A 139509-nucleotide genomic window follows, 5' to 3' on the forward strand; every position below is an offset into this window, starting at 1 on the left:
GGGAATTGAACCCCAAACTCTGGCAGTATTGGAGCTTTGGTTGGAGTGTTTCAGCCAAACTGCACTGTGGAGAGAGGCTGGCAGCAGAGGACAGTGAGTGACGGAAGAAAAAGAGAGAATGTAATTGCATGACCTCTGGAAATCCCTTAATAGGTGAACAGCAAGTATGCGCACGTACACACAGACACACACAGAGAGATAGTGAGGAGTGAAACATACAAAGCACTGGATGTCAATTTCAAGCTATACACACAACCTCATCCATTCAGATAGAAGTGCAATGATAGCAATGTTTGATCAATTAAGCCTATAGGGTGAAGGTATGGATTCACTTAAGGCACAGAGAGAGAGAGAGAGAGAGAGAGAGAGAGAGAGAGAATAACAGCGCCCTCTACTGAAAAAGAATAATTACTATTCATGGCAGGGAAATATTGGGATAAATGTTGAGTATCAAAACCAGTGAGGCAAAACTGTGCTACTGAGACACAAACAATTGTACATTTCATGGTTTTATGGATTATTACTGTTATTATTATGTGTACCCTGACTTTGAGCTCCTTTATTAACTTCCACTAAATGTTCAACAAGGTTCAAAGGAATTCCAGCTGGTTCTGTGTTGTTGTATTCAAACTTAATTCCAATGATTTTCTGCCAGAAGTTATTATTCAAAATGAAAAATGTGTGAAAAAAACAATAATACTACTGTTCTCACTCTGAAAACATGATTTGGTCATATTAATTAATTAAATATCAATATCGAGTTGTATTTCTACCCTCATTATTCCTGATGTTTGTTCTCTCATTGTGTGAAATTCATGTCTTCTGTGCTTGGTGCCTTACAAAATCTATGCAGTGAATAAAATAAAATTCACTATAATGAACAGCCACAAGGGGAAGCCCACTGAACTGAGGGATGACTCACTTCCAGCTCATTTAAAGCAATAGGACAAATGGCAAATATCATCTTAATGTGTGCAAAAGCAGCAAAAGCAACCACACTGACAGAGAACCATGACAGACGAGCACAAACCAATGATACAACTGAATTCTAAATGTGATATCTTTATTAATATCCGTTTGAGGATGGAGACATTCCCAGCAAGCCGTACATGAATCTGTGTGGAATGAAAGTGGGGACACATGCTGAACAGGAACTCATTTCCTGAGCTCAAACACCACGTAGGCCCTGAATGCAGCATTGCCATCCACGGGGACACGCACACACACGCGCTCGCTTACATTAAAGAGAATAAATGTTCCTGTGCTTACTCAGGGGAATCCGTCAAGCTCCACACACACACACACACGCACACGCACACGCACACACACACACACACACACACACACACACACACACACACACACACACACACACACACACACACACACTGAATAAAAACATAGGGATATCTTTTTAGCTACAGAGAAGGAAGGCTTTCCTCTTTTGGTGATTTAACCCTCTTAAGTCATTTTTGTTGATTAAAGATACACTGTAAAAACAGGCTCACACATCAGCTGAAGGAAAGATAGATCCAGTCAGCATCTGTGTGGGTCCTTTATAATCCAGGATAGTACATTTTGGCTTCAGACTTTTTTTTCTGATTTTGTGGAGGAGTGAAAGTCTGAGGGATCAACGCAGCCGAGTAATTCAGAGCCACAATCATAGTCTAGCCAGCAAGTACATTAGTGCTGCTGCACTTGTACAACTCACAGAGTCTTTCAGTCTCTCTGTGGGATCCTTCCTCTGCATCTGACCCACACTAACTACTTTGGAAACTTCACAGAGAAGGGATTTGGGTCAACTCAAGTTTTGGATCGGGGTCTTCTACATGTGAACAAACAGCGCCAACCACTGCAGTTTACTTTGAAATGTTTGGATGAACTCTTTCAGAATCCTCGTGCTGTTTCATGAACAGTGCAGAGATTAAAGCTATGCACAGAACAACAAAGCTAAATGCATTTTATCGATTCCCAAATAGAACTGTGTGAGGGTATAATGACCGTAGTGATGTGATGTACTTCTACGCAACATTCTCTCTGCTACTTCAGGTAATAGGGCAACATCGCACCAGCTACCAACTGATGTGAGAGGGCACCCTGAAGGTCCTATATACAGTATACATAGACTTAGTGAGTGAACATTAAAGTCAATGACATCATCTTTTTATCAATCCGTCCTACAAAGAAATACAGAGACAAAGATGAAAAATGCAATAAGATACAATGTAATATGATCCTATATGATAACTAAAATGAGGATCTGATACAATATGACATGATAAGAGACAATAACATAAGAAAGAAATGTTACAGAGGCAGAGGAGGTCAAAGATGGAGGCAGAGGTAAATAGAAGAAGAACAGCAGAAAAAACATTTCACAAATCCTCCCTTTCTCCTCAGCCTCCTTTGTTATTATTCTCTTGTTATTATTCTCTTAGTTACAAATGCTCTTATTATTCTTTTAATCCAGCAAAAGCTTCACTGGTGTCCAACTGCTACCAACTGCTGCTCCTAAAATTGGAGGAAAGTTGTCATAATTCATAATAATCTGTTTCTCTCTTCCTCTTCCTCTCCCTTGTTCTTGTTCCTCCCTCTTCATAACACGATCTGACGTTTCTGACATCTCCTTTTCCTCCTGCCTAGTGCATCCATAATTAACATGGATGGTGAGTAGGAGGCCTCAGAAGCGGGAACAGGTAAGGGTCAGAGATCAATTTATCAAGGTGGGGGAAAACAAGCCTGAATAGATAATCTACCAGAGCAGCAGACAGCCGAGGAGACAGAGAGAGAAAGAGTCCAGAGCGCAGAGAAGCAAAGGGGTGGTGGGGGGCGAAAACAACATATAGGTTTACTGTTGCTCTTATATGTTGATTGCACAACCCATTCAGTGACATCTGTTAATAACGGTGTATGTTTTCATTTTAGATTTACTCTTTTTTGTTTATTGCTCTTAAAAGTTGATTGCACGAACTACCAGAACAAATTCCTTGTAAGTGAAAACCTACTTGGCAATAAAGCTCTTCTGATTCTGATTCTGATTGCAGGGTTGATTGATAAGTTTTGAGCCTTGAGGAAACCATTACATCCAATGTTTCCCTCAATTTTCAATAATCAACTTGCCTGTCAGTGACACTGGAGAGATTTGAAGTTTGGAGAGATTCGACTTTAACACACACACAGTATGTAACAGCTGTCAGAAAAATGTAGTGGAGAGTCCAAAGTACCAGACCCCCACACCCTTAGTTCAGGACTTTACTTCAGGGTAAATAAAATCACTTACGTTAGCTACAGCTGCACAGGAGGGACAGTGAACGCACCACAGCACCGTGGACAAATACACCAGAAACAACGAGCAACATCAATCATACACACATGCTCAGGACAGGCAGAGGCCCAATGGGGCAGATAGAGAAGGCCGATCTTTCATTAGCGAGGCAACACGCCTGATTAAACGCCTCACGGCCACATGAACACACGCACACACACACACAGCTGGCCTAATCAATGATTGGTAATTGAACCAGGAGGGAGCATTGCAGACAGAGAGGGCAGCGGGGTCCTGTGATGCAAAGCAAAACAAATGAGTGTGTGAGTGAGAGAGACACAATGAGGGAGGAAGTGTTTTCTGTGTGTGTGTGTGTGTGTGTGTGTGTGTGTGTGTGTGTCTGCAGCCAGCTGAATCGCAACATCAAAGACTTTTTGCCACTTTGATTTAGGGACGACAGAGGACAGATGCAATATAAAATTATTATATTTGAAGGCAAATCAACCAAACGTATGGATAATGGAAAACACAGAGGATTTAGTCACAAAGAGAAAAGAAAAATACGTTAAAAGCCATTTTAACACAGAATTGATGCCCTGAAACACCCAGAAGTTAGATTTCATGTGTTCTGTAGACATTTAGACATTATTTTAGTTCTTAATACTTTGTAAGTCATTGGTGGGAATCATCTTTTAAATCCAGACCTTGTCATGTTGTGTATAAGTGTTAAACGTTTGAGTGGTCAGGCAGGTTTGATCTGTGGCTCGTGTCTGGCAGCAATGAGCCATTTGATAAGGTTTAATAAAGCGAAACCTGCCAACAAATGTCATCTGAGCCTGCAAGCTGAGTTGAGCAAGCGTGTGCTCCAAACACAACCAAGCAGAAACTCTACAGCAACAAAGAGAAGGGAAATAAAATAGAGTACAAAGGTCAATTTCAGAATCAGAATCAGAATTTGGGGGTAAAATAACTTTTACCCAAAAGGAGCAGGACTCTCTGCACACACGTCTCTGGAGCTCAGCCAGACACCAGCACAGCTTTGTGCCCATTGTACCCCTGAGGAACACTTGGAAAAGACACAGAGACGTCCTCCTCCTCTCTCTGGGTGGATTGTTGGACAGTGGACAGGGCTGCAGCAGCCTCCCTCCTAACGCTGTGGGGCTCTGCGCAACACATGACTCCTGGCAGTGGAGGATCTGTGAAGAAGGTCAGTTGGGGTCAAAAACAAGATGGAACTTGGGACTGTAATGTTACGGGACATAAAACAGACTCTCTCTCTCTCTCTGTTCCACCAGTAACATAGAAGCTGAACCTGCAATGTTAGTTCTTACAACCAAAGTGCTTTATTTTACCATCACCAAACCACCGGTGTGGAGTTTTGAGCTTTTGCAACAGTAAGATAATGTAAACAAAGGACAATAACACAATGCTGGACAACTTTCAGCATTACTCAGACAAATTGCACTTTTTCAGGCAACATGTTTTGCAACTTTTGTGTTTGTCTTACAGTATGGATTTCTCAGTCCCACTAATTGACACTCCACATATGGGATTTGACACTCTGAAGGTGTTGCTCCTCCCAAATTGTATAACTGGGGTGTCCAACACAGCATCCTGTAGGTTTGGGAGAGGTTGCAAAAACGTTTATGAAGAAGAGAGTTTTTTATTGAATTGTTTATCATATTAAGTCACATACAACACATTTTTTTTTTTAAGTCAGAGGCTAAGAAGCATGAGGGTTTGATCTGTGCTCCACACTCTCCTTGTGCACCCGGGGCAGTGATGGTGATGGGGCGGGGAGGCAGGGAGGCGGGGCTGGTGAGGGGGCGTGTTGCATGAAGTGGGATAGGGCGGCGTGATAGGTTTGATCTCTGGCCCGTGTCTGTCCGCTGGCTGCAATGAGCCGTTTCATTAGCTGTAATAAAGCGGAGTGTGCCAAAAGCTGTCATTAGAACCACCAAGCCAAAAAAACTTCTCTACGTGCTCCAGTTTAGACAAAAAAAGTTCAAACTGACCTCCAGCCAGAGACAGCGAGGGTCCTCCTTGACAATATGGGGTCTATTATGCGTCTGTACCTCAGGCAGCCGTCTCTGTGCCAGCTCTGCCTCCATGCTGAGGCTTTTGTAAAGGCCCAGGCCCAGCAGAGAGCTGGCACACGGAGGCCGCGATGAGGTGGAGAGGACGACCCACCGCTTTAGTTAGTACACCCAACCAAATCCCATCAGAGTCCAAAAAGAGGAGACGTGATCTGCCAGATACTGTCAGTCAGCGTCAGGCTTTTCCTCAGGGAGCCATTGTGCTTTTATTACACGAACACACAAGAATTACAGTCGGACTGTGATGACTTTCAAAAGGAAATCACACACACGTCACAAGAAATCCATCATACCTGAAGAAGATATGTTAGAATTAAGCGCATGAAGGAATTATAGGAGCAAGATTCAGAATTATTGGTTGCAAACTCATAACTTTAGCTACCAAAATAACAAAAATAACAAATTACAGGATTATAGGATCAATAAGTTGTTTTCTCTTTAAGAAAAAGAAAGAAGAAGAATAGAATGGGACAGAGGTTAATGGAAAAGAAATCACAATAATAAGTAAAGCTCAAAGTGTGGTCTTAAAGAGAGATTCAATAAGTAGAAAAGTTGATAGTGATTCAGAACTCATTTAAAAAAATTAGACGTAGAAAATTAAGCTGCTGTAGAAAATGGATTAGATTGGAAAAGTAATTTAAAAAACAGCCAAGCCTCAGTGGCAGTGTAATTATGGGGACCTGCATCAATAAAGATGTACATTAAAACTTTGAACATCTCTCATCACCAAGATTAGATCCAGTACATGACGTCATTGTGTTTCATAGCTATAATAAGGAATCAAAACATTTCTAAGATGGACGTTTCTCAGTTATAAACTTTGTCATTATTTTCATTTGACTAATCTTAACTTTAATCTCAAATTCTTCCAGTAATTTCACTCATAATTCATGTATTTGTGTTTATTTCTGTCAGTTGGGAAAAAGTTTAACAAAGATGAAATTTAAAGTGAAGTTCTGCCTTTATTTGTGGTCGCCTTCTCTGTTTTCACTCATCCATCTCTCCCTCCATCCCTCCCTCTCCTCCTCTCTCTCGTGGCCGGGCTGCTCTTCTGCTTGGCCGGCTCCGTGTATCGGACCACAGTGGTTCACTCAAACGCTTCTAATCCTCTTTTGATGAACTCCGTTAATGGACCTCCTGCGGGACTTTGGCTCTGTTCATTAAGCAGCACACGACCTTCTCCACGCCCACGGAAGCACGCACGGCGCGTCCCCAATGATCCCCTCTCCTTAAATTCACCCCCCAAACTTTACTAAAACTTAAAGTTGTGTCTTCACCTTGTCGAAGTTGCTGAAGTTTAGGAAGAAGAGCGATGCCGCCGCGTAAGAGCCTCTTTGCGCCGTTCATCTCGGCGGAAGCGGAGGGAGGCGTGGTGGGCCCAGCGGGACCTGCGGCTCTCCATGCGGACATTCAGGCTCTGCTGCGCCGGAGCTTGACGGAGGACCGAGGCACCTGCGACCACCGGGAACCTCCGTGCGCCGTGGTGGAACTCCGGTTGAACCCTGTCGGAGGCGGCGCGCTGCACTACCTCCAGCCAGACAAATGCACGCTAGAGCGGGCACAGAGACGGCGGCGTCTCGCGGCAAACGCGCGCGAGAGGAGGCGGATGCTCGGCTTGAACGTGGCCTTCGATAGGCTCCGGAGCGTCATTCCCAACCTGGAGAGCGACAAGAAGCTCTCCAAATCTGAGACTCTCCAGATGGCGCAGATTTACATCGCCACCCTGAGCGAGCTGCTTGAGGAAGAAGCCCCCAGCACACCGCGGCCCCGGGGGGCCACAGCTGCAGCTCCAGGTCGCCTAATGGGCCCCGACGGGGACTTTGACAGTGGGAAGAGCAGCGGAGGCGCCGAGGAAGAGCAGAGACACGACGGGAGAAGTTGCAATGGGAACATGTGGGAGAGGACGAGTGGGACCAAGTGACTTCAAAAAGACTTCATCATTGACTTTCTACTAAAATACCGTTTTTAAATTTTTTTAAATTTATTTTTTATGTTGTCCAGCTGTATAAAAAAGAAAAATTACGCACGAGCATATCTCCGTTCATGTTTGTATAATGTTTTTAATTTGAAAATGAATTATTTGTCTTGAACATATCCAATAATTTATGGAGGAAATAAATTGATAAAATACTGTTTACTCTTTTGTCACAACAATATGCATTTTTTTGGTCAATATCGCAGTTTTGCAATAAGCAGAAGATTAATTTAGACCACTGACCAAAACCAAATAAAAAAAATAAAAGCGAGCAGGGAGTATTGAAAGTAGCAACTTTTATTCATCTTAAAATTATGTACAGGTAACCAAAGACATCATTCTGTAAATTGGTACAAAGATCAAGTTTCCTGCAGTTGGCTTGGTTAAGAAGCTTTCTGTCCGTCTGTCCAAAAACAACACGACTGAGAGAAAAAGGCTTTTATAAAATGAAAAATAGAATCCGATTCAGAAAAGTAGAGTCTAATGGTCTAAATTCACCCCCCCTCCCCCCCTCTCCTGCCCCCCCACCCCCCAAATAACACCACCAAACCCTCTCCCCGTATGAGGAATCAATTTATGTACAGGAACTATGTACAAACTCTTCCATTCATTCTTCCAGACATCTGTGAATAAAGCTCTTGTAAACTTTTTAAAAGGAGTGTGTGTGTGTGTATGCGTGTGTGTATGTATGCGTGTGTGTGTGTATGTATGCCTGTGTGTGTGTTTTAATGGTCACAGAGGAAGCGACACTAAAATATATAGGGACAAACAAACTCAAATCTTTAAAACAAACTTTAGCGGAGAATGTGTTCAAAGGTGGAAAAACAATGAAATCTAGAATCTAAACAGCAAATGTTTCGTGATGATCCCAGAACATGGATATGACACTGTAACAATGGTATGAGGTGAACAGATTTCCATGGTAATACAAGGAACAAGTCATTCATTTAGAACTAAAAACATTAAAATGAAATTTGGAAAAAATGTCATTAAACATTGAAAATATAAAAGCAAAACCTGTAAGTCACAAACTTAATCATAACGGACACAAAACGTACTTCTGGAAAGGGCATGGATGTCTGGATTTAGTGCCAAGAGTCAGTTTGAATGTCTTACTTTAAAGGATGGATTCACCATCATTCAACCAACAAAAATGTGTTTGCTTTTGTAATAACACACGTTGACGTCTCTAAATGATAATATTTGAGCAGCCTGGAATAACAGAAAATGTGTGTGTCAGGTCCATTTCCCCCCCAATCAAGCTCAACGCAAATTTAGTTGTCTTCCGTGGTTTGTAAATGATCCTAAATGTACACAAGGAGAAGCTATAGCGGCTTGAAAAACTTAAATTATCCTTTAAAGAAGAATCTCAATGAATCCATAGTATTCCTCCACTGCTTCAGCCAACAAATAAATTGGACATTGAAATGCAAACAAGAGATTCCAGCTATTTGAAACTTAACTTAAACAAACATAGCCATCCATCCAAACACCAATAGGAACCAAAGCAGAGCCGAATTCAATGCGACATCTCAGGTAAAACTAAGAGAAGGAGCACGAGCTGGGAAATCATGGAAACCCTTAACTGTAAAAGTGGATGAGGTCAAAGTGAGAGAAACATTACGACACATTATTGTTCAATTTCAAGTTATTCAAACTACAAATCATATTTTCAGACAAGAGTCTTTCTTCAACGCAAAATATCTCAGTTTAAGATGATTAACTGGCAAATCTGAGTGCTTTCTTCTTTCAATTTTAAATTTAGTGATTTCACTTGAAAATTATAGTTCTTTGGTTTTACAGCATCCAACTACTTTTGTGCACTTTAACCAAGAAAGATATCTACCAAAGATTCTGCAGTTTCGCTGGGTTGGAAACAAAAGCACACAGGGGAAAAAGGAAAAGTATCGACGTGGACTTCAAAGTGTGATCAAACCAAAGAGAAGGACCCCGGTCTTCACCTTGCCTCCTTAGCTCCGTAACTCTCCGAAGAGCAAACACACAGAGCCCAGTAATTGAAAGGACCTCAGGCTGGACAGGTTCTGGTCTGGAGGGTTCAATCCCGCCAGGACACAAAGCTTTGATGAGGAAGGGGATCAGGCATTGAGGGTTCGGTCGATTTAAAGAATAAAAATAGAAGAAGAAACTTTGTAGTTTAAGGAGGCGATTCCCAGCAATATTTACCGACTGGAAGTTTCATTTTGATTTGGTCTTGGGTACGTTTTGTTTCTCCAAAGTCGCCTGGTTTAAAACATGAGGGTGCTTGCTTGGCATGATGGGAAAAATCCAATCTGTGGACTTGAGCTCTGATTACACACAGATGGGGCAGGGGGGGTATTTTTCTTCCTCCTTTGTCTTAAAACACCACCTTAACTTTGAAGACTCCCCTCCAAAGCCTCCAAATCAGGCTTAGAACTCCTGCCATTTCTGTTCACTCAAGACAAAAAATAATAAAAAAATCAATACTTTGATTACCGAGCCTCAAACTGCCGCCGCCCAACAGAGCGAAGGAGAGAAGACACCAGAAAGAGGGGAAAAAGGGGGCAACACAAGACAGAGTAGAGATCATCAGTCAAGTTTAGAGCCGAGCGGTGGAGCGGTTAGTAATTTTGTCGAGACGATTTTTTTGCCTTTTACCACTTCAGCCGTTTTGGCAAAAGGGTTGTTTTCACCTCCGGGGCCGAGGCGATCATTGCTAACCTGAGAGAAAATAAGGGCTGCACTCCAAACTCTGATGAATGGAACGGACCAATGTGGGGGAGGAGGCTTGGTGAGGGGGGGAGGTTGAAGATGTTTACGGGAAAAAATGATCTGAACTTATCAACAAAAGAATCTAGTGTGGTTTTCTCGTGTTTCATTTGAGGGATCGGCTTAATTGGTCTCTGCTGATGACGCCGACGTTTGTTTGCCGGTGTTAATGTGAAATGTATCAAAAGGGAAACCCCCTGACTGTACACAAATGCATCGTTCTTTACTACTTTTATAAATAAGGAGAAAAGGGTAAAACAAAAATACTGATACAGACAGTATCTTTGATAGAATACAGATAAAAAAAAAACATCACAATTTCTTGGGGTGGGGTTTCAGGCCAACAGGCGTCACAAAATCTAAACAAAATAAGTTCAAAAAAGCCTGTTCGTCCACTTTCCGAAGCACTCCTGAAAGTGTAGAAAAACATTCTCAATTTGTTAAATTCCTGGAATATTTGCAGTGGAGGAGTCTGCCACGAGTAGCGCATCCTGGTTATGACACGTGACGAAGACCGTGTGTGTGTGTGTGTGCATATATATATATATATATGTGTGTGTGTGTGTCTGTGTGTGTGCGTGTGTATGAGCAAGCGAGAGAGAGAGAAGGAGAGAGGGAGAGAGAAAGAACCAGCCTCTTTCCGGCGGTGCACTCAAGTCTTGCATCAGTCAAAGGCTTCAGCAGTTTTAACACGGTTATGACGATTGCAATGAGGGAGAGATGGTTGTGGGGTGTGTGTGTATGTGTGTGTATGTATGTGTGTGTGTGTGTCTAGCAGTGCTCCAGATAGTCAATGATCCGGGATATGGACTTCTGTCCTGTGGTGACGACGTCACACTGCAGTGGGAAGAGAGGAGGAAAAGAGAAGAGGGACGGAGAGGGGGTTGATTTATATTCATAATTAATACTGACAAATTCATTTGAATGATGATGATGATGATTAAGATGATGCTCACAGTGAGGTTCATGAAGTTGAGGAACTTTTTCAGCATTTCTGTCATGATGGAGAAATCTCCTTTAGGAAGGTTCTCCCTCACAGTAGTCACATTAATCTGAGAGAAGGAGAGGGAGGGAGAGAAATGAATACAAAATAGAATCCAGAACTTCTCCTGTGCGTGTGTGTATGTGTGCGTGTGGTACCTGGCTCCCCTGGCAGAGGCAGCCCAGCAGCAGTGCTGTGTAGGAGGCGACGATGCTGTCCTCCATGTGCTTCCCCGCATGCTGCAGAGCTGAGAGGCGACAGAGAAGGATGACCACAAGGAAGAGGGAGACAAGGGAGGAGAGGAAGGGAAAGAAAGGTAGAGAGGAGAGGAGAGAAGAGAAGGAAACATTTGATGAGACAGAGAATATAACACATTGGAAAGGTTTGGCATTTCCTTACAGCTTCACTTCCTGTAAAGTTGTCTAGTGTAAACAACCAAAGCTCTGTTAGTACCTTTGTTGAGGTCCAGCTCCTCGTCTTCCTCTTCTTCCTTCTCCTTCTTTTCCTTGTCCTCCTCCTCCTGTTTGTTTGTTTCCACGTTGTCATTGGCGACCCACTGGATCTCACCGCCCGACTCCTGCCACTGTCCGCTCTGGTCCTGGGCGGGCTTGGCCGGCTCTTTGATGAGGTCGTCGGTCTGCGCCTCGGCCACTATGGCAGCGCGCTCCCGCTGGAGGAAGAGCTGAGGAGGGGTGACAGGGAGAAGGGTTCAGTGAACACTCAGAAGGCGCAGTGGGTGAACAACTTACACACACACACACACACACACACACACACACACACACACACACACACACACACACACACACACACACACACACACACACACACACACACACACACACACACACACACACACACACACACACACACACACACACGGCGCTTACCTGTACAAGCGCAGCGATGGCGCTCAGCGGGCCGGTGCTGGTGATGTCCTCGTGCTGGGGGTTGAGCAGGACGGTGGAGTCGCAGGGACCCTGACCGTCCTCCATCACCATGTCCATCAGACAGAACCGGTTCCTGGCACTGTACTCCACCAGGTTGATCAACAGACCCAGGCCCTGAACACACACACACACACGCACAGCATTCACACTCAGGGCCCCATACATATTGCTACTGCTGATATGGAAATACATCACAAAAGAAATGTGAGTTTGTGAGTGTGAGTGTGTGTGAGTGTGTGTGAGTGTGTGTGAGTGTGTGTGATACTAACCAGCACTCTGATGTCAAACCTCTGCTCTTGAGGGATATACTGAGGGACTTTGAGGACGCACTTAAGAGCCGTGACTATTAAAGCATCCTGTTCTCCCGTCTTCGTACTGCCCCACTCTGCAGACACACAAGGGCATAATGTGGCAATGACACCGTGTCAGAGGTGCGTGTATATCTGTGCGTCTGCACGCGTTTGTCCTAATGTGCGCACACTTACCGTTGTCGTGCGTCAGGTTGAGCAGGACGCCTATGATGGCCCTCATGCAGTCCTCCATGGCTTTCCCCAGCCCGGCTCTCTCCGAGTTCACCTCCCTGCTGTAGCGCTGAATCATCTCCTCGCAGCTCCGCAACGCCCTGGGGGGAGAGGAAAGGACGGGGAGGGGACGACGTCATCTTACAGCGACTCGCGTATCAAAAATACAGGTTGGATTACGGCACAGGCGTATGTGTGTGAGCCAAAAGTACTGTGGTTAGGTTTGCTTTAAAGTTGTAAACATACTAATGAAAATGGTGAAACTGTATTAAAAGGACTGGACAAGAATGCAGACTGAAGAATGTTTTACATAAATATATATTAATACATTGTTGGCACAGATTAGACAAGGAAACAATCACAGTTCCCTTTGTAATCCCTAATATAACTTGCAATAATCACAATTCGCCTCTTTTCAACAAATTGTGCAGCCCTATTTCCCCGCCCTTTATCACTAAACAGAGCAGCATTGAAAGAAAGACGCACACACACACGCATGGTCTGCAGCAGCAGAAAAAGGCAGAGCAGGTCAGCGGCCTGACGTAGATTAGATTAACTAGATTAGAGTTAATGACAGCAGTGAGCGAACGCAGAGCAGAAGAGCAGAGTTCAGCCGCCAGGACAGGGGGAAAGGCAGATGCAGGGGGGGGAAAAAGGGAAAGAGAGCAAAGAAAGAGCAAAGAAAGTGAGCAGGGAGGAAGATGGGACACGGGAGGAGACGAGACGGACAGAGGGTGACCACAGCTGGCAGAGAGACGTGTACAGCAGCGAACACGCAGACAGAGGAGGGGAGAGAGAGAGAGAGAGAGAGAGAGAGAGAGAGAGAGAGAGAGAGAGAGAGAGAGAGAGAGAGAGAGAGAGAGAGAGAGAGAGAGAGAGAGAGAGAGAGAGAGAGAGAGAGAGAGAGAGAGAGAGAGAGAGAGAGAGAGAGAGAGAGAGAGAGAGAGAGAGAGAGAGAGAGAGAGAGAGAGAGAGAGAGAGAGAGAGAGAGAGAGAGAGAGTGTGTTAAGTGTAAAAGGAAACAATCACTCATCTCCTTCAAAGTAGAAATGGAGGAATAATTTGTTTCCCTACTTTCACTTTTGTCCCTTCTGCCAAATATTGATGTATAGAACAGAAATATATATATAGCCATTTTCTCACACCAAGACACTCAGTAAAGTGTGTGTGTGTGTGTGTGTGTGTGTGTGTGTGTGTGTGTGTGTGTGCGCGTTAGCAAGTTTGGGGTTATATTGAATTACACCCTCAGACAAGTGACTCAGAGAAGTGGAGGGGTGAGTTTGGGTTGAAACAATAAAGGCGACAAGTAAGGAAGGGAAGGAGAGACAACGGCACAGAAAGAAAGAAAAAACGACAAAAGAGACAATTCAAGCAAAGTTAGTATGAATACGGCGTGTGTGTGTGTGTGTGTGTGTGTGTGTGTGCAGAGCCTAGGAGGCAGCACTCGCTCGCCCTGTGGTTTCGGGGGATAATCGAGTTAGCAGGACAGCTGAAGGCCGATACTGAGGCCTGTGTCGACCCACGCAAACAGCGGCTCTTTGTTGACCCGTGCAGCCTTCATCATCTGCCTCATCCTCCTCCTCCTCCTCATCCACCGACCCACCACTCTGTCCCCCAACCTCCAGATCTTCTGCAGGGGGGTGAATGTCCGGTCACAGGGGGGCGACGGAGGGGCGGTGAGGAGGCCTGCACTCGTCTCTGCTGCACCGTGTAGTAATGACATTACAGACGGCCGAGAGCACTGCTGCTGTGTGTGTGGTTGTGTGTGTGTGTGTGTGTGTGTGTGTGTGTGTGTGTGTGTGTGTGTGTGTGTGTGTGTGTGTGTGTGTGTGTGTGTGTGTGTGTGTGTGTGTGTGTGTGTGTGTGTGTGTGTGTGTGTGTGTGTGTGTGTGTGTGTGTTTAGGTTGTTGACAGTTTTAACTGGACCAAAACTATCAACAACCGGAATTTGCCAGTAGTTGAATCTTTTGTTAGTTTTGTTGGGTATAAATTGTTTTTGCTATTTTGTTAGACAATACTAACGTCTAAATCCAAGTTTATTTAGGATTCAATTAGGAAAAAATGGAAAGAATGAAAAAGGCAATTGTGTGCCTGAAATGCTACGAGGTAGAGAGACCGAGAGAGACAGAGGGGGAACCCAAGGTCAGGTCAGCTCCACAGTGGACTGCAGTCTTTTGGCTGATGCTCTGTAAGGCTGGGGTCCAAGGTCAGAGGTCAGAGAACCACGACGTTTACTGACAGGATGTCATAACCAGGAAACGGAGCGACAAAACCCTAATAATGAAGAGAGACTTTTCCACATGAACTATCAGCCTTTTCCAAGACTCTTTGCTCTCCATGGTGTGTGTGTGTGTGTGTGTGTGTGTGTGTGTGTGTGTGTGTGTGTGTGTGTGTGTGTGTGTGTGTGTGTGTGTGTGTGTGTGTGTGTGTGTGTGTGTGTGTGATCTCACTTTGCAGAAGACACGATGAGTGAGGAGTCTTTGTATGCGATCAGGTAGCTCTGGTTCTCTGCGTTATGGACGGTCACCTACAAGCGACACAAAAGCACAGCGTAGTAAGGAATCTCACTCATCTATGCCACTAATTGGACCCTAAACAGTCAGAATCCGACGCCCAGGTGTAGCCGGGTCGTCCGGGCCGAACTTACACTTTCCAACACCCGTAAACACCTCTCGGCCCCCCACAGAGACGAAGCCAGCTTGTCCTTCTCGTCCTCCTGGTTGAGGTTATCGGCGCACTCTTTCACTGTGGAGCCAGGTGGAGAGAGACAGGTGGAGACAGACGGGCGGAGACATGAGCAACAGAAGGAATCATCCAGGACATTTTAAGATTTTTGGTTAGGGTTATAGTGGATCAATAACCTTTATCAACTATGTGATCTAGTCCTCCCAGTAGCCGTAGTTCCTCTTTAAACCAGTCTCCTGCTCGCTTTGAGGTCAGGGAAAGCAACGTCTCCATGGCTAGATGACCCGTCTACAGGAAGAGGGACGCAGGAACAAACCAAGTTAGACTTTTGAATGATTAATGGAATACGTAGAAACTGTTTTATTGTAGGATTGGGTTCTGGTTCTGGTCTTATCTACCGTTATGTTCTGCAGGTCCAGGTGCTTGTTGTGCACAGTGTCGCACAGCTTCCTGATCTTCTCCTTCATCTTGGTGATCTCCCTCTGACTGAGCTGAGAGGTGGAGTCTACGGCCACCGCCACGGCCACGCCCCCCTGGTCCAGGTCCAGCTCCAGCAGGCGGATCATCAGGTCCAGGCAGGACCGGTCCAGGTCCATGTTCAGCCGGTCTCTGCTGAGGATGTACATCAGAGACGCCGTGCAAAGCGCCAGGTTCTGGGTGAGAAGAAGAGGAAAAAGAGAGAGAAAATAAGCAAATTCGCTCAAACATTCAGTCCCCTTCCATTTTAGAGGTAAGTGTTCATCTGTCCTGGTCCATACCGGGTGTTGTGGGGCATCAATGAGTGTTTTGAAGACCTGAGCCACCTTTCCTCTGGCCCTGAGGTGCATCCTGAAACTGGGCATGGCGCAGCGCGTGGCCAAGCTGATCACACTGCACATCCAACAAACAATTACATTCAAACAAAACGCAAATCAACGTTTTTGTAAGTACTTTGAGAGAGCATTCCATTTCCCGCACATGTGCCAGCGGGCTCTCACCTAAGGCAGCGAGTGTTGAGAGGCTGTCCACTCTTCAGACCGGTGGCCAAATACTCAAAGTCGTCAGTGAACTCCTGGTTCTCTCCAAACTCCACCACGTCGTTGAAGTGCTTCACATGCTGAACGACGGTGTACAGCTGGACAACAGAGCAGAAGGGTTATTGGTTGATTTCTGGAGGCGTTTCACCTTTTTGATTTGAAGTCGCGCATCCATCTATCCATCCGTGTTTTGCTTTAACTGAGAAGAACAGAGGATGACATTTTCCTCATCTGCTGGTGGTCTCAGTAGTGTGTGCAGTCGATTGCACCCATCATATTGGGGAAGCAGGCACCAGCAGCTTTTACACATTGATTGTTCTAGTCTTTCTCCTTTGTGCTTCATCATTGCCCTTATAAAAGTGCTGACAGAGCGTGGCGCTGATGTGAGATGAAGAGGACAGAGAGTGCACGGGTCATGGAGTGCACAGAGGGCACGGGGATGATTTTTATCTACTCCTTGGATTGCTTATCTGTCGGTTGGTTAGCGGCGTTACATGCAGTGGTGGCCGGTAAAATTGTGTTCTTCTCTCTATTCTGTCCAGCTTCAGAAGTCAAATAAGTTGACAAAATTTGGCAGAAAAAGACGATTGCCCACTATTATGATAACCAAAATGGTATCTAATATTAAAATACACAAATCTCTGTTGCTAGACTCATTTGGCTTTGTGTGTGTGTGTGTGTGTGTGTGTGTGTGTGTGTGTGTGTGTGTGTGTGTGTGTGTGTGTGTGTGTGTGTGTGTGTGTGTGTGTGTGTGTGTCTGTGTGTGTCTGTGTGTGTCTGTGTGTTTACCTCCTTGTGCTCTTTGCGACATTTGAGTGTAGTGACAGTGTCCTGGTAGGGGTCCTCGGGAAAAGTAACACACTTGGTGACTTTCGGAGGCGGCGGCGGAGCTTTGAAGACGCCGTCGTCCTTCGGAGCGCTGGACGGCTCCTTGCTTGACGATCCCCCTGCTGACACCGTCGTCTGGAGGAGGGGGGGAGGAGGAGGAGGAGAGGATGATGGGTAATGCTAAGATGAGAATCTAACTGAACACAAATTGTTTGGTAATCAGCCTTTTGAGGATATTTCTAAACACATTACTCACTGGAGCAGTCTGTGATCGTGAGAAGACAGTCGGCAGGGGCTCCTCCTCACTGCCCACAGTCCAGTGTCTGGCGTTATACACCGCTTTGGTTGGAGACTGCAAGACAAACATATAGCGGCTGAAGCCTCAAGAAATACACCTCATTAAATTGTGTCTAGTGGTCGGGGAACGCTGTAGTTGGTCCCTCAAGAGTTCAGCAGAAGGAGATACCGGCAAATTGGTGGCCAGAGGAGATAATGAGAACAGAAGAAGAACCTAACAAATAACACAATGCTGAACTCTAACAGTGTCGAAAGTCATACCAGTAAAAAGATACAGCACTCGTACCGTCCCATATGTGACGGGCCGGACTTGGTAGACTTTATTCTAAGATTATTGAAGAGTAAAAAGCAGAATTCAGCTGAAACCGGGAAACTAGGATAGAAAAGGTGATCGAATTACCCAATGTGAACATAATAAATGGTCTTCCAGAGGTCTGAAAAGTAAAGATGGAACCAGTATCAAGCAGTAAATGCTTTAAACTCGAATCCTGCCGCTACTCGTCTTCCCCGGATCAGGTTTCATTTTCTCACCAGTATCAAAAACACCCACACCAAAAACAGACACGCTGTTTACCGGAGCGCCATTTTGGCTCTGAAACACTCAGTATGAGGTAATCATGTCCCGATGGATTCTGGGTGAATAAAGCACACTGTGGAAGGGAAAGCTATCAACCGTTCAAAACAAACCGCATATCCCCAAAAAGGTAAACAACAGCGGTTTGATAAAGGAAAAGAACTGCTGTGTGATGAGACGTTCAGTGGTTTTCCAGCCGTAACACTTGAATCAAATATTTATGTGTATTTGACATAACAGTGACACGCCAACTCTTTTGCGTCACTGAGCAGAAGCCTCTCGAGCTTTCTGGCACCGCTAATCATTCACTACAGGAGGCAGTTTCCATGCAACATTGCAATCTTTGCCAAAATGTCAGGTGGCCCATCCCCTATTGTCGAGGAGTGAGCATCTCTGCCCGGTGTTCACTCTGAAAACACATCCAAACACGCCCAGTTCCAGTTCACACTTCCATACGGGAGTATTTAAAAGTCGCCTACTTTGTTTCGACATTGAATAGATGTCGGCCCGGATTATACGACACACACACGCGTAGGTAAACAGAAGTCTAAAAAGGCTTGGAGGTGAAATCGATCAGCTTTATGCCTGAATAAAAAGAGAATTGAAAGCTAATTTGCATTCTAACGGCTCGGTGCTTGGTCTGGTGTATTTAAAAGGAATGTGAGCAGACGGAAACATAAAAAGGTTGTAGAAGAACATAAATGGAGAAATGTAGAGATGATGACGACCGGTGAAAGCAAACAAGAAAGACAAAAGGAGAAAACGGGAAAACTGGATGCACATTAAACTAGTGAGAGTCGGCCAGCACTGATCAAACAGCAGGAGAGTGGAATACACACACACACACACACCCTCCCACACCACAGCCTTTCATCTTTGGCTCGTCTCCTCTCCCTTTTTACATTATTTTTTGCCAAACCTGAGGCTGGTGGTTGCCGTGGCATTCAACGCGAGAAACAAAAGGGGGGGGTGGGGGCGGGGGGTTGGGGACGGAGGGGCGAGAGATTGAGAAAGCGCAGACGGAGTTGGCGGTGGCGCCGAGCGCTGTGCCTGGCGGGAGCTGCAGGGTTAATAAGCAGAGACAAAAGAGGAGTTTTAGGATGAGCTTTGCCGTGCTGGAACATCAACACACCAAATTAAACCCTCCTACGGTAATCCCAACGACACGGAGTGCCATCCCACCCCACCCCGCCCCGCCTGGAGCGATGCGGACTTGTGTGCGGCCGAGTTCATACCGCTCGGCATTGTGGGATGTCCGCTGACAACAAACCGCGTTCTTACTGCCAAGGTGATTTTAATAAACATGAAGTTACACCAGTGACACAGTCATCACAGGGCGGGTCACTCTCAAGAGCGGTTCCATTGATACGGCGCCGGTGCCAGATCAGTGCGGCGTAGCACAGAGTTCTGACAACAAAGAAACTGGGTCTGGGCCAGAAAAGTGGGTGATTCTTTTGGCCCCAAGATGCTTTCGGTGGAAAACCAAAGAAGCAGAATCAGAGGTGGGTGACAACACATCCAAACCGACCTGGGTTAGTTTCAGAACACCGTTTTTAAATGCACAACAGACAAACTCTCAACTTGGAATTGTTTTAAAGACATGAGATGAAGGTCAGCGGTCTGCGGAGGAGACCAACGTGTTCAGAACAGGCTTCCGTGTGCCTTTACATAACTGGATCTTGTGAATATTTCAGGCTCGTACTGGCTTTGGCATCAATAAACTGGCCTATAAAAATGTGCAAGAACGGAAGGCAGTGCAGATTTAAAAAACAAGGAATGTACAGCATTGATGGGTGCTCATTTAGATTCGGCCAGTTTCCTTTAAAAATGTCTGAAAAGGTGAGCTTAAATATGCTTGAATAGCAGGCAGCAACCACCAAAATCACAGAAATTAGAAAGAGGAATGGGAGTCTGAACGAAGGCTGCAAACTTTAAGAGTAAAGTTGAGTTTAGAGGCAGCTGTCCTTCCCTCTGAAGCAAAGCAAGAAGTCATTTAAGGTCACTACTGGAGCAGCCAGTGTCGGCCCAGGTGAGCTTCACTTAGGCCTGGACATTGGACCTATCGATGCTCTTTGAGGGAACGAGGAGGTCTTGTGCGGCACGGTGTCGTTGGGGCAGGAAGGAGTAGCGGTTCCTCTCCTCATTCTGCATCGCTGTGCTCCGATAGCAGACTGGGGAACTACAAGAGACAAGAGAACGAATAGCATCCCCTCGCTAAATTTAGCCAAAAGCGAATTCCTTGTTAATGTCAAATGCTGGGTGTGGTGGAACAAATTATGAAACTGATGTAAAGTTACCTTCTGTAATTTCATTAGGGGAGGACATAGAACATAAAAAAAAAAAAAAGGCACTGTAGGGAGAGAAGGCTGCTGCTGCTGCTGCTGAGGAGAGGCCCTCATTGTTATGCATGTAATAACCAGCTGGCCCATAAAAACTTTCCGGAAATAAATTTGACACCGCCTCCTAAATATGGACGAGCCTGCCTATGTGCTGTCATTATGGCGAGATCTAATAATTCCCTGCGTCCTCAGTGGAATCGCCTAACAGCACTCGGGCTCCGACTGACGCAGCGAGCGCGGGGGTTATTGTAATTGAGGGAGAGTTTTGAAGGCTCCTTCGCAGGGCCCGGTCACTGGTAGAAGGACTATTGTTTTTATAATGAGCTCAACTCGGCTCGCCTTCTCAATTACGTAAAGTGGAAGTGGAGTAATAGAGCGAGAATGTATATTGGAGGAGCGCGGGGGCGAGAGGAGGAGGAAAGTGATGGAGACGGGGAGGAGAGCGCATTACTCAAGCCGGAGAGCGGCAAAGTTATTCAAGCAGGACAATGAAATGAGATAACAGGACAGGAAGGGAGACGGAGAGTACATTAAGCGTATTATTACACTCCGACGCTGGGTTGCTGCTGTAATGTTCCCCACAGCTGGCGTTCAATGGACAGACGGGGATTAAACTTAACACTTTGGATCTTGGAATGTCTCTTACGTGAGCCGACAATTTCTGCTCTCAAAATGATGTCTGTCCCGAATGCGGAGTGAGAGAAAATGCGGAGAAATCAACACATTTCCTTTAATGTGAGACTGAGGATGTAAAGCTCGACGTCTAACCTGAGGGCGGCGCTAGAGGAAAGCATGGGAGGCGATTACCAACTATTACTTTACGTATTCTCTTGCATTAGAGGGAAAGTGTCGCACAGATGGAAGCTTTGACTCCATTGTTTCCTCGGAATGATCAGACTTCAAGCTTAGATCCGCCGCCATCATCTTAAGCTGTAAGGAAGGGGAGGGTTTGTTGTTAAAACCAGTAGTTCTTCCATTACGGCTTCTCACTATATAGCTAAATATAACTATGTTTATAGCCCGCCCCTCTGTTAAAACACCAGAAATCCATTTATGAATGAGCTGGGACTGCATTTCCGTTGGTGTAGATTTATGACATTGATCGGCGGCGCGCTATAAAAAGGGATCGGGCTCTTACTAAATCAATAAGAGTCTCATACCGCAGTCCGGGCTGAGCAAAGAGACGTCATTAGCAGACTGGAGATGCTCGGCCATCCAGCCATGAATAATCCAAAAGACTAAAGCAGCTCGGCCTCCTCTGCTCTGCCCACACACACACACACACACACACACACACACACACACACTCAATACTTTTCACACCAGGCCCCGGCAGACAATCGCTTCCCACAGCTACACGAGGTTGGCTTTCTGAAACAAAGCGTTGTTTTCCCCGAGCACGCCGGCACTTATCATGCAGAGAACCGCAAAGATCTGAAGTCACCCCGAGAGATTTTTCCGACATTTTTGTATTCTTCTTCTTTTTACTCTGCCAGAACCTTTCCCCCTTTCTAACTGCAATTAAAGTTGTTTATTCGCTGCGCATCCTCGATCCAAAATTCAAAAGACTAGTTTCCCTGGATCAGCTCAATTGCTTTTACAGACTCAGGTTAATGTACACGGAAACTTTCAGCCATCAGGCCTCCGTGTGACTCGCCGTCGCGTGTGTGAACGCATTCGTCATGTTGCCTGACCTTCTTGTGCGCGCTGAAGATCCTCCTGCAGGAGTCTGGGTTCTTCTCGGTTGCTTTGCCGTGAGCCGGCCTCCTGGGAGGGCCGGCCACCACCCTGAGATCTTCTTCTGAGAAGTCCAGGACGTCTGCAATACAAAGCAACAGTGGAGACACGATGAGGGCCGCTGTTAACTTCCTGTTGTTCTTTACTGTTAAGTGTCCAAGATGGCTAGAAGTATCAGAAGAATTGGAGTAAATGAGGGCAAATGTTACTGTACCATAAAGTCTGGGTCTACTCATCAACGCAGGTGGATTGTTAGTAGAGGACTGCAGAGAGTGGAGCGTGGACTGTGTCTCAGCTGTCTCTGCGTAGATAATGCCGGGGAATGTTTATTTATACAAGGAAGATAACAGATAAGGCCACAGAAGTCGATGAAGAGTAGAGCTGCATGTGTATCAAAAGAGAACTTTGCTTTCACAGGAAGCAGCCAGGATCCTAACCCTTTTTATTTGGTGTCCTCATGGTGGCCCCCCTGATTTAAATTTAGATTTACAGCTACGTCAGCATGTCAAGGAGCACACTGTGCATCTCTGCTGATTCCGCTGACTGGCACAATGTCAAACAGATAAGGACTCAGGACAATCATCTACTGTGGTCTTCAGCTGGAATACAACCACAGAACATCCACTGATTCTAATTGGGTTTTTAAAGAATGAATCCATGTGTTACAATGTGATTGAATAATAAATGTAAATCCCTTGCAAGCCCCGAGTCATGGTTTGACTTCATCTCCTTGTTCAAACTTAACGAACACAATGAGCTCTGATGTCTGTGTCTGTGTGTGTGTGTGTGTGTGTGTGTGTGTGTGTGTGTGTGTGTGTGTGTGTGTGTGTGTGTGTGTGTGTGTGTGTGTGTGTGTGTGTGTGTGTGTGTGTGTGTGTGTGTGTGTGTGCCAACCTGCTCGTATCCTGCTGCTCTCGGAGCTCTTCTTGTTCTCCTTCGTCCGCGGCCTCTCCTCGATCTCCAGCCTTTCAAAGGGATCTGGAGGTTCGTCGACCGGCGACTCAATGGTGACTACCTGAGCCGCCTTGGCAACCGGAACCTTTTTGACCTTCTTCCTGACTTTAGAGCTTTCGCCGCCGCCGCCGTCTTCGTCAGAGCTGTCACTGTCGCTCATGTCATCGAAGCCAAAGTATTTGATTTTGTAACTGGACTGGCCGCCGTCGGTGTCGCCGGCGCTGTTTTCCTCCGGCTGTGCGTCTTCGAAACCAAACAGGTCCGTCTTACTCTGACTCTCCTTCTTGGACTTCCTTTGGGTCGGTCTGGACCTGTGGCAAGAAGAAGAACACATCATGATCACACTGGCAAAACAGAAACACAAAATGAAGTAAGTAATTCATGAGTAAAAGCAATAAATAATAGACTAGTGAGGCGAGTAGAAGATTGAGAGTAACATGGACGTGTGTCACCTTGTGTTGTTTTGTTCAGTCTTCTTCCATCCTGCCTCTCCCGCCTCTGTTGTACTGCCAGAGCTGGCCCCGCCGCTGCCACTAGAGGGCATTCCATCCCCACTAAAGTCCTCCACTCCACGTTCCTGAATGGTGACATTAAACATCGACATGGAAGAGGGATGGAGCACTGTGTAGTCTCTCATCCTGCCCCGCCCCCTGCCGCCGCCGGTTGTCTTATTACTGGCGTCGGACGTAGATTTGGGAAGATCGGCGCCGAAAACAGCATTGGAAAAGCCGTCCGATTCCGAGGCTTTGCCAGAGCCCTGTTTGTTGGGCCGCCTGTACGTCCGACAGTTAGAGTTTCTGAGGAGTGTTGTGGAGTAATCCGATGTCTCCACGGGGACGTCCGAGTCGCCCCCGAGCTCCTCGCTCTCGCTGGGGCTCTGGAGGAGTCGCGGGGGAGACGGGGGTTTCTCATCCTGTCGGCGCCCCGGGTCGCAGCTGCCAATGGACGCCCAGAGAGTGGTGGTGGTGGTGGTGGTGGAGTTGCGCGGCTCCCGGCTGGGCGAGGGAGAGCGCAGGCCCATGATGGCGTCCCAGGAGTCATAGGTGGCGTCGGCCTTGGTCTCCGTCTTCAGGGTGGTGGTCTGAGCTAAAGGCTTCTTGTCGCTCTCGGAGGCGTTTCGGTACCACGAGTAGCTGTGCTGAGTCTCTGGCAATGGGACTGATGAGGAACTCTGCTGGGACTTTCCTACTGAAATCAAAAGTCAGAAAAAAAACATGAATCAACAAAAACGGGTCAAACAACATTAACTGCTGACATGTGTGACATGTGACATGTGTGATGTGTGACGTGTGCGTGTGCGTGCGTGCGTGTGTGTGTGTGTGTGTGTGCGTGTGCGTGTGTGTGTGTTTTTACAAAGTCAATATTTACAGCCAGCAGTTCTTGCTTTTACTTTTTTCAGCTGATTGTTCTAGGCCAGAGGTCGGCTCCGGAGCCATTTGAGGCATATTTGATCATTTCCACAAACATTTCCTGGCCTGGAGTTTTTAATTTTCATATTGTGACATAGTGACCTGAAATTTGGCAACTGCATCTGGCCAAAATTGTAATATTAAGAAAGACTGGGAAGACTGACAACAGTGCCAGTCAAGGGACATTGAATATAAACTCCTGTATTAAACTGCGTGTGTTCTAAAAGCTTATTCTCTCATACTGACTTGCTGTGTAACAACCTGAACCTGATCTGTACAAACAAAGAGACAATTCAGCGAAACAAGACTAAAGCCTGATGGGTAGTGGGAAGAATTTGAGGCTATTTGAGTTTAACACTTTGCTGCTATAAGACTTTGCTTCAATCTGCCCACAGTTTTTCCAACCACTTGAATTTCTATCCAGCCAACTAGATGAAAACTGAATGATATTGAGTTTTGGGTTTGATTTTGTTTTGTTTTGCATGTGGTGCAGTCAGCAGAGAGCGATGTCCTCGCTAACTTAGCTTGAGGAAACATCCGGGGCTGCTAGAAGTCGCAGCACTTCTGAAAGACTGTGTATGTTATGTTTTGCACCATTTCAACCACCGCCTTAACACAAATCTCCTTTTAACAAACACACACACACACAAACACACACACAAACACACACACACACACAGCAAGAAATTCCAGAGTTATTAGCATCCGCTGGCCTTTTTTTGCCATAACAGATAAATACTGACAATACTAGACTTGTTACTCTGAGCCGACACAGGAAATTGCTGCGCGGCGTAGCATCAAATGGATCTGTGGTTGTTTGTAAGCTGCTGCGTCACAGCAGATGCACAGCTAAAGTAGGCCACTTTGCATTCTCAAGCATGTCTATAACAAACAAAAGCAAATTAGAAAAAGGTACGAGATTAAAAAGCGCAAGAATGGTGCCAATATTTAAGACCGGCAGTCGCACTGGCTCAGGACCAGATAGAGAACCAGATAGACAACAAAACCTGTTCAGTCAGTCTGAACTAGGGCTTAGCAACGCTAGCCAGTACAATATCTAATGTATACTGTGTCACTGTAACCGTATGGTGAAGGATTTTGCAAATATTTAAAAAAGTCAACCGCCGATGACACGAGTTCCACTTTTAACATCCTGTCATCGCGCGGTCATAATGGTCGATCCCGATGGTCGTCTATCCACTTAACTGAAAAAGACACGTGGCAACATGGGAAGAAGGAGCCTCCGTCTTATCTCTCCCCCTGCTACGCTGTCTCCGGTCCAACTGAGCTTTCTACATAATGAGCCCCCGTTAGGAGAGTCCGAGCCCGATAGGTGCTTTGTGTTATTTATGTCTTCGGGCTGATACGAATCCAGACAGGATGGTGATGAGCAAGCAGGAAGGAGTTTTGGTGTCGGGGTTGAGGGGGGGGGGCAGGGGGGGGTGTGTCGATTCTGTCACGGGCCAATGAACATTACAGCGTTCCATAAGTTAGTTTGGCCTGCAGACGGAGGAGTGTTCCGCTGAGGATTTGTCTAATTCGGCCGTATTGATTTCGCTTGCAAACCGTCTTAACAAGTACAGCAGCTCTCAGTGGAGGCAGTAAGTACATTTACCTGCACACCATCCTAGAGGATCCCGTTTATGCACTTCCCGTTTTAGGCTTTGCCGGTTTCATTCCTCCGTGTCTGGGTAATATCCGGATAGGGACGAGCCGTAGAAACACCAAACCCTTCAGCAAAACCTTTACAAAAACCCGGTCAATAGCGAAATAACATGATCGGAATACAATTCGGATATGAACCCTTTGGGAGCAAGAGGGCCAGAGTGCAGAATACCTTACTGCTTTGCTGATTCCCAAAGAAACCATAGAGAGAGTTCATCCACACTGTCTACTATAGAGTTGATGTGAATTATTATAAACTAGACTGATTTTTGCCAAGTACAAACCGATTACAAAATATGAAAGCAACCAAACTGTATCAGTGTTTCACCTTCTCCTGACACAAACACAACCCAAACCACAAGAGTGTTTGTTACAAATGCACTATGTTGACACTGTTGCCAAATGTGACAATGATAAAACACTGCAGATGGCAGAGCGGTGACTGGCCCGGGGATGACTCAGAGCTTTCTCTCTCTCCCTCTCTCTCTCTCTCTCTCACACGCACGCACCAGATAAAATCAGGGATTTTGAGAGTCGGATCAAAGCCAGTCTGAAAGAGAATCAGCCGCACCGTTCATTTCACAGGAGATGAACAAAGCATCAGTCAGAATCGAAACAAGGTCGTTAGAAGCTAACTCACTGCGGCGTTATTCCGCCGCCAAATCTCCTACACCTGTTTGTCAACCACAGCAGGCTCTGACGCCTCACGGAGGCAGCGTCGACATTTATAGCCGTTTGTTCCGCCTCTCCTCGGAGAGTCGTCTCGAGGAGCAACGCCGCAGGAACCTGCCCGGTTCCGTTTTGGGTTTTGGAAACTCAAAGCTGAAGGAACTAATTACACAGCGAGGCCTAAAGCTTGATGAAAAAGGCAACTAACAATAATTCACAGTGTGTTTAAGTGTGACAGGAGAGAACACGATCAAGAATATTTTAAATTTAACCAGCATATAAAATGATCGCCTATCTGCTCCCAATAGTGCTGAAGTTGATCTGTTAGATAAACCAGTACGAGTCACTGACAGCCTTTCTCCGACACGATCAAAAGAACCCGGATTGAAGCAGAGTCACTTCAGAAGACACATTTTCTTCATAGTTAATTAATCTCAAGGCTATTTGCTTGACTTTTTAGTAGCAGTAGCATCTTATTGGATTTCTTTCACTTTGGCTCAGCCTGTAAACGCCGTGGCAACGTCGGTCTGAGCCGAGGGGGCTGCTTACTGAGGCGCAACCGGGTTTTGGAGTGACTCGTGTCTCGGGCAGGGGGCCAGCAGCGGTCACAGAAAGCTGAGAGCAGGTCGAGCTGAAAGCGATGGTGCTGGAAGCGGCCGGGCAATGAGAGCCGCCCGCAATTCAGCTCGTTTCTCTAATGCGATAGCGTGAATGCTGAAAGTGATGCTCACCAAAGAAACCACCTCTAGAAGCAACATGATTACAAGGTCAATCAATCAATCAAACTGATTTCTACCCCCGCCCCCCATGCTGAAATGCCTATTGGGTGTAGAAAGTGAACCGTTTTGTGTATCTATATATGTTACTAAGCTCCAGCCATGTAGACAAAGCTGATTGGTTGAGTAGGTAAATGTGTAGTTGTCTTACCTGTGCTGCTGTTAAAGAACCGAGCCGTGTCGCCGCTGCTCAGCAGTGCTGCACCTCGAGTGGACGCAGAAGCATAAGATCCTTCCTGAAGGCTGGACCGGCTCCCCATGTCCAGCAAGACACCTGGCCTCTCTGCCTGCGGAGGCTCCGCTGAGGCCGGCTTGGCGGGAGACGCCTTGCTGGCGGCCTGGGGGTTGCTGCGGGAGGACACCGGCTTGGATTCCTCATCGCTGTCGAACCCGAAGGGATCCTCCAAGCCATCGCCGCACGGACGAGGCCTCTTGTAAACCTCTAGGACCGAGTCGTTCTTAGGGGCTCCGGTGCGCTTGGAGCCCACCTTGGCTTTGTAGGTCGTCTCACCCCATTTGGTGCTGAGGGTGGCTTTCTTATTGGACAGAACCTCGTCGAACTTTGACGTGCCTTCCCCTGCCTTGCGGCTGTAGGTCTTACCAAATCTGGATGTCATTGTTGCATCTGGGTCATATTCTGTAAAACGATGCAGAAGGTGACAGATCAGTTTATCAGCAACATGCAAGACAGGAAACATTTTCCCCACTAGCTACCTTCATACATTTATGGTTCCTTCCCAAATTCTTCTTTCTTATAAAGTTTAACCAGAAAACTTAATTGACTTGGGGCCGTCACCAGTTTGATTGTGATCCGTTTTGATTCTTTTAACCCCTTTGTCTGTTGATTACAATCAGCAAATACTGAATATTTATTAAAGAAAATCTGCATTAATGTTAGATGACTGTCCTCGTCTTCAGAGAGGAAAAATACACTGCAGAATTAAGTTTGAAAGATTCACAGAAAAACTATGATTTCATTAATGTTTTGAGATCGAACAAACACCAAAGAATAGAGCAGGATTTTTAATTCAAAATCCTCAAATCCATTAAATTCAACTAGGAGGAGGAGTTTCTCAATGGATTAAAAAAACTGATTATCAATTAAATGAACATGCAACACATTATTCTAAGTGTTTAGTGGTGTTATGAGCGTAAACAATGCTGACGTCGTTTTTCATTCTGGGAGGTAATGACCGTGACAGTGGAGGTACAATTACAGCACAGTGTTAACACGTTTTAGCTGTTCAACTTCTGGTTTTGAGCGGTTTTAATTAGATTGCGGTTTATTATTAATTGACAATGGATTCGCTTCGTTCTGGAAAATCTATAATGGATGTAGCAAAATAATGATTACGGCTGATTTGAAGAAGACAGAGCCAACAGCCCCCAGGCAAAGCTGATGTGTTTGAGCCACTGACAGGCGGGGAAATTAACTAATAACAGCGTTTGTGATGGAATTGATCGGTATCTTGTATTGTTTTTGTAATAAATAAAGCAAAATGGTGAATTCGCCGGGTCCCATACGATGCATTTGGTTGTGATCTAAGCGGTGTGTCCACTTGTTTGTACTCCGCAGAGCTCCACTCAGACAGATGGCTTGACAAAACAATGCTAACCTAGCGAGCCAAGTTACTGCTATGAAAACAAGAGAGGGTGCTAGCAGTGTAATGGATGAACGCAGGGGCGAATTAATGAATGTGACGCAAAACACGACGTTAAATATAGAACTGTACAGCGGTGAATGTGTGTTAAGCACAAACAAAACAAATCTTTGACCTACGTAAGTTGACACTAGCTCAAATTTTAGCCTTTAGCTACCAAAACCATCACTACACCTTGCTGCTAGCGACGAGCTAACAGCTATCAATGGCTGCAAACTGCCGCGGCGGTGTCACGACTGAAAATCCCCAGCATCAGCCATTCTGAGAAGATGAATTAAGATTATAAATACAAGAATTTCCACTTACTTGGGTACTCAAAAGGGCCGATCCGCGCAAAAACAGAGCCGACACTGCCGTTAGCTAACTCGCACAGGACAGGGGGGCCTGCTTCCCTGATTCGAGCTGCTCAGCACAGTATAAACAAGGCCGAACTGACACGGATAAAGACTCAAACGCGGCTTTGAGAAACAATAGATAGAATATTAGAGCCAAATGATGGAGAAAAGTGGAGATGCATACAATTATCAGCCGAAATGTGTGTATATTTTCAGGCTAAATCTCACTCGATTGTCTCACAAGAGTTGAGACGAAGGCTTCCATTGGACTCCCCCGTTGCATAAAGTTGGCAACAGAATAGCGGAAACACAATGATCTTTGTCTTCAAAATAAAACTCACCAAACAGACCCGTTAAACCAAAGCATACACGCGCGTTAGACAGTGGACAAATGTTTCAAAGCATTTTGATGAAAAACGGCTTCAATCTAACCCCTTAATCGCTATTATGTAAACTCTTAGATTTGAAAGTATTCTTTGTGATTCGGTTGCAGCGCGGCTATAGCCAATTTACATTTTATCTTGAAAGTTTAAAACTGACGTACTCTTATTGACTATTTCAACCTTTACGTTGTTGAATTATCTCTCTTATCTTGACAAATGCAGCATTCAAGTGCTCCCAGTAAAGTCGTAAAATGCACGTTTACCACATGACAGCCCGTCAATGTAGTAACAAGAAAACCACGAAAAGAAAAACAAACCAATGAACAAACTTATCGATAGATAGATAGATAGATAGATAGATAGATAGATAGATAGATAGATAGATAGATAGATAGATAGATAGATAGATAGATAGATAGATAGATAGATAGATAGATAGATAGACACTTCAGAATCTCTGTCTTCTCATAGACCACCATGAATGTATCAGTTGCCTTCTCTACAAGATCTGGGACAGGGTTGCGAGCATCTTCAGCCCTGCAGATCATTTCTATTCACTTGTTTTTGGAAGTGAGAGCCCCACAGCTGGTTGTTGCCATCTTGCCACAGGACCTGAAACGGTCCCAGGGCTTGTTGACACGCACCCTGCCATGGCTGTCTGTTTCTTCAGCGCAGCCAGATCATTTTGGCATGCAGCCTGGTGTCTTCAAACCTTAAAACGCTTTCCAAGAGTCACCGCAGAGCGCTGAGCCTGGCTCAAATCCCTGCATGGCATGCTGCATCCCCTGTGCCAGCGCCAGCTTCCCCCCTCCCCGGCCAAAACCCCAATGATACTGTACCGGGAGGGGTTCCATATTCTTATGATATAGTACGGTACACAGCTTTTTGGCGCAGGTGCCAGGATCCGCCTGAGAGACAATGGATGTTCAGAACCTGGCAGAGTTTGGCGGTGGCATCACGCCGCCTCCAGGATGAAACTGGCAGAGGACCTGGCATCAATGCTGGCAGCATCGTCTTTAAAAACAATTAGGCCTTTGACATTCAACAGATAGCAGCCACAGGATCAGATCTGGCAAAGACAAAACAAGAGGGAGGACATTTGTCGTCATTTAATAACAACATATGATTGGAGTCTTCATATCGCATAGATACCTGGTTATAGTAACAGTAGCAGCAACAGCAATCATGGTGCCGTTATAAGTCACAGCAGCGTTAGAGATACAAGTATAATAATGTAGTTACTACATTACTAAGTGCAGTATAAACTCTTCTCCAGTGGTTCTGGTGCTTTTGAATACTGTTTAACTGGTAATGTTGGCAGCATGGAGGCTCAGTGGTTAGTACTGTTGCCTCACAGCAAGATTCCAGATGGGGCCTTTAGTTTGCATGTGGGTTTCCTTCTGGTGCTCCGGTTTCTCCCTCAGCTCAAACACATGTAGCTTTGGTGAATTAGAAACTGTAAATCTGAGACTGAGCAACCAGCCTCTCACCCAACAGATGTGTAGATACACAGAACAAGATGATTAATGACATTATTAGATTCTTTAATAACAAAACTCCTTAAAAATCAGCCAACAAAGTATTAAACTTTACACACTCTCTTATCTTAAAAGTATCTTATCTTATCTGAAATCTGAAATCCTAAATCTTAAATCTTAAATCTTAAATCTTAAAATCTGAAATCTTAAATCTCGCACACACACACACACACACACACACACACACACACGCACGCACACACACACACACACACACACACAAACCAACACCAGCAGGCCTGGAGCCAACCACATGGACACAGCATGATAACAATATGTAAGTGTCTGTTTGTCTGTCTTATGCCTGCATGCCAATTTGTGGTAATGTGCCGGCCTATCTGTCTCTTTGTGTGTGTGTGTGTGTGTGTGTGTGTGTGTGTGTGAGAGGGAGAGAGGGAGAGAGAGAGAGAGCATTCACTCAGCACCACAGGAGAATTTTATTTTTATTTTTATTTATTTCTTTCTTTCTCTCTATCTCTCTTTCTTCCTTTCTTCCTTTTTTCTTTCTTTTGTTCTCTTTCTTTCTTTCTTTCTTTCTTTCTTTCACTGATCAAACAAATCTCTTTATCTCATCTCTATATTTTGATATCGCCACTAGATGACAGCAGTCAGTCTAGTCAGGCTCAGTCAATCACCATTTCCACTTGTCCTGTATTCGTCCTCTCCCCTCCTCTCCTCTTGATTGCATACGTCTGCCTGAGTTCAAATGACGTCTTCTTGAGTTCAAATATGTGAACTATTTTCTGTATGCCAGATAAGAGCGAGACCTTCAGGTGCTTGAACTAGTTCTACTACTTTGGAATCAATAGCTGCAGGCTGGCCAAATGACAAAGTGTGACACAGGCACAGCTTCCTATTAATGTTTCAGCGGGGAAGTCCATGGTTGCGTGGGCACAATGTAAAACGAAAACAAATGGTGTGTCGTGCTCCTTCCTTTTTGTGTCTGTGTGCATGTGTGTGGCGTGCGAGAGAGAGAGAGAGAGAGAGAGAGAGAGAGAGAGAGAGAGAGAGAGAGAGAGAGAGAGAGAGAGAGAGAGAATTTTACTGTGGAAATCCATACAGGAAGTTAAAATCGTCATCGCTCGTCCCCGTTTTATTTTGAAGGCTTTTAACGGAAGCCCGCGTCTCCCTCATTTGTAACTTGCCCCTGGTACCGGATAGCCGCCACACTGGACCCAGACTGAGCAGAACTGTGTAAGTAAAACCCACTATTTGCTCCTTTTGTTGCAGCCCGTGTGCTATCACGTGACCACGCTGTGCTTATACAAGAACAAATATCCTCTCAAATAACAATAATCCATAAATCCAAAGTGTCGGAGAGTCGGATAATGGAGGCGGGTGAGGAAATCGGTCGATGTTTTAGGCCCGTGACAACAGTTTGAGCTCCACAGGGAGGAATTATGCTGCAATATGTGTTAACTGTTATTATTTACGTAACTTAACCACATTGCGCGTTTATGCAGATGCTTCAATGGACTGTTGATATCCGCCTGTGCGAAGAGGGAACGAACTCAGAGCGTAATTATACGTTTAAAACTATTATAATTCACCGTCACAAAGATCCACTAGGATTTCTGCTACTTTGATGAACGGTTCAGTATTCAGGCCTATATGCTTAATCGTAGTGAAATAAAATCAGTTTAATGCAACAATATTATTCGCGTGTCCATGGCGACTTTACGCGCTTTTCATGCCCTATATAGCAATTCTGCATTTGTGACAGTCGTAGTCCATTAGGTATTTATTGTGTTTGCCGTTGTTCAGTGGGGTAAATAACCAACAATAGCAGTCAGTGTATTATGTAATGTCTACTTTTATGTGTGCTGTTTATGTCCTTGTTTGGCCTGTAAAAGTTTGCCAATTGTGATTAAGTGAGCGTTTCACATTGAGATGTTTTACTATTTTCACTGACGTTAACTTTACACGAAGTTTTGTTTATGCTATTTTACAGAATTTGAAAGCGTAACTGCCAGTAGTTAGTTTTACATACTTAACATTTTTTGTCTTTGCCTATGACTTTATTGAGAGTAATTTATGTCTATCTATCTGAGTTTTATGTTTAAATATTAGGCGAGTATCGTTATCAGTCAAGGTCTGGTTGATTCTGAGGGTCGATTGATGTTTAACTTGTAGGTGAACTAACTGAGAATCGTGTGACAGTTTCGGTATTTGTTTATTTTATGCGGGTGTGAGTGAGTGAATGAGTGAGTGAGTGAGTGAGTGATCCACCCTGGCACCTGCTCCTTTAATCCCTACATACTTCAGCCAGTAGTGTCCTTGTCCCCGCTGTCACTACACACTCTCTCACACACAGAGGTAGAGGGGGTGAAGGGGGAGCGGGGGCTGGGGCGGGTGAGTGGGCCATGTGAAGTGGAATCAGGACTCTTCAGGTTTTCTCTGAGTTTGGACTTTAACATCCAAGTGAAAGATTGCAAGATTATGATCAGTCACCTATGTCTCACTGTCACAACCACACCCGTGTCTGCAGCTTCAAAGACGTCACCCACGGCACCTTTAACTAGATGACAATTCCCTAACCGTGTACCTGTGCCACCCCCCCTCTGGCAGCGTTCCTGTGATGCCCCTGGGTGGGCCGAGCTGGTCGGGGTTGCGATGCCTTACGTGGACCGACAGAATCGCATCTGCGGCTTCCTGGACATTGAGGAGAACGAGGGTAGCGGCAAGTTCCTGCGCCGATACTTCATCCTGGACACCCAGCAGGGCAGATTGCTGTGGTACATGGACAACCCACAGGTCAGGTCTCCACACAGGACTTCAATTCAAATGTATTACAGAATTAAAGGACCAATCAATACTAAGCTTCGAGTGTAACCTATAGATTTGTATCACTGCATTGTATTACTCATTTCTATAAAAAGCTGAATATTACAATCATTATTTAGTTTCTGATTGTGGATCTGTCTGTCCTTATTTGTGTCTCAAACCAGGAAATGATAGTTGTAAAGTATATTTAATGCCCTTAAAGGGGAAATCCTTGAGTATCGTTGCAGCGTCAGCGCAGAGAAACGTTCCCTCTGTTGGTTTTGGCAGCGGTTAGCAATGCGTGCAGATTTAGTTGAGGCTGACGACAACTAATATTAGTTGCCACCAACATCAGCTCAGTATAGTTTCCATGACTCCCACGTGTAGTCATGTGTTTTTGTGTTTGGCTTTGCAGAATCTGCCCAAAGGAGCAGAGAATGTGGGATCTCTTAAGCTTACCTACATCTCAAAGGTTAGATGTAATATACCTCTCTAAGGAATCTCTAACACAACACACACACACACAATTTCACATTTGTTCACTTACGCCTCATCTCACACTAAATCACTCTCTCTTCTCTCTCTCCTCTCTCTCTCATTCATCTTATCCAGGTCAGTGATGCCACCAAGCTGAGACCGAAGGCGGAGTTCTGCTTTGGTAATTGTCTGTCCATTTCCGTCCTTTCTCTCTCTCTTCCTTCCTTCCATCTGTCTTATCTATGTCTCTCACTCTCTCTCGTCCCTCCATTTGTTACCCCCTCTCTCCTCTCCCGTCGTCACACCTTTCCTCTTGCCCGCATCCCTTTACTCCCATAATGTGTGCTCACCTCCTTTGCTTCCCACTTCCTTGCTCTTCTTTTATCAACCCTTCTCTACTTTTATCCCTCCCCTTCCTCATTTCCTCTCTTTCTTATTTCTTCCTCTCATGTCTTCCCTGTCAAATCCTTTTCCTTCCTCTTATTTCTTTTCCTCCTGCGAAGCGTTTGCTTCTTTCCTAACCTCTTTCCTCCTCTGTCCTCCCTGCCTATTTCCTCTCGTCTTTTCCTTTTCCCCTTCCCCCCTGCCTGTGGGATTTATGTCCTCTCTTTTGTCCCTTGCAGTTGTTCCACTGGTCACTAACAGTAGCTCTTTGTCGCTCAATGGGAGGAAACTGTATGCTGAACCTGACCTCTGTGTGTGTGTGTGTGTGTGTGTTTGTTGTGTGTGTGAGGGTCCCTTGGATTTGGCATACACCAACATCACAATCGGATACTGGCTGCCAAGAACACAAACATACACCTCGTACTTACACACCCACACATCCGCCACCTCTGGGAAAACAGAATATATTTATAGATCAGAATTTGCATAAGTATTAACGTTGTTCTCTTCCCCCCCCTCTCCCCACACACACACACACACACCCTCCCTCTCTCTACAGTTATAAATGCCGGGATGAGAAAGTTCTATCTGCAGGCCAATGACCAGCAAGATTTGGTGGAGTGGATCAGCGTTCTCAACAACGCCACCAAAATCACTGTGAGCATCTCTCCCTCTCTCTCTCACACACACACAATTCATTAATAGATTACCCTATTTCTCCTGCTGTTGTAGAGAACCCTGTTTTCTCCCCCAGGCCATGTCAGATGGAAAATTCCACATCAGCCCACAGTGATAAACAGATGCTCAGTTTGTTTCGTCTGTTCAGTCTGGTGGAAACAGAAAGAGAGAATGCAACGAGAGTGCATGCAGAGGAGGAAACTGCTGTTGTTATTTCCTTTCTGTAGGTTTGTGATGTGGCCCTCCCCTCGATTGTCACAGGGGGGAGTTTTTGCAGACAAAAGAAAGTCACGTCTAAATGTATTGCCGTTGTTTTTTTGTTGTGGGCAGGTGCCAAAGCCAGGCGAGGGTCACGCCACCGCAGAAACTCCCCAGGAAGTACTCGGAGCCTTGAAGCAGGTCTCCTATAAGACTGAGATCATAGGAGGGGTCCCTATCATCACCACCACACAGGTAACACACACACACGTACTGTATGTGCGATGTGTTGCATCCTACCGCAGCAGCAGCAGCAGCAGGTCCAGTCCTGTCTGTGGTGGTATGCAGCCACACACACACACACACGTGACCCAACATGCCGCAGCGCAGTGGAATGACTGCCTGGTTGTAGGTTTTACCACTCAAACACTTCAGGCTATAAAAAAATGGGATAAATGTTGGGATACTAAGCTTTAAGTTGTGTTCCCTCAGTGTAATAAAGAAGGCGTTTATGTTGGAGTGTGTATCACAACTACCAGGTGTTTCGCCAGCATTTGTGTGTGTCTTTCTTTGGTTGTTTGCTGCTCAGGTCTGACGCTGCTGGCCAAGTAGAACAAGAGAAAGACCTAGAGAGAGAGATGAAGTGCTGCAGCATGGAGGGGCTGAATTAGATTTCAAAATAAACCCCAAAATTAATATCAGATCACATAGATAAAAGATGTGTGGACAGGTTATACCTTATATATCTTTATCTGTGTGTGTGTGTTAGGAGCAGGGGGAGGGGCAGAATGGGGCAGAACGTGGTGCCTTGAGGCGGGGTCAGAACCAGCTGCCTTACTTCCTGTCCAGAGGAGCGCAAGACCAGGCCATCATCAAAGTCGGACACTGTGTCAAACAAGGAGCTGTGGTGAGAGCGTGCACACAAACACTAACACACCTTTTCATACTGTCACACAGAAATATTGTGCGCCAATGTGTTGATTGCTGTGACAATTAAAGCACTTTCATGCTCCCCAGAGGATTAAACCTTTTCCTCTTAAAACCACCCTGGTTAATAAGATCGAAATGAATAAACGTGACTCACCTGTGTCTCCATTTCAACAAAGCCTAAAACTTGTATGTTGGTGTGTTAAACATTATCAACAACCCATATCTGTTCCTCTTCCTCAGATGAAGAACTGGAAGAGGAGGTACTTCATGCTGGATGAGAACAATGTCAGTTACTTCAAGTCTGATTTGGTGAGTCGGCGTTCTACATTCATTCAAACGTGTCAACATGCATTCTAAAGGATCATTTCATCTCTGAGGTGATTTGATTTGTCCTTGTTAAGTATTTCCATGCCCTCAGTGTATTGTTTCTGGCAACATACACCCACGCTGTCACTCACATTGTAGTGGTGATTGTGTTGCCTGGTGTGAGGTGAAGCTGTTGGTTCATTAGCACCTTTGTAGGTACATGCATGACTTTATGGAGAATTACAGGAGGATTATGGCTTTACAGGGACAAACTTGCAGAAACTGAAAAAAGTGAGACAGATAGAGAGCAGAGGGGTGTGTGCGTGTGTGTGTCTGTGTGTGTGTCTGGGGGTTGATTTTGCCATCAGGGACGCATGTGTTAACATGCAGCGGCATGCGTCCGAAATACCTCCACATGAGTCACGTGTGGACGGATTAATGTGTCCTAACCACAGCTTGCCTGTGTACATATATGGGCACACCTTGAGACGGAGTGCACACGTTACACACGTGCCATGCCGTGTCCATAGTCGGTATACCAATGTCTCAATCGGAAACTGGCTGTCAAGAAGTCACACAAGCCGCACACACTCGCACTGTGTTGTCGTAGCTGCACACGTAGCCAGATTGGTTAAACCAGGCTTGCAGTGAATCTATTACACTATGGAATAAAAAGGACGTGTATTAAGTTACATTAAACAAACAAAGGGCTCATTATAACTTCAACAACAGATTTTATTGAGATAAATTAAGGGTGCATCTCTTGCAAATCTGTCATGTATCCCTGAGGCTACATTTAGACCCTTAATATCTCTCTTTCTCTCTCTCTCTCTCTCTCTCTCTTCTCCTTCCCAGGAGAGAGAGCCACTGAAGGTCATCCCTCTGAAGGAGATTCACAAAGTTCAGGAGTGCAAACAGAGGTCAGTGGGTTTGTTTGTTAGCTGGACATCATATTTTTGGTGAGGTTATCTCACTGTATGCTGTATTGATTGTTCTGTGCTTTCAGTGAGCCGATGATGAGGGACAACCTGTTTGAGTTGGTCACCAACTCCAGAACGTTCTATGTACAGGTAACACAGATCAATGACAGGGATGTTAAGTCAGCTGCACGTACTGTTTAGTTCAGCCAACTTCTGCTTGGCCCATCCACAACAATGGAGTTTGTGGAAGTTTAGTCTCTCTCTCTCTCTCTCTCGCTCTCTCTCGCTCTCTCTCGCTCTCTCTCTCTCTCTCAGGCTAACAGTCCAGAGGACATGCACAGCTGGATTAAAGCGATCTCCGGGGCGATTGTGGCTCAGCGTGGTCCGGGGCGCTCAGCAAACACAGTAAGGATACACACTTTCCTCCTCGTGTCATTAAATACAACATAAAACTCTCACTTGTTGTGGCATATAAACACATTTTATGTAGAATGTTACACACACAAGAACAATTAAAAAGAATAAAAGTTTATAAAAGGAAAGCATCAGGGTTTGCATCCACATAAATATGTACTCAAATTTTTTTTTTAATGTTTACTGTCTGAATTTACATTTATACATATTCCACTCACTTTCACTTAATTCTGAGTAAACCAACCGGTCCTGTTCATACATTTATTTATCATTACTTATGAATCATTCTTGTTTGAAAGCATTTAATGCATATTGGACTTGATATGAGCATGCAGGTATAATTCATGTTTTGTTCACAACCCAATTATGTGGATGATGATGATCTAATGTTTTTCCTTATTTTGTCCCTTTACAAACTGTCCACACACACACACACATACACCTTTTCTTCGCGTACATCTTGATTGACCTCTGACCTCTCCCTCCATTACCTCTCTGTAGTTTTGACAAATTTGCTTCCGAAGCCACACAATTTCTACCAGAAGAAGAAAGTAATGAAACAAAAACTCCAGCTGTATCTGTTGCTACGATACAACAATTTTTTGTGGCACTCTAGGATGATTCTCCATGCTGTGCTGTAAAACTATGTTGTTTTCAGATGCGTCAGGCCAGAAGGCTGTCCAGCCCTTGTATACAGAGGTATACGCCATTCTGCAGCGGTGAATTCAGCACGTATGTGACCCTGCCCCACCCCAAAACCCCCAAACCTCCAAACCCTAACCCCTCCCACCCCAAACCAACCCCTGGAAACAGCCATCCCACCCCCTCATCACATCTGCAGTGCACACTACAGGAGTTCTCTGGTTCTCCATTCATTTTATTGCACATTTTCATTTGATTTCGATGCTTTGTCTCCCAGTAACCCTAGTAACCAGACCGAACCTTGTAGTGTTCCCTGAAGCCGCTTTACGGTCGAATGGATTTTCCAATCCCCGTCGCCAAAGCTGTGGCACCGCCCTTTAAACTCCCAGCTGTCATTAAGCATCCTCTTCCTCCTCCATCATCACTCCACCCACGCGTCACATTTGATTGATCCATCATTGATCGACTTAGTCTAACTATTCCCTTTGTATATTTTAACAAATAACACCCTTTCTTCTGGTAATTTCACAACCAATCACATCTCAACATTTTCCATCTCACTTCAAAAAGGGTGGAAAGTAACTAAATACATTTACTCAAATACTAAAGCTACATCTTTGAGGCTTTCTACTTTTTGGTGGGGTTGTGTTTACCTTTTACTCTCCTACATCTGACAGCTGGAGTTCCTGATTAAGTTCCACTTTTGTCACTTTTGATGCTAAACACAAGATAAATGTGTGTCCAGTTCCAATCTTGTATCACAGAATCTGAGAATTTTATAAAGCTGAAGGTCCTCATTCTTTATTTCGCACTCTTTTATTCTCTCTATTACTGATTTCCTTTAATCGTCTCAACTGTTGTGTTGGTCTCTCAATAACATTTACAGCATTCCGGACTCTTACCAGGACTTTCCCAAACCACCCTGAGCTTTTCCTTTCTGTTCCACTAACACTCATCTTGTGTTTCCTCTGTTCGCGTGTGTGTGTGTGTGTGTGTGCGGTGGCTTTTTACAGAGAGCGAGGTGTGACAGTGACGTACTAACCTTCCCCAAATGACCCCTGCTGCCCACTTCCTGCCCCTCCCCCCCGCGCTGCCCACCGTCCAATCCCAAGCCCCGCTGCCTCTCCGCTTCATTAGAGAACTGCTGCCCGACCCCGTCCCACTCCTCGGCAACTGCAGCATCACTGTTGTCCGTACGTGTTGCTCATAACAGCATGAAGACGTGTGTGAGAACCATGATGCATTAGGCAACATTTCATTAAGATGTATTTCTAGATTACATGCAGGAGGCTTGGCAACAAATAATGCTTGTTAATGCTGCTTCAACCAATAACGTCCCTGTTTCCCCGACGGTCACAATAAAGAGGCACTTCAGGTGACAATACTGAAATTAACATCACACAAAGCGGTAAATAGGAGTAAGAATACACTCAGAAACCGGTGGAGTTAGTAGCCTCGTGATTGGACGAGAAGGCGGGCAATCAAGAAGCCCATTACTGAAAGTTTAGACATTTTGAAGGATTTGGGACGACTACAACGCGATGTTCATCCATAACCGAGAAAGAAGTGTCTCGTGTGAGCGATTGACCAATGACATCGCTGTGGTCGGCCCAGACGCTCTTTATTGTGACTGACTCTCACTGCGAATCTAAGTATAACATCACACCGACTCTAAATAACATATCTGACCACCAGGAGTCCCTTTGTAGCCTTCAGGTTGTGTGTTTTGGGCTGTGTATAGAATTTGTTAAGAGTTTGATGGACCCAACAAAGAGTGGTTCACTTGTAACAATCTTGTAAAGTGAATTTCTAATTTTCTTCAGTGTAAAGTTGAATATAAATAAGCTTACAGACCAAAGTTAGTTCAAATTATCAATCAATATCAAACTTTTTTGACAGTGCTCAGCCTTATCTACTTTATTTTAAGTGTTGTAAAATGGAATCTGACTCTTTCTGATTTGTCTCATTCTTTCTCATCACATCTCATTCCACTTGTTCGTCCTTCATCCATCCATTCATTGAGCCACCGCTCCATTCCATCCACTAATCACTCACAACCATCCGCCTGTCATCCTTCCTTTTCTGCAGGAGCTCTGTGACCACTCCTCCTCCTCCTCCTCACCCACATCCTCCTCCACCTTCTACTACCCAATCGACCAGGAGCTGCCCTACCCACAATCCTCCACCTCCTCTTCCTCAGCGGGCGCTCAGCCTCACGCTGGACACGCACCACCCAGACGACTTCCTGGGCCTGCTGCCGTGGAGGCTGAGTGGCATCCAGACGGCGATGGGGCCCCTGCCGCGGGCGCGATCCCGCCTGTCGCTGCAGGAGACGGTGCGGCCGTCAAAGTGAGAGCGGAGGGTGAGCATGATTCGCCATGGAAACGCCGCAGCGAGGTCGCCCGGCTTAGACGCGGCAGCAGCAGCGACTCGGAGGAGCTCGACGACCTCGCCACCAAAGAGTCCGACCTGCAGATGACCCTGATCTGACAAGGACCATAAACGTGGTGCTGTGGGCTGACAATCTCTCGAGGACACCCATGCGCACACACACACACACACATGCTAGACATACTTCATGTGCTGCTTTAAACATCCCATCTGTCCTGGGACCACTTTTACTGTCGTTAGCCAGAAAGGCTGATTTCCTAAAAAATGTCAACTTTTCAGAAATTGAAGAAACTGCTGCTGTTTTGACCATCACGCTTTTTAAAATGCAAATTAACAAGGTTTGAAAGGAATTTATAAGCCATATGGTAAAGTTGAGCATTGTTTTGTGAAAACGTCGGGCTTTTATTTTGTAATTTCCGACGATGTTTGGTCAAGCACAGCGCCATAGAAGACACTAAACAACACTACAGACTTTTTGACTCGTATGTAGTCGCTGCCGTTCAGACTCTGGGAAGCGCGTGTGAGAAACAGTGCCATCTAGAGTTAAAGGAGTGAAGTGTTCAGGAGCTGATTTCCTCTCCACACTGTTGTATTCACTCGACTGTATCCTCCATTGATGTATTTGTTTTTAAAGGTTTGAGGAGATGTGAAACCAACTACGGTTTAAATTTGTCAATGTTCCCAAACTCATCCACCATTTCTCCTGTTTTATCCCCGTCATTGTTCCCAGACTGAACACATTACAGACGCTCAGTGTCTGAAATGGGCTGTGGGTGTTTTTCTTCTTCCTGTTCTGTTATGTGTAAAGTTTTGTTGACGTTATTATTCACAGTGCTGGAATGCTTTTTTAGTGTGAAAAATTAACATATGAATATATATAAAGAGTACATGAGTTGTTTACTGACTTTATAAACACAGCCCTGCCCCCTCTTCCTCCCTGTTAAACATAAGCTGGTTAAGTGCCTGCATTCTTCTTTCTAAAGAGTTGATAATAATGAGGATGAGCTGAGTCTGAGACCACACGCTTTATTTATTAAAAGACTTGGAAAATAAACTGCATTTTTCGGTGTCCTGTTTGTTTATATTCAGATGGGTTTAAGGCTGTTACTATATTAACAAAATTTCCGCATTCATTTGTGTTTTGGGGGGCAAATGTGGAGCTTTTCTTCCATTTTTCCGTCCAACAGTTCTCCTTTCTTGGTTCTTTTCTTCCCTCCTCACCGCCTCTGTCCTTCCCTCTTTCCTTCTCAAATTATTTCAACTTTATTCTCAAAATCTTGTGGTCTAAAAATGCCATATTTTGAGCACTATCATTAATTCCTTTGTCATATTATAGCACTAGTTGGAGGAGCTTGTATTCTAAATACAGCGAGGAATGAGATATTGCACTTGAAACTTGAAAATACTTGCAATACTGTTAGTACTTCCTGCAGTTATGATGAAACATAGTTTAGATACTTTTAACATTAGCAGCTTAATCACTTTAATTCAAGCATTATTGGAAAAGTAAGGAATTAATAATAATAAATAAAACAGTCAGGTGAAACACAGTGATCCGTTTATCACATGCATCGCCACTAATGTCCACAAGATGTCACTGCACTCAAATGTTGTTCAGCCTCTTATGCACCTTTTTCCTGCTTTTATGCTGCTCCATTTTCCTAAAGCCTGTGTAACTGGGTGGAGGTTGTCCAGATAAAGTTCCTCTCTGGAGGCTATTCATCATTCTAACTTGATTTGTGGTTGAGAGGCTGCAGAGCTTCAGTCCCTCAGCGTTGCGGCACGCTGCCGTCATGTACCGCTCGTGGAGTTGCATAAGATGAACATCACCAGGTCAAAGAGTCATTAAAACATTTATCTGGCCCTTGCTGCACAGCCTGATATGTCCACTAGGATTTTCTGTGGAGTGCCTGCAGTTTGTCGAAACTATTTGGAGCTTTTCAGTGCTCTATTTTACCAAGAAGGATGCTGATATTATTTTATATTTAGCTCATGTTGTCGATTGAGTCTGTGGCCAATGTGGAGGGAGATGAAAGAACCAACATCAAAGTGAATTGCACAGATTGGACACATATAGGGTGTCCAAGTTGTGTGATAGGGGCTCAAAATCTGCACAAGTAGCTTTAAACACCTGGCAAAGTTGCTAGGAATTTGAGACAGACTGTGTTGTCATATTTTAGCTTGTTACTATGATTGCACAATATGGGGGAAGGGAACATAATTGGGACAGCATTGCTGTTTGATTTGACTTGGACTTCACGAACTGGAATCTTGTTTGGTTTGGACAGGTATAAGATTGAAGCGGGATGAAGCTCTCTAGTCTCTAGCTCCGTATGCAAGATTCCGATATTGACCAGGAAACCACACACACATACATACAAAAGACACTCCGTTACAAGAAATGTACTCGTTCAAAAAAACTTACACAACATTTCACAAAAGTAATACAAACTTCAGGCAACGTCACCATATATGCGTGTTTGTCTGTATAAGATATTAACATTTAAACGTACCTGAAAGTCAAGGTGGGACAGGAATAACACTGAATGTGCAGGTTTAGCTCTCTAGCTCCCTGTTAGCGTGAAGCAAAGGAGGAAATATGCTAATCAGACAGCTGAAATTGACATTAAACGGCATTTAGGATACTTTTTTTTCTTCTTTTTTTTTTTTTTTTAGCTCAGCAGTGATTTAAAACAGTAAAGGAATTTTTATTATTGCAACTACGTAATTTATTAAACAGAATAATCCAAATTTAAATTTATTAATTTAGTACATGGCTAAACACGTCTTACCTATGCAAGGTCCTGAAACTCTGACCAGGAAACCCCGCAAATACGACACGTCCACTTCCGGTGCTCCGCTGATCAATGCCCCACCTTGACAACAACAATACACGGAAAATCGTAATAAAATCAAGTTCACCGCAATTGAGTCGATTTATCACATCTCAGCTTCAGTGGCTGCTTCTGTGCTCTTTTGCTCTTTTGCCGGTTTGTTTCTTGCTTAGAGACTATTGATTTAGTAAGTAACTTAGTAATGAAGTGTATTCTCATGCACAGAACTCCACACATAACTGGATAATTAGGACATAAACCACGCAAGTAATTTATAAGAAAAACGATAAAACTTCTGATCTATAAAAGGGGGGCGAGAAAGAAAAAGTTTGGGAACCACTGGCTTAATGGTTCACATGTACAAGAACGCATTTGTGTGCGTCACATAAGACAGACGTTATTAAATGTGATTTGTGTGTGTACAGTCCATGAGTTATTATGTGTGTTTGATTTGGGTGTGATCAATATAAAAGTTTAACAGATGAAATAAGACATGGCACTATTACTGTTATTTTTCATTGTGTGTGTAGGCAGGATGCATATGTCAAACACTCCCTTCACATCATTATGTAACATCTGGTTCTCTCCAGCTGTTACATTCAGCTCTGTGAAAATATCGACCAAAATATTTGGCTTTTCAAATGACGTCATGAGCTTTAGTGTATCTGGACAGCAGAGGCTGAGGGATTCAAGGGAAAACCCCAAAACTCCCAAAAGTTATTTGTTTTTGAGAATATCTTGACAAACACAGACGACACGACATCATGTCCGAACACTTCTAGTGGCTCTAGTAGAGTTTGATGTTGGAAAGCATTTCAGCGATTTGAAACATTAACAGAAAAAGTGTGAACTTGGGTTCAATCTCTCCAAATTAAATTAAAGGAAGAAACACAGAAGCCATTTCTTCGTTATATTTCAAAAACAGATTCAAAGTCCAGTCTACTGTATGTTCAACAGCTTTTCCATGTACATTTTGTTTAGTTTTCACTGCTTTAGAGGCTGAGTCATTCATCTCCAAATGGATGTAAACAAGTGTTGCTCATTAGAGTCATTTATTCACTCTGTTAGATCACCATTACAACCATATCAAACAACCACAATATTTATACAATGTGTATTTTAATCTACAGGTGAAAGGTGTCATTCAGATTATATAAACCAAAGCACAAACAATGAATTTAACTGCCTCATAAATTATCTGTAACTCTGTTTTGATGTTTTGTATGAAATAGTGTCCCATTCTCAAATGTTGCAGGGTTCATTTTGAAACCAAATCCACTCAAAGGTTAGTGTGACCTGAGTTTCAACTTCAGATTGATTCATTATTCAGCCAAAACAACACAGCAGCACAGTTAATGGATATTTTGGAGCCATCTGCTCCATCCAGCTCCAACAGGTGGATCTCCTGTTTCCTTGTAAATGCTCAGTTGGTTTCTCCAGATGAGACGTGATTTGGTTTTGGTGCAGCTCTCCAAACATAGAGGCTGTCTGATATCATAGTCCCTTGTTTGACTTTGTTCCACATCTTTCTTGAGCATCTTTCCATGTAAGAAGTCATGGAGGATGTAGTGGAATATTTTGAAGTTGTGGGCATTTCCTGTGCAAATTCTGAAAAGTAGGAATGCTGCTGATGCTGCTTTTCTTCTCATTTCCTGGTTTAATCATTTTGGCTCAAGTGTTTAGTCACACTCCACACGATTGGATTACTGGAGAATATTTTACGAGAAGACATACTGTTCAACTTGATTGATTAGTGACTAAGAAACACATTGTCATAGTACCAAAGGCTAACACAGAGTTATATTTTATTGTCTTAGCGTCTTTAAGCCAAATTTGTATGTAAGCCGAAACAATTATGTACAATCCACATCAAGCTCTATTTTCAAGACAAGAACCAAGTAACAACATGATGTGTTTCTGTCCTCAAAGTGCATCAAGTGTTGAAAATAATCATTCCATGGCACAGAATTTATTTTATTCTCTCTGCACCACATCAAAAGTTGCAAAGAGATGTGAACCCTAATAAAGGACAATCTCAAAGGTGCACACGTCTACTCACACGTGTCCCTTGTCTTCCTCCCTAAGTGTGGGCGTCACCCTGATCACTTTTAGACACTTCTGATCAAACACAAAGCTGCTTTTTCCCTGTTACGCAACCTTAGCTGAAATCTCTTCCCTGTGATTAATATTCAGCTTTATCAGTGCTGGACTGCGTTACCGTCATTTATTCTGTAGAGCCACTGTGGTTCAACACCTAACATGACAAATGGGAGCAGGAGAGAAGCTGGCTCTGATTGTGTATTTTAAAGAGGCCCCTGCTAATACACTTCAGAGAAAAGGGACCATGTGTGAGGAAGAGGCTGAATACCAATAAGTGTAGCGGATAAAACTATTAAAGAATAAGTTTTGATGCTGCCAGGGAGAAAAGAACAAGAGGTTCTGAGGGCACTGTGATGGGAATTCATTGAAATACTGCTATATTTGCAAAAGCAGGTGCAGTTCTGTCACAGCTAGATCTACAATGTGTACAGCAAAGTAGAAAAGTTGCAAATACAAATTATGTGGCTTAATTTTACAAAAAAAACTTTTATTTGCCTTTTATGTTGACGATTGCTTTTATTTTGAAACAGGTATTAAGATGCAGAGAACATTTTAAAAGTATGGTTTTAGCAGTGATAACTAGCCCTAATCGCAATGGACTATTTCTATGTTGCTTTAATTAGTTGTAGCTTTGACCTGTTCAGGTTTTCCCATGATTCCATGCTGTTTGTCCTCATTTTGATCAAAAGGAGGATCAAGCCTCTGACCAAATGCTGAAATGGTGGAAACGTTTCAGTCAATCACCGAGATGAAAACCTGTGGACTGTTTGGTTGGAATGGAGGAGGCCTGAGTCATCTGCACACACAAACACACATATACAAACACAGTCAAACATATACACAAGTACACACATGCATACACAATCACAGCTGCACATGTAAAAGTTGGCCAATTCCCTTTGTTGTTCTCTTTTCGATCTCTGACACACTCGTGCAGAAATCAGAACATTAGTGCCAACTGACTCAACATGAGTGGAATTACATTGATATCTAACACATACACACACGCACACTGGATTTCCAGGAAAGGGAGATCAGTGTTTTTGACACGCCTCCAGCGGTTTTCACATCATAAACAGGTTTGATGAGCTGTCCAACCAAATCAGGAGCTGGGAATGCGGCCGCTGGGATCGTTTCAGTTTGTACATTTACATCTATTTAACCCTCCAGACTCAAAACTTTGCTCCTGTGCTATTTAATTTTGAATTTCTTTAATATTGCTACTTTTTTTTCCATGTAAGGCTATAATACCTGGTTGAAAAATGAATAAAATATGAATGAATAAAATCTTAACCCTGGACCCTTGTGCCCACACACACACACACACACACACAAACTCCCTTCAGGGATTCAACTGTGGGTGGGTTTCCTTTGCTTCTTCTCTCCATCAGTAACTCCTGGAAGCAGCAGAAGCTTTTCCCTGTAACGTCTCAAAGCAGGGAGGAAATATTACAGAGCTGTCTGAGTTAACAACACAACAATATTTACCAGTCAGCCTGGAAACAGAGGAACAGGCTGACCTGCTGTTACTGGCAGGGCTGTTTTTTTCTCAGTGAAAAGTCTGATATTGTCATTTAGAGACCACAATTGGCCACAGGTGTTTAAAAGAGCCGAATCCCCCAAAAATGACTTAAACAATAATCTCTTTAAGTGGTAAAAACAGTGGGTCAGCAACATTGGAGTCTGCAGCATTACACATTATAATAAGACAGACTGAAGGATATGAAAGAGAAAAGGATTATGATGCATCTCGATGTGTCATGATGTCTCGGGTCTATTGAAAGCAGATGATTGGTGAGTGTGGCATCTGCAGCACACATGGTCTCACACAGACACACACACCAGCACACAGACCAGTTTCACACATATACTAAAAGTGAAAAAGCAGTAATGTCCTATATAAATGCTAAATACACACAGGTAACACATATGTATGGTATGGTATTGAAATCACTGTATGAGCTCTCTTAAAGAAGATTATCCGGCTTTAATTTTAGGCAAGGCAATTTTATTCATACAGCACATTTCAGCAGCAAGGCAATTCAAAGTGCTTTACAATAAAATAAAATAAAAGCATCAGAAAAGAACAGTTAGATACAAGAAAAACTGAAAAATTCAAACTGAATTCAAACTAAAAAGGACACTTAAGTACAGTTGAGAAAAAAACAAAACAAAAATGAAAAAAGTAGTTGTTTAAGTCACACATGCTGCTTTAGTAACTGTCCTCTGGAATTTATGCATTTTTTAAAATACGTTTTCTACATTTACAAGATTCTATTTATATCAATATACCCAAAGTAAAAGTAAAGTGTGCAATTTGCAGTTGGATAATAACTTCAGATTCTCATGTTTTCAGGTCACTTCATTTGCATAAAAAGAAGAATTTAATGAAAAGTTGAAGCTCAGGAGATTTTCTGTCACTAGCGAGTCCAAACTTTGTTCCCTCACTCTCTCTCACACACACATCCACCTCCATCACATGTACCTCCCCATCCCATCCTCCACAGACGTCACACACACACACCCTCCAATCGCGCTTTGTGAAATCCTGCCAGCTTTTATAAACCCAGGACAACTGCAGGAAGAAGCTCATCTGCTGACATCTGCTGCCTGCATCTCTCCACACAACCGGCAACGCAGCAATAAGAAACACACTCTCAAACTTTCTTCTTTCTATAGAATCGTTCTTTTCTGTGTTTCATTCAACTTTTAAGCACCGTTTTTGTTTACCGTTAAGTTTCTTTAAATTAACTTATCCAAAGATCAAAGATGCGTCTCCGGTTCGTCCTGTTCGTCATGGCCGTGTGTGTGATCACCGAGGCGCGAAGAACCAAACGCTTCGCCATCGGTTGTCCGGACAGGTGCGATAAGTCTCAGTGCGCCCCGATCCCCGCAGACTGTTTGGCCGGTGACGTGCTGGACGGGTGCGACTGCTGCCCGGTGTGTTTGTCCGGCGAGGGCGAGCCGTGCGGCGGCAACGGGGACCGCAGCGAGTGCGCAGAGGGGATGGAGTGCATCGTGGCCGATGGAGTGGAGACGTCCGCCAGCGTCAGGAAGAGGGGAAGGGCCGGCGTGTGTGTGTGCACCAGCTCCGAGCCCGTGTGCGGCAGCGACGGCGTCTCCTACCGCAACGTCTGCGAGCTGAAGCGCGTCAGTAACCGGGCGATCAAACTGAGACAGCCGCCGGTGATCTTCATCCAGAGGGGAGCCTGCGGGAAAGGTGAGAGACGTGCGTGTGCGTGTGCGTGTGCGTGTGTGTGTGTGTGTGAGAACTTGAACGACCTCAGCAGTAGACACAGATTCAGCTACATTTCTCCATCTTTCCATCAGCTCCTCTTCATACACTCCTTCATTCTTACATGCATATCTTTTTTTTCTTCTCATAATGTGTTATTAATACAGTAATGTAGACTGGAAGAAGTGTTTGGTGGTTTTAAAGTAAGATATTTACCCCCAAACACTGTGCGATGTAAGTTACCTGGAAAATCCTGAAACTTTGTGGGGGTTAGGCCCCACCTGCGTAACCATGACAACATGCTCTACGGACACAGATGAGGGCTGTACTTCACATCTTTCTCTCTCTCTCTCTCTCTCTCTCTCTCTCTCACACACACACACACACACACACACACACACACACACACACACACACTGCACCAATTTCTAAGGGGCTGTTTTACATCTATAAATCACACATCACATGAACACACACACACACACACACACACACACACACACACACACACACAGACACACAACAATTCATGTTATCTTAACATGGTCATTATGTCGTGAAGTTAGGCCGGGAAATCCTGAGTGCCTGCAATGTCCAACATAAACAAACAGTATTCCTGTGTGTGTGTGTGTGTGTGTGTGTGTGTGTGTGTGTGTGTGTGTGTGTGTGTAGTTTGCACTAGTATTCTGTCAGGTCCAACAAGGTCAACTACTCTTCATCTTAATTTTCTCCTCGTCCTCCTTGTTTCCTCTTCTTCTCCTTCTCCTCTTCTTCCTGCTTATACTTTCTATTTCTTCACTCTTTGTCCCACTCTTCATTTTCTTCTTTCAATTCTTTCTCTCTACTCATTCTTCATCTTCACCTCTCTCCTCTCCTCTCCTCTCCTCTCCTCTCCTCTCCTCTCCTCTCCTCTCCTCTCCTCTCCTCTTTGACCTCTTCCAAATGAACAGATGAGCTGCTGAGGGCTTGTCTCTCAGGATGTGAATAATTTGAGCTGAGGGCAAAATCTGGAGGAACTCAGTGACACACACACACACACACTCACACATACACACTTTTGTGATGATTCACCATTTGGACCTGATTGGTGGATTGTGTAACACATATCTGGGTCACACTAACCGTTATTTAACCCAGATTTGGGCAGATCAAAACATTTTCTCTGTTCAGTTTTCTTTTCGAGCTCAGACTTGCCTCTGGCTGTGATTGACAGGCCTGGATACAGCGTCCACAAAACACAGTTGCACCATGACTCAACTCTTTGAGGAACTGGAGGAATTTGTATCCCCGTTCAGGCCTGCCAGGCAGAAAGTGATATTTAAGAATCTCATTTGACTTCTGATGTGAGTTTTTGTCCACATATATGATAAGAAATTGGTAATTAGAAACACAAATTCCAACATATATACACACATATCAATCTGCGGATTAGTTCATTAAAACCTGCATTAGCTTCAATTAGAAGGCACTTAAAGAGCACATACCTCTGCCAAGGTCGATTATGACATCATCTCTCAATGACAAACCAACAACCATGGAACTGTTGTATCAATTTTGGCAGCCAATTATAGCATAATGGTCAAAAAATTCAGATTATACTTGACCCAACACGTTTTTAGGACAATGTGGGTCAAATTCTGAGACAATTGACCCAGGAGATATAAAAAAAACTGTTTTGGAAAAGATTCAAAATGACAAATCTGATGAGGTATGAGTGGGTGTGGATGGGTGTGGATAGATCCAAGGAATCCAAGGGAAAAGTATATACAGTTTTGGCGAAATTCAAGTTTTCACATTAGTTTAGGAAGGAAGGGAATGAAAGAAGGAACCAAAGGAGAGGAAGGGAAGGTCATGTAAGTTGCCATGTGTTGTTATTGTTTAGTATGGAAAGCTAAATGCAAAATAAGTGATGATTCCAGCTGTTATATAAATGCTTAGGAGTCCAAAAGTAGAATATTTCCAAAGTAGAAAGTTTCCCACAGAAACCACCAGTGACTTGTTGCTGTTTCTGGAGGCTGGTCAGGTTTTTTCAGGTGTTCTGGATCCTGCAGGTCGACCTTCTGACTGCTTCCATTCAGCTCCAACACTTCAGCTGCGCATCAAAGTTGCTGCAGCTGGCACACACCAATCCTCCACACACACTCAAACACACAAACACACAAACACACACACACTTTCCAGACACTGACACAAACATCCTCTCTGCTGTGAGCCAGACTTCACTGGGACAGAAGAAGCTTCAATTCTGTTTCCTAAACTGTATTGTTTACTTCACAATGTAAACTTGTAACCATTTATCACAGGTTGTAAACTTTTAAATCACCAATCACTGAACGTAAAACATTTCACAATCGCATTAGTGAGCTAAAACGTTGTAAAAATGAAGCGCTTATATTTAAACAACTCGTAAACTACATGATCCTGGTCAGTGCAGTAAAGCCTGAGATTGTGTAGTGAGAGTTGATGTGGTTGTGCGGTGTCCAAAGACACTAAATTAAGGATTGGTACGTGTAAGATAGAAGGAGTAGATTCAGTTAAACTTGGGGTTGTTGCTCCATTAGCGACATTCTTGTAGATGAGATGCTGTCATGTCTATCAGTAAAAGTCAATCGTGTTGTTTGCCATCTGTCCGCCTAAATGTCCTCACTGTCACATTAAACTGGCCTATAAGAACATCTGTTGCCACAAACATTTGGTATCCCCTTTATCCTAAAGAGACTTGCTGGTACTGGTTTGAATGATCAAATCCATAGACAGCTGAAGTAGGTCAGTGAGTCACACAGATGCAGTTTGATCTCCTGAGGATACACTCTGAATACACTGTCACATTTAAGAACAACCGTATACCTATACAACCAACCTGATCATGGACCAACCAACCAACAAACAAACAAATCCGGGACCATTGTCAGTTTTCACACCGATGTCCAACCTTTCCATAGTCCACCACTCATCCGCACCCTCCACCTCTTCCTGGGGATCCCAACATGTCCCCAGTTGTGAACGTTCTCATCCAGGCCTCATTTCACCATGTGGCACAGAAGGCTCCTCAGGAACTACCATCTATCCTAATTTCTTCCTGGCTACATCAACAACAACGTCCTCTTGATCACATTGTTCTCTGACAGATTTGTAACAGCAGCCATGAAAGTAAACAGCCTTGTTTCACACCACACTCCTCTGGAAACAATTTCAACAAGAGACCCTTCGTGAACTATTCCCAGGCCAGATGGGATATAGACTCCCTCCAGCATATTCCAGGTCTCTCTTGCGGTCTCCTCCTAGTTAGACGTTCCTAGCACGTCTAGGTGTGCCCCAAAACCCTGCATAGGAAACTCAATTTGGCTGAAAAGTAGATTGGTCGATAGTTGATCTCACTCCTCATCTGGAGGCAATGATGCAACATTTTAGAGTGCCGTGGCCTCAGCTTTGGAAGTGCTGACCCCCATCCCAGACGCACATGGTTCATATTTATGTTTTGCTTTGGCAATAGTAGCTATGAATGAACAACACTATCCTTGGTGGTACATTTAAGGACACTCTGAAGTTCTTTGCTGTTGATCTGGCAGGTCAAACACATTGAATTTGAACTTGATATGCTGTTTGAAAATCATAGCCAGAAGATAAACACCATTTCAAGGCTTTGTTTATAATTTAAACCAACATCTGCATGCAGAAAGCAAGAAAATACAACAAAACCAATTTATTTATTTATTTCTGACACCTAAATTAGACCTTATTCAATGTAAACATCATATCCAGAGTAGGAGGGATGTAGGTCAACAGGTGGCTGCATCGTGACTTTACTCTGATTTTAGGAAAACAGGAAGTTAAACAATGTCTGAATCCATGGCAATGTGTCTCATCTCGTGGGCTGTGTTTACGTCACTTTGTTTCTAGAAAACATGTTGTGAGCAGTGGTGCACTGGCAGGCACAGATGTGAGGGGGTGTTTCCTCACTGGTCTCAGCAGGTCGAAGCGAAACATCGCAAATGAGAAATGAGAAATGAGAGAAGAAAGACCTGCAGCACGGACAGATGTTTGAACTGCAGCGCCAACGAACTGAAACAAAATAGGTTATATAAGGTGACAGTTGGTGACATATGGACTGTTAGATCTGAAATCATTCTAAACCCCCTCAGCTATCTCTACATATCTGTCTTTAAACTCTGAGTCACTTCCTCTGTGTCTTCAGCGAGCACCAGCAGACGCTCTGCAGCTGCTCACTAATGTACAGTTAATATACTGAGGCCACATCTGGATTTGGTTTTACACAGCAGCTACAGTTTTGGGTCGTCACGCCTCAAAGGAAATTCAAGTTTGCACGACCGATACAGAAGATACGGCGTCACGCCAAACAAGCGGCAAGTTTGCAACCTTCAGACATTTACGGTTTAATCTAAACTGGCACAGATGATTAAGGGAGTGATGTCATCTGAATTTAAGCTATAAAATAGGATTTACAGTTCTCATACTTGGCTCAGACATCATCATGAACTCTACTTACATTATCGCTTAATCCAGAGATTGTTTTCACTCTGGGACAAAACTAAAAGCTCAATTTCAATCTCTCCTCAGGTCAGGAGAACCCGGACAGTCTCCGTTACAAGTACAACTTCATTGCAGATGTGGTGGAGAAGATAGGACCTGCTGTGGTTCACATTGAACTGTACCGCACGTAAGAACTTAGTAGCACTAAACACTAAGTTCCACACGACTTTGGGGTTCGTATTGTTGTTTGCTGTGTTTAATCATGAGAGTTTTCCGTCTTGTTTTCTGCTCAGGATGATGTTCTCTAAGCGGGAGGTCGCAGTCGCCAGCGGCTCTGGGTTTATCGTCTCAGAGGATGGACTCATTGTCACCAACGCCCATGTGGTGACCAATAAGCACAGAGTTAAGGTTGGTATGACGTAATGATCTGGGGGTTAAGCCAGAGTCTGATCCTTAGGGCAGTGGCAGGCAGTGTGACCGTGGCAGAGGGTGAAGTATCTGTCTCGATTCTCTAGGTGGAGCTAAAGAGCGGAGCCACGTTTGACGCCAAGATCAAGGACGTGGACGAGAAGGCCGACATCGCTCTGATCAAGATCACCACACCGGTGAGCTGCAATTGAAACGGATGATTGATGAGTGTGATCTCTTGCGAATGTTCCTCCTTTTCTCTTCTCTTCTTTGTTTGATTTCTTATTTGAGAAGGTGCTCTCGGTGCTCTCCGGTTTTAACTTGAGGCATGAGCCACCTCAGCAAAAATAATACGATGAGTCATGAAAATGGATACAGTGTGTGCAGAGGAGGTCCTTTCATGCGAGGTCATTTGGGTTTGCTTGCTCTCACACGGACTTGTTTTGGTGCAGGACGATGGGATGCCTGTGTTTGAAACTTTAACCCGATTGTCACAGTTAAATTTGGGTTTCCTGGAGGGCCAAAGTCAAGGTTAAGGTCTGTTTATGCCATTTCTGCATAAACATCCGTTCTCCCATCTTGAAATGCCATCAGCCAAAAACAGACTCAGCTGATATAAATCTCCTGGCACGGAAACGGTCTGAAAAGAATGAATTATGTTGTCAACATTCATCTTTGAAATCGTTAATGTTTCTGCAGTTCAGAGTGAAGAATCTGACATTAGAGCAACATTTCACCATAAAACTCAGAAGCTCTGTTACATGACATTAAATCATAGCGCCCCCTGTAGTCCCATGTTTGATTGAACTGACTTCACATAACCTTGGTCTGATACCAAAAGTCAAAGTACTGTTGGTTTCTGCTGATTTCAGTGAGTTTCTGTGTTTATTTTTGCTTGTGGATCAGCTGTTCTGTGTCACAGAGAGACAGAAAAAAACACACACACACACTCACACACACACACACACACACACATGCTGAGGCTGCAGGATGTAAGTTAATAGTTGAGGGTCCAGACCGAGGCAATCCTGGGTTTGCGCTGCATGTTTTAGGTGGGAGAGGTCCACATTCTAGTTTGGAGTTTCATGGTCTGCAATGTTTGTAGAAAGCCACAATTGCTGCAGTACTTCAGCGTCTTCACCGTCTCACAGATACGATCGCTTTCTCTAGAGCGTTAAGCAAAGACATGATGTACAAAGTGTGTGTTGGCGACAATCTTAGGGACAATTAGGCAATCTTACTCTTGGGGACTGTTCAGGGAAATTGATACTGTGGTGACCGGCAAACATGGAAGGAATGCAGACAAGAGGAAGTCAGAAACATGACTCATCCATGGGTGAATCCAAAGCCAGTCTTGGCTGAGCTGAATTAGTGGAAAATTTATGTCTGTCTTACATCTGACTCTAGCTAAGAACATTTTGTCTACTTATTTGTTTTGTTTTTTACTGATTTATCTATTTGTTTTATTTTGTCACATGCACTGTGACATCTTGGAGATTACTGATCATCATTTTCACTATTTTAGCTGGAGTCAGTGCTATTAGACTCTATTAGAAATGCTGTATAATCTGAAATTGTGGTGATTGTCAGTGTCAGTAATGTCAGTCACTCAGTCATGTTCTACCCTATTATGTTTCAGTGATCTTATTGTTAATCATTACCTATATATATTATTGAAAGTATGTGTTCCAGAGGATGTAACATCAAATGTGGTAGTACTGTGGTGCAGTTGTCTCACTGCAAGAAGGTCTGGGGTTCAAATCCAGTGCCTGCCCTGGTCCTTCCTTCCTGTGTGGACTTTGAATGTTGTGTGTGTATGTTTTCTCCATTACAAACATATGTTAGGGCCTAACATATGTATGTAGTGGAGAAAACATACTCCTGCCATTGCCCTTGACCAAGGCACTAGTCTTTAGATCTGGGGTTGGTCCCAGCAGGAAGTCCCCTGCAGGTTCCTGCTTCTTCTCTCAGCTCAAAGAGGCCGCATCCTGCATTTAGGTACTCTCCCTTATTTTTATAGTTTAATAGTAGATATTCATGGTAGAGTGTGTGTGTTCAACATCACACACAAGGGCCTCCCTCTTGATGGGCTCGTAATGTGTTAATTAAACGTTCATGTTGTATGTTAAGGTAAGCTATCCACATTTTGGAAGGAGGAGAGGAGAGGAAAAGAGGGCTACACCGCAATCACAGGGTCAGGCTTTGTATTGGAACATTTTGTTTTATATGAACATGCAGTCAGAGGTTGAAAGGTGAAGGGAAGAATTTTGGACACATTGTTTTGAATCAAATTTCCTCTATTCATCAAATCCCACAAAACTGCTCAGTGGTTTTCTGCTATATTATGGCTGACAGGCAGATGGACAGGAGCCGATATATAGCTGCTCCCTCTATGAAATGAAAGACAGAGGCAGAGCAGTTGAGGCTGACAGATAATTGACAAGGAGAGACAGACAGAGAGAGAAAGAGAGCAAGAGAGAGAGAGAGAGAAAGAGAGAGAGAGAGAGAGAGAGAGAGAGAGAGAGGGAGTAGGGGGGGAATCCTGTCTCTGTGCCGTCATACTCTTTGTGTTTGGTTGCTTTGTTGCCGTGTTGGCGTCCCTGAAATTATACCACAGACTGTATGCTTAGTAATCTGGACAAAGTGCTGTAATGGTTAACAACCACAGTGCGCTAAACACGCTCATTTTCCTGCAGGGAGGCTTGGTAGACTGTGTTTGCTGGTCACACTCCAGGATGGAGCAACACAGCAGCTTTATATTCAGCCTGTGGAGTAAAGCTCTGATTAGAAGCTACTGAATGCTCCCATTCATAACCACAGGACACATTGGTTGCTTTGGTGTTTATGGATATGAGTGTGTGAGGCTCGTCTTCATTATCAGGGACAATCAGTTCAATTTCTAAACTTGCCTACGGCTTCAGACAGGCTGGTAGAGAAGCTAATGAGGGTGGTAGAGTGCATACCTACGCCTATTTATTAAGATCATCAACAGAGCGAGAGAGAGAGAGAGAGAGAGAGAGAGAGAGAGAGAGAGAGAGAGAGAGGTAAACACCTGAAGTCTTCTCGAATCTCTGACCTCTTCAACAAACTCACAGACAGAGTGGGGGTGCATTTTTAAGGAAAAAAAACTTTATTTCGTGTTGTTGTGGATCGCATCTTCATCTCTTCATTAGTTTGTCTGGAAATGTCTTCGTCACTCAGCTGCCCTGATGTGAAACACATCTGTCACATCTGCCTGCATGTGGTTTTCTCTTCTCTGTCACTCTCACTCATGTCCTTTATTTCACCTGTCTTTCTTTCTTTCTTTCTTTCTTTCTTTCTTTCTTTCTCTAGTTCAGTAAAATAAAGTTTTGTGCTCATGAATGTAAAATAAAAGTACTGATAGGGATAGAAAACCTTGTAAATGCAGAAATGATGCATTAAAAAAGAGAAACAGAAGAAACGAACGGATATACTTTCCTTCTTTCTCTCTCTTTCTGAAAATGTAAGTGGGTCAGAGTCCTTAGGCTTGTTACTTAACAGAGGAAATGTGTAACATGTGTCTGTCATTAGTGGGGAAACAAGGCATGCACACACACACACACGTCGACAGCAGTCACGCTCTTTGGAGTGTGGCGTGGAAAGCTGGGTCCTGACATCACCCTGCTTCATGTCTCAGCTTCTCCACTCCGCTTCAGGCTGAAGTAGGTCAGTAGGTTGGAGTTTGTTGAACAAGCTAAAATCTGTCTCCTGTCTGTCTTTCTGTACTGTACACTTCATAATAATAATATTTTGTGACTTGCCTCTCTTGACTTGGTCCCCTTGATCTTTGTTAGATTGTACAATGTCATGTTTTTCAGTCTAGACTGTATGTTAATAAAAGAGTGGAGGAAAATAAGTGAGTGGGACAAAGTGAATGAAACCTTTAATTTCATGAGGCTTTTATTGTGAAGGTCTACACCGTTGTAATACATAGACTGAGTGAACCCAATGTTGTGTTATGGAAAAAAGAGAGGATAGTCTGTCTGTCCACACACTAACACACACACACACACACACACACGTTGGTTACCTACACGAAAAAATAACATATTAGACATTAGACACAAATTGAAGGAGTTGAGAATAATTTGGAGTCCAGCAGCGACCCTGAGTGACATGTGGCCCGGTCCTGCTGGAAACAAGCTGCGGCCTACGTACGTTTAGGGTTTACAGTTCAGTGATGTGGTTTATAAATGAAGAGAAAGAGAGCTGACTGAGGAAATCCACAGCAAACTCAGCAAAACAGTGATGGAGGTGGAATAACATGCTGTTTACTCTGTGTGTGTGTGTGTGTGTGTGTGTGTGTGTGTGTGTGTGTGTGTAGTTGTGTGTGCGTGAGTGCGTGTGTGTGTGTTAAACATGCAGCCACTTCTTTCACCTTAATCTATTAAATCTATCATCATAATGGCTTTGATTATTTATTATCATTAACAATTCATTTCTTTCATATTATCTCTCTCTCTCTCTCTCTCTCTCTCTCTCTCTCTCTCAGATGAAGCTTCCCGTGCTGCTGCTCGGCCGCTCAGCCAACCTGCGTCCCGGCGAGTTCGTAGTTGCCATCGGCAGCCCGTTCTCCCTGCAGAACACCGTCACCACCGGCATCGTCAGCACGACCCAGAGGGGAGGCAAAGAACTGGGCCTCCGGAACTCAGACATGGACTACATCCAGACTGACGCCATCATCAACGTGAGTGTGTCGCAAAGACGGAACAATTTGTGTGGATTTTGATGATGAGAACCACAAGATTGAGGCTTATTCTTCCAGTATACTTCGTTTCCATGCCAGACCCTCATCTGGTCCATGAGCCTATCTGTCTCTGTTCTGTCTTGTCCTCTTGTCCTCGTGACCATCAAACATGCAGCTTGGTTTTATTCTGTCTCTCCAGTGTTCTTCCTGTGTGTCTCTTATGATGTAATGCCATTTGTTTCATGTGATGTCATTTGTCTTCCAAGTCTCTTAAAGACACTTTGTTGACTTATCGTCTTCCAAGCTGATCAGGCCTTTACTCATCAAAAACACATTCATGCTGCAGAATCAAGCGAGCATAATTGTCTTACGCTTCAACTATGAAAATACTGATTTGCAGAGGAAAAGCTAAAATTGGAAACATTGAATCAAGGAGTATAGGAGCTCATAACTACTTAGAGGTAGTAAAACATTTGAGAGAGCGAATGGATTGTGGCAAAACTATGATTTGGGAGTTGGGAAAGATTGCCAGGGACCATAAAAATACTGAGGCAATAACTTTCAGATGTGAGTGAATGACTAAAGAAATGGAAAACGTCTGAGAAAGAAAATAGAACTACTGAGAAATAATAAAATAAAATACGTAATCTAAGAATGGAGGACGACATGATGAAAACACTATTGCTACGAAATAAATGTCTGGTTTAGTTCTTGTATCTGACAGCTGTTTGTTTGTTTGTTTCCTTGCAGTACGGCAACTCAGGAGGACCATTAGTCAATCTGGTGAGTGAAGGAAAACTTGATAAACCTCATTAACCGGCTTTATTTCAAAATACAATCCTTTTCCGTTTTATTTGTTTTGCACAAACGTCTTATTCTACTCTTTTCTCAAATTCGCCCTAAACCATCTGGATGAGACACACGCACACAAACACACTATAAATATAATCTGTTAATCTTCCGTCTTTCATGTTCTGAAACTGAATGTTCGGAGGAAAAACGAAAATCTCTCCAAGAATCCTTTTATGGGTTTTTCTTATGGAGGCCCGCTCGCTCGCTTGTTGCTTAATCTCTCATTATCTGTGCAAACAATAGAGTTTCTCATGACCAGATCCATATGTGGCCAACCAGAGGTACACGCATGTAATCTCATATAAATAATTACCAGGTCCCGTAAAGTCCTGAGGATAAATAAAGAGCTTGGGTCACTTTTTGGCAGGCGGTCGCAGGTTCCATCTGACTCTGATTATAACTGTGTTTCAGCCTGCCGTGTTATTACAGAGGGTACATGTGGCGTTTGAAACTCTTTAACAAGTTTCATGTGGAAATGCTTTATTGCGGGGCGTTCCAGGGATGTAGGGAACCGCAGAATCATGAGGTCTAAGAGGGACGTGACTTTTTTAATTGCTTGTACGTGTGGTTGTATCTTGCAGGACGGTGAGGTCATCGGTATCAACACGCTGAAGGTTACGGCAGGGATCTCCTTCGCCATCCCCTCAGATAAGATCAGACAGTTCCTGGCAGAGTCACATGACAGACAGGCCAAAGGTTCGATACAATTAATGAGATAAATACAAATCATTATTTTCTGATCGACGTTAATTAACCCGAAGATGCTTTCTCTCATTTCTCAGGTAAAACGTCTCACGTAAAGAAATACATTGGTGTCAAAATGACAAGTCTCACACCGATGTAAGTTCCGATTTCCCATTACATCACACTTCAGCAGTTTAATATACACGTATCGAACTGTTAATGATTCTCCGTTTCCGTCCCCTCAGGCTGGCGAAGGAGCTGAAGGAGAGGCAGTCGGATTTCCCAGATGTCACCTCTGGAGCGTACGTCATCGAGGTCCTCAGCCGCACTCCAGCTGACAAGTAAGTGAATCTCCCAAAGATCTATCCTTCCCAAAAGAGGGGAGTGGGTAGAGGAGCAGGAGGGGATTTTTCAAGCCGTATCTTCAAAAAGTACACACTCACTCCCACTAAGTAAATAGAGTTTTTTGTGAGCCACATAAACTAAATGTCCAAAGTGACCACAAGCTCCCACCTGAGCAAACAGCAGGTGAGGTGTGGAGGGTCAGGAATGAGGATTTCATCATGAGGAAGTTTCTAAGTAAGGGAGATGGAAAGTCACCTCTGGCTTTAAAGCAGCTGTTTTGTTGTTGGAAGCTGAATCAAAGCTGGACATGAAAGCAGAACGTTGCCCAATCAAACACTGCTGTGACCTTTCACCCTCCACGCTTCCTCTTTTTCGACAGAGCTGGCCTCCAGGACAGTGACGTCATCATCAGCATCAACGGCGAGCGAATCGCCTCAGCCAGCGATGTTACCGCCGCCATAAAGCGGGACAATACGCTGCGAACGGTGGTGAGGCGAGGGAACGAGGACGTCATGATCACCCTCGTCCCAGAGGAGATTGACCCTTGACCTCTCAGCTCATGGGGGCGGGGACGACGACCGGAAAACCCAGTCAACAAATCCCAAGCTGGAGCTCAGTGTTTTTCAACCAATCATGAACGCTTTGAAAAACCAAGCAACCAATAGGGGTGCGTGAGTGCCTGGGGTCACGCCCACTGCGTTTAAGAACTTGTACTACTACACTTCCATGCTTTTAGGCTCACACGCAGACCTTCAAAAGGTCAAAGTTCAACACCCTGGGAACTGAAGCTTCCACAGTCATCATTCTTCACCGTTTAGTTGAGGTTTTCCTCGACTTTGCCGTTTCTCTTCACCTTGACTGTTTTGTATTCCACTAACATCCTTCACTACCCAGCTGTTCCTGCAGGTTATCATGCTATCTTTGTTGTGTTCATGGAATTGTATTTGTTGTTTTATTTTGTGTTTGACCTTCAAAAAGGGAATAAAGTTATTTTTAAAAGTGTGGTCTTCTTTAACAGCCTTGATCCAACTACTCTTTTGTTTAGATTCCACAATGGGGATACCTCAGGGAACAGTTCTGGTACCACTCCAGTTCTCCTGTTTCCAGAAGGTTTCACACAGTAGATGAGAGCAGATTCGATCCTGTAAGGCAGGGGTGTCAAACTCGTTTTAGTTCGAGGCCAGATTCAGCCCAATTTAAACTCAAGTGGGCCGGATTACTAAAAATCATAGCATAATAACCAATAAATGGACGACTCCCTTTGTTTTAGTGCAAAGAGGTACAAGTTCATATTGCAAATGTTTACTTTTATTGAACTATCTTTTTACAAAACATATTATGAACAACCTGAAATTTTATCAATAAATAAGGAAAGTAAAAGGCAAAATGTTTATGTTGTACATAAAATGACGTGGCGGGCCGGATATGGTCCGCGAGCCTCGAGTTTGACACCAGTGCTGTAAGGCCTCACTGCTGATTCATGTCTCAAACCAAACCTCAACATCCTCCATAATCAGCGTCCTTACATAATCCCTGACCCAATTCACTTTTGATGACTCAGCGTCACAGCTGGTTGTCGGTTAGCTGTTTGGCTCTAATCGACATTTCTGTTTCTCTTCATATTTCGGGAAATAGAAATTCCAGCCCTAACATGTGGTTCTCCACATAACAAGCCTCTCTGTGACCTTAATGGTCCATTTATGACTCAGTGTTACTGGAAGGTCTGGCCTTCAATCTCACACTGGTTGGTTTCACTCCTTTTCTAATATATTGCCAGAGAAGATACCCATTAATTTAAGTGTGCTTTGTCAGCATGTATTTTCTGAGTCATTTTGAGTTGAGTCTGATTGCCAAACAAGCATAGCAATCTGACAAAACATGCTGCTAAAGGTCGCTGTACTTCCCCAACATGCACCGCTTCTTCCTTTGCTTTATAAATAGTTGAAACAAAGGTTTTGTATTAATTATTCAAGTTTCCCTTTCTGCACCTTTCCCATTCTCATTCACACTTAGTAGGCAGGTGCATTTGCATAATAAGTTTCAACCATAGTAAATAAGACAATTTCCCTGTTTAGAACTTTCCTAGAATCATGAAAAATGTATTAATCAATCAGCTCCTTTAACTATTTATAAATGTAAAAGGTTAAAGCAGGTTTCAGATTACTGAAACCATTTTGCAGTTGTTTGATTGCCATAATACAAGAAATGCAGGTCTAGATCAAGATGAATAGATGTGTACAGTAATTGTATAATGGGTTGAGTTCATCCACAAAAAAGATTGCATCAATTTAGTAGATTATAAATAGATTTTATTTACTGTTATTTAAAAAAAACATTACAGAACATCACAGGCAAAAAGAAGCTCAGAAGTTACAAACATGATCTTTATGTCAATACAGTGTCTGCATTAAAAACACTTTTCCTAACAGTTCGACCTTCTAGTGATGCATCACTTCGAAATTTCGGTCATTTCTTTAAAATGTCAGAGCCATTTTGTTCTTATTAACCAGTTAAACATCACAGCTACATTAACATTCAGTAAGCAAGAAAATTAAATTAGGCAGGATTCAGACTATGATGGATTGACACGTCCATAACCTGTGTGTGTGTGTGTGTGTGTGTGTGTGTGTGTGTGTGTGTGTGTGTGTGTGTGTGTGTGTGTGTGTGTGTGTGTGTGTGTGTGTGTGTGATTGACAGTGATGATTGATTACAGTGATCTGCTGGGGCTGGTTTCTCTTCATGCATGATCCAGTTTTGTTTTAGGAACCTTGTCTCAAACTCGCCGTGGTTACAGACATATTTCGTCGTCGGCCATTAAATTCTGGATTCTTTGTGGAATCCAAATTGGAGCAGAACATAGTGCAGCCACATGACACTGTTTTGTTAGGAGGAACATCTGATTTCTGCGGAAGATCTGGGATTCGTTCCAAGACGGTTTCGATTTTTTTTAAACCCCAAACTGTTCCACAATTTTTGATGATTTCAGACGTGCAGAACGCCAAATAGTGATGGATTCACGTGCGCCGTTTCAAATCAGACTCAGTTATTACAAGACTGTTACCGTGGCGATGCTGCAAGAAAGGATGTTTGTAAGAGATTTGCATTAAGAAATCCAAAAATAAATACAAAGTGGAGTTGCGTCGGGTTAACTCCTCCTTATTTTAGTTTCTCTGGTTATGTTGTATGAAGTAGAGTGTTTACTGTTTAACAGCTGTTTAATCCTTATCACCTCAGCCAATCAGAAACCAGTATTCTCCCTGGTCAAGGTATTAGTGATGACTTGTGAACCAGTGGAGGTTTCACAGGTTGTGTTAGTTCTTTAGTGGGTCTTGATGATGGGCATCAGTGCGGTGGCGCCGTGGGATGCGAGTGGATCTCCTCCGGGGTCGCCATGGTTCCCGTGCTGACCGTGGTTCCCTGTTTGCAGCCCGACATCGGCAGAGCGTCCAGCAGGATCTTCTCCAGCTTCTGCTCCAGAGCGTCAACGCGATGGTCTATGTGCTGCTTCAGCCTCCTCTCCATCTGTTCCAGACGGTGCTCCATGGCTGGGTTTAACTCCCTATGGCAGGAGGAGGAGGAGGAGTATGAGGAGGATAACCGGAGATTTAGCAAAGACTGTCGGGGAAGAGTTTTATTCCACCACTGATGACATCTCTGTTAGGACCTTCACTTAAAAGTCCGATTCTGACCTTAGAGAGTCGTTAACCGCCTTCGGTTCCTCTCGAGCCAATCCCGCTACTCTAGCAGCTTCGGCATTTGGCCTCTCCCGCAAGCCAGAGGAAACCCTGGCTGCAGCTGCTTCTTACATTTTGTCTCCACCAAAGTCGCTGTCTGTCTGTGTGCTCAGCGACGTCTCCATTACTGAGAACTAAAAGGGAAAACCTCCCCATTTTACAACAGCAGCTGCTGGTTGGAAAACCTTGGATTTATACTTTCATTTTAATAGCTGATGTGCTACTTCAGTGTCCAGAGCTACTTTACTGTTATTTAATATTTCATAACACGGCAATACAGTACTTCAGAAGCAACAGCTAATATGTCAACCTGAAGGATCAAATGCAACTTTCACTATGACGCCCAACACAAAAGCCCCAAAACACCTAAGTACTTGCAATTTTGCTCAATAGTGTAAACAAAGACTGAGAAGTTTCTAGAAGATTCTTAATGTCTTGATGTTACAAAAGACAAACAAACAGAATCAACAAAGTGAGGTCATTTAATGAGCCCTTCTGTTCTATTTCCCCATCTGTTCACCTAAATATAGGGAACATCAAGTATCACTCAAATGTCCAATCCTCAAATTAACCCAATAAATGCCGACACAGCTGGTCGGCTCTACAGATGCATAGTTGGACAGAGACAAAGACGTACCGCTGTGCTGCAGTCCCGTCCGGGTCTGGACTCGCACTAGACTGTTTGCTCTCAATCCTCTGCTGCCGCTTCGCTCTGACAAAGAGCTTCTTCATCACACACACTCTGGACTCAGCTCAATCATTTCATGTTACACGTTTCAAGCTTAGCGAAGCTCTGTGTACAACGCCACAATGGACAAACTGGACAGACATCTGGAGCGTGGAGACAATATCCTTGCCGACTGCTCGCCACATTTGCTGCCTTAAGTTAGTTCAGCAGCCACCATACACCACCTATTTACTATTTTAACCCCTTTGACTTTTACCTCTTTCCAAAGAAGAAACCATCAGAGCTCAGAAACAGCAACCTTTTTGCAGTATAAGAGCATTAAGTGAAGGAGATTGTATTGAACACACATCTCCATTGGTTGGTGCTATATATGTAAGGCTCAGAACTTATCAATCGACATACATTCATACAGTTTGTAGCCATTGTTATTTAGTTTGCAGCCGGACAGCTTCTGTATCAGTGAACATTCTGCTGAGAGGCGGTGGGAGCTGTGAGGACATCAGGTGATTTCTGCAGTGAAAATAAAACGTCTTTGTCCGCGAACCATGAACAACAACGATTCTCTCAGGAAATAAATGAGTCTTTGTTTCATCCTCATACTCTGCTACTGCAGGAATGTCGCTATGTGGAGAAAAAAACACTGGCCGCAAACACAGACTGACGCACAACCATCAAAGGGCCTTTAGTGTTACTGTCTGCTTCATTCATTGTCTTTACAATTTTAGGATTCTGATTGTGTGACTGTTAATCATGTCAACCATCAACCAAGGAATTTTTTTAAATCTGTTTAAGTAAACAATAAATATTTGAGATAAATGTGTCCTAAAACCACAAAACTGTTGAAAGTGTCACAAAACCCAAGTAGTACTATCTTCCTGACACAAGGTGGAGCCATTTCGACTGACAACATGGAGGCGCGTCACAGTGAGGCCATCAGCTGGGGAACAGGAGGAGAACTCAAATACTCACCATGCGCCGTTGCTCTCGTTCCTCTCCCTCTCTGCCACCGCGGCGACGTCGAGTCTCAGCTGCGTCACCTGGCCACACACGCTCTGAAGTACGGGCAGGAACTCGGGGGCGGAGCTCAAAGACATGCCGTGATCCCGTTGGTTCAGGAAGTGCGACATCATCTCTGTGAGCTGGGCGCCGCTCAATGGGCCTCTGTTCTCACTGGACACTGAACACAAACACAGATCCATATTTTATTTTGAAGGTCACAGTTTCATGACTTTGCTCTGTATTCCACTTGTGGCGCTCTGTGGGACCTGCAGACTGTTACCTGGGTTCTGTGCGTTGGAACCGGGCGGTTGTGTGCCCGAGGGGGCGGAGATGGAGATGGAACCGTTGCAGAGCGCTTCATTCTGGGCTGGTGGAGCTTGATTTGCAGGGTCAGCAGAACCGGCTGGAGGCTACAGTGAAATAAAGAACAAACATAGCAAAACATAGCAACATTAGCTCATAAGTAGTATAACTACCACATGCTTGCTGACATATAAATGCTGAAACAAAGTGGTGTTACCCAGGCAGAGAGGGTCCGGTGCGGGGCTGCAGCCAGGGAAACGTTGGCTCCTCCTACCAGAGCAGACAAAGCTCCACCGCCCATCAGGAGAGGCAGGAAGCCCCCCAGCGAGGCGGACTGGTTCTGGAGAGAAGCCAGAGGTTAGAGGACGCAAGGTGAAGTTGATGGGACTGAAACATGGCCCCATAAATTCCTATTGATGATCGATTATAGACGTGAATGACTTCCTGTCTCTCACCTGCTGCTGGAACTGGACCATGTCCATGAGGTTCTGGGCTCCCGGAGAGAGGCTGGCTCCCATATCCTCCATCAGACTCTGCACCTGCTGCATGTCGATACTGGGGCCGCTGGGCGAGCAGGGTTGCAGCGGTTGGAGACCCACGATGAGACAACGCACAAGAACATCGTTTCTACCAGCCAGGGACAGCAGCTGGGGACACCAAGCAGAGACAAAGACAAAGACAAGACAGCTGATTTAACCAAAACAGCTTTAGTTTAACTCACATATTAAATGCTAATGAACTTGTGGGGAGCTTATTTCTACACAATAGCATGACAAGTGAAGCAAGCTAAGACTGAATGTTCACCTTCAATTCACAGGATGTGGACGGGTTGTCAAGGATCAGCTGCTTCCTGTAGAAAGGTCCCCTGGGAGTGAGAGACAACACACTGCTTTAATGTCCAAGAACAACTTCCTTAGAAATATAGTTTTACAGGTGGCTGATAACTGTGAGGATACCTGTCTTTCTCCGTCTGGACTCTGCCGTCTCTCTCTCCCCGTCCTGTTCCGTAGTACTCTCCTGTCTGTCCGTACACCTCTGCGGTTCGAGCCTCGCTGACGACCAGCAAGCGGTTGATGCCTGCGTTGGCGTCCGGGCTGCAACGGAGCGTCAGGACACATGGAGAACCTTCTTCTGTCTGCTCCAGCAACACCGGACCACAACTGACAGGGACAGAGATTAAGAGTTAAAATGGCAGATCTCCCAAGACACGTGCAGGACAGAGGATTGATCCCCTCCTCATACCGATCGATCAGATCTTCCTCCCTGCGACTGAGCTCCTCGTTGTCACGGCTCTCATCGCTGATGCGAACAGGAAGCAGGATGTCAGACAGACGTCCCTGATCCTGACAGGTCCAAGCAGCTCCCACGCTCACAGTGACGTCCCCCATGATGGCTACGGGGGACACAGACAGTGAACCCTGCTGGTAGAGAAGCGTTTAGAGGAACACAGAGGGAGGAAGAGACTAGAATAAGTGACGCCATTTAGGAGACAGGTTAGACCACAAACGATGACGTGTGAGGAGACGCGACAAGAGACAAGGGTGGACAGAAAAGATGGGTTGGACAAATTAAATGACCAGAAAGTCACCTGACTAAGAACAAACTGTGAATGTGTAGTTTCCTCTTTGACACTTTCCATTTTATGTAGTACAGCAAGTGTAGAGAGATATGTTTTATATCGTTGCAAGTAAATGAACCCTCTGTTCAACAGCGTTATGATAATTGCTACATGAAAAGTACATTTAATACTATTTTTAATTCTGCTAACTAGCTACCGGTTAGCCGCATTTACCTCAGTACAGCTTCAGCATGGTGCGTTCACGTCCTTTTTTTCTTCTTCAGATTTCTGATGTTTTCTTCTCGCATGTCTTCAGAGGTTGACCGAACATAACATATAAATATAAATTAACTTTACTTCCGCGTTGAGAAAATCATAAACTGATTAACTTAACTGACTAACTCAATGTAATAACAATTCAAACACATTTAGCAGCTAGCCGTCAGCTGGGATGTTGTGCCTTGACGTCATTTAACAGCGACTCACGCGATGCCGGCTTCTGCACGCTGATTGGATAGTTCACTGCGAATACGAATTTAAGTGAATAAAACAAAACAATCCATCGATTTTTGTTCAAAGTCACTTAACAATACCTGAAAACTACAAACAGTGTATGTTAATTTACAATTTCAAATATTAAGAAAACCTTCTATCCAAGTATCTACTTTCATCCAGGCTCCACTGTTGCCACTTCTACAGTATGACCAGTAGATGACAGTATTGACCTTTAAAAAGAGGAAATGGCGTGTTCTGTGATGATCAGTGATCAGTTTAGGTTTATGTGTATAGAAGAAAAGATGGAAATAATATAGTTATTTTTGCTGGAATTGTATCATTCTGTGGATGGATTAAATTCCTCAAATACATTCTTTGTTGAATTCAGACTTTGGTTTGGTCTGAAACATTTAAGTTTTCTGTACTTCCTCCATTTTATCACATATCACACACACCTGTCTCAAGATGACCTACAGAGAACCCCACCTGGCCAACTCCTTTCAATGGCATGAAGGTTAGTGATGACCTCTGACCCCTGGATCACTGTTGCTTTCCCTCAAATGTTCTGATTACACAGGGCCAATGTTATTGGATAGTGGATCGGATCAGGATCCGTATGACTCTGGAGTTTGTTTATTACTCTGTTTGGTTTTGTTTAGTTTGTTTTTTTAGTTCGTTAAGTCTTTTATTACCAGTTTGCTTATTACTTTCAGGAATTTTCAGTGTTGTTGTTGTGTCTTCAGTGAGTCTTTTATTTTGAAAGAGCTGTTGGGCAGTTCAACTCAATGTTGCCAAGTTCGCTTATTCTAAGTGATGTTGGGCTTGTTTTTTCATAAAATTGCCTATAAATATTGAGTTTTTTCCACAATAAAGTTTAAGATGAATTTAGTTGTCAAATACCAACTGTCAGATATGCATTCTTCAACCGCTCATTGTCATTTCAAATGCTTTCTTCAATAAAAAATATTCAACCACAAAGTTGGTCTGATTGTTTATTCTATCTTTTCTATTTAGTTGGCCAGTTATGTATGTGTAGCCGTTCTTGTAGTATGGACTTAAATATACTAACATGACGTAATAAAAGTCATATTTACGTTTATTATCGTCTCTCTTTTACTGTGTGGCGGTGACTTTGGGGGTTGTTTTCATGTACCTGGTTACTTGTTTGTCTCGCGAGATCTGGCAACCGTACTCCCTACTCTGGTTGGTGTAAAGTTCTTTGTTAGCTCGAACTCCCGGCCCCCTCGCTGTAAGGAAGACGTGTCGTGCGTGTGTTTATCTTAATTTTATTTAGGTTATTCACGTGAAATAGCATCAGTGAAACAACGAAGATCTGGACTGGTTAAGACTGAAGAAAAGTAAAGATGGAAGATCCGGCGATTTCCCTGTTATACGTGTGTCTGCTTCCACGCTGAGGAACGGATCCTGTGGCCGGCTAACAGTTTGTTTCTCTGTGGCCTCTCACCCGTGATCCCGGAGCGCGATCCTGGTTATTAAACGATGTTTGCAGGTAAGAAGCTCACATCACCACAACAACAACAACACACTCAGTGCGAACATATGCACACAAGTACAACAACAGAACAACACCGGACAACAGAAACAAACAGTCACATCGAAACTGAATTCCACCACATTCCATTACATCATGGACAATATGTGTGTTTCGTGATGATTATTCACCCCTGTTACATGTTTGTGACACTATTGTACCAAGTGTCTATTGATACGGAATACGCACGTTTGTTTACTCGTAGAATGTAATCATAGGAACGAAAGTGACCTCCGTATCTGCAGAAAAATGGACAGAATTACATTATTGGTTACTTGGATTGAGCAATCATGACCCATTACGTATCTGGACACACAAGTTTTCATGATTGTTGTTGGTTTGAAGCGTCCAGGGATAGGGATTGGGACATGGAATAGGGTTGGAAGTTTTAAGTTTTATATCACATTACATGGATTGACAGTCGAATTCACCTGTAATCATCACTATATCCTACATCCCTATATAATCACCAATAACCTTTTGTTATGAGGACAAAAATACTGCGTGACAAATAGACAGAAGAACAAAATCACAAGTCACAATAATAATTATAAAAGTATGAGAATTCCTGCATGTGCCTGATTCCTTGTTGTATCTTGTGTAGGATTCCCAGTGAGATGAAGATGGGAGCGGGTGGTGTGGAAAGTGAATCCAGCCCTGGAGGCTGACAAATCCTGCCCACCGGCCAGTCAGGATGCACATAGCTTCAGTGGGTGTCAGCAAGTTCTGCTTCCTGTTTGCCCTCGCGTTCTGCGGCCTGTTGGTCCTGCTCATCCCTGCCTTCCAGCCCACGGCTCGCCAGGTGGACCTGCCTCATCCCCGACCCCATGTCAGGCCCGGGCCAGCGGGCAACCGCTCAGGAGATGTGGCGACAGGGCAGAAAGGAAGCTCAGAGGGACAGAAGATCTCCAGCCGGAATGGTTACCAGGGTCCTGAGAAGCGGTCTAACTACCACACAATCCCAGAAAGAGGGGCTGTCCATGAAGGAAAGGGTGGTGGAATAGCAGGGTCTAGGTTCCAGGACCCATTAGAGCTGAAGGACATTTTTATTGCAGTGAAGACGACCAAGAAGTACCACAAGTCCAGGCTGGCCTTGCTGTTTCAGACCTGGATCTCCAAAGCCAAAGAACAGGTGAGTGGCTGATCTGGTTACCAAGCCAACAGCACTTTACTCAAAGCTGCATATTGACACAATGGATTACCATTTAAGCTACATCTTTAAAACAATAAGTATTGCCAAAATTCCTCCGGCCTGTTCCAGCTCCTGCGGCGAATGTGAGGAGAAACACAGCAGCACTTCGGGTTAAAGTTTGACACTTGCATGCCTTTGCTCTGTGTCATTCCATGTGTTTACTTATCTTCACTGGAGTTTCCTCCCTAATGTGGACAGTGAGTCCAGTGTGCATGCATGCTGTGTCTCTCACAGTGAGGACAGTCAGAGCCACACTTCAGACGTCCTGATTTTAATTTACAATCTAAGTCTTTGTAGAGTTATTTCGTGTGTTTGAAGCAGCTTGTGTGGAAAGCACAGGCAGCAGTCTGGTTTTGAAAGCCATTTAAAGCTATTAGTAAGTACCACTACCAGACAAAGAGTCTCAGTGTTGAGGAAGGGAAAGACTTGGGTCCACTTCAATGAGGGCGAATGAAGTCTGGTCCACTTGTGGTGCCAGCATAAAGAGCTTGACTCATACCGGTGCTGTGAAAAGAGCAGCGTGCCTGGTGTGTGTGTGAAGGGTCAACTCACACTCACCCGTTGACTCTGAAGTATTGGGAGGCCATTGCACGCCTGCTGTGAGGTCGTTAGTTCTCTCACCTCAGTAAAAATCCAGCCAGCCATGTTTACAAGTGCCTATAAACTTAAAAGCTGCTCATATGTATATCTGTTTTAAAGTAAACACGTATGTCAGCATTGCTTCCTTATGCTTTAGTCGCCCAGGGAGAATCTGGATTGGCACAATCTTATATTTAGACAAGGTTTGATGGTGTGTGAAGTTTAGTACGTGCCTGCAAGGCTTTGAAGAGACTGGATCTGCTGCTTCCATGTAGCGTAGAGGCTCGCATATGTGGAAAACAGGGTCTTAGGGAAAACTGTGGAATTTGAAAATGAACTTTCCAGCACTGTAAATATAAATATCCCCAAACTCTTATAATGATTGTAATCCTGACAAGATGAGGGGAAACCTGAGAATGGAAAATGAACTTTGTTTACAATGTGTTTTCATCTTTCCCAGACGTACATATTCACTGATGGCGAGGACAAGGAGCTGCGACACAGAACAGGTACCAGACTAGATGCTGTGCACACTTAGTATTGATTGAACTCGTGCACGAATCATCGGCTCCCCCAATTTATTATTATTATTTGTTAACATGCGCAGAATTAACATTGACGTCCTCTTCCCATCTCTCTTAGGGGCGAACATCATCAACACAAACTGTTCAGCGGCTCACACTCGACAGGCTCTCTGCTGCAAGATGTCTGTGGAATACGACAAGTTCATTGAATCCCAGAAAAGGTGAGTTTCCCTGCTGCTTATTTCAAAATTAGACAGCAACACTAGACGTCATATCCAACATAACCCCTACCTACGTTCTTCCGATTACCACATTAACCCACCAAAGTGCTGTGGGACAAGATGGAGAAAGCCTTAGTCATCTCTCTCTCTCTTTCTGTTTCTAGGTGGTTCTGCCATGTGGATGATGATAACTACGTGATCTTACCCAGTCTGCTGCGGCTGCTGTCCTCCTACCACCACAGCCAGGACATCTATCTGGGCCGGCCCAGTCTGGACCACCCCATAGAGGCTGCTGAGAGGGTCAAAAGTGACGGATCGGTCAGTCTTGTGTGTGTGTGTGTGTGTGTGTGTGTGTGTGTGTGTGTGTGTGTGTGTGTGTGTGTGTGCGTGCGTGTGAGAGAGAGTGTGTGTGAAAGTGTTTGGTTAACTCTGAATAATGTCTCACAGCCCCTCATATGTTAATGACTTCAATCACCTTCAGCTGTTGCTCATTAAGAGGAGAGTGCATGAGCTATGTCACAAATATGCACTAAATACATTTACATTAAATTTTTACATTTTCTTGCATTGTTAAAATTACTTTTTTTTTTATTTTCACATGCTGTTACCTTTTCAGTTTTACAGTATATGTCTTTGGAGACGAAATAGACATGACAATATGTCTATATCATTATATACCATGTGTGGGTGTCCTATAATGAATACATCAGTGATGTACTTTCATAAATAATAGTCTGTTGTTGTTGTTGTCTGATTGTAGGTATCTGTTAAGTTCTGGTTTGCCACAGGAGGAGCTGGCTTCTGTATCAGTCGAGGTCTGGCTCTAAAGATGAGCCCGTGGGCCAGGTAAGACTTCTGCCTGCTGTACCCTCTGAAAGCTGTTTGGTAACCACTGTAGAATGTGCCTGGACTTGTTGTTGTTGTTGACGGTTATGAGGTAAAGGTGGAGCTGGAAATGATAGTGATAGTTGTGACAAGCTAGCAAGAGATGGCTGCTGCTGACGGGGGAAACTAGGAGAACTGGCTGCACATGTCGCCAATGTCAGAGATGCTGTTTGCTTTGATCCCGCAGCATTCTTATTTTAACATTCTCATTTAAATATAAATTCAACATACTATCTTTCAAATAATGACTTATTACGAATTGCCAAATGTGTGAAACTGTCGCTTTCATGTCTCAGTCTGGGAAACTTCATCAGTACGGCCGAGAAAATACGACTGCCTGACGACTGCACCATCGGCTACATCATCGAGGCCCTGCTGGAGGTGACACTGTCGCAGACACATGTCTTCCACTCCCACCTGGAGAACCTCCAGAAGCTGCCCACTGACACCATATTGGATCAGGTAAGCTTGAGTGTGTTTCCATGCTGTTTGATCTAAAAGGTGGCAGCAAAATTGGCTTCGTTAGAGACACAGAATACCGTCTTTAAAAGGGTTAACATGAATTTGTTTTTGTGTTTTCGTGAAAGGTGACTTTGAGTTACGGAGGCTTTCAGAATAGAAGGAACGTGGTGAGCGTTGCTGGAGGTTTTTCACTGACTGACGATCCCAGCAGGTAAATATTTGAACACTGCAGAATCACAAGTCTCTTACACGTAGACTCCATGTTAATCAGATATTCATATAAGCTTCCTTCCTTCTCTTCCAGATTTAAGACGGTCCACTGTCTTCTGTATCCAGATACGGACTGGTGCCCGAGGAAGAACTAAAGGGGTCATCACTCTCATCTTGCCAACTTCCTGCAGAAATGCATTTCAAATCTCAAATGTGGATTTCGTCATCTACAGCGTTCCTGAGCAGTATTAGTGGCTGGTTGTGCACCGTTCAGAGGCAGAGCTCAGGAGAAGCCAAAGAGAGTTGTTGTGGATACAGAGCAGTCAGGTGGACAGGGACAAAGGCCAACACCCTTTACGGAAATCAGATGAGCTTTTGAAAATGCAATAATGTAGCATTAAACAGTATTATGCAGAAACATGGGTGTCATTTACACCTCTCATTACAATGGGATCTGTCTCAGGATGCGTTATCTGGATAATGACACCATATAATAATGCATGGACTTGTTTCTGTGTTGCGTCGAAAGAGACCCGGTCTTTATTCTGCCTTGATTGTTATTGGAGGAGCAGGTGGTCAGTCAGTTCATGAGCAAGAAGGTCCTGGGTTCCATTCCCTGCCATGCCCTTTCTGTGTGGAATTTGTCCTTCGCCCCCAATGACCCCTGGGATGGACTCAAACACCCCTGCAACCCTGAAATGATGGATGAATCTCACTTCAGGAATGTCTCCCAGCTCTTCACTCCTGGATCGTTGTTGGCTGTGAGTCAGATCTCATCCATGTGCGGTCTGACAGGTCGGATCGCTTTCTGATCACAATGCTTCCTGCCAGCAGTTACACCTTGAGCTAACACGCTTATGTGTCCTGAAACATATCTGAATACAGATCACAGGAACGACTCGCTTCACTACTCTGTTACGTGGGTCCCAAGAAAAGCTTTCACAGGTTGAGCTGATGTGCGGCTGTATAGACACCATATGGGATTTAACGTCGACTTCAGTCCCGTTTCTGAACTGAACTGATGTGTGTTCATCTCAGCCAAATTCCTGTTCTTCCTTCCTGTTTTTGCACTACTTTGATCTTGTAAATTCATCTAATTCACTGTGTAACACATCACTTGTCTTATTGTAAATATGAGAGTGAACCAGGTGGCTGTTACACATTTATCTTAATGCAACTTTGTATTAAGTGGTTTGTATGTCAATGTGTCTCATGGGCAGAAAGAATGGAGTCTCCAGAGGATGGAAAGGGTCTGGGCTTTCCTTTAGCCTCTGTACCAGGGCAAACTTAACCCTTGATCAACATCTTGGACCATGAAAAACATTGAAGTTTTCTCCGGATATTCATAATCTGCCTTTTAAAGATAATAATACTTTTGAAGTCAGAAATCAAACAACTAATTTTGTGAATTTTGTCAATACAGCTCATTTTGGTGGATGTGTTGACATCTGTTCCATCTTTGGAGCTCAGGTTTGCTCATGGTATCTTCCAACCACAGGCCACTTTGCACACGATACTACCTAACCTAAAACCCAGAGCCTGAGTCCTGCTGCAGGTCAGTGGGTGACATGGAGGGAGACAGATGTTGAGATGAGACCTTTACCACTGATGTATTGTTAATTGTGTTAATGAGAATAAAACATTTCTGCCTAATCGGAGCGCTGGAATTCTGGTGTGATTTATTACATAAGTGTGATTTTTTTTCTTCTAATTTTAAGTTAATGGGTGGGGTGAGTTTTGGACTTTTTACCCAGAAGTAAACTCAGCAGTGAAACAGGTGAAACAGACCTTTGTGTTGTTTATCGGCTGACACAGAATGCTCATTTTTATCATTAACTAAAAGTCTTATGTTAATCTAGCGGGTACAAAAATGATGGGATCCTTAATCTTCACATGCATCGGTTGATCGAAAGCTGCATCACCACATCAAAAGAATGAAAACAAAAGACACTTGACACTGAGTCTGGATTTGAGATTAGCCTATAACTTGAACAAAAGTGACAATTTCTTTATTGTTACTTTTTTATTCTTGATGGCCACTATGAATATAGTACAAAAAACACATTGAAACACATCAACACATCCTAATAATATAAATAATTATTGATTGTGTGGTTTGGTCCTCTTGTAGCATCATAAGCAACAATAATTCATCGGGATATGTTAATATTAGTGCTGGTCTGGAGGAGGAGATGAGTGTGTGTGCGTGTGTCTGTGTGTTTTGTGCTGACGGTCACCGTTTTTGAGCGTGACCCCTCACTTTTGGTGGATCTTTAACTTTATCCGTCGCTAAATCTGTACCAGGGTGCAAACACACACACGGTAAGCGAGCACTCTGTACTCTTTGAGCAACAAAACCCGCGTATAGATAGTTGGGAAGAGGGAAGTTGTCGGTTATATTTTCTCGCTCAATTATGGCGACAAATGTTTACCCAATCTATAAACCTGTGTGTGAACTTTTGCAGACGCTGCTGGTGCAAGAAACAACATGGAGATTTCATTTAAAGGGAAACGAGCTCTGGTTACTGGAGCTGGGAAAGGTAACACACACACACACGAACGATTTCGGTGGCGGACATTTTCAAACTAAACTCGGCAACGACATATCGCACTTACATATCGGTTTTATATGAAAATGGCCGTTAATTGACAGTTCATTCTAACCTACCGAAGACTATAAACACCGTAAAAGTCCTTCCTCGACATTTTCCTCGTTCTTTTCCGCTGCCTACAGCGACACCTCTCGGTTGGTTTGTGACTCACACGTCATACTCTAATGCACGAAACCTTTGTTACCCCCTGTGAAGATGGGATGTGTTTGCTCCCGTCCGTGTGTGTGTCTCTTATTATGAGATGTCACAAATGTAAATTAATAATGATTTATTCATGTCTGTTGGGGGAATTTCATAGCAGATTCCAGTTAAAGCCAGTTTGTGATGACTGGTCAGCCATTACATTCAGATTGGGATAAACTGGCCCCTGGTTCGAAAATCATATCAACCTCTTAAATCCCGTGGGAGACATTTATAGGTTAAACTCTAAATAAAGCAGGGATATGTGATTTTAAAAAAAGTGCTTTCAAAGAGGACCTCTGTTCCAACACAGCAAGAAAATGGACAAAGAAATGGAAAAGAAAAGCTTTGTTGATGCGAAGAAGCGTGGTAAAAGCTCAAACATGCCAGGAATGTGTGTGTGTAATAAGTCTTTGTGTTTATGGATGTTTGGTGTCTCAGGGATTGGCAGGGCCACAGCGTTGGCTCTGGCACGCTGCGGGGCAAAGGTCACGGCGGTCACACGCACGCAGGCAGACCTGAACAGTCTGGTGCAGGAGGTATGCAGCACCCATACACACCCTGTCTGAGGGCCCCTCTCACCCAGAACGCTGACCCCCCGACACACCCTCCTCTGTTTGATTTCTCACACTGTGTCCCCATTCCAACTCTGTGCTCATTATTAGCATCACAACCATTGTCTGCTCCCCCTCTGTGACGATCATTATGGGATAGATCTTGTACCAGATCCAAATACTGAATGCTCATGCTTTTATTTTGTAGTTATTTGAAGCATGAGCATTCATTATTTGGATATGACACAACATCTAGTCCATTGTTTGTGTGTTTTCCTCCATTCTGATAATAATGTAAATGAGGTGAACAAACCCACTGACTCCTTTGAAACTTGTGCGCTTCTGTCACAGTGTGCGTCCATCTCTCAGGTGTGTGTGGACCTGGCAGACTGGGGGGCCACTGAGGAGGCCCTGCAAGACATTGGCCCCATTGACCTGTTGGTGAACAATGCCGCCTACGCCAACATAGAGCCATTCCTGGAGGTCACACCTGACCAGTTTGACCGGTAAGACGTCGTACAGCATTACCCTTCCCGAATTAGACAATACCTCGTGACACTTTCTTACCTGGTGGTGTAAACGTAGCTATTAAGGTTGTGAGAATGTTTTGAATTCAAGACAAAATCCTTGTCCTTGTAAAAGGTCTCTTTCTTCTCCAGGTCCTTCAATGTTAACGTGAAAGCTGTGCTCCATGTTTCCCAGGTAACAGCACAAATGACAGCGTGGCAGTGACACGGCGGCAAACCAGCACCATACATAGTTCAAGTCATGATTCTTAAAGCAAATGCCACCAGCTCATCACACAACATGACAGTAATGCTGAAGTGTTTCCTTAATAGTTAAGATTCAAATGTGTGTTTTAATGTGTCTGTGTCCAGATTGTGGCTCGAGGGATGAAGGCCAGAGGAACAGGAGGCTCCATCGTCAATATTTCCAGTCAGGCCTCCCAGCGTGCCCTCACAGACCATGCAGTCTACTGTGAGAGCCCACAGGGAGCGGCGTCTGACCCAAATTCCCAACAACAACATGTCCTGTCCTCAACTTCTTACATCACTGCCTTCTTTTTTCTGTCTTTGTCTCTCTAGGTGCCACTAAAGGAGCCCTAGACGCACTGACTAGAGTGATGGCTTTAGAACTGGGACCCCATCAGGTACCACACCTCACTTCCATAATTTAGGGATAATGGATCATTAATGGACCCAGAATAATGGATCTTAGCTTTCATTGATGGGAAACCCGGATTGCTTTTACTGATTATCTCTACTTGGGTTGTTTTCCGGACAGATCCGAGTAAACAGCGTGAACCCGACAGTAGTAATGACTGAGATGGGCCGTGTGGGTTGGAGTGACCCTGTAAAAGCAAAGACCATGATGTCCCGTATTCCCCTGGGTCACTTTGCAGGTCAGATGCAGGGTATATGTTGATCTAATAACATTGTGTGTTAAGTTACAGTTCACACTTTATATGACTTTATATTGTTAAAGTAGTTGTAAAGGTTGCTGTACTTATTACAACACAGGAATGTTTGTAAGGAAGTAGATTGAATGGGCAAGTAAATGACAACAGCTGATCTTAAACAGTAACTGCACTAAATGGGTACATGTGTTTTTTTTGTGCAGAGGTGGAGGATGTAGTCAATAGTGTTTTGTTCCTGCTAAGTGATAAGAGCAGCATGGCTAACGGAGTGGCTCTGCCTGTGGATGGAGGCTTCCTCGCCTGCTGATCTCCCCAAAACAAACACTTCCTTCTACCAGCTTCCCAATCCGGAGTAACTTCTCATTTTTTTGTCAATTTGCAACTTTCTATTTTCAAGTTCTCATTCTTATTTTTCATAATTTTTAACCCTACCATATGCCCCATATTGATGTATGTTGATCACCTGATTGATAAGTTGGAAGGGTTAACTGATAGTAGAGATAAATGAACAAGTGATTGGTGGTTTGAGTCAACAGAAAAATAAATAAATCAAATACAGAAAACTTGTAGTTAATACTCAATGAATGTTTTATTTACTAATTAAACTCAATCAGGGCACAACTGGCTTGAAGCTTTCCCGTGTTGTTGTTTGTGGCTGAATAATGACAAAAGGCAAAGCACCTTACATATACATTTGTATTTAGTATACAAAAGAACTGGAATATTTCACCACACAGACATGTGAAGTAATAAAAATAAGACAAACAGTTGGAACAAGTATACAAGTCATCTTACATTACATACATACAATGCATTTCATCATACGACCTCTCCTAAGCATTACAGTGGCTCAAATAACCAAGATAATTTCCATGCAATAGTAGATTTGACTGTTTTTTTTTGTTTTTTTTAACCGCATTTCTCAGCTACATTTCGACACCATAGCTATGCAGGACATGACATCATTCAGCCGACCAAAGACTGCACGACAGACTGGACTGCATCTGGCCACACGATGGAGCCAGACACTGCAGCTATACTGAAATGCATTTCATAAAGGCTCAATCCGCACTGTTTGCCTTTTTTTTTTTTGTTGCCACGGCTGACAAACGCCACAAAGATAGGCTCCTTTATTATACAACACTTCTAACTTCACCATAAGTAACTACAATCCCTTAGAGTGAACTGTTTTAGACGTTTAAGATCTAAATATTCAGGTACATGTAGATAGATATTCATAACGCATTCCTTTTCTCAGGTTTTATTCTGTACATCATTACATGGCATCAATATTCAATTGACTTTTTTCGTTGCTTAAAAGTCTCATTTATTACTACAATACAATATGAAATAGTACCAAAAACTTGACACTAAAAAACATTGCTTAAAACAATACTGTCCTTTATGCACACTAACCTGCACTCGCTGTCTCATTGACGCCAACACACACGGACACAAGCGTACATGTTCACATGCACACTGGTCGGTGACTCGCACACACATACACACACACTCAGGAACATAGATAAGATCTAAACAATGAGGATAAATTAAGACGGAGAATAATAAGACCCATGCAAGCTCCTCCACCCTCATGAGGCAGGACGCAAGGCTGTAAGTTCGTACAGCCTCCGTGTTTGGCATGCTTGTCTGTCACATGTTCACAGTCAGATGAATTTATCCATATACAGTGACTAAGATCAGATGTGTGCCTAAATGCAATTACAACCGGAGGGGGAAAAAAACAACTTAAAAGTACACGAAATGCAGATTCTATGTCGAGTGAAAGGGTAGAACATATAGAAGACACCATTGATAGCCTGTTTGCCACATGAACGTTAGAGCTGCTCAACCACTTAAGCCCAAGTCAACCCCGTACTGGGTTGTTGTATTTTCTTTTTTAGGTCTGAAAAAATATCGCTATGAAAACAAAAAAGAAAGTTGAATCAGCAGATGATTAAGGGGATATCCAGGTTCCCCTGAAATAAAGATCAGAACCCAGACTGTACAGTGAGTGGCTCAGTATCACTAGGCAACTAGAAAGGCATAGGAAGGGGAATAGTTACTGTCCTCACACAAAGGAAGTCTCTCCCTCATTTTAGAACAAAAGACGTCAATCCCTGGTGGAAGTAGCTCGGTAAAGCCTTTAGCAGAGTATAAAGTGCCCAATAACCAGGAATAGAGCTTCACAGCCTGCGTGAATAGAGAGGAGGACGGTATCTGTACTTGGAGGTCTGCTCTATTCTGGACGGTGCTGTGAGAAATGACTAGAACTTCACCAATTAGGAGTTGGATTTGCACAAAACGTTGCACAAAATACCAGAAGGTAGCTTGAGGTGCCTTTATTGAGCGTGAAGATATGATACAAATACGTGTTGTTGTCGTTTCAGCTTTGTTTTTCCAAATCAAGACAACAATTTTCACTCTGATTTATTACTGCGATTCTGGAAAAAAGGAGGTATTCAATGCAATGCTGACAGTCGAAATGAGCTCAGTTGAAGAAATACGTCGACAAGTGTAAAAGTAGTATCTTTTCCTCCCTGGGCTTAAGTGGCTGAGACAGTCAGGAAGTAAACAGTGAAACTACACATCTCTCTAAAATCGGACTCTTTGTTAAGTTTTAGTCGTAACAGCAGCCGTAGCTGTACACAATTTGTTTCCATGTTACCAAACTCCGGGATCGGAAACCTAAAGTTCAATTGTGAAGGCATATTCACTGTTCACTTTCACTTTATTCAACACAGCACCAAGTCAAGCAAGCGAGCGTAGCTAAGAAAAAGGGGGCTGCGTCAGTATGAAGAGCGGTAATAGAAACCTGTCAGCCCTCTAGATGGGGATGTGTACAAAGTAGGTGGACAGTCAGTTTTTCAGAAGTGTTAAAAAAAATTCTACAACATATTGGTCTTGTTAGGAATTTCGCAGTATAAAGAAAATGATCTCAGCGGTGCACACTCACGCTCAACCTTGCAGAGAATAGTGGTTGTTGTTGTTGTTGTTATACATGGTCATGTAGTGTGTTTGCACGTCGGCTCCTCCTCAAAACATGGTGCACCTCTTTCCCCTCTTCTTGACGGGCGGAGGGCACAGCACGGCTCGGATGGCCTCGTCGAACACCGTCTTCAGCCCCCGCTGGGTCAGTGCGGAACATTCCAGGTACTTTACGGCACCTGAGGAACCAAAAGGAAGACGGGTGGAGACAGTTTTATTCTGCCACAGCTGAGCCACAGATAGAAACAGTTGAAGTAAGATACTAAAGTTTGATTTGACTATATTTTTGCAGGTCCACGATGGAGAGGGTGGAGGTCAGAGTACACCTCACTGAGGAGCTCTCCTGGGACAGCCACGTCCCACCTGGCAACAAAGGCACATGCCTCCATTCATACCCTCTACTACCTCCTACTACTGCTACACACAGCCTCACCAATCTCTCTTGCCATGGCCAGGCCCTGTGGGTAAGTGATGGGCGAAAGCTTCTTGTCTCTCAGCCTCTCGATGGTGTCCTTGTCATCCCGTAGATCCAGCTTGGTGCCCACCAGGATGATGGGCGTGTTGGGACAATGGTGTCTCACCTCGGGGTACCACTGGGCTCCCCCACACGCACACCCACACACACACACGCGCGCACACACACAGACGTGGACGTGTACATCCGCATATACAAAAGGAAAAGGTCAGTGAGAGAGAGGAGAGTTAGCTGGACATTGAGGCAGAGTGACAGGCACCTAGATTCTTTGCGTTGTGGAAATAGAAAAAGCAGATTTTAACAGTTGTACATTAACGCAAAACATCCACAGACGAAGCATCCACAACTAATCCTGATCACATGATGAGAGAAGCCTATCACAGTCGTACAACAGTGAAACTCTACAGAGGGACCTTTGACCTGAAACAATGTGATTTCATACCAGAGCATCTCATGACGCTCAGCGGCTGAAAGCACTGTAGGCATTCGTGTCCCTCTGCAGAGTTGTTTGGGCTCGTTCAGGCCTCGCCTCACAACGGCTCCTCTGTGCCGCCGTACGGCAAAAAAAAGCCGGAGCGTTGGGGACGAGGGCTGAGCGGAGCGCACGGTGACATAAGCCAGGTGGAGCCATAGATGTGCTTCCTTGTGGTCAGACTCGGCTCAGAGGAAGAGGGGGGGAAGGCGGTTGCGTTCAGTCAGCGTACTGACCTTGGCTCTGACGTTCTCAAAGGAGGCCGGGCTGACCAGGGAGAAGCATATCAAAAACACATCCTGGGAGAGAACCAGAGAGAACGTTGAGAACGTGTGTGTGTGTGTGTGTGTGTGTGTGTGTGTGTGTGTGTGTGTGTGTGTGTGTGTCTGTGTGTGTGTATGTGTGTGTCCTGTTTTTCGTTATTGGTGTAATGCTCAAAGCATCTAAAATGAGGTTAAGGGCCCCAATGATTTTGTCTGTCCTGGCCATTTTCATTTGTTTTATTATATCAAATCATATGTTATCTTCTATTAAAGTTGGAATAAAGAACGGTGGATTCCTTTTTGTCAGCTTTAACAGGAAACTGCGTTGGACTGGTGCCAACACTTCAATGTCAATACTATCAATGTGTGTACGCATTCATGCTGAGCTTTCAATGGGAGTGTGTGTGTGGCGGAAAATAGTCTGAATGAAGTCTGAACACAAACTGCTCTGGGGATTACGCAACTTGGTTACGACTGAACTGTAGATTATGTTACTCTCTGTGAGGGGGAAACATCCGGAGCCTCTGAAGAGAACTCTACCTCTGACGAATGATGGATTTACTCCACCGCATATCTGAGGGAAACACCACCTGCAGCGGCGACACACCACTGATTAGGGTGTGGCCGGCGAGGCGACGTGTGTATGCGCGTGTGTGTGCGCGCGCGCGCATGTGCCTGCGTGCGCGTGTGTGTGCACGCTTGGATACCGTCTGTGGGTAAGACAGTGGTCTGAGCCTGTCGTAGTCCTCCTGTCCCGCCGTGTCCCAAAGGCCCAGATTCACCGGTTTCCCATCCACCATAACATTGGCGGAATAGTTGTCAAAGCTGCGGGAAGGAGACGACATCACAGTTTAACCCTTTCAACCTCAGCAAGGTTTTTGAGTACAGACTAAAAAGGTGAAAAAAGATACTTGTTTGAATTAATGGCTGCCTGTTAATTAAGGCACAGTACTGAAATTAATAATGAATCCAAATAATGAATCCACACAATTTATAAAATAAGTAAAATAATCTGCAGTAAGATATGAAAACATGAAAGCAGCTTTGGTGCAGTTTACTCACACAGTGGGGATGTATTCCCCGGGGAAGGCATTGGTGGTGTAGCTGATCAGGAGACAGGTCTTACCCACAGCCCTGAGGACAGAGACAGACACACATACACACACTTACAACACAAACCGATAGAACACCCACTACTCTGCTCATGAGTAATCAGCGAACGTAAACCATGAAACTGTACAATCAATAAATGACAGTAACATTGCCAAACATCCGGGCAATGTTGCGATTTGGTGATTTTCTCAGTTTCATGACGAACTGAATCTCTGTTTCTGTCTGCTGCAGATTCTAAATAAAGACTTAAAGTAGAGAGAAGTGGAAGTAGTGATGGGTCAATTGCAGTGTAAAACAGAAGTGAAAACTTGGTTAAATGAGTCAGTGCTGAATATAACTATTAGTTCCAGGACGCATTATCAAGCATCTGTCTCTCTTTGGCCCGATTTAAATTCCTTATAACCGCAACAAATGTTTGAAAATTAAATGTATGTTACATGAGAGAACATGTCACACGTATGATACTAGGCTCTGCTGTCCAAATGATCAACCATCTCCTGGCAGCGGTCTTACCTTCAACACGTTTCCTATCCCAGTTTTAAATCTATTAAACTACAGGTAACCATAGCAACAACCACACATGGTAGAACTAGCAGAAGCATGATGGATGATGGTTTACTACCACACTGATAGGTTATGAGAAATGATTAGAACCGAACCAATTTAGTCTTATTTGGTATGAATTATATATAAATTTACTTCAAACTAAATCTCGTGAAATGACTCATTTCAAATGCTGCTACGTAGAAACGCTTAGATGGAACACACCTTGGAACGCTACGTCTAACCAGAACTCCATCCAACACCCCTGTTTAACATAATCCTGCCGTCTGATTAATCCCCATTAAAGTTAAAGTTGCCTGTGGTCTATTTTTATTAGGTTGGTATAATCTCAGTGGATCTAAAACAACCACACACTAAAGCTTCAGGATCCTATATGTGTTATGCGATGTAGAAAATAATGTAAGGAATGTCCAGGCTCATACTGTGTGAACTAAATGACATGTAAATGCATACATGTGATCGTCTGCATGTGTGTCAATGCCGGCGGCCTCTCCCTTTCCGTGAGGGTCACACAGACTCTGGCCTACATTCATGATGTTGCCTGAGGGACACTGTGTCTCTCTCCGATTACCCCCCCCCCCCCCTAACCTAACACACAACAAACAAATGCAGGCATGGCTCAGGAACGGTGAAAGATTCCTAGTTCCATTCCAGGCAAGACACTGAACCCCTAAATGCAGTGTATGAATGTGAGGTCAATGTAAAGTAGTAGCACTAATGAGTATTGCAGTGTGAGAGCGACTGTGTGTGTACGTGTGTGGACCAGGAGGCTGATTTGGGGTCAGTGGATATGTCAGGTGAAATACAGCGTTAACCCTTTCTTTCCTATACATACACATTACACCGGCCCATCTGACTGTATGGAGATTGAAGATAAAATTTAAATTCTGAGAGAATTTTTGTCATCTCTGCACTGTCTTTACACTTCTACCACCACATTTTATGGTATTTGACTATTTACTTAACAATGTTTCACTGATTTTTCCCCCCCTTCAACTAGTGTGTAACAATTATCATCTATTCATTATTTGATCATGTAATTAGCTCTATTAAAAATTCACTTCAAAAAACAAACCAAAATTAAGACATGATAGAAGATGCTATTTCTCCATAAGTCAATATTGTACAAGCTAAATAATTCACTATCCTTACTCTCTCAAACACAAAGAATGAATAATCACCCATTTATGTATGAGTGACGTCATGTTTACGTGTGAAAACTACGATTTTGATATAAAGACTGATTACAAGGATGTACAAATGAGAACAGTGTGGGTACGTAAGGGTTAAATCAGTGAATTCACACATTTAAAAATGACTAATTTGACATTTGAGACTGCACTGGTGACAGACCTAATTATTCTACTTAAATGTAATGGAGAATTATTGGAGTGTTAATGAAATGGAGGATTTGAGAGCTCGCAGTAAAAAGCCACTGTGTGTTTTTCTCTCCCATCTCTAAGCAGACTTCTAATTAGTATTTCAGTCAGGCACTGAGGGGGGAAACCTGCTTAATTCGGGGCGTCAATGGAGTGTCAATGGAATGGCTGTGCGGAGGGGAGCAGAATGGGGGGCAGCGGGCCTGTTTGCTTCGGCGTGCATCAGCACTTCAGCCTGCCTCCGCCGGCCTACGAGGCGTGTAGGTGTTCCCGCATACCATCCCCGCGCGCGCCGCTCGAATAGACAAAATGGGGGGCCTAGACGGAGGACCCTTTTTTTTTTAGAGGGAAATATCCGCGGAGAAAGCTTCGTTTACCCGGGTTCGCTAACTGTAGTGCACCGTCAAAAAACCACCGAGCCCCAGCCCCTTTTCCCACAGCATCCTCCCATCCAGCAACCCAGCCACCCGTGGACTCGCCGCGGTATCACACAGAAGCTACTGCTTGCTTTTTTTTTTCCTCTTACCCGTCGCCGACCACCACACATTTGATAGCCTGCATTTGGACGCAGCTGGAGGCTTTCAGCGAGCCGCCGTTGGTTGGTGAATAAATCCGACACTGTGCGCCGAGATCTCGGATGCGAGCAGCGGGCCGGTCCGCTCAACGATGGAGCCGCAGTGAAAGAAGTGTAAGACGAGTTGAACCGAAAGACTCCGGAAGATTCCGAGTGTGTTTTAAAGGGCCAGCGAGCAGCCTGCAGGGAGGGAGTGTTCACTGTCTTCTACTTCCGGCTTTGCTGAGACATTAATGCGGAGGAACACGGCCGCTATATAACAATCTGTGACTTTGAGTTCGACAAAATGTCAAAAGCATTATATCTTGTTTTTTATTTCCACTGACATTCTGGCCTTCATTTGAGTCTACGGAGCGATACTGGTACACCAAGTCAAATAAAGACAACCAAACTCTCAACTAACTATAACCTTGTATAACGTTATGTATAAAGTTTGACTATTTTTAGTGGTTTTTTTCACTTCTAGCATGTAGATGACCCCTCGATGACCCACTTTACACTTTCTACCTACTAGCTTGTCAGCCATCTTGAATTTTATTGGTAACAGTTCGTCCTTCTGTTTTTGCACAATTATCACGAATTGTACATTCCAAATGAGTGCACCATGTGTGGATGATGGTACTACAACAACCACGGTTAACCTTTGTTGATAACTGTAAAGTGTAAACCTAGGTGGGGGCAATACATTTCTAACTTTGCTATTAAGTTTATAAGTTTTCAAGTTTATGTTCATAGCTAATTAAGCTTCAAAATGTAGCTTAGAAAAATATAACAGAAATAACCCAAAAACGTGTGTCTATTATGATTATGAAATCTGCTGCCACCGCTATAGTGAACAAAGGTTTTGGAGACCTGGAGTGCCAGTGAACTATCTTGACTGTTCAGACTCTTTGGCTGAGATTTCAAGAGCCAGTGACCTCATCCATCCCCACCCCATCAAATATAGAACAAGCGCCATACTGAAAGATCAGCTGATAGACATAACCATCCACCTCGTGCTTCATTTCACCAGCTGCATCATTCACACAAATTGGTAAAGCCTTTATTTTGCTATTAAAAAAGAACAAATATGCAGTAAAAAAAAAAACAGTACAAAATGGTCAGACACACTTAAAATATCTGATATCAAACAGGAATTTGTATTAAAAATTGCATGATTTGATATACAGCTAAATATTTGCAAATACAGCATTTTTCATCATTTTGCTTAATGCTACTTCATAAACATAAAGGCTTCAGTGAATCAAATCTCATTGTGGTGTCATATGCTAACACACTAGCATGACATCATACTTCAGACAGCTGTGAACAAGAACCTGTTCAATGACTTCATGATCGATCTCAGTAGACCTGGGAGAGGAAAAGCGCTGGCAATGCCAAAGACAAACAGTCATTTAACAACAGTATTGCTTCCCTGTTGTGCATTACAAGATTTTCTGAAAACAATACCAATATTCGTACTGTCTAGTCCTTTTAGTACTGTTATGGATGCAGTATTCAGTACTGAATCGATTCCCAAACTAGGTAGTTCACAAGTTAAGTATGAGTTTTAAAGGCAAAGAACAGAGGCTTCAATGTTCCTTATATCTCTCTCAATACTTAGTGTTGCTCATGATCAAGTCCGTCACACACCCTTTCACAAATGTGTCAAGTGAATTTCACAAAATCCTGCCCGGTTCACGCTTTGCTTAATTTGCTCTGAGTTATTTGATATCCTGTGTTTAAAGACAACATTTTGAACTGAGGGGGTGCACTTACAGAAAGCAAATACAATACAAAAATCCTCCACTGAGCGTGAACATATTAAAATGATAAAAGTGTAATTGTACTTTGCACAGACAGAGGGCCCTTTTATACTTATCATTAAAATGTGATCTACTGTATATTCACCACATGCACCACCCAATGACCCTCCTGCTGAGATCAAACCACAATTCAGCAAACCCACGTAGGGGCAAAGTTATTGGACATAGGATCAAAATAGAAATAGCCCTGAGAAGGATTAGAGGTCAAAGCTGAGGGGTTATTTCTTTGGGCTGCTGTAGGGGCCCAGGGGTGAACCTTGGACGTAGGTGAGGATGGCACTCTGCAGGTAGCTCGCTCTGAGGGCCTCGTCCTCCTTCATCCTCTGGATCTCTGCATCTCTCAGACGGAGCTTCTCCAGCAGGGATGAGATCTCGCTCCCTTTGTCCAGGATGGCCTCCCGGTGGTGAGTGCTCTGAGCTGTACACGTGAACATGTGACACATATCACATTGAGGCTTAATAATTCATAAAAAGCAGCAGAAAAACAGTCACATAATACATCAGTGAAGGGAAAATGAAGGAAGTATGAAGTATGCACCTTTCAGCTCTCTTTCCAGGGCGCTGATCTTCTCCTTGAGTCCTCCTTGAGCCGTCCGCTCTGCCTGCAAATGTCCAATTTGCTCCTGAAGCTCCACCCTCACCCGGCTCACCTCAGCCATTTTCTCCTGGTCCTTACCTGACAGCTCCTGTGAGCCAAAACATACTGATCAGGTTTGTTTCCATCCATTTTAATCCACTTTTCCAGGTTGATGTTGCACAGTCAGTGTCATGTGTCCTGAGCATACGATATCAAAATGACAATGCCTGCAAAAAAACTCTCTAACTTTGTAAGGAAAAGCTTGACTTACATGTAAACCCACATTAAAAACACCTGAATTGAACTTTTTGTGTTAAAATTTGATGAATCCCTGGTAATGTGTGGTGTTTTTAAGATGCATGGACTAGCTGTTTTGTGTATGAGCTAAAGGCTCTGACCTGCTGGAGCTCGTCTACCCTTCGTCGGAGCCCATCCATCTCAATGCTCTGTTGGCTGTTCTTGGCCTGCAGGTCAGAAATGATCTGTTTCTGCTGGGTGCAGTGGAGCTGGACCTCCTGCTGGGAGGAGCGGGCCGAGCGAAACTTCTCCTCCAATGTTGTCACCTGCTCGTGCTGCTCAAAGCACAAGAGGTGAAAACAGATCAGTAAACCCTCAGAATAGAGCTACACAACAGCCAGTTCATAGCATGTCACTCTGTGTGAGAGTGTTAGACTGCACAATATCAAGTTTGATGCATGCCAGACTGTGTGATTAATGCCTAGTGCGATGGCAACTAAACTACTTGAAATCATGACTAGCTTGTAGCTTGGAAGGATAGCTGTGCACTCTCTATCCGTGACACTTGCCTCCTCCAGGCGCACTTGAGCTCTCACTCTCCCCAGTTCCTCCTCAGCCTGGGCTCTCTCTGTCACACACGCTGCTTTAGCTTTGCTCAAATCCTGCAACACAAGAACACATTGAATTATTACATTTCATTCCATCACATTAAGAGTCATGGCAGTCCTGACATTTGTTTTTTAGAGATCTGACCTCTTCCAGTTGTATCCTCTGACCCTCTAGTTTGAAGATACGTTCCTGCAGAGCTCTCTCACTCTCCTCTTGGTGTCGATTCACATGCTCCACCTATACCAAAGTTTAATATGTAGTCACAATTTCAGGAAAGCAAACCAAAGACAAAACTAAAACTAAACAAATGAGACGGAAGGTAAGTAACTTATTTGTCACACTTGTGCTACATCTCAGTGATGTAATAAAGCCTTAGAATCGCACCTCTTTCTGCCGAAGGTTATCCATGTCCTCCAGAGCCTGCCTGGACCTGCGCTTCTCCATCTCCAATCGGTCTATCCAAAGGTGACAGACCAAATCAGTACTGGGTTTCATCTAACAAAACTGGTCAAGACTTCTGCATCTGTGTAAGTGTGTGTGTACAAGTGTGTGTGTGTGTGTGTGTGTGTGTGTGTGTGTGTGTGTGTGTGTGTGTGTGTGTGTGTGTGTGTGTGTGTGTGTGTGTGTGTGTGTGTGTGTGTGTGAGTGAGAGACCTTCTGCCTGTGCCAGTCGAAGCTTGAGCTCGGCTGTGCTGTTGGTGAGCTCCTGCTTCAGTTCAAAGATCTGCTGCTGCTGAGACTTGCACTTGCGCTCCATCTCCTCCACCTTGGGGACACACACACACACACACACACACACACACACACACACACACACACACACACACACACACACACACACACACACACACACACACACACACACACACACACCTAATTATGCTGATTCAGTATCAAAGTGTGTCTTCATACTTATGTGCCGTCTTTGCAGTCACACCTTGTTTCTGAGTTGGACATTTGTTTCCGTCACGTTCTGGACGTCTCTCTGGAGCCGACCCTCTCTGAGCACACTGTCCTACAGGGAGGGAAGTCAACAATCAGCCTGTGTCACCAATATTACAACAATATTGGACTCTTGCCATGCTAATTACAAGCTAAGTGTACAGTACAGGTGCAGCTCATTAAATTAGAATCTGACTGAACCAGACAGAGACAATTGAAAGGCTCAGGAAACCTCAGCAGGTGATTTGAGTTAATGAGCTGATTAGAGTGTGACACAATATTGTACAATATTGAACTCTTTCACAATATTCTAATTCTCTGAGATACTGAATTTGGGGTTTTCATGAGCTGTAAGCCATAATCATCCAAATTAAAACAAATGGGGCTTGAAATAATTCACTTTGTGTGTACTGAATCTTTAATATAAGAGTTTCACTTTTGAATTGAATTACTGAAATAAAAAAATAAACTTCTCCACGATGTTCTAATTTATTGCACCTGTAGTTGTCTTTCACTTTATTCTCTCCATACCTCCTGCTCTTTCTTCCTGTCTCTGCTCTGTCGTTGCTTCAGTTCTTCTTTCTCGTTCTTCACTCGTGCCAGCAGCTCTCCCAGGTTGTGGTTCTTCTGCTCAGTGAGGGTGAGGGAGGCCTCCATCATCTGCAATCTGCCCCCACAACATTAAGTTATCCTCTCCTCACCACGGCTCAAAAGACGCGGTTGGTAAAATATCGATCAAAAATAACCAGAACTCTACAGCCTCTCATAAGACAAATTACGGAGCAATAATGTGCAATTATCCAGCGACAGTGATTTAGACAGACAGGAATTTAGGGAATAAAGAAAGATGAGATGATTACTTGGCAGTCAGAGAGTTGACAGCTGACTTCCTCTCATTCAGCGCTTCCTGGAGTTGGCCTATTTGAATGGAGGTCGACCTAATGGGTAAAAAACAAAGCCTTCTGGTTATTAGGTTTTGAACAGAAGATTTGGTTAACTTGAGCTTTTCTTTTATAGTTCAAATAGTCAATGGCAATACAATGATGAGTAAGAAGTGTGGCGTCTAGAGAAAATGTTAGTAGTAGTGTTGACCGCCCGGCTGCGCTGCCTGGATGAGGTTGTAACTGTAACTGATATGACTCTTACAATATTTGACAAAACCATACTTATTACCAATGTACCTGTAATCCCATATCCACTCACCTGCTGGAGCGTCCCATCTCGTCCCTCTGCCTGTCTATGGTCTCCAACAGGCTGACGAACTGACAAGAGAGAGAACATATTCAATTTGAGACAGCATCAAGGCTCCTGTCCTGATGCATTTTATCACATGATTTAAATGAACACGCAACATCCCCGTAAAACAATGCACCTGAGGGTTGGGGACTTCAGAGAATGAACTTTGTGTACCTGCTGGCCCTTCTCCTGCTTCAGCATCTGAATCTCTTTGCTGAGAACCTGTGTCCTGCTTCTGCTCTCCCTCACCGTGGTCCTTCTGTCTGAGTTATGCCCTGTGGCCTGCCCTGGAACAGACAGGGAAGCATGGACATGGAGAGAAGCATTGTCACATAGCTGTAAGCCAAATTATACTGTGTTGTGTGTTAAGAGAAATATCAGTGAAGTCTTAACCTAATGCTTGGAGTGTGTCGCTGGGTATGTTGTTGCCTGCCAACTCCAGCTGCACCAGACTCTTATTCTTCTGCACTGCCTCCAGCAGAGCCCTGCCACCCAGCAGCCCAATGTTGTTCCACCTCAGATCTGTAATAGTCAGAGAGATCCATCAGTCAATCATGGAACATACAGCAAAATATGCCAACACCACATTCTAAAACAAGCCCCAACAACAAGGGCAACGATCTGATTATTCATTTTGGAAGTATACTGGCACATGATTGTATGTATTTTGGGCAAAAGTTCCATTTATATTAAATTAACGGATTTCTTTGTCACTTTGAAGGCCGTGTGTCACCTAACACTTCCAGGGTGCTGTTTCGTTTGAGGGCTAGGGCGAGCTCGGTCGCCCCCTTGTGGTTGATCTGGTTGTTGCGCAGGTCCAGGTGTGTCAGAGTGTTGTTGGACGCCAGACCATCGCAAAAGCCAGAAAAGGCGTCGTCCCACACACCGAGCGCGTTCCACTCCAACACCAGCCTGCAAAGAGCATACATGCAAACTTTAAACATATATACTTAGAAATCATGTGATGGGCAAATTAGGCCATTGGATAATATATTGGTTAGTCCCTTATGTGGATTTCTGGGTTCATTACTTTACAATAATAATAATACCAATTCACAATAACAGACAAACACAATCTACTTTAACTAATAATAAACAAAAGTTGGTGCTTGTCCATGTCAACAATTTCTGTGTGTGTTTAAACAGGAAGTGAAGCTCAGGTCTAATAACTTCCTTAAAGCTATTTAGAGTCGGGTGAACTGCTGGCTCTGCTATGACTCATATGTTTTGTTTCCAAACAATCCAAATTGCAGCAAATCTGATAATAAATGCCCGGACAAATTAGCTCTACTCCTCTTAGTACACACACACAGTCAATCTCCACACACTCAAAGCAGGCAACATCAGTCTCACCTTTGCAGAGTCTTGTTCCGTGCCAGCAACTTTCCCAAAACTTCAGCTCCAGTTGATCTCAAGTTATTTCCCTGCAGACATGGTTTTGCATCACTCTCTGTAATGCTTACTTCTGATTGGTCGATCCCAGACTGTTCAGTCGGTTTCTCTGGCTCTTACCTTCAGATCCAGGACTTTAACACACATGTTTCCAAACAGTCCAGTCAGGAGCACCTTGGTACCTGTCAGTAATTGAAGGAGACATGATTACACTTTATGTTTTTCATCTATAAAAGTCCCAAATATGGTTAAGATAAAATCTGAAAACTTCATTGTGCACACAGGTTATCTGATGGACATTCACCTTCCTCGCTGAGCATGCAGTCACTGAGCGTCACCTCTGTAAAGACGGTGTCTTTGTGAAAGACCCTGGCCAACACAGCGCAGGTGTCTGCAGACAGGCCCTGTCCACACAGGTCCAGTTTCGATCCCTGTGCGCCCCTGCTCTCCTGCAGCTGGGCTACAACACACTCCTGGGGCTCCACACCGGCTTCTTTACACAGCCGCAGGTACGTCTGCCTGAAACCCTCCATCCTGGCACACACTGCTCTTTGTGTCCTATCAGACTACTTAGACTAGATCAGATCAAAGTCACTTCCAGCCTTCCCCTGCCTCCTCTGTAGATCTACCACATCCTAAGTTTCCCCCGTTCATCTGAGGTGCACAGCCTTTCCTCACTGCATACAGTCTCAGGGGCTCAATCCTCATGGACCTGATGCAAGAAAAGACAGAATTTGCAAAGACAGTGAGTGATAAACAAGATGTTGACAGAGGTATGACCTTTAATGAGTGCCCTTTGAACTGTACCATGTATCCTTTCCCTCGCTTTTGTTACATCTTATTTAACTGAAAACGATGCATTTTCACATCTTTTTGGACCATCAGCATTACCACGTTTGTGACTTTGACTTTGATTAAACCCACTGTATGCATGTAGCACATTTTCAACATTTTGAACAGATTTCATCCTCTACTACTTTGTGTCTGTTTGTTTGTCGGGAGTTGCAACGTGCACCATTCAATACAATATATAGTATAGTATATAAAGTACAATATTAGCTACAATCGCCTCTAAACTTGTCAAAAGGGGAGTTTAGGAGTCCAGCATTAGCATAGGGTGCATTTAATTTAATTTACATAAATACTCGATTATTATATATACAATTTGTACAATTTAAATAAGCAGGGAAACCGGAATGTTGTTTGTTTCATATTTCCCAACGCGCGTTCAGCAAACTGGTCGCTCGAGCTCAGTCTGGAGTTTGAATGGATTTTCAAATCTCGTTTCATCCCCCCCGCGAGAACGGCTGGAAACTAGTGAACTAACATGCCAAATAGTGAACTGTAAGCTTTAAGGTCTTTTGGTATGTTTTCGTGGAAGGAAAAGGGCAAATAGACCGACCTGACATTAGTAGTAGTAGCTGTTGTTGTTGTTGTTGTTGTTGTTGAAGACAGCTGACTGCAGGAAGCCAAGCGATGGGGTAACCAGGAAGTGACATTTCTTCTTCTTTTGTATCATTGAGGTTGTTGACATCCAAGTGATCAGTGTATTACCGCCACCTCCTGGACTGTAAGTAGTGTGGGTAAAGCCATGTAGATCTATAACAATATTATATCAGTCCCATACATAATGTAAAAAGCCTTCGTGTTTACTTATGGGGACTGCAAATCTCCAACCTGTCCTCTGTTAATGCCTTTTTAGCCCCAATGTCCTTTCATTTTCCCAATATTCCCTGGTGAGCAGAGACCCAGGGAAACATCGGTTAAATTACCCAAAATCTGGTAAAAACACATGTAGGATATATTTTAATACACCCTGCCAACTGTGTACGTTTTGAGTCTTATCTGTGTATACTAATTTAGTTTCACGTTATTTTAGAATTGTACCTACTTTGTTTGTTTGGTTTGTTTCACCAGTGGGTGGCGGTAATTTGAAACAAGAAGAGTATGTGCCGAAGAAGAGTGACAGAAACATGGCCGGCGGTATGAGCACCTCTGTAGCTCCTCTAACTTCTTCTCTGTCTAAACTGCAAGCGGTGAACGGGTTGTTCGCCGTATACAAAAAACAAGGACCGACATCTGCAGACGTGTTGAACTCCTTAAAAGAAGCTCTGCTCAAAGGTAACGCGGCGCGACAGGGAGCACATGGGACACGCGCGCGCTGTTAGCGTTCCACTAACTGTCATAGTTGTTTTTCCACTGTGATTTGTTTTAGAAGCTGGTGTTGCAAACCCCAACCCGAAGAAAAGGAAGAAGCAGATGCTGAAGATAGGACACGGCGGGACACTGGACAGCGCAGCCAGCGGGGTCCTCGGTAAGACACTGAAGGACACAACTAAACACCCACGTGGGACAGAAGGTGGCGTCCCCTTTGGACATTGAACATCAGTACCAACAATTTTATATTTAAATGCGTGACGACGAGAGGAAGACAGCACTTTAATTACCCAGAATGCACTGGTTTGTTAATCTGCTGCCCACTAAACAGAGTCTGGTGCGCACGAGAATTTATACTAAAAAATACAACAAAAAAAACTTCCACTACAATATTACAGAAAATATTACTTCTACTATAAACAATATTATAAATACTGCGTGATAGATTTAAATAAATGTGAAATTTAGTGATGTTTTACATGTTCAGTAGGGGTAGTGATGAGGGAGAGTCGCAGACTGTGACGTCATCACGAGCTAATATAATCTTTCTTTCAGTTGTTGGTGTTGGGGATGGCACAAAAATGCTCAGCTCAATGTTGTCTGGATCAAAGGTGAGTGTGTAGTACTTTAACATCTAAAATAATTGATCATTTCTCACTTATTGGTCATTTCACCACTTTGAACCAAATATGTTGCATGTTAAGTGTTTAAAGTTGTGTGATGAGACCCATTGTGGCCTTTAAGCCTAACGTGTGAATGTGTGTTTGATACGCATCTTTTATGCTGTTGGTATCAATCTGTTTCGTAGACTTAAACTGTCATTAGCACACAGATGTAGATGAACATGTATGTTGTATCTTTCAGAAGTACACAGCTGTGGGTGAACTGGGAAAGGCAACAGATACACTTGATGCCACTGGCGCTGTGGTTCTGGAGAAAGAATTTGGTAAATCCTGCAAATACACACACACACACACCATGTTAGAGTTGGCTTGAAGTCTGAACAGAAATGAAGAATCCCTTTTTTTGTTTTTATTGTAAATTCATATTTTTGTTGCTTCTTATACTCCTCCAATGCTTTTGAATCCACAGAACACGTTACTAAGCTGGACATTGAGGAGAAGCTGAAACATTTTGTTGGTGACATCATGCAAGTTCCTCCACTGTGAGTAGTTTATACACGATGACCAATGTATTACTTACGTTTCATTTCTGTATTTCCATCTGATCACACTTTCCATTCCAAGAAACATGAAGATCTAACGAGCAGATAGGCGTTGTTAAAGTTATTTTAACGTATCCAGACTGCAAACATACAACATTTCCGACTACAGAGCTGTCGGAACATGAACGTTCGAGCTTTCTCTTGCACATGTTGGTCAATAAAGACGTTTGTCATTGTAGCTACTCTGCACTGAAGAAAGACGGCCAGCGTCTGTCTGTGCTGCTCAAGAAAGGTTGCAAGGTTGAAGCCAAACCGGCCCGAGCAGTGAAGGTGTACAACCTGAGTCTGCAGGAGTTCAGCCCACCTCACTTCACTCTACGTAAGCTTGCTCCCACTTCCCGCTTTGTATATAGTTGTCTGTGGTTTTCCCAAAATAAAGACTTAACTGAACGTGTCTTGTCACAGATATCGAGTGCGGTGGTGGATTTTACGTCAGAAGCTTAGTAGACGAGCTCGGAAAAGGTGAGGATGAATTTGTGCCTGTTCAATGAAGGAAACTAAATTACTAACTTAATTGTGCTCAATCTGAACTCTCAACTCTTCTTCTCTACCGACTCCCCATCCTTTCGGCTCAGCTGTGTCGTCGTGCGCTCACGTAAAGGAGCTGATCCGAACCAAGCAGGGCCAGTTCACCCTGGAGGATGACACCTTACAGGAGGAGCACTGGACCCTGGAACACGTCCTTCGCTCCCTGCATCCCTGCCCGGAGCCCGAGGACGCGCTGGAAAACGGTGCCAAGCCATCCGACTGCAACACCTGACGCACCGGGCAACGCTCTCGCATTCAGAGCTGCCTCGTTTCCCCGCGGACGTGTCAAGACATTTCTTGAAGAATGGGACAAATGTCAAAACCAGACATTTTGGTTTGAATGTAAATATGAACATTGTTTAGGCCGACATTTCTCCATTTTAGTGGCAGCGGTGATGTAATACAGTGCATTCCTCGTTTTGATACTTAGTTGTACAAAGTAGGCACCACGGAGCTTGATTTATAGAATGGAGCTTGACCAAACGTTGCTCCTGACCTGAACGTTTGTGTTCTTTCCTGCATACAGGAATCGGTGGACATACAGATCACTGTGCTGTGCTGTTACCAAACTCATGTGTAAGCTGTATGCTTTGTTCAGTACTTGATGATATTTCTTATCAAGTGAGAACCCTTTGCATTATACTGTCACAATCCCAATCTACATTTAGAAGCAGTTACCTATCCCTGACTGTTTAATCTAACGGATTACTTGGCTGTCTGTGTGTGTAATAGTGGCATGCAGACCCGCCACACACAGGGACAAAGTGAGGATTCCTGGGAGAAGGGGGGATCTGACCTAATGTCCTTTGGGCCAGTCCTTGAATGTGAATGTGTCTCAGAGCAGAGAGATGATGCTCTGCTGTCCTCCCACACCACGTGACTTCATCCATTATTGCCTTGTTTTGGACTGAAAGACCACTCACTGCATTGGATGCTAAATGTGTTTTGTCTACATTAAAGCTCTATTATTTCTTAAAAGGTGTATAGTAGTTCTTTGTAATGGTGTTGGTAGCCGTTTGTGCCTTGATAAGTGTATTCCACAATAGATCATTTTGGGTTCAGACTGCTCATCGGTGGATTCAGTGAAAGGTTTTTGGGGGGATATTTATTGGTTGGTTACTGACCGGTCCAGCTGGGGGCGCTGTTTCCTACCTAACCGTTCACCCACTGATACAGCGGTGAGTCACTGCTCTGACAATCCACAAGAAACAATATATCAACACATCTCTGTTCCGGCGATCATAGATGCGCTTTCAATTTAACGACTGTACAGAAAATAGAATAAATATCATATCAGTATAGATGATTACACATCAACGATGAGAGATGCAGAGTGTGGAACAAGCAGATGAGACAAAGACAACGGTTTTTGATAGTAGTCAATCATTAATTATAGATCAGATTCATTAACCCTTAGCATTTCATCATTGGTGCTTTGTGGATCATATTACACCGTTTGTACCTGACTATCATTGCAAACTTTGGCCTTCCGCCTTCCCACTAGAATTTAAATAGGCCTAACAGTCTGTAGGTTAGCTGTAAAATGTGAGTGTGTGGCGTCAGACCTAGTATGTCGCGGGTTCCTCAGAGGTTAAGAGCTTTTTAAGGCGCCAGCTGAGCGGCCAAGGAGCCTCTGGAGCGCCTGGTTTTGGGGGCGATTCATCTCTTTGGACAGGAGTCTGACGCCACGGGGAGCTGCGGGATCAATGCGCTGCAATCATTGTCTCAGTCCAAATATTAGCACTTTGCTGATTTCTTTCATGTGTCTTCAAGGCTGCTCATGTCCATGTTTGTTTTCTCTGTCCGCGTTATCTAAATTACAGCTGTTAGAAAGTTGTCAGTTTGCTGTGCGCACTTTAAAAGACGCACCAAAGAAGAAAAAAATCGAACCACTGAAATGTGTGATAAGCTTCTCTCTGAACCTTTATCATTAAAGCATCACTAATGGACACGTGGTTTAAAGGTGTATGCAAAGAGTTTATAGTAAACCACAAAAGGTGCTAATGGGATAATGGAGAACGCTCAGTAAAGTAAACAAGTAGCAGTAATGAAGTAGCAGCAGACGTGAAAGAGAGCTGGTTAAGAATAGAGCTGGGAGATGAGATACACTTCAACATCTCCATAATGTGTTCAATTATTATTGTTGTCATTATCTAGTAGTAGTTTCCATGCATTTAGAACAGTTGAGCTATTCCACGCTTCTCTAACCTCTTTAAAATCAACCAATCACATTATAATCGGAGGCTTTTTACTCAATAACGGTCGTGTTTTATCAGATTATTCCAAGTTGAATGGAAAATATTTTTTAATGTCACCATGGCAACTCCAGCTGTTAGATTAATGCAATAAAGTAATGAGCAGTGTTTCCCTGGAAGAACCTGAACTTAAGTGTATAAAGTTCCGATTGAGGACATCACCGTGTGTTTGTGTGTGAGTCAGTCTACGTGGACAGAAGGAAACAAGCGATGTAATAAAAAAGGGAAGTGATCGGTTATTGTTTAACTGAACGCGCGGAAACGATGATGTGATGATAAACATGCACTTGGTGAGCTATTAAAGAGATTTGCATGAAGAACGACGACAGGAAACCCCCCAAACATTAAAATCATGAGTTAATCACTCTGTTGTAGGGATGCTCACTGCGCTTAACGACACTAATCAGGCTGTTTGATCAGTCAAAGACTCAGTTAACGCACCTTGGATATTAAGGTTAAAGAGCTGTTGGATGAGCTGATAAACATACACTGAATAAAATAAAATTAAATAAAATAAAATAAAATAGAATAAAATATACATGTGGCTGCATAACTGCATGATTAATGTATATTTGTGATGTACTTTACCCTTAGCTGGACAACATTTTAATTAAAAAGTCACTTAAAAGTTCGCCAACAAAGTCACTTATTTAAACATTAACATCTATACAAACTTTTTAAACTATTGAACTCAAGCAACAAAGAAGGCGGAGATATCAGTGGTTTCTTACTAAAGTTCATATCGGGAAATAACATCAGAGCAGATCTGTGTCACAGTGTGCGGGTAGGTGTAAATACTTGTATCAGTATTATCAGCCGTTGCTCCATTGCATCTACCCAAATATAGATTTGTCCGTTTCCCATAGTGACCTAGTGATTGGTTGCAGTGAGCGCATTCTCCTGAGATACACACTTATCTGCTGGCCTCTCTCATCCGATCACTGAGCGGCTTGACATGGAGTTGCGGGGCAGCCAATCACAAGCAACAACCGGCCACCTGCAGGAAGTTCTCCGTCCAGCCACCTCCTCCCTCCCGCTGCCTGCAGCCCGATAACAGCCCAACAGTTATTCGAGAGACAGTCAGCGACCCGTATGGACACACACCCCCCCACACACACACACGCACACTACTAACGGTCTCCGCGGACTGACGCTCCAGCAGGTGATTGGTAGACAAGACAAGAGTCCTCTGAGATTAGTTGGGGAAAGAGGAAGACTGCAGGAGGAGAAGAGAGGAACCAGACTTGTCTTCTCTTCTTCGTCTCTTCGTTTTCACTCGGTCCCAGCGCGCACTGCAGGGCGGACAGCAGCGATGAGCGTCCCGCTTTACGCGCCCACTCCCACCCAGGCGTCTCACCCCACTCCTTTCTACATCGAGGACATTCTGGGGATGAACGGCGCGACCACCACCTCCTGCTCTCCCCCTTCCTCCTCTTCTTCTTCCTCCTCCTCATCGTTGTCGTCTTGTTCCACTCCGGTTGTCCCCACGCCAACGTTCCCGTCGCCCAACTCCTCTTTCACTAGTTTGATCTCTCCGTACCGGACGCCGATCTACGAGCCCACGCCGATCCACCCGTCACTGTCTCACCACGCCTTGACGGCCTCGTACGCCTCCGCCAGGGCCTTCGGCGGCTCCATGTACCCGTTCCACCACCATCACCACCACCGCTCCGTGGGGGAGTACGCGCAGGCCCTGCTGAGACACGACCCGCTCGGTGAGTGGAGCACCGGGTCTTCCTCTTCTCCTCTTCTCCTCCTTGTTGGTGTTGTTGTTCTTCTTCTTCTTCTTCTTGTTGGAGTCGTTGTTGTTGTTCTTCTTCTTCTGTTTCTTCTTCTTCTTCTGTTGTTGTTGCTTCTCAGATTGCGTCATTCCAATTATAGGTGACGGAATACTATATTTCACCCCCAAAAATCTAAAGCGACATAGAAACTTGACAACAATTCCGATGTGGACAAACTGAAAAATCATACCAGGTCTGTTAGATTTACTTTACGACTTATCTATTTAAAATAGGTTAAAACAAATCATGCCACTTTCCATGTATGTAGTAGTTTAACCTTTTGATTGACTTTATTGACTTTGTTGCACGTTTGGGACTCTGATTGATTTGTTTATTTTGCCCTTTTCAGCTCTTTGGTTGTTTAAAGTCGTTTTTGCAAATCCTCTGTACAATCTTCGTTTCTGTACCAAACGAAACTGTGTTTTGCACGCTTGGTCGTGCATGCGTGTCGGAGTGCAGCTTCACACACTCACACACACACGCTGCACAAGGACTCATAGAAACTGCTGCATTTCTCTGCTTCAAATGGACTCAGCTCACTCTTCTTTGCTCGATCACGCATATATGAGTCACATTGTTATGTGACATGTAAGTATGGAGCTGCTGATCCATCCTGTCTGCTTGTTGGAGGGTTGGGGGGTGAAGGGGGGGGGGGGGGGGTGAGTCGTTTTCCGGACTCCCATTGTTCTGAAACATCAGAGGAGTCAGCCAGTGACCAAAACATAAGCAGCCGCTAAATCACCTATAAATCACTTATGTGTGTGTGTGTGTGTGTGTGTGCGTGCGTGCGTGCGTGCTCGCGAGTAAAAGTGCCTTCATAAAGAGGTAGAACATTCTAGTTTTATTCATTTTTAAATGCATGTTGACATTCGAGCGTGTCCTTGATTCAACTTAATTTACCTGAAAGTGACAAAATATCTAAAGCGAATCAAAACAAAACACAATCAGAATATTTCCATTTGTATTTATGATACAAACGAATATTTCACTGAATACGAACATTATGAAGCTGACAGGAGACCCAGAATCCGCGTGATTTACTGCTTTAAATGTACTTTTAATTTCTGTTAACCGTTTGAAGCAACAAAACAGTATTATATTGTAATAACCAAAACAATACAGCTCATCTTTTCTCACACATACACATGACTGGGGCCATCAGTCATGTCTGAGGTCCCGATTTCGACTTTGTAATTCTATTAAATACGTAATTGTAAACACATACTTAGTATTTGTATGAGGAGTTTTATTCGATTTATTATTCGATTATTTTGTATCATTCGGTACTCAATATTATTATTATTATTATTATTATTATTATTATTATTATTATTATTATTATTATTAAAGGCTCGAGTCCCCTCCCCCCCAAAAAACGGTTGAGCGTGAATTTCACTGAAAACAAATTTATGCAAGAAATGAAACATGTGTGTGTGTGTGGTTGTGCCTTTGTGTGTGCATGTGGGTATGTGTGTATGTGCGAGTGTGTATATATATGTGTGTTTGTTGTAAATCTGCTTTCAGGAGCTGTTTAAATGCTTTCCTGCACCCCCCATCTCCCCCCTCTCGCCCCCCTCCTCCTCTTCCTCGGGAGCCGCTGCACGCTGCTGATTATTTTATCGACATCCTCAATACAGACATATTCAGGAAACACTCGGCCTCTGATAGCCCAGGATCCGTTTTTCACATATTGTTGCGCTTCCTGTGGCTGCCAGCGAGGATGTGCCTGCACTTTCTTTAAAGCAAACAGCCCTCAGTCAACCCGGGGAAGAGAGAGGGAAAGATGGAGAGAGAGAGGATGCGTGCAGTGAGAGAGTGATGTCATCCTCCTGCTATATAGACACTAACTACTAACTACTAAAACGCATCGTTAACTTTTAAATAAGCTATCGGCCTACAACCAAAACACATTTGTTAATTTTCTCTATTTCACATCTAACAGTCGTCTGCTTTAACCACAATCAAACACAATTGTTTCTTATAACTTCCAAACTGAGTCAATAATAACATTTTAAAAGAATCGCTGATAAATGAGCATGAATAAATTCCGATTTTTGCTCATTATATGTTTCATTGTATATCAATAATTAGCAGCATTTGTATAAAATAATGGATTCCGTTTAAAGCGCAAATTAAAACAACACAAACTATCAAACACACTTACAGCGTCAGTTTGCTGTGTGTTGGTCTGATTATATTTTATTGATATCTGTGATTTGATTAATCAGATGTTTGAGTCTTAGAAGGCCTCCACGCATCACTGACGAGCTCTGGACACAATCACGACAGCCTGTGTGTGTGCGCGCGCGCGTGTGTGTGTGTGAAGGGCACAGAGCAGGAAGCACATGAAACGGATATTTGGCCATATTTTCACTCTGTCACGACCTTCCTGAAGAGTGCGGCTTGCAGCAGGCCTGCAGGAAACCACACACACACGCACGCACGCACGCACGCGCACGCACGAAGAAGATCCGATTTGCTGTGTCCCTTTTCCAAGTAGAAAAAAAACCCCCAGTTACTTGAATGTATAAGGAGTAAAACACGCGAATGTTTCTAAGAAAATGGGGAATAAAATAATAAAAGCTATCTATCTATCTATCTATCTATCTATCTATCTATCTATCTATCTATCTATCTATCTATCTATCTATCTATCTATCACTTATGTCGACCTTTAACCCTACACGAACACTCGGGCCTCCTCGGTTCTTTTCGTGTCTCCCCGTATTCTGGGTGCAGCCTTGTGACTTGTCCCCCCGGTCCCCCCCCTCCGCAGGTAAGCCTCTGCTGTGGAGCCCCTTCATCCAGCGGCCCCTGCACAAGAGAAAGGGAGGGCAGGTCCGATTCTCCAACGAGCAAACCATCGAGCTGGAGAAGAAGTTTGAGACGCAGAAGTACCTGTCCCCGCCCGAGAGGAAGAGGCTAGCTAAGATGCTGCAGCTCAGCGAGAGACAGGTAAACACACACAGCTATATATAGATAATGCTTTTTAGTTCTTTTATTAATGGCTATTTTTCTATTTACGTCGAATTTTTAAAAAGGGAATGAAAAAAAGAAGAAAGAAAGTCGAAGTTCTACGAGTATAAAGTTTGTGTTTCGTGTATTTAAGCGCGGTTGCTTGATTAGCGTCCGTACTGCTCATGCGCCGCAATCTAGACATTAAAGCGTCGTAGAGAAATCATATCGATGAAGTAACATCCGGGTCACTGCTGAACAATATGCAAATCCAGTGTTAAATCATCAGTTAAATGTATTAATTTTCGAAAAGGAGCTGTTTTAATTGTTTTAATTCTTATTTAATTCTTATTATTATTGTGAAATTCCTTGAGAAGAAAAATGGAAAAATAGCTTCGCCCAGTGGTTTGCTTCTTCTCTCATTGTGCATCTTTTCATGTCGTCAGAATATTACTATCAAATTGATTAACGAACAAACAAACCAACACGCACCATCGTTTAATATACGATGGTGCGTTTTGGTTTATTGTTTGTTCGTTAATTGGTTGCAATTTGCGGCTTTTTTTATTCTTGTTTATAACAAACAAAAACAATTACCTTTTAAATGTGTCTTTCAGGTTAAAACTTGGTTCCAAAACCGCAGAGCGAAATGGCGCAGACTAAAACAGGTAAGAGTTTTCTTTATATTCCCGCCCATTTTTACTATTTGTGTTTCATTTCATACATCATATTTTTTTCACATTGTCATCATAAACAATTAGGTTTTCTTTGGCGATTTCATCAGACATTTTCATCTTCTTATATGAAGATAATTAAGGACAATTGTTGTCATATAAGTGATAAAGTGTTATTTAAGTGAAGTGAAAATTTAAGGTAAGTACAGGAAAATAATGTGATAATATAAGTGATAATACCTTTATAATATTTTAATCTTATGTTGCCAAAATTTGAAACTTCCCTATTTTTTTTACGTTTGTTGAAATTTGTTATTATTATTACTTTTCCCTTAATGTGGTTATAGGAAAACCATCCCCATTATACAAAAAGTAGAAAAAGGGGTCATAAATATATAATTTATATATTTTTTCTACTTGTCTAGATTAAAATCTCTGTTTATGGGCAATCTTATCTGCCTTTAACGAAAAACAGTAACGTTTATTATAAAATGTAACAACAAATGCTGTGATTATTTATTATGAATTAAGATACATTTGAATGACATCATTGTCTAAAATGTTGCTTTTGGATCATATGTAGTGTGATAAAACCGCTTACAGTGAAAGGAGCTTGTTCAGAACCATGGACATCATCAGACGTATTATATTCCCACGCCGAAATGGGCCTTGAAAGTCTCACTGTATGTGTTTGTAACAGGAGAATCCACAAGGAGGAAAGAGGATGATGGAGGAGGACAGCACAGTGGGGAGGAGTGAGAGCACCGAGCCGTCCGCCCTTCACAACACAGAGCACAGACAGACAGCGCAGACCCCCGAACAGGCCCCGGGCCTGTGTGTGCGGTCTGCGGGCTCCCTACAGCACACGCACACCGAGTCTGACGTGTCAGAAACAGACCAGGAGCTGGACATAGAGGAGGAGGACGACGACGACGACTTCACACTGGACCCCCAATTCTGAGATCACTCACTCACAATGGGGCCATGCAGGGCGTGGGTGGGGGTGGATGATGAAGACCCCCTTCATACAAACTATCCTGAACTGTCCACTCATTCCATCAGTCTCCTTCAATGGTCCTGTTGCAGTGTCTTTTATTGTAAATTCGTGTCAAGATGATGCCCCTAACCTGCCTGCAAACAGACCAATATCTCACTATAACTTGTATTTCAATGCAAACTTTAATGATACTTCCAATATTGTCAACACACCACTGTCACTTTTTGAATAACAAAAAACCTGCGTCCCTCAATGCAGAGAGCTGACACTGATTCCTCATGTTTACATCCCTCCTTCCTGTTCCTATAAGGCCTCCGTTTGGAAACCTAGACGACTCTTTTGTCACCCTGAAACATAATGCAGTGGGAACAACATTCAGATGTCCAAAGTCGACCTGTACACTTTTAAACTGAACTAAACGTGCTTGTTGTTGTTGTTGTTGTTGTGGTGGTGTGTTTGGGTTGGTTTGCCAGCCTGTATATACTGTATCAGTGTTGTTGTGTGACAGTCTAAAGATGCCTTGTGTGGTTTGGGATGATGAATGCTCTTAAAGGAGCAGGTGTGTTTAAAATGTGCTTATTGAATAATCCATGTAACTTTGTGGTGAGAATAAACTGGTGACTGCTGTTTATTATTTAGTATTTCCCTAAAGTTGTACAAGACAAAAGACACAATTAAAGAATATAGCTTTAATGTCATTAATGATGTCATAAAGAATAATGAGCACAGCTGGGCTCAGCAGTTGCATAATTCATTAAGAGAAGATACTTTATTTTAGTTCAAATTTTAGGTCAGGTCACATGCAATTCACAATGTACATCACACATAACTTGAAAGTTGTCTTGCACCCCCTCTTACATATCACACACACAAACACATGCAGGGCAGCCATTCTTCGGCGCCCCAGGAGCAGTTGGGGGTTCGGCGCCTTGCTCACGGGCACCTCAGCAGTGCCCTGGAGGCTAACTGGCAACTCTCCAGCTGCCAGTCCACTTTCTTGGTCCACACAGGGACTCGAACCGGTGACCCTCCGGTTCCCATCTGAGTCCCCTGTGGACTGAGCTCATAAATACAAAGAATGTGCAAATTCACTACATTCTATATGATAATCAATTTGCGTGTAGTTGGATTGAGTTTGATAGTCAGTGACTTAACCGTTAACAACCTTGAACCCAAACATACAGGTGCAGCTCAATAAATTAGAATATTGTGTTCTTCCCCATGCTTGTGAAAAAAACTGAACCAGACTGAGAGAAAATGGCTCAGGAAACCTCAGCAGGTGATTTGAGTTAATGAGCTGATTAGAGTGTGACACCCTGAGTCTACAGTATTGAACTTTTTCCAGAATATTCTAATTTTCTGAGATACTAATTTGGAGTTTTCATGAGCTGTAAGTCAGTCATAAATTAACTTTTCCACGATACTCTAATTGATTGAGCTGCACCTGTAAATTAATTGGATTGGTTAAGTTGTGCAGCTTGACATTATATTAAAGGCCTGCATGTTTCATTACACACACACACACACACTTACACTTACACTTATTTTAACACCGAAACACCTACACCTTTGGGGTCATATAATAAGAAACATCCCAGGTGGGTCGATAATAATCTCTTTGTATGCGCAAATTCTGACTGCAATAACCAAAATTTGGGGTCAGAAGAAAGTAAATGAGGTGGTTTGGGTTCAATCGCCGACCAATCAGTGCCACATGGCTGCGATCTCCAACTCAGTTGATCCTTTATTGTTGAAATGCTGCAGTAATCCAGAAAGATTATTAAGTGTAAGTAAATAAGTAATTGGACATCATGCTTTGCTGCTGCTGTTTCCTCAGGATTCATTAATAAGATGATAAAAATGAAAGGTGCAGAACCAATCACTGCTCTCCAGTGTGTTTCCTGAGGGAATCAAAGACGAGCTGTACAGATGAGCAAACAGTTTTGCTCATGTCAATGGTTGTCCCATCAGCACATTCAACTTCAAATAGCTTATCATTTAGCTCTCAGGCAAACATTGTGAGGGGAGTTTTTCAGTAAGTAGATTAGGTTAATGATTGTTTGAGCCCTCAGAACAGAGCTGGAGACAACACGGAGATAACAGGAAAAGTGAGAGATAGCACGATGATACTGTAGATTTCCACAGAAGCCTTTAATACGAAATACGTTGATTGATCTTGAGAATAGTCTGCAGTCAAATTGATGATACGATGAGATGAACAGGTAGTGAAAGATGATGTCATTTTGTTCAATATGTGATCAGAACGGGATTTCATTGCCGTCATTTTATTTGCAATGTGTCCTCAGCATGAACAGTGTGTTAAGAAAGGAGTCAGTATGTGTTTGTTGTGGCATCATGGTCATGAATGTCACTTCATGGCCTCATTCTAGCGGACGATTCCAAAACCAACAGTATGCACATTGATCTCGGCCTCTGTATTGTGTAATGGTTCACAAATTGTGCAGGGTAAAGTCAACAGGAGGAGGAATCACACACACAGTTGGTGGATGAAATGTTCAGCAAATAGCCTGATCATTCCACAGCGAGCGAGCGCACGCACACACATGCACACGCACACGCACACGCACACACAAGCACACACAAGCACACACATGACACACACACACACACACACACACACACAGTCTGCCCCACATTCTGAATGACTAAAACACTTCCGTCTTGTTGGATTTGTGAAGTCTATTCAACTGGCTGCCCGGGGCCCCATGAGCAGCAGGTTTGGTGTAATTGCGGACAGAGGGATAAAATATGACTTTTTTACACAACCTACAATGAATACATGTCATTTTATAGGTATTTTGTGCTTATTAGACCTTGATCAAAAACAAATTTGCAGTTGTATATTCAAAGATCCAGATGTGAATTAAAAATATTTTAACATTTTGTTTTATTTAAATATATTTCTCAAAATAATTTCAAATAATGCAGATTAAATATGAATGTGGCCATTTATGGTGTTTCCAAATTCCAACATGTGAAAAGTCGACCAAAGATAAATGAGTCCAAATAAGAATCAATACTGATGTAGAAATATGACTGATAAAAATGTGTGTGTGTTTGGGTATGCAGGATTTTGACCAAAAATTCAAAAATTCGGAAAAAAAAACATAAAATTGTCACTGTTCCAACTCATTTGACTTTGGTATGGTAATAGTTACAAGGTGACTTACACTCAACATAAGTTCCTTGAAGTTGTGGCTGAGAGGTCAAGTCCACTCCTTTGGACGATATGATTGTGGAGTTATTCTTTATTTACTTTTTGTTTGTAATTTTAGGCAATAATAACCCTAAAACAAAGGAGCTGAAGGGGTTAAAGGTGTGTAAACGTGAGGTTTCTCCCTCATCTTCCACTTAGTCGGTTATTTTTGCTGATATGCAACTTGGAAAGTGGATCAGAAAGTTTGAGAATCGCTGATCAAACTTTATCTCATTTCAACAAACATACATACAACAACGTCATACATCTAAGACAGTACAGCTCATTAGCAGTCTATCAAGTGTGTGTGTGTGTTTGCGTGTGCGTGTGTGTGCGCGCGCGTGTGCGTGTGTTGACACAGGTTAATGTGTGGTTATATTTGAACGACTGAGGAATGTGTTGACTGTTGGCCATGGCCAAATGGAAGCCATTATCTCTCTTCACAGCGGCTTCACTCCTCTGCTGATAAATTAATGAGAGAAAACACTGTAACATCAATATGAGTGTCGCCACCACAGACACACGCTGAACAGTTACACGCATCAATGCAAAGAATTAAAAGTGGAAAAGGGAAAATAAAAATAGTCAAAGTGAGGTAAAGATAAAGTGTAATAATAAATATAGAAATAATGAAAAGCTTAGGCCACATTCACATTTTGTTTTACACACACACACACACACACACACACACACACACACACACACACACACACACTGCACCATGTCCGGGTGCAGAGGAGCAGTGAGGTAAACTGTTCATGCTCTGATACCAGTTCAACAGCAGCTCATGAGTTCTGCTGAACCAAACTTGGCTTCATGAGGAGCAGTGATGGTGACAGATATGTTTCTGTGGCTGGACAATGAGGGAGAAGACAGATCTACACGGGTGCCATTAAGATGAGTCATGATCATTTTATGTCTTCCACTGTAAGGTATCCATCTTTGTTTTTTAAGTCCTTAGCCTTTCCTGGTCTGACAGGCACAGGCACCAACTCTTGATCAAGTGAACACACCAGATTCAGATGGTTGGGTTGGTGTAGAGAAGAGAGAGACGGGAATCTTGCAGTGCTGTGGTATTGAGAACCACTAACCCTCTCATCCGACACAGAGGAAAACATGTTTATTTTGTGATTCCGCAGGACCTTTTCTAGCTCATTCCCCAAGTGGCGTTGAGTGGATTCTGAACAGCGCTGCTCACTCATGCCCTAATTCTTCCTCTGGCTCAATCAAACACCACTATTACTGTAGCTACCACACACCAACTCTCTACCAGGTCATGGCCAGGAGCTCCAGGCCCACTTGGCTTATCACCGTTCTGCACCTGCTCCACTGTTGAGCTTGTTTATTACTTGTTTCTTTGTGCAAAAACCCATACAGCTTCACTTTTCCATATAAAGTATTGCCAGGAGAGCCTTGGCATCCTCGACAGGCCTCAGCTGATGTCACAGTCTCTTTGAGCCTGGTCTAAGGTTTCTGATGGACCAGTTATGGGTTTAGTTATTCAATGAAACTTGATCCCAAACTACACATCAAACTGCCCCAAAGCTATTTCATCTCACCTGTACACACTCAACCAAGAAACGACACAGACGTCAATTACCAGCCACTTTATTTTAAATTAATTTGTCATTTTGTAAAAAGCTCTCACCTTGAGTCTGTCTTTGTTCAGCAGCCCATCTGGTGAGTCAACAGTGAGGCCTAGAGGTTGTCCCAGAAACCATTTCCTGTCTTTCACATGGGCACATTAATCCCCAAAACAATAATCTGATAGATAATGCAGGAGGTAAGGCCATTTGAAGCAATGGAAAACAGGAGACGGGACGAAGGGGGGACAGCGGAAGAGATTCATTCCTCTGGTAGCTAAGGAGATATCACTCACCGATTCATGTGTGCACTCAAGTGTACTATTTGCTTTTCAATTAGGCCATATACAAATGGAGATAGGGAGGCTTTAAAAGTATTCAGATGCCAGTTAAAAGAGTACAGGATTTTCTGCCTCAACATCCAATTTAGATAGAGTCCATCTGAACGATTAGCTGCTCAAACAAGCCGCCCTGGCAGAACACACACACGATAATAAATAGTTAAGGCCAAATGTTGCAAACATCCGAGGTGAATTAAGGTGCTATTAGGAGAGAAGTGACATGCAGGGAAAATGTAAACAAGTGTCCTGAGGTGGGTTGGCGGGTGATGGAAAATAATGGCTTGTTGAATTTTCCACTGTGAAAAGATAATAAAACACTATTAAAACACATTAAAATGGTTCGCTGGAAAGTAAACCCACTTACTTTCAATATCCAATTCTTTTATCCACCTCCTGAGTAAATATTCTAGCAGGCAAAAGGTCTGTAATGTTCTGATATAACTGTATGTGTATTCCTCGCTCGACTCACATTATCACACCGCAATAATGTGACAAACACTTGACAAAGCCTTTTTCTGGTTTACAGCAAGTATTGTTCTGTTTCATTTATCTGTAAGCTTTTGTTACCGTAGTTAGACATTAGAGAACATCAGGTTGATATGAAAGCTTGCATAAGTCTTCATATTTGTTGTGACATTACACAACAAGATCACGGAAGAGATGCATGTTAGTTGCGATCTTATCTAATGGGGGAAATATAAACATTCATCCCTTCGTTTTTCACCAACTGGCTGCTGATGCTGGAGCTCCTCATCCCTTCACCCTACAGAGGAAACTCATTTCAAAAAGTACAGATCGTGTCCTGAGGTCACCAAACTAGATGTTCTTAGATCCTCTGGTCCACTTTCAGATTCTGTCCAAATCATTTATTCACATTGGAGGCAACTGATCAGGAAACATCTGGACCCAGACTCAGATTATACCAGATTATACATCCAATGTGGCCAGGGAAAGTCTTGGTATCCCCATGAAGACTTGAATGATGTGACCGTAGAAAGAAGGATATCTGGGTTACTACCTGTAGCCTAGGCAACCTGGACTAACCTGGATCTGGACTTGACACACAAGCAGTGGCAAAATAAATTGAGGGTTTCAATGGGGTAAATTCATTTTAAATTTACTGTAGATCAACTGAGTGAGCTTTATTGCCAAGTGAATTTTTGCATGATGTGTATTCAATGAATTGCTTCCCTGGAATGCAAATGAGGAAATACTGTAATAAAGGCAAACACTAGGAAAGGCTTTATGAATCCTCCCCCAATGTCTCTAATGACGTGATGATGATATTTGTGTGTGTGAGTGTGTATTTGAGCACGTTATTTCTGTATGTGTCTGTGTGTGTGTGTACAGGTATGTGAATAAACTGAACCGTGTATCCGTGTTCAGAGCTGAGCTGTGCTGTTATCCCGACCTCATACAGGATCTACTTTTGAGCTTTTATTGATTCGTTGCTGCTGTTTTTATGACAGGATCAGGCTGTTGTTCCCAACCCAGCCCATTGATTTTTACAGCTTGTGTAAACTGCGGGCCCCTCTTGGAAAGTGTGTGTGTGTGTGTGAGTGCATGTGCGATACGGTGATAATGTCTGATCAATATCAAATACTTTTTAACTGAGGGATGCTCGTCTTTCTACTTACTCCTGGCAGCTTTGACCCAATCTGTCTACTATGTGGCACTGTAACACTGGGTGAATGGACAGGATAGGAAGGGGGTAGTTACTGTCCTTGCCAATATGACATCCCTCCCTATGGGCATGAGCTTTTAGGAGAGTATCAAGCAGCCTTTACCCAGAAATACAGCATCACAGCCTCCATGAGCAGTGAGGAAAAGTGGCAAACAGATGTAGAAGTCTGATAGAAACTATTACAACTTCACCAATAAGATGAGATCAGATAAACTTTTAGTAGTCGCACACAGGGACATTTTGGTCCAATACAGGTCAAGCGTGCACAAAACACCTCCAGGTAACTTTCTGTGGTCACAAATTTAAGGTCATTTTCTCCAATGTGAACTTGTGATTACAAATGATTGGTTTTGTTCAGTTTACATGTGATTCCTGAGTCTGCACCTTGTATAAATGCAATTGAGTGCAATGTGTTTACAGGCAGTGACAGGGAGGGGATTTCAAAGGAAGAGTGGGAGAGAGCAGACAATACACACTCGCAAACACACACACTTATCACCACTGGCCTTTGCTTATTAATGTGGACTTTCAGGAAGCTATTGCTGTGCTGATGTTTCCAGCTATAATGTGACCAGCCCGAACAATGCGGTGTTAATTTGTTTTGTTTCCGGCGAAAAGGACTGTGAAAACAGCGATGGCCACAGAGACAGGAAACGACATTAATAGATGAAGGAATGCACTGGCCTGTAGGGTGTGTGTGTGTGTGTGTATGTGTGCAAAATCCTATGAGTAATGTTGGACTGAAAAACAGACATTAGAACAAGCTATGAGCAATAATGATCGTTCAATCATTAACAATGGCGGCAAAATGAAAACTTGTGCCACTCTCACGTGATTCTATAATAAAATAATAAAACAATCCCATCAAATGTGTTACAAATAGCAGTTGTTAATGTTGAATTGTTTGATTATTGATTACTACATTTTAATGTATACGCTTCCTGAGGTACTCAAGCTTGTTCAGCGGCATATATGAGGCGTTTGTCTGAAAACAAAGCTCTTCATACACTCCACTGGATTCATGTTATCCATGGAAAGAGTTATCTCAGACAATGGTGACAGGAAGTGCTGTTTTATCACTTCCTCCCAGTCTCACTTTGTTTGGGGATCATGTGGTCAGAGACGGAGAGAGACGGGAGGAGGAAAGCGAGGGGGAAAAGAGGAGAACTGAAGGGATGAAACAGATGAAAAGCAGATTTAACGTCGAAAAATCCTGCTTTTGAGGGTAATGTTACCGTTTAAGTGACATTTGGTGATTTTAATGTAATGCCACTGATCACATAATACCAACACTATTCTGGAGAAGAAGAAGGAGAAGATGGGTGAATTCCAACTTTGCAATGAAAAGTCATCTGTATAGGTTATATATAGAATAACAAACAATAATATATGGTGTGAATGTGATGTAATGTAATCTATGATGTAATCTGACCTGCTGGATATGATGCACATTTTTTCAGTTGCAACTTTGCAGTTGCAAATACAATTCATAAAGTCGAAACAGATTCATCAGATCAGAGTTATGATACTCTGGGACCTGTCTTGATACTGACACACACACACTGCGTCCATCATATTAGTTATCAGGACACCGTGTTGTGTAATAATTGCTTACATAAACCTCATTTCCTTTGCCCTCAAATGTGGCAACATTAGGTCACACGTGCAACAGAGGTAATAGATTTTTTTGTGGTCTCACAGATTGTGTGCTTTCTCTTTTCTTTCCTTTCCTTTTCCTTTAAACTCACTCACTCTCTTCCTTCAAGTCATTGTCTGTGCAGGCGATGACGATGACATATGACCGACACAAAGAATGGGTTTGACAGCGGAGTGCGGGAGTTTGCTTGCCTGATGTGAAGGCCCCCTTAATGTGAGCAAACTTTCATTTAACATGACAAAATGCAACATAACGCCTTCACCATTTTCATTAATCAAGTTGGATGCAAGTTAATATCTTCATTACACAGAGGTTTGATTAACAGCCGCGGCATGTATAGCTGAAATCTGGCCTGAACTTTTGAACCAGACATGAACTTGGAACCAAAGAATCGTGTAGGAGCTTGACTCAACCTGACACATACAGAAATGTTTTGAGTCTGAACCTGCTTGTAGTCTGACATTCATGATTCACCCGATTAGCCAACCCATGACCCACTAACCTCAGCATGCAGCATGCAGGCAAACAGTGTTTTCCTGTCATCTGTGTTGTTAATGTGAAAGTAGGAGAGAGAATGTTACTGTACATACTTGCAAGGAAATAAAGTACCCAAAGAAAGCTTTTATTTTGGTGTGCTAAAGGGTTTACTAAAAGGCCTACACACCTGACATGTGACGCACACATTCCAAAAACCACAAAATCCCGTCAAATAGTATCACTTTGAAGGTAGAATCAGCGACCGCCTAGAACCGCCCCCTTTCCACCTTAAAAAAAATGTTAGCCACGCCCAAATGCCCTTACACCCCAACCTTGTGCACAGGGATAGCACTATTGTTCACTTTCAGGAAGCTGGAGGCCCGAGTCTGTGTCTCTGAGGCCACGTGGACGCTCCTTCAGCCGGCCGAGCGCTGTGAAGTCGGTGATGGTGCCCAGAGGATTTGCCTATCAGTAACAGCACATGTTCTACTCTTCTAAAACAACAAGCTATCTGTGAGCACACAGCTGTCTGTCAGGGCGTATGACTGCACTGCTTTACTGAACACACTCTGTCTGTGTGTGTGTGTGTGTGCATACCCCTGTTTCACTTCCCTATTCTAAGTGAACACTGACACAATTTCACAATGACAGACAGACTGGAGTATTACACACACACACACACTTACTTGGTTAAGATCAGAACAACTCATTTAGATGTTACAGAGGAAAGAGTGATGTTTTCTCTTTCTCACACACACAGACACACACCTGCCAACTAGGTGTAGATTTCTACCAATATGGAGCTACGAAAGCGTCCCTACCATTCAAAATGTGTTTGTGTCTTTCTATGTGAGATATTTGGAGAGACAGAGTGAAGTTATGCTGAATACCTGCTGATCTGGCAACTAGCAGTCACATGGGTTGTTATGCTTTGTTACTTGGAATCAGACGGTACAGATGGGGTGCAATGCAAAAGTGACCACTAAGTAACGCTGTAGCACTTGGCAAAAGGAATGGATAGGAAGGGGGGTAGTTAATGTCCTCACTCACGAAAAGTCCCTCCCAATGGGCATGTGTGTGGAGAAAAACTAGAGTTCGCGTCAAACTTCTACAGTTACATGAAACTTAGTGGGGACATCAGCTTTTGGACTGAATCTGACCAAACCCTGACCGTGTGTGAAGGAAGCAAACAGGAAGATACGCCTGTGTGAGTCAGCGCGAACACCAAAACTGCACATTTCGGCGTGTCGTGAGTGTCTGCAGATTGATTGAGTCCGTCCATTTGTCCCTGAACAGCTCCCTCCACTCCAACAGGGGATAATATTAAGTCCATTGAGTCCACAGTGTTGTCTGGCTGACCATCTGTCTCTCTGTCCTTTTTTCTCTCTCTCTGTTTTAGCAGTGGACACGGTCATGATTGCGGGAAAAAAGGAAACAATCGTCATCATTTAGTCAAAATATCAAAGTTTGTGGTCAGGACAAGGCCACTTCCTCATATTGTCTCAGTGTTGCTATAACGTGTCGATTAATGGTATGAGGGCAGAGTTTTAAACATTCCTACTGCAGCAGTGACGGTAATGAGCTTACTGTACTGGAATATCTACATCAGTGGTTACTTGTTAGATCATGAAATGTCTTGTGTGTTAAAAAGTGGGATTTATTGTGTTAGTTCATAGCAATCTGGTCTGTGTCAAAGTGTTGAATCACCCTTAAGAGCTTCATTCATTTGTTGTTTCAGGACGACAAGCTGAATTTTGTCAAAATGGCAAAAAAAATCTGTTGTTTGCTATTGACATTGCAAAGTGGAAGCACTCTCACACCTGTTGTTTCTTCTGTATGGGACAGAGAACAAGAGAGAAGAACAACAGCAGGAGAAGTGTGTGTGTGTGTGTGTGTGTGTGTGTGTGTGTGTGTGTGTGTGTGTGTGTGTGTGTGTGTGTGTGTGTGTGTGTGTGTGTCCATACATTCCTCCTGTTCCTTTGCAAAACCTGGACACTTAAAGGAGACACAGTAGAGAGCTGACCTCAGAGGTTCATGTCTACTGAGCAATGATCGTCCTTCTGTTTGTGTGTTTGTGTGTGTGTGTGTGTGTGTGTGTAAAGGACACTTGTCAGCAAGGCAAAAAGCTGTGCTAGACCTATGAGTGGCTCTTGTTTACTCAGTCATGCATGCACAAACACACACACACACACACATACACACACACTCAAAGTCACTTCCAGAAGTGCAGTTCTGACATCACCTTGGCTCCATAAGATAAGAACAAAACCCTGATGTCCTCATTTGTCGCAATCTTTGTTGTTAATGTGTTTCAGTGCAGACATGACTGTATTTGTCTTTTTTACTTGCTACTTGCTATTGTTGTCTTTTACTTTGGCATAATCTACTGAATGTGTATAGATTGTATTTTATTGAACATTAGCAGAGTTGTGTAGCTGGGTGTTCCATGTTGATACCTATTACAGAAAACTCATCAAACCGCAGCAACAGAGGCATTGTTTAAAGTTTATCAATGTGAACAAGTTATTGTAAAACACCAGACAGAGCTAACAAGTGGTTTGAGATGAATAAGGATAAGCATATTAATGAACATTGAAAATTAAGGTCAATACACCAGATTTTTCCACATCTGTAGTTTTCATCTGTGGTCTGAAACAGATTAAAATGACAGCACATCCATTAGAATTCATACACTTTACATGCAATAAACACACAATTCATATGGTAAGAAGACATATTTAAACATCTCTAAGGTCAACCCTTACTGCAGAATATAAACAATCTGTTGTGTGTTATGTGAAACTGTGAAAGCCTTGTTGATTATCCAGCAGACACATCTTCAGATTTGTAACGTTCAATATGAGGAAACAATACTTCTTCTTCTTAATGTCCCACTTGGTGACTTCTCTTTGTTTGGATTGGATATTTGGATTTCATAATAAGAATATAACTTGAGTAACCTTCACCTCCCTGTGACTCACAACACACAGCTCACCGCATTGACTCGCACACACTCAAAGTCTGAAGAGGCCTAGACCTTCTCTCTGGCTCTATCTACTGGTTATTATTCGTCGGTGCAGCCACCACAATCCAATCTGCCTGATTTTTGCAGAATTCTTACTCTTCCTTGCTTTTGTCTTTCCTTTAACAAGAACTGCAACACAAACAAATACAGTTATGGTACACTAGAAACCACCTAACCAATTTGGTCACCGCATTGAATTCTACATTGTATCACAGTCCATCTGTTGGCAGCGCTGTTAATGCCTTTGTCACTTGCGACTGTTTTCTTATGTGACACAAAGCTCCATCTGGTTTCTTTCTTAACAACAAAATAAAATTCCAAACAGTTCAGGAGTTTCTAGTGTTGATTTTGATCATCTAAATGTGTTATACAATAGAAATTGTTTAGATCTGGTCTGGTAAATCGTTTGTGGGAATTATGGTAGCGTAGAGTTATGGTAGCATCTAAATTTGGATGCAATTGTACAAGGTTTATGGCAGTGTGTGTCAAACAGGTCACACCTAAAACAATTCTGTGAAGAAATACAGGAAAGCTTGATTTAAATGAGCTGCGTGCACCGGATGTGAACTTTCCATCAAAAGCAATTGAAATCTAAAAGTAGTTTCCAAATAGACAGAAAGTTCTGTTGCAAACTGGAACACGTTGATTCGGGCCAAACAAATCTGTATCAGGGTCATGAACCTTGGAGAAAATGAATGAATCCATAATCTATAGCAAGTGATGATCTTGTGTGCATATACATATCTATTTAAAATGCAAGAATGAAGAACTATTTGGCAAACTTAAGTATTATTCATGCTACTAACAGTGCACAATATTTAACATTACATAAACAGATGTATGTGATTTTGCAGATGAACTCTTCATATGGATCAGGGCCATAGGGGGGAGAAATGCTCACTGCTCCATTTTCCTCCCCATGTCCTCTTCCTGTCCCTGCTCAACCAGCTTCCTGTGTTCTTCCTGTGTCTGTCCGGAGCACAGGCTGTGCTATACAACTGCTGACCTCCATTGTAAGTTACACTCAACCAATGTAGCACAAAAGGACATCCTGGATCTGAGACACTCATGGCAAAAACCAGGGATGTGGTCCAGATGATTCAAAAGGCAAAGTAGAGGCATTTAATTCCCCAAGGGGAGCACAAATACTGTTTTAGAATTTATGCAGCTGTCTCTGTCTTTCTGTTTCTATTCTCTTCTTCTTGACTGTCATATTGTCCCTTGGTGTACATGCGCTCTGTTGCCATTGTGTGTTTTTCCTTACACATTAATGTTTTGGGGAGTTTTGCTCTGGGCTGTCAGGGATAGTCTGCTGTTATGGACCTGTAAAGCATTTTGTATATTGGGCTACACACATACATTTGACTCGATTTGACTTTCAGTTCACCAATCCAATATTATACCACAGCTCACACTCAGCAGCTTTCCTCCCTTCCTGTTCTCTCTCGTCTGTCCTTCCTCCCATCCTCTTCTCTCTGACGCAACACCATTACTACTGACTGTTGATTTGCATTTTTTATTTTATTATTCCTGCCTTCCTTGACAGCAAGCAAAGCTGGTGAGTGTCTGGTACATGAATATTGCCACAACAGCACCAATCACTAAATATCAACACACCCAGCAAGCTCTCTCTCTCTCTCTCTCTCTCTCTCTCTCTCTCTCTCTCATTCATCTGTGTCATTCCATATCTCTGTATATATGCTTGGCTGTCTTGCTCTCTGCCATTGTATGATACGTTGTGCCATCTGTGTGTCTGTTCCTGCGACTATGACACATTTCCTTTTCTGCTTTGTGCCTGTGTGTGTATGTGTGTGTATGTGTGAGTGTGTGTGTGTGTGTGTGTGTGTGTGTGTGTGTGAGAGAGAGAGAGAGAGAGAGAGAGAGAGAGAGAGAGAGAGAGAGAGAGAAACCCACTTCTTGATTTTGGCAGGATAATAAGGAAGCTCATAATCAGGCCTTAAGTAAAGAGTTTATTTATTGTTGACTACTACATCCACACTCCTAATGGGCCGATCCATTTTGAGAAGAATAGCAGTAAAAAGAAAGTGGCTGCACAAAGTGTAGGCTGCACAGGGTGAGCTGTGTTACTTCACATGTCATGTCAGAGGATTAGGCGACCGTACTCTGGTGCCATCTGTTTCTATCCATTTCCTTTAAGGTCACTCTTGCATTTACATCATTTGACTGGCGTTATGAGGGTTAGTTAAGTGTTATTGACAATGACTGTGTTATTTAAAAAAAAAAACGTTAGATTACGTTAATGCAAAATGTAATGTTAATGCAAAGTAATCAATAGAACAAACAAATACAGCACATCAAAGTTTCTGAATGGTGACTTTAACAAGCGAGCTCATGAAGTTCATCTGTTGAACTCAAAGTCCGATGAATCACAAGGGATCTTTTTCCTGCAACTCCTTCTTTTTCTGCTGACCACAGCAGGTGCCCTGGAATTTGCAATACACACACACACACACACACACTGTTTCCGGTCTCATCTCTGTTGCATGCTGGTTGCACTGTGCTCCTCATTCTAATAGCTTGAGAACAGAAATGGCAAATGATAGGGTGCACGCCGCTTTACCTGAGCCTTCCAGCCAAAGTGAAGATGAGAACAAAGAAGAGGAGAAGGCTTATGGAAATATTCTTGCAGAGCTCGAATCAGTGGAATTGCCTCTAGGAACCACCTTAAGGTAAAGGTATTTTAGTATCACTGTTTGGGGTAACATTTTCAACTTGTTGGTGGATCTTTTTATCTTATTGCATCTGTACTTACACCTGAACACGTGTGACTGAGAACAGGTAACACTGCAAGCCAGAGGACATTGCATGCAGATCAGATGAAGTGCAACAATGTGCCTCAGTCCTTCTAAGTACATTATTATGCCCTGGTTAAAGTTTTGGGGGTGTGCAATAGTGCTTTCCCCCTGGCACTGGCACACATGGAATGCAGGAATTATAATTACTTAAAACAATATCTTTAATGAATCATAAAAATACATGACTTGTTACTAGTCTTGCTGATATGACATAACGCTGCAGTGAAAAAGCAGGAGGGGAGGCAGCCAGTACCTCTGCCTCACTGAGGGGGGCGAGTGTGTGTGTGTGTGTGTGTGTGTGTGTCTGTGTGTCTGTGTGTGTGTGTGTGTCTGTGTGTGTGTCTGTGTGTCTGTGTGTCTGTGTGTGTCTCTGTGTGTGTGGCATTGTGGGTAGCTAAAAAAGTCAGGTAGAGAAAGTCAAGTGCACCGCATCACGACTTTCATTCCTAGCAGTAATCTCCATTGAGACAGAGAGACTTTTAAAACTATGACTTTTACACCAAAGTCCTAGAAATGTTTGTCCAGAAGGATAGGCGAATGGACTTCATAAAGGTAAGACATGCATACACTCACTGCTGTACAGTCCACAACAAAAATGAAAAACCAGCCTCTTTTTCACAATAAATAAACAAATGATATAAAGCAAGATAAGAAAAGAATGAAGTTATTGTAAAGAATAAAACTACATTTGTGTTTTTGTTGTGGACTGTATATCCTTTCATTTGTATTGAATGAGTATGAATTGTGGAATTGTGATGGCAAATTAAGAACACACGGAGGTTGCAGCAGAGCAAATGCACTCTCTCTGAGCTGCTATACATTTTTGTTCTTCTTTGGCCAAATATGTACCTATATGTGTGTAAAGAATGCTGATATTGGATATGAAACATAACCAGTAGTCAATGTGCAAGCGATCAGTTGAATGGTGTGAATTTATGCTACTCTGTTGAATTCATATATTTGTTAATCTGACTTTTAAAGAGTCAGTGCCTCCCCAGCCACGAACCTCACCACACGTCACTGGCTTGAATAGCTTAGAATTGAATGCACAATAACAGGGTAGCTATGTTTATACATGGCTCTAGGCCCAGTTTGATATAAATAGAACAAAATTTTATACAATATATATAGTAGGGGGTCCCTGCTCCATCTCTCCATCAGTTTGGGGGTCCTTGGCCTGAGAAACGTTGAAGACCCCTGATCCATCTATCTAAGTGCAAACGTGCGGGTCAAACTACGCCCCCTGTCGTCATGTCCTCATACTGCCCCGTGATGCTGCAGCAGTGTGTACTTTATCCTTAACGCACACACACAACAATCATGGCGGATATTGAAACTCTGGAGTGTATAACGGAGCACGAGCGGATTCTGCAGGAAATAGAGAGCACGGACACGGCGTGTGTCGGCCCCACTCTCAGGTAGGTGACGAACGCTAACCCGAGTCGCCATAGCTGTCATGATGCGTCCATGTTTGGTTCAACACTGTCAGACCTTTTGTTCAAGAGCGAGCTAGCGACTTTAGCACCGGCTAACGTAGCACTTTTAGCCTGGAAGCTAGCCTAGCAACATTATGACATGTATTGAATATTGGCAGGTTCCTCTTCTGCTAGTTAGCACGCAGGCTAACGTTTACAAATGTTCCGTTCTGTTTACGCAACGCCGGTAAAGACGCAATTGTCCGGTGTTTCTTGGTGTGTTTGTGTGTGTGTGTGTGCGCGTGATGGCTGACCGTTGGCCTGTCAAAAGTGTAAATATCGTGAGTGGGTGTGACTGCAGGACTCCACAGTTCCTTAACGTTAGCTTCCAGGCGGTGTTAGCTGTCTCGTCAGCCGGGGTTATGTGCGGACATTCGGCTGTGTCGTAGCGGATGAGTCGTTGGGTGCTTCTGGATGTAGCTTTGTAGCTTGATAGCGGTTAAACATGTAAAGGTTTCCTCTGGTTTCTTCCATAAGCGTAACATCAATAGCGCCCGCTCCATTCCGTGTCCTAGCTTCAAAGGCCGTAATAAATGTCATGACAAGCTACCTGTCAAGTTAGAGACGAAAGTAACAGATGAACCAGTCACCATTACTCAGTCATGCCTGGAGGCATCGGGTGTGTTGTGACATTCTTGAGGAAACCTGGAACATGTGCCCTAGAGCTAGATTCAAGTTGCTTTCTTTCAGCACTGTCGTTCACACACATGATGCGGTGCCCTGTTGGGGATTCGGTGACTTGCTCAAGGGCGCCTCGGCAGCGCCCTGGAGGCAAACTGATAACTCTCCACTTTCTTGGTTCATACGGGGACTCGAACCGGCGACCCTTCTGTTCCCAAGCTGAGTCTCCTATTGACATTTATTCCTCACATAGCGTATGGAATTCGTTATAACTATATTTTATGGAATTCAAAAGCCAAATTGAACTCACAATCACCTGTATACAGTATGAAATGAAAATACAATGCCTTCTTCCTCCGTGTTGTGATTAACAAACAGGAAGCATCTACAAAACGACCTTTACAGACATAAACATGTGCAGATGTGGTTACAAGTGTTGCTACAATTTCATTAAAAAGCAGTACAACAACACAATTTTCTCTGAAATAAGTTTAAACTGATCCACCATTCTTTATTCCATATTTAACATATTATTTTAGATATTAAAATAGATGAAAATGGCCAGGACAATATTATTGGCAGAATAACTGGGATTGTGGTCATTTCAAGCAGATTATTAGTATTTTAGATGTCTTGGGGTTGCTTTACTGCATCTTGCACAGGGAGTCCTGAATCTGTGCAGGCCACAATGAAATCAGAAGATTATCAACGTCTCCTGCATAAAACGTACTGCCTAGTGTCTGAAAGCTCTGAAATCGCAGGCTGTGAATGCTATGAAATGGGTTTGTTATGAAATATTAGGTGATCCCACACACAATGATTACCAAACAATACAAGGAGAATGTCTGTCCATTTGTATAGACTAAATGACTGTAATGATTAAGGCTGATAACACATGGACTTGTTTGTTCTTCATTATGGTTTTGCTGTGGGGCCCATTTTTCTGAGGAAAGAGGAATTTCAAGTTCTCAGGTCATGATCGTAGCCACAAAATACGTAGATAGCTAAGGCCCAATGTCGAAACAAGCAGATTTCAGCTGTTTCATCAGGCATTCATCCATATTGATTCATCGAAATGATGAGTCATTCACAACAGTGTATTGCATTACAGTCAGTAATGTAATTCTCTGCCCCTTATATTATTTGAGTCTTCAGAGGCACAAACACGTAATGGTTGCACGTGGATCATTCTGTCGCAAAGTGAAATGTTGCCGTTGAAATGTTACAGACTGGAAACATGATAACAGACTGATTTCTATATCTCTACAAGCATACATTTCAGTTACACACTTTGGCTGCAGATTACAGTATATTAGCGAGTAAAAACAATACTATTTTTCCACTTGCAAAAACTGCCTGCTCTTCATCTGCTGAGGCATTTATGTCAAATGCCACTTTAAATGGCATAGCTGTTTGCATTAATAAAACTGTGATAACCTGACTGTACGTGGCCAGCAGATCCTCAGACAGCTGGTCAAACAAAGCTAAGGCAGATTCTAAATAGAGTGATATTTACCAGTCATGGTCCGATATGCAATCACACGCAAACTACACAAACACTGTAACCTGAGAAGAGCAGACTTCTCACTGAAGGTGGAATGACTGTGTGTGTGTGTGTGTAGCCGCGTTAACTACTACTCATGTTCACGCCAAATAGCTGTCAATTGAGATATTTTACAACAAAAAACTTAATCATGTGATCTATAAATTCTTATCACTTTCAAGTAGTTATTGGCCTAAAAGCGCCTTCAAGTTCTCTCGATAAGCTCTAGATAACATTTGAACTAGTATCAGTCCTTTGGTGTGACTTTGGTGTTATTCCTAAACATAACAGTTTACCATATGTCCACTAGATGACGCTGTTAGTCCAGGTAAAATGACTGGGCATGGGCCAGTATGTAGTCCTCATGACAGACTGTAGAGGCCGCTGCTGTGCCGTGTCTATTGTTTTTATTTTATTCATTGTTCATTGCTGATGAATTCGTTGTATGTCTTTATAATATGTTAATGTGGCCTTCTTTATACACATTGAGGTTGTTATGTATTCACGTTCACACTGTATTTATTGTTTACTTCCAATTGATTGATACTTTAAAGCTGATTATTTGTGTGTGTGTGATTTGTTCAGTATCTTTGCATCACTGAATCAAAGGTATTATATAGGGTCCTAGAGTCCAAATTCCAATCACAACATGTTTGATAATGTGATGAAGTTCATAAGTTTCCCTTTAACATTCAATGATTAACTGTTCTCTTTATTTTCTTCCTTTTCCTCTTTACCCGGCCCCTGCCCTGTCCTCTCCTCCTTCTGTTCCTTCAAACCTGTTCTCCCTGTTGCTCCGTCTCAGGTCAGTTTACGATGACCTTCCCAATGCCCATAAGCGTTTCATGGACAAGCTGGATGCCAGGATAAGGAACCATGACCGCGAGATTGAGAAAATGTGCAATTTCCACCACCAAGGCTTCGTAGATGCCATCACCGAGCTCCTCAAAGTCCGTGCTGATGCAGAGAAACTGATGGTAAGTGAGGTTTGTGTAAAGATGGCTGGAACCGGAACAGTTTGGTCTACAAGTTATTGAACGTTTGTATGGCCCCTTTGCAGACCACTTACCCTTGAATCCTCGCATGTAGTCAGATCAGGGGAGGGAGAGATGGAAAATTATGTAAATCCAACAAAATGTTAAATCCTAAACCCTCCAGCTGGGGACAATCTTCTGGTACAATGGCAGGTTGTGAGGTTCATGCAACCTGCGTGAACAGGTAACAGGTAAGACAACAGGAAAGGTACTTTTGAGTCCTGCGGTGTTTAATGAGGAAACTGAGTGAACCACTCCCCGCCCCCTCCCCAACAAAATTCTAAGCATGTTGTTGCTTTACCGAGAAATTTGGTGGGGTGATTTCCTTGCTCTGATACCATTGCTGAATGAATATAAAAGGAGTGATTATGTAGCCAGCACTGGCAAAGCCCTGGTTTTGGAAAGCTTGTTTATTGAAAGGATTGTCATCAGCAAGCTCAGTGGTCAATTGGGTCATGGTTGTCAGCCGTTTGACAAGAGCCGAGAGTTCAAAAATCTCCATCCAGAATCGAGAAGTTTGTCACTGAATCTGTGAGAAAGAGCCTGTCACAAGCCATTAAACCGCATGAAAGGCCCAGTTCCCTGGTTATGGGTTCAGGTCCCCGCTGCCTGGTTAATCTGAATTTGCCCGCCTTTGTCCTTGCCCTTTCATGGACAATGAGCTGATTACAAGGCTGAGCAGCTGCAGGGGAGTTAGAGATGGAAAACAGAGGGCATGTCTCCTCAGCATTAGTGCTTTGTCTCTCCGAACCCTTCCCATTCTACACAATTGACCACCTCTACCCTGACCACATTTCATTTAATGTCGGTCATATTATAAGATTTCTCAATACTACCGGCGAAATGCATAGGTTTCTGCACCTGCTGCAGTGAGAGGCAATTAGATTCTATGCTCAAACTACAACAAAGATGGCCGAACATCCACATTCACCCCTCTGATCTCACCTTTAAGCATACACAACTTTCAGCCCAACAAGTGGAAAGGTATTACCGATGTGGAATTTTGAAATGGAAAAATATGTCGCAACTGAGGCAATAAAAACTGAAGCTTTTCTCTCTTTTAAAAGGGCCAAGTGACGGACACAAATCGAAGGTTACAAGAAGCTGGCAGAGAGGTAAGGACACATATCCATATCCCAAAATAACATTTAAACCAAGAAACTGATGTCACATTTATTTCACTCAATACTTGCTGCCCTTGGCATGATGCTACACCCTTCGCATACAGTATCTGGAGTCACTCATTTATGTTTTGACAATATTTTACACACTCTACACATGAGAACAATGACGAATCCCTCTTGTTTTCCTTGACTTGTCAGGTGACGGCTCAAACAGAAGACGTGATTCGCTGTCGGATCCAGCAGAGGAACATGGCCACTACTGTGGAGAAGCTCCAGCTCTGTATTCCAGGTAGCCCAGCTGCTTCTCGGTCATTGTCACAGTTACTTGGCAACTTCAAAAAAGATAACATGGGTGTAAAAACATACATAATGATCTGCCTGTAATTTAAGTACCACAACAGCATATCTTCCTGTCAGATAGTCGGTAATCTAGGTCAGAAAAGGAGGCATCCACCGTCTTCTCTCCAAGTTCAGTTCCAGTTCATGGCTCCAGTGGAGCGTGTAGAAGATGCCATTGTCGACCCCTGCCTGTTCCTGATAGTTGAACTGTACCCGACCCCGAGGACAATGAAGCAACTGCTCTGGTCTTCATGAGGATGTTTCCTGAGTCCCAGGAGGGTTGTTGTTGTTAAGCTGAGGGCTCTTGGACTTAGAACCAGGAGGTATGAGGTCTTGTACGATATCAGGACCCTCCAACTCTTGGTCTTTAATCTGTGAGCTCACTCAGTTGTGTCACCTATGGAGGAGAGGGTCCTCAACTGGTTGTGGTGCAGTGGGTGTTTTGACAGTGAGGCTGAGTTCACATTATTGCTGAGATCTGCCACTTTGTGCGGTGACAAAGAGACTTACCTTTCTTTTGGGAAACACTCTGTACGGTGCTGCTGTTGGAGTAGTTTGGTATATTACTATTCTAGATCACGTGGGTTCTCTGTTCCAATTGTTTTTGGAGCAAATGTGAGTGAAATGTTGAAACCTTTCAGCCCTCCAATTGATCCAGCGTGAAATCTATGTCCTATCCTTTCTTTACAGTGCTGGAAATGTACAGCAAACTGAAGGAGCAGCTGGAATCCAAAAGGTATCCATTTTACAAATCATTACATCACCATATGTGGTATGAAAATAGAAACATTGGTATTTAGTGAATTAGAGTTCCACCAAACCGTGTCAATTGTTCTTTTCATTCAAATCAATTTTTACTGCACAGTCATCGGAGCAAGAGACACAAAGCTCACCAACGGAACACACTATCTCTGTAAAAGCAACTTTCACCTTTTTAAGCAACTTCTGCTTTGGCTACTAGGCTACCTAATTTCTGTCCGCCGCTGCACAAGTTTGATTAACCTTTTAGCTGACAAACTTCGTGTTTGGTCCGTGCAGCCGATACTTACACGCCGATCTGTAAAAAGAGATTAGGAGAGTTCACTTTGGACTGGAAAATAATTACCCTTTCTTGTTCATTACTGTCTGCCAAAGGAAGAGGCCATTCACTGGCAGGACAATTGACCCTCAGTGTGCCCTTGTTCACAGCAAGACCTCCGTACTACAGCCCTGCCGTGGCCCACAGCCAACTGCAGGCTATTAGACCAATGCTGGCTACCTTGTGCTCATTTGGGAAAGGATTTGTGTGTGTGGAGTCTTCTTTAAGCAGTAATGACATGGCCTAAACGCCGTCACTGTGACACGCCACCATTATCTACAAAGTATGTCTATGCATTGTTGCTCAATTCAGACTCCGATTGAAGTTATGCCACTTACTGTGTCTTAGGCCTTTGTGACCCCCATCCGGCCGCGCCGCACACTGACAAACCTTTCCACTGTCGAAATTTATGAAACTCTCTTCTGTTCATGTGTATCCAATGCATTTTACACTCACTGACCAACCAATTAGATCCCTTCCCAGCCCTTTCTTCAGCCTAATGATGGGAGCTCAGCACATTGACCCAAGGCTGAACCCTCAGTATTGTGCGCTTATTATGAAAGAACACAATATCTTCATCACAAATGATGCAGAAGGGGCATTTTACAATAAAATATAACCACGAGTACCAGAACCTATAGGAAGACACCATTCATATACAGTATGCCATATTTACAATCTACTTTCATACCCTCATCCTTCAATTACACAGAAAATCTGAAAACACCGAAGTATTTGCCGGTTCCAGCCTATCCAATGGGAGACTTAAAGTATTTTCCATCAGTGTAAATTTAAATGTTTGGAGACCAGTTTTGAAGAGGTGGAGCATAGTGTTGATTGCATCTTAACAAAGGTTGTGCTGTTTGTCTCTCCAGATACTATGCCGCTTTAAAAACCATGGAACAGCTAGAGAAGGTCTACATCCCCAGGTAGGCCTACAAAGACAAGTAGAGCAAGGGTATCATCAGCATAGAAAGACACAGAGATGCCACGAGAGAAGGTGATCACACTGTCTAATAAGTAAACAAAAGCACTTAATTTAAATGTTTTTCCGCTGCAGGGTCAGTCACTACAGGTTCTGTCAAATCATGGCCGAAAACCTGCCCAGACTCAGAGAGGAGATAAAGGAGATTTCTATGTCGGACCTGAAGGACTTCCTGGAGAGCATCAGGAAACACTCTGATAAAGTGGGAGAAACTGCCATGAAACAAGTATGCAATACACACGCACACACTTTGATGCATCCAGTCCATCTCTGTAACACAACAACCTGCCTTTAATGCCCTCAAACACTTATTTTTATTCTTTTATTCTTTGTTTGTTGTCCCTCTAGGCACAGCAACATAGAACCTTTAACAGTGCGGTAGCCAGGCAGGCCAGTACGGGCCACTACGACAAACCTGTATTCTGCCTCAATGGACGAACACACCCTCATACTCATAATGGCCTCATGGTGGATGAGGTCACAGGAGATGAGGAGGAAGGCGACGAAGAGGTAAACAATCTGCGTGGGTGTTTCATTGGGCAGTAGTTTCCCAACACGACAAGTCATTTTCCCTTTGCTGCTGCTTGTCTGTTTGGGTTCAACCAACAAAGCACCAGCTGGGCGTTAGGGTGTTTTATGTGCAGACGCGTAAGGCTTTTATTGGTCAAAGGTGTTTGCCAAAGGGGTTTCTCTTCTAATTGCACATGTGTGTGACCAGAGTGGAGCAAATGGGAGCTGACCATTCAGTTGTTCTGTTTCACACCTAGGCAATGTGGCTTTTCCTTAATTTGATAAATGTTATAGGACATTGCAAGAGCTTCTCTGCTCAACCAGCGAGAGTGTTGAGACAAAACAAACAAAACACATTGCTTTATAATCAGCCCTCTGAATGAACGTTTGAGATGCAGACACCTTATACACTAATCCTGTGTCTTCCTCTGTGTTGGACAGGTTCTTACAGCACAGGACCTGGTGGACTTCTCACCCGTCTACAGGTGTTTACACATCTACACTGTGCTGGTAAGTTTTGCACACACATGATCTGATTTCCTTACACCTGCGATAAAGACCAGGTTCCCCTGAAATGAAGACCATAACCTCGATGTCCACCGAGTGGCGCTGTGGTGCTGTGCAAATGGAAAGATGGGAAGGGGGGATAGTTGCTGTCCTTACCGAGAGGAGTTATTGACTTTGGGATGATATTCCCGCCTCGTTGATCGTCTCTTGTTTGTTCTGTTTGCCTGCAGGGAGACCGAGAAACATTTGAGAACTACTACAGGAAACAGAGGAAAAAACAGGCTCGGCTTGTACTGCAACCACATGCTAACATGGTGAGCAGCAAGGATGCATGCTCAGACACACACACAAACAAACACACGGGACGCTTTTTAAGTCATACATCTTCATTGTATTATGGACGAAATAAATGGTATTATCTTTAAAACAACACACTGCCAATTATTGATTTGTTTCTGGCAAAGATAATATCGCTTGTCTTCCAAATTCATTCAAAGCCTTATTTCTCTGCCACATTTGAGAGATCCTCCTTAATGCAGTAGTCTAATAAAGTGACTTATGATGTAAGTGGCCTGAGAATTACACCTTCAACTGATGCATCCTATTAATTCAGACACAATTTAAATGTCAATAGGTTCATTTTATACACCCCCTTATGTCTGTTAACATGGCTCTGTGTGTGTGTGTGTGTGTGTGTGTTTGTTTCTCCAGCATGAGACAGTGGAAGGCTACAGAAGATACTTCAATCAGATCGTAGGGTGAGAGAATCCTCCAACATTTCCGACTTCACTGTCACAGTAGAGAGTTTTTGCCATTTCTCTGTATTTTTTTCTGAATGTGTTCACCTGTTACTTGTTGGAAGGTGAACATGAATAGAATTAGGTACAGTATATGTTTGTTTTCTTTTTGTCTGTGCTGTCAGGTTTTTTGTTGTGGAGGACCATATCCTACATGCCACACAGGGGCTGGTGACCAGAGCTTTCACCGACGAACTGTGGAACATGGCCCTGGCCAAGATCATCGCTGTGCTTCGAACACATTCTGTAGGCACACACAGTCACACACACACACAGACACACACACGCATCGCCAGCAGGGAGACAACTCAAAATGCTAAAGAGTCTGTTGAGAGTTAATAGAGGTAGTAGAGCCTGCTGTGGATCTATTTATTGTGGAAGAAGCTCCATTCAGCGAGTCATCCCAGAGCCACACACACACACACACACACACACACACACACACACACACACACACACACACACACACACACACACACACACACACACACACACACACACACACAATACTGCGGAGGTCACTGCACTCACAAAGACTAATGATGTCAGTCACTTACCTACCGAGAAGAGGTCAAAACACACATACGCATTCAGTCAAAGAAAAGGCTCATTGGGACCTTAATGAGAGACAGATTGCAACAATAACAGCAGATTAAGAAGGCATATTCCTCACCACTGTGCTCCAGTCAGTTGTAAATCACTCGGAGGATTATGCTAACAGGTCCTAGAATGGGCCGCACAGCGTGGGGTAAGGGGGTTTGACAAAAGCCCCTCGGTCTCTCCTCTCGGCCTCCGATCTCTCTGCCAGGCCACCACAGACATCTCTTCAGACTGCGGACCGCTGTTCAGGGATGATGCTGGATGAAGTCTTTGTTACCATTTGAACAGAGTTTCCTGATATACACAAATACGTAGAGAGATTTATGTTGTGTTTATGAACAAACGGCTTATAGTGTAACATCCAATCTGCTCAATGTCAGTGTATACACATCAGCGCATGGGATTTTCTGTTCAATGGTTACTGCTTTAATATGCTAATACCCTGTGATTGTTGCTAGTTATTTTTTATTATTATAATAAGTGTTTACCTGTTGTGGTTTCCAGTCATACTGTGATGACCCAGACTTGGTCCTGGAGCTGAAGAACCTCATTGTCATCTTCGCGGATACGCTTCAGGTTGGTTGCTGCGGTCTCATGTACTTGTATGTTCCAGTCAGTATCTAATGTTAACAGCTTGTGATTTTACGTGTTACTGATTGTGTGTGTGTGTGTGTTTATGTATATGAACATAGGGTTATGGCTTCCCAGTGAATAGACTTTTTGACCTGCTGTTTGAAATCCGGGACCAGTACAATGAAACTCTGCTGAAGAAGTGGTCACTGGTTTTCAGGTGGGCTTTGATGTCAATATGGGAGAAATGAATTATTATTACTGGCTTTATTTTGTACTTTTGAATACATGTTCCCTAATAAATACAAGGCAAAAGAAATCACATTTATGTTGTCATCTTTAATAAAAGACAGAACGTAACTTTTATTGTTGTGGGTTTGAGCCCTTTTGTGTTTCTTTTATTTTTCATAGGGAGATCTTTGAGTTGGATAACTACAGTCCCATCCCAGTAGACACAGAGGAGGAGTATAAACTGGTACTCAGCCGCTTTCCCTTCCACGATGCAGATATAGAGAAGGTAGGAAGTTCAGGTACCGCGGACGCACACAATTTACAGACACACTCGAGTCGAGACACCTGTATGTACTCGCCACGGACATATTCAGAGTTTTTGAGAAGTTCCCCTCTTCTGTTGAACATGGAGTTAACCCCAAACGGAAGAGTGTGTGCAGCTGTCTGCAAGTGCAATGTAAACCCGTGTTAATTTTCCAAAGTTTAGGTAGATCTACATGACAACCAATATGCACAGAATAACCTCTATTTTCTTTTTGTCTTTATCGTTTGTGTGTGTGTGAGAGCAGCAGGACTTTCCTAAGAAGTTGCCAATGTCCCAGTCTGTTCCTCAGATCTACATACAGGTCAAAGAGTTCATTTATGCCAGCCTCAAGTTCTCAGAGTCACTACACCGCAGGTTGGTGTCACACACACAAACACACACAATCCCACATAACTAGCATTTCCTTCTTTCTAGTTTCAAATCTTAGAAATGTTTTGAATCTTTTATTCAGTTCAACAGAGATTGACGATATGTTGCGAAAGTCGACCAACCTGCTGCTGACAAGAACCCTCAGCGGCTGTCTGCAGAACCTCATCAAGAAACCTCACATAGGATTGACTGAGGTAGGAACGCTGCTGCTGCTACTAACCAACAGCAACACTCCCAGATTTCTGTAAAGCATATTTAGATACATGTCGAGTTATTGATAGTTCTGCTACTAATTTCTGTTTTAAATGATACATCGAAAGGGTTCAGTCAGGGAGTTTCCTAAAACATGACCCTTCTCCTTGTTGTAAGCTGGTGCAGATCATCATTAACACAACCCACCTGGAGCAGGCCTGCAGGTATCTGGAGGAATTCATCACAAACATCACAAATGTGTCTCCTGAAACGGTTCACACCACGAGACTCTATGGCTTGTCCACTTTCAAGGTACCACATCATGTTTTCCTTTGTGTTTGAATGTCTTTTAGTTAGGGTATCTCAACAAATTATTGACACACTTCAATGAAACTTGGTGGACAGGTAAGTCATGATCTGTGGAAGGAACCAGTTCAGTTTTGGTACTCGTCAGTCTGATGGTGTTGCTGTAAGTCATAGAATTGTAATTCAAAATTCACCTGGGTCTATCCACATCCGTACAGATAGGGTTTGTCCTTACTGTTATAAAACATATAAGAAAAAGAAAAATGCTAATGACTAACAATCACTGTCTCTAGGATGCTCGTCACGCTGCAGAAGGAGAGATCTACACCAAACTCAACCAGAAGATCGACGAGTTCATCCAGCTCGCAGACTATGAGTGGGGCATGTCCGAGTCAGACGGCCGTGCCTCTGGATACCTCATGGACCTCATTAACTTCCTGCGCTCCACTTTCCAGGTCTTCACACATCTGCCGGTGAGTTGGACAAACTCCACTTTACTCCCTGACCCCCGTTACCTTGACCGTCCTTTTACTGGGAATTGTGGGCTGTCATCTTCATTTTAAGTGTTGCCTTTATTGAAACGTTGTTGATGACTGCTTCACTATTTTCTGAGCTGTATTCTGGACACACACCCATTTAAGTAAAATGCCGTTAATGAAGGCAATTGTGTTTCATAGTGAATGTCAATCTGTAGTGAGCAAATCTCATGCGGGGGATCTGTACCTCTGCATGCTTAACAACACCTGTTACATGTTAATCACAAACTATCCTCTGCATGATCTCACATTACCTCTGACGAGCCATGTATTGAGTTTGAAAGCACACTCCCTCTGACCACAGTGGTTCAGACGGGTCATCCAGAACTGTGATGGCACAAAGCGTTTGATGATAGTAAAGGGTTTGTGTGTTTTCGGCAGCTACAGACTGCCAAAACGTTCTTTCCCCGCCTGCTCGTCTTTCCAGCATCCTTTATGCAAGTCTTCACTGATTTCCAGTTCTTTTGCTCTTTGATATTTCAAGCATTTCTCCTACATCCCAATTCAACCCCTTGTAATGTACAGCTTTGTCATTGTTTTTGCTTTTGTACCAATTGAAATCCTCGATTAATTTGACCTCTGTCAAGCATGCCAGATTTTTTCTAGCTTAACATAAGAAACCTCCTCCTGTCCATTTATTGTTGCCATACTTCTTTTCCTCTCCTTTCCTCCCTCTTTCCCTCCCCTCTATCTGTTTTGATTGGTTTGATGGTGACTCTGCTCAGAATAACAACAATGACCATGCGTCGATGTCGGTAAGTATCCCTGCCTGGCTGTTATGTCGCCGAGCTGCCACACTTCTTCAGGCAGAGGGGGAAATGTAAACGCATGCTTATGCTAGGGTGTGGAGCTACTGGGTAATCACAACCTCGGGCTTTTGTTTTGTTTTGTCATGTCCCTCCATCACCTTTTTTAGCCGTTGTTTGAAGTCCATCTCGGTGACAGCCATCGTAGCTGAATGCCGAAGTCGGCTCCAAAGCAGCTTAAAGGTCCTGCACAGCCTTTGGGGGGTGTTTTCACTGATTATGATTCCATTTTCTTCTTCTGGTGGGCTGTGCAGTCCATGCTTGAGAATTTACCTCTCCCTGCTTGTCCCGATAGGATAGCAGAAGACCCTACACCATTTTTATCAGCTATCAAAATAATGTCACAACAAACATTGACTGGAATCTAGTGAACATGATTTTGTTCAGTTGTTTGTGTCTTAGGTTTAATCAGCCAGTATACTTGAACGGTATGTGAAACTGTGCAGGGTCTTTAAGCTTTAGATGCCTTAATGGCTGTCAAACTGTACTGAAGTGGTTTAGAAAAGAAAATCTTGAAATATTTTGCCAGTATTCTTTTTCCAGAAGACGGTATTTTGTGTAATGTTTGTTTTGGTGTCTTTTTCTTTTATACAGTGCTTGGGAATGTGTATGCATGCGTATGATAGGAATCTTGAGTCCACCACTGCCCATACACATTGTCGATTTTCTAGATTCATATAGGGACGAAGATAGATTCCAGTGATGTGAGGTGATAGTAGCCACATAGGTGTCTTGTTCCAGTCAGTGAGTGGCACACAGCACTTCGTTTTTTTGGGGTGGAAACACTCTGAACTGTCCTTGTTTTGACCCTTGCTAGTTGCAGTACCAGAGAACCCTAAGACATAGATTTCCTTTCTTAAATCAAGTTTCTTCACTATATTCCAGAATAAAACTTAACCCATGGATTTTTTTTTTGTTGACTGACAGACTTGTGATTACAGGCATCACTGATTTATCACTGTAGTTTTAAAAGTTTGTCCCCTTAACTTGCTTTATCTCTAAAAAAAAAAAAAAATAAATGTTGCATGAGCGTCTTTAGAATTGAGAGTTGTCATTGTTATCTTTTAGTTTTCACTGCAGATGCTAACCACACTTTACTGACCCATCCAAAGTCACTCAGTACATTTACATGCACTTCAAACAAAAGTGTATGTAAATGCAGTGATTGTCAACTTTTTCAAACACTCGAGGTATGTTTTAAAAAAAGACAAAACGGTTTAATTTCCAAAATGAGCTAAATCGGTAACGCCTCAAGTATTTGAAATGCTCACGGTTCGTGTTTGATGTGTGTGTGTGTGACGCAGTAGAGATGGAGGTTGTGTAGAGTGGTTTGTAGGGCCTTGTGGTGCTGTGCCTGCATGTGTGCGCCTTCTGTGCTCTTTCACCGGTATTGGATTGCGACCTGCCTGACTGCAGCCTTTTTGACCTTGATTTGATATGTGGGGGCTAGACGATAGATCAATAGATATGAATATTTTCAGCTGGATTGTGTTCATTGAGGGTTTCCAAGTGGAAGTAACAGCTAACGCCTAATAATGTTTTTGTTTTGTTCATACCCATTTCCTTCTTTATCTTCAACCTACTCTCGACCATTTCATCTAATGTCACAATTTCAATGATTTCTCTTTTGAACTCTATCAACTTCATTCCCTGTTCACCTTTCTGCACCCTCCCCTACTCATACGTCCTTCCTAACCCTTCTGAAACCACTGACCCCTTCACCTGATCCCTTTTCACCTCTACCAATGACCTCGTGCTACCTCTCTCTCTGTCTCTGCCATGTCATCCTCCTCTATCCGCCCTCCCGTTCTCATGCTTCCTCCACACTTTTTCTTATTTCTTGCTATTCCCGTTTCTCCCCCCGTCACCCTTTCTTATCCTCTCTTCCTCCCTATCCATCTCTCTGCAGGGTAAAGTGGCCCAAACGGCATGCATGTCTGCCTGTAAGCATCTGTCCACGTCGCTGATGCAGATGCTGCTGGACACTGAACTCAAACAGATCAGCATGGGGGCCATTCAGCAATTCAACTTAGATGTCATCCAATGTGAACGTGAGTATTCAGTATTCTTGTGATCTACCTCATCGCGTGTGTGTGTGTGTGTGTGTGTGTGTGTGTGTGTGTGTGTGTGTGTGTGTGTGTGTGTGTGTGTGTGTGTGTGTGTGTGTGTGTGTGTGTGTGTTCTCTCTTCCGGGTCAAACAAAGTTCAGCACTAAGTCAAATGACCCACGGAACTACAAGAATGCCACGAGACTATCTCATATTTCCTTTGTGCCGCGTTCCAATGTGCCTCTGATGCCGGTGAATTCTGGCTTCTTCTTCTTCTTCTTCTTCTGCGTCGTCTCGTCACGGCTCTCAGTCCAGGGAATCCATTGACTTCACTGTGGAAGAAGCGATGCTTTCATTCAAAGGCAGGGCTCAAAGAAGAATCACCATTTATAATTGACATGACACGTGTGGCACACTTGTGTTCACCCTGATATGGAAAATATCAGTAGACTCGACGAGATCACACAAATAATACCTTTTTACACTTAACCCTCAAACAAAACATTTACTATTACTACACACATTACCACAGGTGGATACCACAGTAACACGATAACTTAACACCACTAGACTAATAATAGAATAGAGTAAACTTCAAGAATAGTGTGCTCTTTCCAGAAATAAATCTTCAGAATTACAGAATTTACTGTGATGAATTTACTTTACTGCTTTCATTGTGATTGTAATTTCATTTTGATCCGCTGCAGAATAGTACCACCAGGGGGCACCAGGGATTAGACTAATCTAAGTATGGTTATAATCTGCTGTTGTGAGTGGTTTGCACACACCAAAGCGTTTTAGATTTGCAGTTTCTTCATGTTGCTGCTTGGTAATTCATATTGTAATTTAACAAGTTTGCTTGACCACATTTGTTTGGAATTTATGTACCAACCACAATTCATATTTGGACATATTAGTGCGACACTATCATTTAGCAACACAGTGTCATTAATGTTCTTTTATGTCTGAGATCCATCTTTTCAGGTATTCTCTCCATCATTAAGTCACCTTGAAAACATCTACGTTGTTTGTTTCCAGTGTTTGCCAGCTCAGAACCAGTCCCTGGCTTCCAAGGAGACACACTCCAGCTGGCCTTCATCGATCTGCGCCAGGTAAACCCTCCGGCTGAGCTCATCAACCTCTCACTGTATGCTGGCAGTACAAAGGAGATAAAAATAAAACAACTAAAACTATATAGGAAAAATATATAGTGTTTATAGTATTTATTAGTATTTTACAAGTGCTGTACAATCTCTCTCTCTCTCACTCTGTCTCTCACTCTCTCTCCCTTTCCTTCTCTCTCTCACACTGTTTCTCTCTCTCATTCTCTGGCTCTCTCTCCCTCTCTGTCTCTGTCTCTCTCTCCCTCTCTGTCTCTCCCTCTCCCTCTCAGGCATTCAAATCCCTCTATAGTAAACACCAGTGGTATTTTAAGTGTTTGTAGGAGTCATTAAGTTGTGGCGGCGGTGCTAACTGGTTAATCTGAGCCTGAGGTGAACGCATGCCTCTGCATCAACAAGTCCAGACCACCAGACTATGTCCAATGACTTTTTAAATGTGCTACAAAAGGAAGGTGGCAAAGCTCCAAGGTTTTTTACAATTGATGCGTCTTCAGAGTCTACGAATCCTAAATAAGTAATAGGCGGTGGTACGGGTATAAAGGTGTGTTTGGTGGCTTTCAGTGGCAGCACCTGGGACCGGCATTATGTTTTGATTTTAATTATTTATCGGCCGAGGAGTTTGGTTTTGTGTGAAGCAAGTCATTAGAGACGATGTGTCCTTGTTCCCTGGTTGGTTGACGTATTAATCCTAGCCTGAGGTCGGGGGGATGTGAGCGACTTCAGTAGGGTAAGGTCACACAGGGGTTGTTGGATTCTTGTTGTGTGTAAGCAGAGGAATTGGAAGTCAATATTTTGGTGCAAATAATGCACTAAAAAAAGCATTTAAAGACATAATGGAGGCTGTTTTTGGTGGTGGTGTTATGGTTATTGTACAGCAGGGGTCTCCAACCTTTTTGTCTCTGAGAGCTACTTTGACAAAATAAAAGTGTCAGAGAGCTACCCATGTTTTACATTATTAGTAACATTTATCCACATGGCTGATTCTCCACCCAAACCAGCTGAATAAGAGTTTTTTTTTTTTTGTGTGAACATTTACAAAATGTTGATATCCAACACTTCAATTCAG

General features: G+C 43.4%; 11 protein-coding genes across 19 annotated transcripts in view; 7 read left to right on the plus strand and 4 right to left on the minus strand.

The window, feature by feature from the left end:
- Positions 1–7994: 7994 nt before the first annotated feature.
- On the minus strand, positions 7995–34036 carry waplb (WAPL cohesin release factor b). 5 transcript variants are annotated; one of them, XM_076149652.1, is made up of 22 exons: positions 33949–34036; positions 30705–30934; positions 27638–28123; positions 23420–24155; positions 22908–23278; positions 22228–22314; positions 21971–22095; positions 17323–17418; positions 17028–17201; positions 16200–16336; positions 15981–16092; positions 15621–15875; positions 15399–15510; positions 15185–15282; positions 14988–15064; positions 12502–12638; positions 12286–12401; positions 11957–12130; positions 11520–11748; positions 11225–11313; positions 11041–11136; positions 7995–10921 (listed from the first exon to the last, which is right to left on the minus strand). In XM_076149652.1, exons 3-22 carry the CDS (start codon positions 28101–28103, stop codon positions 10856–10858), a joined length of 3753 nt encoding a protein of 1250 aa, XP_076005767.1. In that variant the 5' UTR covers positions 28104–28123; positions 30705–30934; positions 33949–34036; the 3' UTR covers positions 7995–10855. The 5 variants fall into 5 exon arrangements, with proteins under 5 accessions (XP_076005767.1, XP_076005766.1, XP_076005765.1 ...); XM_076149651.1 differs by lacking the exons at positions 30705–30934; positions 33949–34036 and adding an exon at positions 29454–30280; XM_076149650.1 differs by lacking the exons at positions 30705–30934; positions 33949–34036 and having other exon boundaries at positions 23420–24152; positions 27638–28481.
- Positions 34017–42565, plus strand: plekha1b (pleckstrin homology domain containing, family A (phosphoinositide binding specific) member 1b). 2 transcript variants are annotated; one of them, XM_076149656.1, is made up of 12 exons: positions 34017–34157; positions 34582–34638; positions 34779–34824; positions 35587–35684; positions 36036–36158; positions 36673–36810; positions 37074–37142; positions 37995–38059; positions 38146–38209; positions 38375–38464; positions 39132–39205; positions 41204–41604. In XM_076149656.1, the coding sequence occupies exons 1-12, from the start codon at positions 34017–34019 to the stop codon at positions 41466–41468; spliced, it is 1230 nt and encodes a 409-aa protein (XP_076005771.1). In that variant the 3' UTR covers positions 41469–41604. The 2 variants fall into 2 exon arrangements, with proteins under 2 accessions (XP_076005771.1, XP_076005770.1); XM_076149655.1 differs by lacking the exon at positions 39132–39205 and having other exon boundaries at positions 41204–42565.
- Positions 42566–47041: 4476 nt separating this feature from the next.
- On the minus strand, positions 47042–68912 carry cunh10orf88 (chromosome unknown C10orf88 homolog). Of its 2 annotated transcripts, none has more exons than XM_076149668.1 (9): positions 68680–68912; positions 68130–68308; positions 67844–68047; positions 67692–67752; positions 67343–67534; positions 67105–67227; positions 66865–66994; positions 66555–66762; positions 47042–47236 (listed from the first exon to the last, which is right to left on the minus strand). In XM_076149668.1, coding segments are annotated over exons 2-9 (1065 nt in total). In that variant the 5' UTR covers positions 68276–68308; positions 68680–68912; the 3' UTR covers positions 47042–47235. The 2 variants fall into 2 exon arrangements, with proteins under 2 accessions (XP_076005783.1, XP_076005782.1); XM_076149667.1 differs by lacking the exon at positions 47042–47236 and adding an exon at positions 63370–64722.
- On the plus strand, positions 48998–62125 carry LOC143000369 (serine protease HTRA1B-like). The gene is made up of 10 exons (XM_076149666.1): positions 48998–49660; positions 54254–54353; positions 54460–54574; positions 54682–54771; positions 59088–59282; positions 60033–60065; positions 60716–60830; positions 60917–60974; positions 61064–61159; positions 61543–62125. The coding sequence occupies exons 1-10, from the start codon at positions 49210–49212 to the stop codon at positions 61709–61711; spliced, it is 1422 nt and encodes a 473-aa protein (XP_076005781.1). The 5' UTR covers positions 48998–49209; the 3' UTR covers positions 61712–62125.
- Positions 68913–70133: 1221 nt separating the features above from the next.
- On the plus strand, positions 70134–76223 carry rfng (RFNG O-fucosylpeptide 3-beta-N-acetylglucosaminyltransferase). The gene is made up of 9 exons (XM_076149648.1): positions 70134–70450; positions 71097–71624; positions 72724–72772; positions 72906–73008; positions 73173–73326; positions 73769–73854; positions 74190–74355; positions 74481–74566; positions 74660–76223. Exons 2-9 carry the CDS (start codon positions 71187–71189, stop codon positions 74718–74720), a joined length of 1143 nt encoding a protein of 380 aa, XP_076005763.1. The 5' UTR covers positions 70134–70450; positions 71097–71186; the 3' UTR covers positions 74721–76223.
- Positions 76224–76730: 507 nt separating this feature from the next.
- dcxr (dicarbonyl/L-xylulose reductase) lies at positions 76731–79979 on the plus strand. The gene is made up of 9 exons (XM_076149643.1): positions 76731–76887; positions 77031–77105; positions 77799–77896; positions 78263–78417; positions 78571–78613; positions 78790–78889; positions 78997–79061; positions 79196–79313; positions 79532–79979. Exons 2-9 carry the CDS (start codon positions 77054–77056, stop codon positions 79633–79635), a joined length of 735 nt encoding a protein of 244 aa, XP_076005758.1. The 5' UTR covers positions 76731–76887; positions 77031–77053; the 3' UTR covers positions 79636–79979.
- A 267-nt stretch (positions 79980–80246) lies between these two features.
- On the minus strand, positions 80247–87274 carry rac3b (Rac family small GTPase 3b). The gene is made up of 6 exons (XM_076149644.1): positions 87109–87274; positions 84589–84660; positions 84234–84351; positions 83500–83562; positions 82750–82909; positions 80247–82495 (listed from the first exon to the last, which is right to left on the minus strand). The coding sequence occupies exons 1-6, from the start codon at positions 87141–87143 to the stop codon at positions 82365–82367; spliced, it is 579 nt and encodes a 192-aa protein (XP_076005759.1). The 5' UTR covers positions 87144–87274; the 3' UTR covers positions 80247–82364.
- A 945-nt stretch (positions 87275–88219) lies between these two features.
- lrrc45 (leucine rich repeat containing 45) lies at positions 88220–95457 on the minus strand. 2 transcript variants are annotated; one of them, XM_076149664.1, is made up of 18 exons: positions 95357–95457; positions 94259–94666; positions 94075–94136; positions 93916–93986; positions 93296–93474; positions 92956–93084; positions 92737–92849; positions 92530–92588; positions 92187–92264; positions 91858–91993; positions 91322–91399; positions 91039–91150; positions 90769–90839; positions 90529–90621; positions 90345–90437; positions 89937–90110; positions 89500–89647; positions 88220–89379 (listed from the first exon to the last, which is right to left on the minus strand). In XM_076149664.1, the coding sequence occupies exons 2-18, from the start codon at positions 94485–94487 to the stop codon at positions 89180–89182; spliced, it is 2025 nt and encodes a 674-aa protein (XP_076005779.1). In that variant the 5' UTR covers positions 94488–94666; positions 95357–95457; the 3' UTR covers positions 88220–89179. The 2 variants fall into 2 exon arrangements, with proteins under 2 accessions (XP_076005779.1, XP_076005778.1); XM_076149663.1 differs by having other exon boundaries at positions 89937–90104; positions 90339–90437.
- A 452-nt stretch (positions 95458–95909) lies between these two features.
- trub1 (TruB pseudouridine (psi) synthase family member 1) lies at positions 95910–98822 on the plus strand. Its single transcript, XM_076149642.1, has 8 exons — positions 95910–96075; positions 96170–96268; positions 96667–96722; positions 96976–97057; positions 97204–97276; positions 97516–97655; positions 97742–97798; positions 97912–98822. Exons 1-8 carry the CDS (start codon positions 95928–95930, stop codon positions 98094–98096), a joined length of 840 nt encoding a protein of 279 aa, XP_076005757.1. The 5' UTR covers positions 95910–95927; the 3' UTR covers positions 98097–98822.
- Positions 98823–101134: 2312 nt separating this feature from the next.
- Positions 101135–107157, plus strand: hhex (hematopoietically expressed homeobox). Its single transcript, XM_076149657.1, has 4 exons — positions 101135–101834; positions 104677–104855; positions 105473–105523; positions 106230–107157. The coding sequence occupies exons 1-4, from the start codon at positions 101432–101434 to the stop codon at positions 106488–106490; spliced, it is 894 nt and encodes a 297-aa protein (XP_076005772.1). The 5' UTR covers positions 101135–101431; the 3' UTR covers positions 106491–107157.
- A 15442-nt stretch (positions 107158–122599) lies between these two features.
- exoc6 (exocyst complex component 6) overlaps positions 122600–139509 on the plus strand; it is a 23604-nt gene continuing 6694 nt past the window's right edge. Inside the window, exons 1-22 of one of the 2 annotated variants that reach the window (XM_076149609.1) lie at positions 122600–122744; positions 125771–125942; positions 127067–127114; positions 127322–127412; positions 128153–128198; positions 129416–129469; positions 129601–129751; positions 129874–130035; positions 130477–130545; positions 130773–130856; positions 131254–131300; positions 131465–131585; positions 132444–132515; positions 132632–132729; positions 132921–133026; positions 133310–133419; positions 133517–133628; positions 133804–133938; positions 134226–134405; positions 135194–135223; positions 137184–137325; positions 138361–138434. In XM_076149609.1, the coding sequence (XP_076005724.1) occupies positions 122647–122744; positions 125771–125942; positions 127067–127114; positions 127322–127412; positions 128153–128198; positions 129416–129469; positions 129601–129751; positions 129874–130035; positions 130477–130545; positions 130773–130856; positions 131254–131300; positions 131465–131585; positions 132444–132515; positions 132632–132729; positions 132921–133026; positions 133310–133419; positions 133517–133628; positions 133804–133938; positions 134226–134405; positions 135194–135223; positions 137184–137325; positions 138361–138434 (2202 nt within the window). In that variant the 5' untranslated portion in view covers positions 122600–122646. The remainder of the gene's footprint in view (positions 122745–125770; positions 125943–127066; positions 127115–127321; positions 127413–128152; positions 128199–129415; positions 129470–129600; positions 129752–129873; positions 130036–130476; positions 130546–130772; positions 130857–131253; positions 131301–131464; positions 131586–132443; positions 132516–132631; positions 132730–132920; positions 133027–133309; positions 133420–133516; positions 133629–133803; positions 133939–134225; positions 134406–135193; positions 135224–137183; positions 137326–138360; positions 138435–139509) is intronic. The other variant, XM_076149610.1, reaches the window with a different exon arrangement.

This window comes from Genypterus blacodes, unplaced genomic scaffold (genome assembly GCF_046128005.1).
Source record: "Genypterus blacodes isolate CSIRO-AG114 ecotype Tasmania unplaced genomic scaffold, CSIRO-AGI_Gbla_v1 ptg000046l_1, whole genome shotgun sequence".
Taxonomy (NCBI): domain Eukaryota; kingdom Metazoa; phylum Chordata; class Actinopteri; order Ophidiiformes; family Ophidiidae; genus Genypterus; species Genypterus blacodes.

Bases quoted from the DNA above. Each gene is read 5' to 3' on its own strand.
- waplb (XM_076149649.1), bottom strand. From the start codon at position 28,184: ATGTTTCCTGTCTTGCATGTTGCTGATAAACTGATCTGTCACCTTCTG. The intron at 16,337-17,027 runs GTAAACACACAG...TCTGTTGTCCAG, and splicing joins GTCGCAAAGAGCACAAGGAG to CTGTACACCGTCGTTCAGCA. The intron at 10,922-11,040 runs GTGAGCATCATC...TTCCCACTGCAG, and splicing joins TCAACTTCATGAACCTCACT to TGTGACGTCGTCACCACAGG.
- plekha1b (XM_076149655.1), top strand. From the start codon at position 34,017: ATGCCTTACGTGGACCGACAGAATCGCATCTGCGGCTTCCTGGACATT. The intron at 36,811-37,073 runs GTGAGAGCGTGC...CCTCTTCCTCAG, and splicing joins GTGTCAAACAAGGAGCTGTG to ATGAAGAACTGGAAGAGGAG. The intron at 38,060-38,145 runs GTCAGTGGGTTT...CTGTGCTTTCAG, and splicing joins GTTCAGGAGTGCAAACAGAG to TGAGCCGATGATGAGGGACA.
- LOC143000369 (XM_076149666.1), top strand. From the start codon at position 49,210: ATGCGTCTCCGGTTCGTCCTGTTCGTCATGGCCGTGTGTGTGATCACC. The intron at 54,575-54,681 runs GTTGGTATGACG...TCGATTCTCTAG, and splicing joins CCAATAAGCACAGAGTTAAG to GTGGAGCTAAAGAGCGGAGC. The intron at 59,283-60,032 runs GTGAGTGTGTCG...GTTTCCTTGCAG, and splicing joins AGACTGACGCCATCATCAAC to TACGGCAACTCAGGAGGACC.
- cunh10orf88 (XM_076149667.1), bottom strand. From the start codon at position 68,275: ATGGGGGACGTCACTGTGAGCGTGGGAGCTGCTTGGACCTGTCAGGAT. The intron at 68,048-68,129 runs GTATGAGGAGGG...TGTCCCTGTCAG, and splicing joins GAGGAAGATCTGATCGATCG to TTGTGGTCCGGTGTTGCTGG. The intron at 67,535-67,691 runs GTGAACATTCAG...TGGTGTCCCCAG, and splicing joins CCACATCCTGTGAATTGAAG to CTGCTGTCCCTGGCTGGTAG.
- rfng (XM_076149648.1), top strand. From the start codon at position 71,187: ATGCACATAGCTTCAGTGGGTGTCAGCAAGTTCTGCTTCCTGTTTGCC. The intron at 71,625-72,723 runs GTGAGTGGCTGA...CATCTTTCCCAG, and splicing joins TCTCCAAAGCCAAAGAACAG to ACGTACATATTCACTGATGG. The intron at 74,356-74,480 runs GTAAGCTTGAGT...TTTTCGTGAAAG, and splicing joins CTGACACCATATTGGATCAG to GTGACTTTGAGTTACGGAGG.
- dcxr (XM_076149643.1), top strand. From the start codon at position 77,054: ATGGAGATTTCATTTAAAGGGAAACGAGCTCTGGTTACTGGAGCTGGG. The intron at 78,890-78,996 runs GTGAGAGCCCAC...TTGTCTCTCTAG, and splicing joins CACAGACCATGCAGTCTACT to GTGCCACTAAAGGAGCCCTA. The intron at 79,314-79,531 runs GTCAGATGCAGG...TTTTTTGTGCAG, and splicing joins TCCCCTGGGTCACTTTGCAG to AGGTGGAGGATGTAGTCAAT.
- rac3b (XM_076149644.1), bottom strand. From the start codon at position 87,143: ATGCAGGCTATCAAATGTGTGGTGGTCGGCGACGG. The intron at 83,563-84,233 runs GTATCCAAGCGT...GTTCTCTCCCAG, and splicing joins CACTGTCTTACCCACAGACG to GATGTGTTTTTGATATGCTT. The intron at 82,910-83,499 runs GTCAGTACGCTG...GGGGGAGCCCAG, and splicing joins TTGAGAACGTCAGAGCCAAG to TGGTACCCCGAGGTGAGACA.
- lrrc45 (XM_076149664.1), bottom strand. From the start codon at position 94,487: ATGGAGGGTTTCAGGCAGACGTACCTGCGGCTGTGTAAAGAAGCCGGT. The intron at 93,987-94,074 runs GTAAGAGCCAGA...CCATGTCTGCAG, and splicing joins TTAAAGTCCTGGATCTGAAG to GGAAATAACTTGAGATCAAC. The intron at 93,085-93,295 runs GTGACACACGGC...TGACTATTACAG, and splicing joins CAGCACCCTGGAAGTGTTAG to ATCTGAGGTGGAACAACATT.
- trub1 (XM_076149642.1), top strand. From the start codon at position 95,928: ATGGCCGGCGGTATGAGCACCTCTGTAGCTCCTCTAACTTCTTCTCTG. The intron at 96,723-96,975 runs GTGAGTGTGTAG...TGTATCTTTCAG, and splicing joins CAATGTTGTCTGGATCAAAG to AAGTACACAGCTGTGGGTGA. The intron at 97,058-97,203 runs GTAAATCCTGCA...TTGAATCCACAG, and splicing joins GGTTCTGGAGAAAGAATTTG to AACACGTTACTAAGCTGGAC.
- hhex (XM_076149657.1), top strand. From the start codon at position 101,432: ATGAGCGTCCCGCTTTACGCGCCCACTCCCACCCAGGCGTCTCACCCC. The intron at 104,856-105,472 runs GTAAACACACAC...TGTGTCTTTCAG, and splicing joins TGCAGCTCAGCGAGAGACAG to GTTAAAACTTGGTTCCAAAA. The intron at 105,524-106,229 runs GTAAGAGTTTTC...TGTTTGTAACAG, and splicing joins AATGGCGCAGACTAAAACAG to GAGAATCCACAAGGAGGAAA.